Source organism: Miniopterus natalensis, chromosome 10, assembly GCF_054644295.1.
Source record: "Miniopterus natalensis isolate mMinNat1 chromosome 10, mMinNat1.hap1, whole genome shotgun sequence".
NCBI classification, from domain to species: Eukaryota; Metazoa; Chordata; class Mammalia; order Chiroptera; family Miniopteridae; genus Miniopterus; species Miniopterus natalensis.
The window spans coordinates 2,986,579-3,107,708 of record NC_142090.1 but is presented as its reverse complement, the minus strand read 5'-3'; the positions used below and the strand labels follow the sequence as shown (position 1 = coordinate 3,107,708).

Genomic DNA, 121,130 nt, shown 5'->3' with positions numbered 1-121,130 from the left:
TGTACAAACTTTACACAAAATAAATAAGGAGCTGTGATCAGCTTGGCTGGCCATCACCCTGGATTCCTCCCCATCCCCATCCCCATCAGAAGTGCTTCCAGGCACCTTTCAGGCCCTAGGCATTTTAGAACCCATCACCTCCCCAGGAGTTCATCTCAGTCCCAATAGCTCCTGGGCAATGAGAACCCCAGCCCCTTTAGCCCTAAAGCCCCAGTCCTGAGGGTCTCTGGAATAGGCTCAGGGCAAGTGCCCACATCTCAGGTTGCCAGGAGAGCACAGCTGGAGCTAATTGCCAGCTGAGCCCCCTGCCAGGGCAGAATCACAGTGGCAGCTCCTCTGGTCCACAGAACCCTAACCCAGTCTCAGAGCAGGCTCAGGAACGGGTCCTTTGCCTTCTGAAGTCCGCGAGAGCCCCTTCAGGGCCGGGCCCCCTGTTCCATTTGTTGGTGCTGGCTCCGCACAGCAAACCTGTTGACGTGCACAGGTATGGGCACAACAATCTTGGGGTTTCTTACGGGCTCTCCAGAACGGCTGCTGACATTGCCAGCTTTGATGCGCTTCCACTTGGCCCTCCGATTCTGAAACCAGATCTTGACCTGCACCTCACTGAGCTTGAGGGCATGGGCGATCTGGGAACGCTCTGTCAAGCTCAGGTATTTCTTGCAATGAAACTCCTTCTCCAATTCCAAAAGCTGCTCACTGGTAAATGCTGTGCGGCGCCTCCGGCTTTTGCCCCCAGGAGCTGTCACTCCTGCTGCCACTGGGGCTGCCTCCTCAGCTCCAGTCCCCAGGCTTCCCTTTAGCTTCGGTTTAGGTGCCAGGAGAACCCCTGGGCCCCCTGCAGAACTGTCCAGAAAACCGTCGTCCTCACTGTCACCGCCCGAGCCCTCTTCCTCCTGTTCGCTGCCTGCTGGGTCTCTTGCTGGTGCCTCCAGCTTCTCCTCATCTGAGCTGTACACCTTCCCCTCTGTGGGGAGCAAAAACCAATGGACAGGGAGAGAATGTAGGAAAAGAGACCGGATGGAGGAGGCATATGGAACCATGACCAGGCATGGCCAGAACGATAGCAGGAAGAGATACAGACGTGGAGGGGATGAGATGGGGAGGGAGGGTATGAGGAGGGGAGGAGTTTCAGGGAAGACAAAGAAATGGGAAGAAAGGTATTAACCAGCACAGATTTCACTACAGCAAAGTGGGGCAGGCAACAAGTGTCTATCAAAGGAACACCATTTCCAGGACTGTCCCCCTCAACATTCCCACATCCCACCTCGTTCTGCCTACCCACTACCTTCCCAGCTCTCTCTGAACCCAGACCGCAGCCTCAGGCGCCAGAGTGAAGCAGTGTGGGACCTGGCTTAAGATCGTTTCAGTTACTGTGGCAGGAGTGAGCAATCTAGGAAAATTTACTTTTGCAGGGTTCAAGGGGAGATGGGGGCTGTTGGCCTTTGTTATTCTAGGAATCCTAACCGGACCTAGTGGAAAGAGCTGTGTTGACTTCTCTTCTGTCTCCCCTCCTTACCTCCTTCCTTAGATCTAGAATCTAGAATCTTATTTCCAGATGGGAACTTCAGGGTCATCTGATTCCCCATCCTCACCCCTATCCCCCAAATCTGGGTCCAAGAAACGTCATACAAGGATCTGGGAGTCAGAAGTTTTCCTTACTGCACCCTCTTCCCAATTATCCTTAACCAGAGCGTCCAGCCTATAAATGGGGAACCTTCCCAGCCGCATGCTACCTTATCAATGACCAGATTTTTCTTCCAATTACTTAGTCCCCCTAGGCCCCTTTCAGTTCTCCTTATTTAAAAATGATGTCATCGCTTTCCCACCTTCCCTCTTTCCCAGTTAAGGTTACTGAGTGGCACAAACAGCTGCTTTCTGCTTAAGTTCAGAATCCTGAGGACCCTGAGCTTGATGTCAGCTGGGAACACAGAGGGAATATGGGAAGAAACAGAAATGCAGCAAGGGAAAATATAGATGGTGAAAAGGAAATTCTGACTCATTTAGTAGATTACTACTGATTATTTGTAATCATAGCCATATAAACATCTTAACCCATACATAATTCTAAAATTTAACCGAACCATTGTTTTTATTCTTTCTATCCACTGATATTTTTATTCTTCTTATACTGCAAATAATGCATTATAAATGTTTTCAGTGTTTGGGTTTTACAAAATCCCTTGTTTTCTGCCCAAAAGACCAATAAACAATGAAACAACAACATCAAAAGAAAACCAACCAATAGAAAGAGAAGAGAAAATGAATAATCTGTAAACTAATAGCTCCATACCAAGGGAGTTCAGTGTGTAAAGGTGGGGGGGCACTTCACAAATGTGGGAGCACATGTATCCACACCAGCCACCTGTTACATGTACACATAAGCACACTCTAAGGTTGAGAATACAACCCAAAGTAAATTAACTTCAGGGAACGGTGACATGCTTTATAAGAAAAAGGGGTGTGCACGTGTACACATGGCCAGAGCACCTCCCAGTACTTGGGGCTTACCTGTCGCTCTTCTCTACCCCCTCCCCCATCTGCCTTCATGCCAGCAAGAACGTCCCATGGCCTCCTGGAGCAGCCCAGTAACTTTCAATCCCTTTCCCCATCCCAGAGCTGTCCCTTTCCCCTCACTGATGCAATCTATGCCTGTTCCTTTTCCTTCAGAGCCATGTTGACATCCTTAGAGACAGAATTCCGGACCCATATCCAGACCACCCACTTCCACCTCAATCAGCTTCACACCTCAAGGGTATTTTTATTCCCCCAGGCCAGCACCTTTCCTCCCTGTAGTACTGCATTCTTTATCTAACCTCAAAACCTATGTGGCACACCCCAGGTTAAAATCACCCAGCCTTCCTATGCAACTCTATTCGTTGCTTTTCACCAGCAAGTGGCTCATGGCTCATGACAAGGCTTCATAAGCACCCAGCTTCGTGTACTACAAGGTGCTCCTCACGACACTCACCTCCCATCACCCCACTCTTTCTTCCTTATCTCATTCTTAGCCAAATCCATTTCATTTTTGGCAAGATTCACATCCTTGGTTTCCTCCTTCATTTCACTAAGGGCTTCCTCACACTATCTTCCACTTTCCACTTCCAGAACGCAAACTTAACATGTCCCAAACTGAACTTGTGGTCTTTCTCCCAAGCTAGCTCTTCCCCACCTGCACCCACGGCTTTGCCATCTCGGTTAATGGTAACTCCATCCTCCGTTGTTCAAACCAAACCTTAGCTCTCTCACAACCCCTGTCCAATCCACCAGGAAGTCCTGGTAGTGTTGCTGCCTTTAAAATACACCCAGAGCCTGACCTCTTCTCACTACCTCCTCTGTATCCAACTAGCACAGGTCACCATCATTTCTCTCCTGGATCATCGACATTTTCTCCAAACTGGTTTCTCTGCTTGGCCCTCTCCCTCTTGTCCAGGTTCTTCTCTCTGGAATACTATACATACTCATCACCTAGAGTTTTTCACTAGCTCATTTCCTTAGGTTTTTACTTTATCACCCTTTTAAAATTAAAACTCCCAATACTCCCTACCTCTGCTTTATTTGTTGCTATAGTACAAATCACCAAATTTATTCATTTATTTTATTGATTCTCTCTTCCTATTAGAATATAAACTCCATGAAAGTAGAGATTGTTAATACATTTTTTCACTGCTGTACCTTCAGCATCTAGAAAATTATCTGCACAGAGTAGGCACTCAATAAATATTTATTGACTAAATAAAAGAACTATTTCCAAACTCGCTTTTTCTCTCTCTGTCCTTCCTTTCCCAAGCCTTGCCTAAGATATTCCCCACAACCCCACCTCATCCCAACTCCAGTGCCCATAAGACATCCTCTCTATGAATATTATCCTACTCACTTCTCAGTATGCCCTCAGATCTCACAGTAGCTGAAGAGGAACCCATGTGGAGTAGGAACCTGTAGGATCTTATGCTAAAAGAAGTGAAGGACAATCTCCAATATCATTACTAAATCCTCTAACTTCTAATTTTTAAAACATGGTTTGTAGTAAATAATAACAAACAACAAAAGCTTGTAAAAACTCTGCCCAATATTACAATATTTTAAACAGCTGCTAAGAAACTGGATTTTAGGGCTTGAAAGATGAAATCATTTAGCACAGCACCGAGTACCCAAGGGGTGTCCAATAAATCTAAATTGATGATGATTGAGATGAGGCTCCCAGGTTCCTTGATCTGGCAGGGCCCTCCTGAGATCACATCATCCATCCCTCTGTCTTAGACAGATTCCATAAAATCAGGCCCCCATAAGCAGGCCACCCTCAGTGCTGCTTTTAAAGACAGACAAGAAGCACAGGTTCACAACCTCTCTTGGTTACTTGATCCCAGTGGGATGCTGAGCGGCAGGGGAAAGAGTTTCACTCTGAGCCTTTATAATCATGACATTGAGGGTTCTGATAAGCAACTCTTAGAAGAGATGGGGGTGGGGCAAAGAAGAAAGCAACTGAGAGGGGAAAATACAGCTAAATGAGAGTCTGGGACTGTAAGACTGAGGAAGAGTAGGAGAGAGAAGAAAAACAGGCAGAAAGAGGAGTGGGGCAAGAGAGAAGTAGGGTAGACATAATGGCAGAAGAGTTAAATGATAAGTCAGAGAAACTGAAAGGGCTAAAAAGTTTAAAGAAGGAAGAGAGAAAATAGCAAAGTCCTTTTTTAAAAAAACACACAAAACACTCCTACATTTTTACCCAAACATTGATGCATTTGGAGCAAAGCAAAACATTTTGGCCCTGCCATTTACTCTTTGCTCCACCAACATTAGAGCACATTAGAACGTAATACCCAAAATGATAGAGACATGTTCATAAGAACTGTAAGAGTACAGTAGCTCAATCCTGAAGCAGCTTATTATTTTCTCATGAGTTACCTAAGAAATAAATGCAAACTATTTCCTTTTAGCCAATTTATAATGAATATTAATGGTAAATATAATAAAACAAAATTGCACACAGAAAAATGTGTTAATTAAGAATTAACAGAAGCAAATCTTCTTGATAAAACTTCCATTTGAAAATTTTGATTTAGAATAATTGGACTTGTTAGAGATAATGTCCATAAAAGTAAAATTCTAACTGCAGATGCTATAACTGGTTGACCTGAACAAAAAAAAACTTGACCAACAAAACAAGACTTCACTGAAAATTTTACATGGGAAATAATGATTCTGATGAGAATAATTTCAGCAAAGGGAAAACTTTAAATTGGAAACAATTTGTGCTAGGTAGTAAGCCAAACAGAAAGGTTCTGTCCTTTGTGTATGAAAATTATTACTGGTAACAGGAGAGTATAGTGTGTTTTCAACTTGTTCCCTATGGGTAAGTCCAGAGTCTGTGAAAAAAGCTTGGTGTCTGTGCAGGCAGAATAATGTGGGGCAGATTGGTTATTAGGATACATCTAGAGTTCATGTGAATTCTCCTGGTGGATGGTACTATCCTAAGAAGCAGAAATCACAAGGATCGAACCATGATTAGTTGTAGAGTCCATGCCAGGGCATTAATCCCACTCCAGACAGCAGTGCTCAGGCTGCAGGGATTCACTTGCATGGGGACATCCTTCCAAGAGAAGGGAAGCAGCTCCAAAGACAGAGAAGCCCCATCTTGATAATGGGTCCAGTCAGGCTAGAGAAGAAATCAAGGGCCAAAGAACCCATAGTAAGTATTTTCCAGCAGGAAGAATCAAAAGCACCAGGCTCCCATCATCTAGAGGGAATCCCACAGCTGTGGTGAACCGAGGATGGTGGCCTGGGTTGTGGCTCAGAAACTGCTCAGAGTGGAGAACCATTTTAGATCCCACCTACAGGAACTCACGGGGCCCCTGTGCCGTCCCTCATCCACTCTGCTGTTCTAGCTTATTATCTACTGAAGAAGAGTCTCTTCCCCATTCATTCACTTCTGACTTCTCTTCCCTCTGCTTCAAGGACGATTACCCTCACACTCCCCAACCACTCTCAGTACACCGAGTCTCCTGATCCTACTGATCAGGTCAACTACTCAGCTTCCTGAATACAGAACCAATGTGCAGAGGTATTGTCAAAAGGTGAGAAGAAACCCAAATCATCCCTCAAAAAGGGGTGTTTGAGCCCGGCTGGCATGGCTCAGTGGTTGAGCGTTAACCTATGAACCAGGAGGTAAGGGTTCGATTCCTGGTTAGGGCACATGCCCAGGGTTTCGGGCTAAGTCCCTAGAAGGGGACGTGCAGGAGGCAGATGATCAATGACTCTCTTCATTGATGTTTCTCTCTCCCTCTCCTTTCCTCTGAATCAATAAAAACATATATTTTTTAAAAAGGGTATTTGCCACCACTCTTATTTCTAAATTCTCATTTCATCATCATGCCCAGTACAGAATTATTCCTCTGTTCTTTTCAAAGACAGTACTTTCTCCCATTGTTTAAAGCAACTAGCTCACTTTCAATTTGTATTTCACTCACCCATCTATTTCATGCCCCCATTATGCTATTACTCCTTCCTATAATTTAGGTACAATAAGGAAAATTCATATTCAATATCTCCCTCCTGCCCCGTCTTCCCATGATTCTTCAACATTCTTGACTCCAGATCAACATGAGAATTTTCTCTACATCTTGGCCGTCCACAGCCCCTCCCACCTTCATGACAAGTTCAGGGCAATTTCCCTACCACTCCAAGTTCAGAGCTCCTCTATGGCATACTAATGTTGTCACTGCCAAGAGCACCTTAGCTTTCCAAAACACTTTCACATGTATTATTTTATCTTCAAGCAACTCACTGAAGTGGAGTAGAATCTATTATTAGTAGTAATGAGAGGTTAGTAACCTTATTTTCAGGTGAAAACACCAAGTTTCAGAAAGATTAAATTATTTTCCTAAGTCACACCGTTAGGGACAGAGCCATGTCTAAATCTTGGTGTCCTAAATCTCTAGTCAATGCTCTTTTATCCTTTGCAGTAAAATATCTTCTCTCCCCTCCCACTTGAAGTAAAAGTCCTCTCCCCAGATGCCTCATTAGATAACCTTCCTATCAAATCCAATGTGAGGTTAGACCTCATCCCTTTCACTTATCATTGCAGATCTCTAGCCTAATTATTAATACCTTCCCTTAATATTCTCAGAGAAGATTCTTCGTTTCCACAGCAGAGGCCTCACTCACCAAATTTCACCTTTGCCCTTTAACAGGATATTTCTCTCATTTCCCAAAATTTCCATCAGATCTTTCTCATATTTTTCCTGTCATTATTGGTTTGATGATGTAATCTTACCAGTCAACATTCCTTTTATTTAAAAATGTATTTTCTCATTTAAAAAATAATATTGCTAAATTCTGGAAACAGCTGTTTTAATATCCATTTTCTCTAGCTTCTAGTTTGCAACAGTCTCTCTCATCCCTCAAGGACAGCTCTTTCTCTACAGGAATCAGCTTCATTGAGGACATTTTCTACTATCTTCATCTCTCTCTACCTTCCTCATCACTAAACTTTCTTCAGGCCTCACTCCGGGTATCTCTTCTGTCACTCCTAGGACTCCTTATCTAGCCAGGGAGAAGGCTGTCCTCCCTACTACTGAAAGGGAGTTAAAGGTAGGTTCTTTTCTTTCTTTCTGGTTTAGATATCTGTTTGAGTTTGTTTTTGTCAGCCTAGCATCCTTTCCCCCTTTTGTTCACTCACAGCATCCCCTTCCTTGGGGTGCTGCTTCTCATCTATTACCCAGTACAGTGGGACTGTCAATCACATTCCTCCACTTTAGTGACCAGGTAGGCGTGGGACCTGGATTTCACCAATCCTAACATCCCATCTCCCTGGGGACCTGACTGAAGCTAGTTAATCAGCTATCCTTGGATTTGGTATGTGCTAGAACACAGGGTGGTCCCAACCTAGGATTGTAAAATTTAGACCAGCTTATGCTTGTGCAACACTCCTCCTTCTGCCTCTCTCAAGGAGAGAATGAGGTGAAGACACAGAGAGGAGACAAGTTGAGAAAAAGAAAAGACCTAATAACACTGTTTGCATTCCTGTACTTCACAGTCACGTGAATCAAAAAGAGTCCATTTTAGCTTAAATTAGAGTTGAGCTGTTGTGACTAGCGACTCAAAGTGTTCTGACTACATACAATGCTGTAAGCAGTGACAATAATTGCATGACTCCAGGGAAAGTAAATGTCTCCACCTCACTTCCACCACTCTCCCATCCAAAAAAATTTTTCCACATTACGTGAAATTATTTGTAATACCACCACCTAAAATTCCACCAGTTTGAAATTCGTTTGGATTTTCTCCTTAATCCATCTGAATATGAATTAATTTAATTCAATGGCTTTGCTCCTAGCATCAAGTTGAGATCAGACATAAGAGGGAATACGAATTCCGATGAAGAAAAAGGAGAGGTTTTTTGTTGTTGTTGTTTTAATGGAGAGAAAGGAAGACAGGCTCCAGGGGGACATGGCAGAAGGGCTTTGGGAATCCTTGGGATCTAGAGAAGATGCCAAAATGTGGGACAGGGAAACCAAAAGAAGGGAGAAAAAGACCCAGGGATTCCATTTCTGGGAATATATCCAAAGAAACCCAAAACTAATTAAAAGACTATAGCCCTGGCCCGTTTGGCTCAGTGGTTATTGTGCCAGTCCATGAACTGGAGGGTCCTGGGCTCAATTCTGGGCTAAGGGCACATACCTTGGTTGCAGGCTTGATCTAAGGGTGCGTGCAGGAGGCAACCAATCGATGTCTCTCTCTCACATCAATGTTTCTCTCCCTCTCTCCCTCTCTTTCTCTCCCTTCTACTCTCTCTGATAAGCAATGGAAAAAATATCCTCGGGTGAGGATTAAAAAAAAAAAAAAAAAAAAAAAGAATATACACACCCCTATGTCCACTGCAGAGTTATTTACAATGGCCAAGTTCTATAAGCAGCCCATGTGCCCATCAGTAGATGAGTGGATAAAAAAGCTGTGGTACATTTACACAATGGAATACCACTCAGCCAGGAAATCTCACCCTTTGTGACAGTATGGATGGACCTGGAAGGCATTATGCTAAGTGAAATAAGCCAGTCAGAGAAAGACAAATCTCATATGATTTCACTTATATGTGAAATCTAATGAACAAAATAACAAACAAAATAGAAACAGACTCATAGATACAGAGAACAGACTGACAGCTATCAGAGGGGAGTGAGGTTGGGAGTCAGGGTGAAAAAGATGAAGGGATTAAGCAAACAACAACAAAAACACCTCAAAGGCACAGACATTATGGTGATTACCAGAGGGGAAGGGAGGTGAGGGGAGGTAGGAGAGGGTAAAGGGGGAATAAATGGTGATGGAAAGAGACGTGCCTTGGGGTGGTAACACACAGTGCAATATATAGATGATGCATTATAGAATTATATACCTGAAACGTATATAATTTTATTAACCAATGTCACCCCAATAAATTCAATAAAAATAATTTAGAAAAAAAAAAAGAAGGGAGCCCGGCAGGTGTGGCTGAGAGGCTGAGCATCGACCTATGGCCCAGGAGATCCCAGTTTGATTCCCAGTCAGGGCACATGCCCGGGTTGAGGGCTCAATCCCCAGTAGGGGGCGTGCAGGAGGTAGCCGATCAATGACTCTCAACGTTGACGTTTCTCTCTCTCTCCCCCTCTCCCTTCCTCTCTCTGAAATCAGTAAGAACATATTTAAAAAAAAAAAAAAAAGGGGAGAAAAAGCCAGAGATAAAATCTACTCCTATTAGATTCATACAATGTTCTTTCCTGGCATTCCCCATATGAAGAGTTCTCAGAATACAGTGCTATTTCTATCATAAATATTTGTCCTTATCAGTACAGAGAGTGTCACTTATCCTACACAATTCCTTGGGAAGATGTCTTTCCCAACTTAATTCCCAGGAAAGCTCCCGATCCATTTCCAGAACAAGGACAATACTGATAATTTCCTGCACACCTATTACATGAGGATACTGGACAAATATCTTCTCATTTAGTCCTTAATTCTGTGAGGTGAGTATTATCGCCCTAATTTTACTGGCGAGAAAACGGATACTTCAGAGGTTAAGTATTTTTTGCTTTAGGTCACAAAGAAAGGGTGGCACCAAGATTTGTATCCAAAGGCTGTGCTCCTTCCTCTGCTCCACACCACATCCCTTCAACACTCAGTGAAGAGACTGAATTCTAATGTCACCCTATTATAAATATTGTACCAGTTGGATACATAACTTAGAAGGCCAGGAAGTGATTCCAAAACGATTTTTTTTTCCTCCCGCTCTCTGATGGGCACTGCTTTTTTGCCCACCAGATAACGTCAGTCACAACTGATCCCCAATCTTTTTGGCCTGGGTAAGATAGACTCTCACCTTTATCACGTGTTTCTCTCTGTCATTTAATCTGAGGGCTGTACACAGCCACGGCTTAGGCAACACTTCCCCGATCCCAGAAGACAAAGCCTTTTCTATCCTAAAGCCCAGCCCTGATTTCACCTCAAGATGTACATATCCCAGCCTGCTCTTCCTCATCAGCTACCACAACTCAGCACCAAGAAGTATAGAATTTTCCCTAATTCCTTTGCTTAGGATAACTTTAATAAAAAATTTAAAAAGCCCGGCCAGACATGGCTCAGCAGTTGAGCATGACCTAGGATCCAGGAGATGGTGGTTCGATTTCTGGTCAGGGCACATGCCTGGGTTGCAGGCTCAAACCCCAGTCAGGGGTGTGCAGGAGACAGCTGATCAATGACTCTCTGATCATTGATGTTTCTCTCTCTCTCTCTCTCTCCCTCTTCTTCTCCCTCTCCCTTTCCCTTCCTCTCTCTGAAATCAGTAAGAACATTTAAAAAAATTAAAAAGGAAATAACTCATTAATAAAGGTATCCTTATAGATAAAAACAGAATTGTAGAGCTGGAAGTGACCTTACAGATCACCTAATTCAAATCCTAATTTTACTGATGAGGAAGCTAAGACACAGAGGTATGTTTGGCCAAGCTCTCTCACTTACATGCTTCTAATACCTACCCACAATTTACAGACCAGGTACCCTCCAGTCTGGCATGCAGCTTCTTACCTCACTCTCAGGGTACTTCATCCTCTCTTCCTCTGGTACACCTCTGGTACACACTACTTCTCTTCCCTTTGCTCCCAGCACAGTCCCATCTTCTCCATTCTATTATAATATCACTTCCCAGGACTCAGTCCGGAAGTCCATCTCCTATTATTGCAAGCTCAAAAGTGTTGTCCTGTTTCTCCCGTCCTCATTTTTCAAACAGTTCCCTCATAACCCTGGTCTCTGCCCTACAGATTTTTCATTTCATCACCTGGAGATTATTCCTTTCTCTTCCATGAGGAGAAGGGAGCTGCTTGCAGTACAGTGCTGTCTCTTCCTACTACAACTTATTTCAGCCTGTGCAGTCACACCAAATTCAAGCAACTCTTTTCCCTGTCACTCTTTCATCCAATTAGCACATCGATATCTCTCCCACATTACTCTAAACTGATAACTTTCTCCCAGGGTGACCATATTTCCAACAAAACACCCTGACCTCTTCTTTGTCACTCCTAATCCAGACCTCTTTTGTCCCCATCGTGACTGCTGCAGCTGTGGTACCTACCACCACCTGCCTACAGAGCTCTGTCCTTTCAACTGGTTTGGATGTGCCTGCCTTCTCTTGGGCCTCAGCACAAGGCATCTCCCATTCCCTCTGGATAAAAGTTCTCTCCCACCAAATGCTCCTTCTCATCATCCCTATTTAAGTGTGTCGTTTGTACATCTACTCCATTACTTCTCACCTTTCCAATCAGTTTCACCACAAAGATCCTTCTTTCCCCATTACTTCCAAGGCAAAATACTTCCCTATAGCTTCCCACTGTAACATTACTCTTTTTTTAAATAAATTTATCTTTATTGTTGTAAGTATTACAGATGTCCCCTTTATTCCCCCCACTGATCCCCCCCCCCCATAATCTCTCCCCATCCACTCTCCACCCCTGCCTTCCCTCTCTTAATGCAAAGCACTGCTCATACTATGCTCTTCCTTCTTTCCAATTAAATATTTGCCCTGTCCTGGTGGCTCAGTCGATTGGAGCGTTGTCCCATATACCAAAAGGTTGTGGGTTGGATTATCCGGTCAGGGCACATACCTAGGTTTTGGTTTCAATCCTCAGTCAGGCGGGTACACAAGGCATGTTTCTCTCTCCCCCTTCCTCTCTCTAAAAACATATTCCAATTATGGCCTCTTTCCCATTATTCCCAGTATAGACTCTTCTTGCCCATGACTCTAAGAATTATCCTCCTAATCATTTATTATATATATCGCCATATTTACATACGCCACTGCAGAGATCTCTCCTCTCATCCCTCCCTCCCAAGGGTTATTTTCACCATGGTACAAGGCATCCCAGTATCCCATTCCAATCCTAATAAAATTTCCCTCTTGTCATCTCTGAGATCTCTCTCTCTCAATCAGGGGTTCTTAACTGTTTTTGTGCCATGAATTCCTATGCAGTCTGATAAAGCCTATAAACTCCTTGGAATAATGCGTTTAGGTATTTAACTTAAAACACGTAGGATTACATTAGAAGTCAATTATATAAAAATAGTTATCAAATACTTAAAGTGAATTTGTGACATAATCATGTTTCTTTATTAATTAATTAAACAAAAAGATGCCTCCAAAGACTAAATTTCTATGAAAATACCTGTGATTTCTATTGGTAATAAAAATCTCAGGTATTGTTAAAACTACTATGGTTTCTGACCTACATTTATAATTAAAGGAAGTATCAAATCTTAGGTAGAAGTTAATAAAAATAAAGATGTAATTTTCCCCCCACCCAAAATTAACAGATTCCCTCACAAGAGGTCCATGAAGTCCATATTAAGACCCCTACTTTAAACATGGAAGCTTTAAAAATAAGGTTTTACTCTATGAAATTGAAAGGAATACTAAAAATCATCTGAACCAAAACTTTTATGCTACTGATGAGGAAACTGAATCCTAGAGGAGTTATAAGGCTTTGTTTGAATCTCTTATGTCTTGAACAGACTAAGCCCATAGTAGACACACAATAAATGTTCCCTGAATTGAACTAAGCAACTTGCCACAGTTGCACAGCTAACGAGTGACCTGAACCCTGAACCCTGTGTCACGATTCAAATCAATATTGCTTCAATCACATTAAGTTAATGCAATATTTGCCTTTCTATAAATGCCAGTGGAACAATTAGTCTCACTGCTCTTCCTCAAAGTTTTTAGGAAAATATACTCTGGCCCAGCCAGCGTGACTCAGTGGTTGAGCATCGACCTAGGATCTAAGAGATTGAGGTTCAATTCCAGTCAGGGCACATACCTGGGTTGCAGGCTGGATCCCCAGCAGGAGGCGTGCAGGAGACAGCCAATCAATGACTCTCTCATCATTGATGTTTCTATCTCTCTCCCTCTCCCTTCCTCTCTCTGAAATCAATAAAAACATATTTAAAAAAGAAAAAACAAAGAAAATATACTCTGGGTCTCCATTACTTCCAAGAAAAATCTCCCTCTTGTTTCTATCAGCAGAGGTCTCTGATTTCACATCCCATTATCATTTCCTGTTTTTCTCTCATGAGTAAATAGATCTTGGCAGTCATAATGGATACTGATTCAGAAATTAACTGATGGTCATGTAAAATAGTCTCTATCTACAATCAGGTGTTTTGCTTACAGCAATCAGCACTCAAATACAGTATCAACGTCCTAGAAGTTTCCTGGTCTTCTGGCACGATTTCCATTATTACTGCCAATCTCTATTCAGAAATTAGCAAATCTTTTTCTATTTAGTTTTTAAAAATAATGTTCACTACACTGCCTTCTCTCAGGTTTGTCCCATCACATTCTCTTCTCTATATCATCTCAACTACAAATGTTTTCTTTTCCTCACCATACTCAACTGACATTATCTTTCCTATCAATTTCTCACTATATCCAATTATATATGGATTACCTATCATCCCTCACTTAAGTATTTGTTTTCAGGCAATCCAACCTTTTTCTCCCTGAATGAACCATTGCTCTAGACACCCCCAATTTAAAGTGTTCTGCATTTCTCCAAACGAACAGTTCCTTTTCTTCATTCCCCCAGCACATAGCATCCTCCTCACCTGTCGTCTCTGGGATGTGCACCACATCTTCAAGTTAGCCTTGATTTCTCTCAGCCTGAGCTCACACACACCTTCACACACAAGATCATCTCTGCCCATCTCATGCAAAGCAGAATTCTTTTTTCCTGCCATTTAGAGCTAACTGCTCTCTTCGCTCCATTGTTCCTACATGGAAGACTTCACTATTCACTGCAATTCAAAGCTCCTTCCCCCTATCACTTTCACATGACTCTGTTCTTACAACTCTCTAGATCTGTTATGGTGAATATGGTCTCCACTGGCCACATGAGGCTACTGACCACCAGAAACGTGGCTAGTCTGAATTGAGATGTACTGGAAGTGTAAAATACACACTGGATTTTGAACACATAGTATGAAAAGAGAATATAAAACACCTCATTAAACATTTTTATATTGATTAATGCTGAAATAATATTTTGAACATATTGGGTTAAATAAAATATTAAAGTTAATTTCGCCTATTTCTTTTTACTTTCTAATGTGGCTAATAAAAAAATTTTAATTACATAAATGGCTTGCTAGACAGAACTACTCTGGACTTTTCTGTTGATTCATACTTTTAAATCTTCCCTACTAATTAAAAATTATCTCCTCTTATATCACACCTTCCCCAATTATACTCACTGCTCAACATATTCCAAACCTAGAATTATTTTCAATCTACCATTTGCAATTCCTTTTTTACTCCATTATTTCTGTACACAGTATTTCTTTGTGCCTACTAATAGAGCTTCTACCCATGCAATCAAAGCATAATAAAGTTTCTTCTTCATCAATTCTAGTAAGGTGGTATCTGTCTCAACTCTCAGCAATTTTTTTTTAAAGTCCTTATAATTCCCAAGACAAAAAACTTCGCTCATCATTCTCTAAATTGGCCTATCTTCACTATAATTCCATTTAAAGGGGCTAGTAATTGTAAAACACTAATGTAAATTAATAATTTCAGACCAACATCTCCCATTCATACTAAGGACAGCAACTCCTCCTCTGCCATTTTAAAGATAGCATTCTTTCTCCAAACTCTTCTAATGTTGAGGTTTCAATCCCATAGTTTAAGCAGAGAACTCTCTTATTTCATGCTAAATACTCAAATACAATTCTAAAAATGGTGCACTTGTTTTCCTACCACTTTCAGCATGGGCCATGTGTCATTCAGTCCCCAAACTGATTTGATGTCCAACATTTCTGGAATTGCCTTTTCTTTTCTCAACTACTTTAGGGGGTAAAATCAAGACTAGGAAGGTGGGCGTGAATGGCATGGTGAGGAGAGTGGGCAGAGTTTGTACTGAGAGTGGTGAGTAGCAAGTCACAGATCAGATCTCTTACTCATGATCTTCTTGTAATGTCTCTCCTGAAACCTCTCCTTACTGCTCTGCCCCAGAAGTCCCACTGTGGACCTTTCATGTGTATCTCTTCCTAATATGAATGATTACCTTCACTCCAGCACTTCTCAAAATTCTTCCTCTGTAAGGTCTCTTCCCATCATTCTTAGCAAAGAAATTCCTTGTTTTTACTCCAAGAACAAGTCTCTTTTTGCTTCCAATATTTTCCTCAGATGATGATCTTTCCTTCATCATTCTCTCTATATATAAATTCTAGTTTCCCATTTCTCAGTATTGAAAAGCCTTTAAAAAATTATTCCTAGTGTTGAAACTTTCCCATTTCCTACTTGTATATTTATTTAGCTCCCATCCAAGTCCTCTCAAGATAGAACTCTTTCTGATTCAAATATTGTTCCCTTTTCATTTAGCCCTGCTGCAAATCCCTTGTACATCTCTCTTCCAAGAGACAGTCCTCTCCTTTCTCATATTCTCTCTTTGGAAATCTGGGTATATAGCTCATTTGTTGGTCTTTTCCCTTATTCTCCCTTCCTCAGTATTTCTCTTCTGTTCTTTCCCTTTGCTTATTCCTTTCTCTCTCTCAATGTCTGGTTTTACAGCCAATATTACATATGCTTCAGAAAAGGGCCCCCATTTTACAAATGGGTCAAAATTAGAATTGAGGGAAATCTGAAAGAGTAGGAAAAGCTGCTTGTTCTCCCATGGTTTGGGCCTATTCCGCTTCAGTTCCCCCCCACTCCGGTGTCTCCCTTTCTCCTCCCCTCAGCTTATCTCTTCCCCAGGTGTGTCTGGTTCTTCCTCCGTTCCTATTGCCTCCAAAGCCCCCCCTCTGATAGCCTGCCTTACTCTCTTTTCTGCCTTGGGACTATCCTATTCCAAAAATCCCTCTGATCCTTTCTTCTTTCAACCATCCTGCCATCTGCTCTTCCCTTCCCCCGACTCTGGGCCCTTTTATCTCGTGGACTTTTCCTCCCACTTTCCAGTTGCTGCTCTATCATTTCCTTCTGATCCTCCTTAGGAGATGCTGCTCAGACTTCAGTGGCCAGATCCTCCTGGTCCAACCAGGTACAAAAAATCAAGAGCTGAATGCCCAAAGCTAAAATGCATGGGACTAAAGGGGAAAAGGAGAGGAAGACCGGCTCTATAGCAGCCCTTGGGGTCTGGAAGAGTGATTAGCCCTTTGGTCAATTTCAAGAAAGGGCCCAGAAATCTATCATCAGGAATACCTCTCTCCTGGCAAAGGACAAGAAAACTATTAAATCTCCTCCTGGTCTCCACTAGAGTCAGCCCCCATGCCTCCTGGGGTCACTTCCACCCCTAAGCTGGATGCGATGAACAGTTAAGCAGAGGCAGATCCATCCTGATGCTAAAGGAGTTTAAGATTCAGGAACCTCACACTTGCATGTGGCCCTTATTTTTCTTAAATGTGGCCCACCAAATTGCATAAGCTTTGGATGTCAGCACACCTGGATCTGCCCCTGGACTGGGAGAAGCTTTTCTGGCTTCTAGGAGTTAAGGATCAATAAACAGGGAAGCTAGGAGTGCTCTAAGCAGATTGATTCTAAACAGGATTGTTAAATACACCGTGCCTCTATTGAGAGGGGATCCTCCTCCCATGGAGGAGCCAGTGTTCCTGCATTAGCTCTCAGCTGAATCTCCTGGTTCCAGAATCTTAGCTGAATTCTTGACTCCAGGCCTTTGGGCCACACCCAACCCAGCCCAGCCTCTCTCTTAGCCTCCCAGTCAGCCCTGGTCCAGCAGGTGCGAGGTCTCCTGGTAGCTAAGGTTTCCTTAGGGCCACTACTCAGTTCTTTATGGCTTAGCTCTAAATCTGCCAATTCAGAAGTGACCTCTGCTACTAAGATGAAGACAGGTCACCAACAGGGTCACCACTGCTTTAAGCCCGTCCCTTTGCCCCTGCACCCACAGAGCCCATTTGGGGCCAATACAACCTTCTCCTCAGAAGCCAGAAACTGCCCTCCCCTTGCTGATCTGACAGCTACCCCAATGTCCCCTCACCCTGGGGTCTTGCTGCTGTCCTCAGGAATCCCACACTTGCTGCTTCTCTATTCTCAGCAGCTGAGAAAAATTAAGGGATTCTGAAAAGACGACACAGGAGAGCCAAGGCTTGAGGACTAGAATGCAGGGAGGAAAGATACTAATTCGGAAGTGTTCGGTGAGGCTTCAAGCACTCGAGACAGAGCAGGGCTGCCATTCTGGGATTTAGAGGTGCCGTGTTTGGAACTGGAGGTGGTTCCGCAGAACCCACCATCTGGGGGTCTGGGATTCCAGGGCTCCAGGCAAGTGCCGAGATTCAGAGCAGGCTGCTGTCTGGTATTTCCAGGTAACGAGCCTCCCGCCCGGCTTCCTGATTAGCCCCAGCACTTACCCGGCAGACTTGGGAAAGTCTCTGAGAAGTGCGGAGGCGCGGGTGGTGGGGGCTCTGCCACTTTCTCCCGGGCGGGAAGCAGCTCCTCGGCTTCCAGTCTACCCTCTGGGCGTCGACCGCCCGGCTCAGGGTTGTTTCGGGCAGCCGTGGTGGCGGCAGCGGCGGCGGCGGCGGCAGCAGCGGCTGCAAGCTCAGGGGGCCCGTAGAAGGCATCCGGAGGCTCCGCAAAGCTGGGCAGTGCGGTGGTCAGCGCCACCATCGAGGGCACAGCCTGCCCCAGCCCGGTGCAGAAGGTGTTGGTAAGACGGCCAGCAAAGGAAGCTAGCGGGGCAAGGGGTGGGAGGCCGGCTGGCAGCGGCGCAGGGGCTAGCGCCTGCGGCAGCACTAGGGGCCGGTAGGGCATGAACATGGGGTAGCCGGTGTAGAGCAAGTGGCCAGAGCGCGGCGGCGGTGGCCCGATCAGGGAGTCGATGGAGAAGGCAGTGCCTGGGCCCCCACCACTGCCCCCGCCGCTGCCCCCGGGGGCGCTCCCGCCTCCAGCTCTCTGCATCCTGCGGGGAGCTGTGGCCGCCCCGGGGCGCTCCCCTCCAGGCACCGCGGTGCGCCCGGCGGCTTGGGCGCCCCGCGCGGAAGCGCAGGGCTGGCTCCCTGGCTCCCGGGCCCAGGTGGCGGCGGGGCTCGGGCTCGGCGCAGTGTGGCTCCGGTGCCGCGCTCCCTCTCTCTCATAAGGAGGGAGGGGGCGGGCGAGCGGGCGGGCTGGGGGTGTCGCCCTCCGGACTCATCCATCTTCCTCAAATTACGCTTCACTTCCTCCCTCCGCCCGCTGTGGAGCCCGCTCGCTCCCTCTGCAGAGCCTGTTCCCAGCGGCCCCGTCAGTCGGCCTGGGACCCCCGCCCGCCCCCCGCGGCCCAACCAACTATTATTAATGGAGATTGATGAGTCCGGACATACCGCTTTGTGAAAGTTTGCGGCCGATGAGAAGGCGGCTGCAGCTGCTAGGCCAGTGCCCCTCCTTCCACCCAGCCCGCCCCCCACTTAGCCCACTTGGCTGGGGCGTGGACTGGGCGCAGGCGGCAGGCAAGGAGGGAGCACGGAAAGGGACAGGCGTAGACCAAAGCGCCCCCACCCCAACCCCTGTTGCCCTCTGTCCGACCCAAGCCAGTCCGATCCCCGGCCCCTGCGGCGAAAGATCTGGCAGCCCCAGAAGCAAGCCCAGAGGGGTGGGCTGGACAGGACCCTTGGGCGGTGAGGCGGGACGGCAGGGGGCGCACTACGCTGCCGGGCACCGAGGCTCTGGGCCACTCATATTCGGGTCCGTTTCCTTCTCGGTCGTTTCTTCCCAGCCCCATTCACACTCTCTCCCCTGGTCTCTCTTGGCGTAGACTCTTGCTTCCTTCGCATCTTTCCCTCCTCCGTCGTGGACTCCCGGTCCCTCACTCTGGCCTCCTGGGTAATTTCCTGGAGGGCCCACACCAGGCCAAGTACTTACCATTCCTCTTCCTCCACCTTTCTCCCGTCCTCTCCATTCTTTTCCTTCCTCCCAGCTTTCCCTCCCCTGCCCTTGTTTCTATCCCTGTTCCTATTTGATTACTCCTGTTTCTCACTCCCTGTCCCAGTGCATCTTATTCTATTTCCCCCCCTCATTTTTCACCTATGTCGGTATCTCTTGTCCGTCTTTCTGTTTCCCCCTTCTCTCCTCTCCCCCCTCCCTCCCTCTCTCTCTCCCGCTATTAATTTCCCTGATTGGCTCCCCAGCTCCCGCACTGCTGATGAGCCCTATTCATTCCTGGGCCTGACACTATCGACCTGCCCTGGCTGATTGCTGGGGGCTGGCCCCAGGAGCGCTGATGAGCCCCAAGGGTCAGCAGCGCTAATTATCCGCTAATTGCTGATGACTCTGCTCATCTTCCCCCGTTCTCAGACACTGAAATGGTGGTCCCTTTACTCTCTCCCTCCTTCTGATTCCCAGTAGTAGAGTTGTCGTCACTCTAGAGGCAAAAGTCATGGGCACTTTTGCTTGATAGGAGCCTCAGGTCAGTGGGCAAGAAAGACTTAAGACAGGCAAGTCAACAGAAGAAGAGTGACCTGAGCTTCAGTACACAGAGCAAGTCTGGCCTGCAAAATGGGGGTCATCTGGTCACTGGGAAACTGTTATTCAGGTGGGGCCAGGAAGAGCAGAGCTAGTTAAAATAGTAGCCAAGCCAGGCAAGTTTAGAAGGACGATTTGGCTCAGGTGAGGATGAAAACCTATGCCAAAGAGTCTTAGAGTTTGAGCCAAGACAGAGCAGGGCAGGAGGGAACTCTGGATCTCAGTGACATTTGTTCAATTCAGGCGTGTGGTGTTCGCCTAGTGAACACCACTAATGTCAGGCTAATGCGTTAAAAATCAGCACCCTGAAAGACACAGTTACCAGAGTGGGACAGAAAGGGGTGGGACCCAAGAAGGGAGCTTTCTTTGGTTATGCTTGGTTGACAATTCATCAGAGAGGCAAAGGGAGAAGAGTGTGGTTTCCATTCAGTCCCGATCTATTTTGGGCTCTACATTAAACTCAATGAAACTTCTCAGAGATGAGTCTGGTGGGAAGATTCTACCATGCAGAAAAAAAAGTTGGCTTTACTTAGGTCTGGGAAACCCAACTCACTACTAAAGTATGAGGATAATCCTTGTACATCCTAAAGATATCTGTCAGAACCCTTTATTAACCAAGTATTTCAAGGTACCAACATGCAAGACCAGACTTCGAAGTGTATTGTACTTAAAAAGTGAGACGGAGGTCAGTACGTGGTTTCATGGCTTTAGTGTTGGGTACACAAAAGAGGCTTATTGACCTGATAAATTATTGAGGGGACTTTTGGGCTACAATTACTGAACTTAAAGCTGTATGAGCAGTAACACCACCAAATAAACCATGAAGGAAGACCCATTTTTAAAAGTAACTGCATTCATTTTTTGGCATAGGTAATAGAATCAGATAGTACATAGTTCCAAAAGCTCAAAGGATATATATGTGAGTGTGTATACTATTTGATTACTTCTGTTTCTCACTCCCTGTCCCAGTGCATCTTATTCTTATACACACACACACACACACACACACACACACACAACTCCCACCAGTCCCCTCAGTAAAAGACCACTTTAATAAGCCTGTTACTCTCTGGTGGGACAGAATGGATAATGCATTGTCAAGGACTCAAGGTTAAAGATGCTCTGATCTTTTTATTTTATTTTATTAAATATATCTTTATTGATTTCAGAGAAAGGAAGGGAAAGGGAGAGAGAAACATCAATGATGAGAGTCATCATTGATCAGTTGCCTCCTGCACCCTGCCCACTGGGGATCAAACCCGCAACCTGGGCATGTGCCCTGACCAGGATTGGAACTGCAATCTCCTGGATCCTAGGTCGATGCTCAATCACTGAGCCACGCCTGACCAGGCAAGACCCTCTGATCTTGAAGATGTATATCACCTAGCTCAAGCCAAGAGCTTATTTTCCTGAACTATATTCAATAAAGTGGAGTCCTCTGCTCAAGCTGGCACAGAGTGCAGGCAGAAAGCTTGCCAACAAATCCCAATGGGCCACCAACTCTGAAGTGAGACCCCAGAGGTTTTGTATTGCCCTGGTGTGGTGCATTATTTGTTAGGTACTGTATTTTAGAATCCATGTATTTCCTCCATCTGTTCCCTTGCCACGCTGGGGTCATGAAGTGTGATTTCTGCATAGTCCTTGACATTTGGTAGCTAAAAGCTCTCACATACATAGTGGCAACTGAAGCAGCCCATTTCCTTTCCCTGCCCTTTCATGGACTGTGGAACTGAGGCCATGTGGTAAATGGAAAAGAAGTGTTGGCTGGAGCAAAAAGACCTGGAGTAAAGTTCCCGTTCTGACCCCTCACTGAGTTATGTGACCTTGGCCCCTCTTTGGCTTAACTTTTCCATCTGTGAGAGACAGCAATTACTATCTGCTCTGATTAGTAGTCAAAGAACTGGTGCAAGGATCAAGTGAATATGGGGAAATACCTTTCAAAATGAGTTCTTTCTGCACTAAATGGACCAAGAAGAGCGGAGTGGTCAAGAATGGAAGTCCCCCAAATCAGTGGCTCTCCCATCAGTACCAAGGACAGAAGCTGTCGCTGTCAAATCTGAACAGAGGTGGCTGTTTTCCTTACCAAGAGAAAACTGGTTCTTGCCCCAAATCCCAGAACGGGTTCCTTGTGGGCAAGCACCTCCCCTCATTGTCTAAAATGTTATTCTAAAAGTGCTTCTTTAATTGCCCACGTGCTCTGACTTGTCCCACTCTCACTCTTTCATCTGTTGGGGAAATGCTCCTGCAGAGGAATTTTATTTTGAGTCTACTCTCTCTACTTGTGCCTATAACGGAGCCCATCGTCTGGCCTCCCCTTCATGGATTAGAAACCAGCGCCTAGGATACTAAGAATGAACAAAGTATTCTAAAGTCAAAGCCAACAGACCTACCCTGCCGCCTCCCTCATTGGCGGGAGAGTCCACTGACGGTGGGCAGCATCGGGCCTGTCCGCGGGCACCCTCTGGTGGCAGCAGCATGCAACTGCGTCACCGCGAGAGAGGTGAGGAGTACTGCAGCGCCTCCTCGCGTTAGTCCAGAAGATGCGCCGAGGGCAAAGGAACAGGATCAGGTAAGTGGTCCAAGGACCAGCGCCCGGGGCACTGCTGGGTACTCAGCTGTGACTGCACTGATTGGGCGCGAGGATTGTGCACCGGAGTCTTAAACTCGAGTACGCACGTGTGTAGGTTCATGTATGTTTGTTGTGTCCAGGTACTTGAGCCCTGTGTACTTGCTGTGTTAAATGTGTGCTCTCTGTGTGAGAGCACGTGTTACACGTGGGTAGGCTGGTGGTGGGGAGGTCCGCGCCTCCAGTGCGGGGTGGAGTCCTCACAGAGGCGTGAAATTGGTTTGGAGCAAACACATTACGGAAAGCAATTACCGGGGAGAGGTTCTGGGCCCGCGGGACCGGCAGCCAGGAGGCTGGGGAGGAAGCTCCCTGGCTTGCAAAAATGTCTGGATGTCTGACCCCAGAAAGGGCCTTCCTAACACTGGCTGGCTAAGGGGAGAGCCTGTGAAGTTGGGCAGCAGTCTCTCCTACTGACTACTCCACACCGCCTTTCTTCCCTTACTCCCTCCCTATTTAAAATGCTCTCCAAATGTGGTCAGAAATCCTTACCCCTTATCACTGCGGGAGAGGTACCTGCTGTGAAGCCTTCCCAGGTGTCTGCCATTACCGCTCACCTTCCACTTCACGCCCTCAGCTCCTGCCCCCATATGTCTTTTGCATTCATTCCATTGCCCCTTGTATTCGAACTAATTATTTACACCCTTGTTTCTCAGATTAGATGGAAAATTCACTGAGGGCAGGAAGAGGTCTCATTCCCAGCTATACACCTAGTGCTCAGGAAGCAAAAAACGAATGAAGCGGATGGTATTCAACACAATTTCCAAGGTGTGTGTGGGGGGAGGCAGAGAGGGTACAGGAGGGATACATGGTAATGGAAGGAGACTTGACTTGGGGTGGTAAACACATAATACAACCTATAGGTGATGGACTGTAGAACTGTACACCTGAAACCTATATAATTTTATGAACCAATCTCACCCCAATAAATTCAATGAGAGAGAGAAAATTCCATCAAAATGTATAAACAGGGCTCTCTCAGGAAAGTCAGGAATCCTCGAGAGTCGGGATTCTTAGAGCTTCAAACATCTTCCACAAGCCGGCGATGCCACATTTATATCCCCAGACCGCCCCTTGTCCCTGAATTCTAGACCCGCAGATCCGAATGACCTTGTACCGCAGCCTCTTTGAGACAGACGCCCACTGGAGAGCTCCCAAATTGAACTTCCGGCACCCCCCACCCCCCCAACTGCCCCTTCTCACCTACCCCACCTTAGTAATCAGCAGCACCGTCCAGCCTGCCGTTCAGCCGGGACACTGGGGGGTCCTGGGCTGCAGTGTCCTTCGGCAAGTCACGCAGGGCCCGGGAAAAGGGTCTCTCGGCTGCTGCTTCCCCACCTCCGCCCGGACCCCGGCAGCAGCCGCCCCACGGCCTCTGGTTCTCCCTCCCCAGCCCCACTCCAGCCACTCCGCGCGAGAGCCATCTTTGAAAACCTAAAACAGTTCGTGTCGCTCCCCCGGCTCTCCCCCACGCACTACTTACACGCGGCTGGCTCCTCCCAGCCGTCAACATAAATGTCACCTCCTCCGCGAGGGGGCTTCCCTGCCGCCCAGTCTCCACACAGCGCCCACTCACTCGGTCGGTCGCGCCTCAGTTCCGCGCGTTTCAACCGACCCTTCCCCGCCGTCTGCCTTCGCCCCGCCACGGGACCGACCGACGGCCAGGCCTCCGCGCGCGTGGGCCGCAGGCGGCACCGGAAGCCAGGGTGAACCGACGCGCGGAAAGTGGGGGTTCCCCCCCCAGGCCCCCGAGCTCGCCTGGGAGGCCCCGACACACACTGTAACGCTGTACCTGCCGCGCGGACGCCGCTCCCCGACCCCGGCTCTTAAAACCCGCGCCGACTCCTCCCTGTGGTGCGGCCTGGACGCCCCGCAGCCCGCAGCCCGCAGGACCGCCGTGGGCCCGGGCCGCCGGCGCGGACCCTCCCCGTCAGGCCGCCCCGTCCTCGCGCCGCGTCTACAGGTCCAAACCCCGCCGGTCAGCCCAAGGCCGGAGAGGCCAGGTGGGAAGACGGACTCACTCACCTCAGCCCCGCTCCGCCTCAGCCGCTCGCCCCGTCGTCCCGTCGAACTTCGCGCCCTCCAAGCCCCGCCCCCGACGCTGACGCCCTCCAAGCCCCGCCCCCTCCGCCTCCGGCGCTTCTGGCCCCGCCCCCTCCGCCTCGCGCCCTCAGTACCAGCCCTGAGCCGCTACGCTCCCAGCTGTTGGCGGGAAAAAAAAAAAAAAAAAAAAAAAATCCGCGAACTCCCGCGCGTGCGCACTCCGGTGCCCAGGGAACTCTGCCTAGCAACCCTTGTCACTGCTCACAGCGCACCTGATTGGCTGCGCTGCTCGGGTCAGCTCCACCTACCCCCTGCAGGTGCAGGACGGCTCCCGGCGGCTGGAGACCTCTGCAGGTTCTTAAAATCCTGGGACCCTCTCCTGTCTTGTTTTACAGCCCAGAGAGGGGAAGAGACTTATGCTCTATAAGTTAAGGACAGAGCAGGACTAGAACCCAAGGGGGTAACTCTCAGCTCAGCTCCTGCCACCACAAAGATAAACTGAAGGAGCAGATAAAGAGAGGCAGGTACCAGGAGTGCAAGAGAGAGAACTTTTGGGGTTTTTAATTTTTCTCTAAACCTGGGTCCTCCACTCTCTCCTAAACCATGATCACCCCTCCATGCTTGCCCATCCATGCACCCACCTTCCTGTTGGCCTTTCTGTCCCCACCTCACTTTCCAGCTCCAAGGCTGCGTTACTGTCCTGCCCCACTGTCTGCACTGCCTCATCTGCTGAGGCTCTGCCCTGCCCAAGTTATTCACCGGCCGGCTGTCCTTTGGGCCTTTCTGACACTATCACTGGTGGCGATTCCCCCACATCATGAGCCAGAGGGGCAGGGATCTGCCTGGGATCCCTCAACAGCTGGTGGATGCCAAAGGGGGAAGGTGACGCAGCTGGCACCTTGGGGAAGATCCAGTCTGCCCATCCCGAGTCCCCTGTGAGTGGGCCAGCTCAGAGGCAGACCTGTGGGAGACAGTACCAAACAACACCGATCTGGAGACTTTAATGTGCATAAAGGTATGGACCGGCAGAGGGGACCTCAGGAGATCCCCAGGGGGAGAGTATCACTTGCCACGAGTCCTGGCTCTCTCTCCAGCAAACATGGTCCATCCGCCTCTCCATGGTTGGGAATGGCAGCATCCCACTGTGCCTGTGGAGATGACCTCCTGCTGAGAGGGCCACCTTGGCTTGAGTTGGTTCAGTTCAGTCCTGGGTTTGGAGCGCTGTGAGAAGCGGGCCAGCACCCCTGATGCCTGGGGCATTTGCTTTCAGGCTCTCTCAAAATGCAGTGTTCATCTGGAAGGAGAGGTGTGCATTCAGAGAGGTCCAGTGTCCTGGGAGGCTGGCTGGTTCTGGCCAGGACCCTGCCCCCAATTCTGCTCTTGTCTCCTACTCCCCACCCCAAATACTCCCACTAGGACTGTCCACAGAACCCAGGACTCACCTAATAGAGCACGTCCTCGAAGTCCAGCTGCAGGTAGCGGAGCAGGCGGGGCGGCAGGGGAAGGCGGGGCAGGGCGTGGGGCAGGCAGGCCTCCAGGTGAGCTCGGAGCGCACAGCGGCTTAGGTGCTGCAGGGATCTGGGCTGCCGCACCAAGGCGAAGAGGGAGGAGTAGAAACGGTGGTGCTTCTGGGGACAGAACGGGGGTGGGGGGGGACTCATCGAGGCAGCCTTGGACAAGTGGCACCCACTCCTCCCACAGAGGGAAGCTGGTGGCCGGTGGGTGTCTTCAGGAGCCTCTTGGGAGTAGGGAGGGTTTGAGGTGTTCACTGTAAGTTTTCTTCTTCTGGGGCAATGAGAGGGTCTCTGGATAATTTCTGTGGGGCAGAGTGGGGGGACTGATGGGGCTTCCCTTTAGGAGTCCCTTGGGCGGGCTGAGTGATTGTTTGGTCAGGGCCCTGGAGTCTAACCTGTAGGATTTCTGGAGGCACCAGGCCCATGGCCTCCTCAGGAAGCTTCACAATGCTGTAGGTGTTCATCAGGACCTCAAGGGTCCGAGGGGACGTGCACCAGCGTTCCAGCACCTGGGGCGACAGAGGTGGTCAGCATTCCCAGGGCTACCTCATACTGCAGGCCCCAGTCAGTCTATGCAGGATGGCCAGCCAGCCCTAGACCAGCTGTCCTGGGTTAGAATACCTCCCCCAAAAGATATGTGGACATCCTAATCCCCAGGACTTCTAAAGGTGATCTATTTAGAAATAGGATCTTTGCAGATGTAGTCAAGTTAAAATGAGCTCATTAGGATGACTCCTAATCCAATATGACTGTTGTCTTTATAAGAAGAGAAAACATGGTGCCGAAGGGTCATGGGTTCGATTCCCAGTTGAGGGCATGTACCTGGGTTGCAGGTTCAATCCCCGGCTCTGGTCGGGGCTCGTGCAGTAGGCAACCAATGTTTCTCTCTCACATCAATGCTTCTCTCTGCCTCTTTCTCTCTCCCCCTCCCTCCCTCCCACTCTCTCTAAAAAATCAATGAAGAAAATATCGTCTGGTAAGGATTAACAACAACAAAAAAGAAAAAAGAGAAACACAGACATCACGCAGAGAGAACACCATGTAACGGTGGAGGAAGAGATTGGAGTGATGAATCTACAAGCCAAGGAATGCCACGGATCGTGGGCACCACCAGAAGCTTGGGACAGATTCTCCCTCCGAGCCTCTGGAAGAAACCAGCACCTAGATTTCACATCTTCAGCCTCCAGAACTATGAGGGAGTGTATTTCTAAGACTTTAAGCCACCCAGTTTATGGTGCTTTGCTGTGGTTGTGACAGAAAACCAATACATGAGCTAACATTTCTATTGTGCATAATATATGCCAGATACTTTTCTTAGCACTTTACACATATTAAGTCTCTTAACCGTTGTCCCTACAAGGTCTGAACTCTTATTATCCCCATTTGACAGACAAGGGAAACTGAGGCACAGAGAAATTAAGTAACTTGCCCGAGTTACAGTTCCAGCAACCCAAGCCTGGCGGTGTGGCTCTTGGCATTTAACTACTATACTCTATCACCTTGCTCTGCCGTCTGCCTCTACAAGGCTCTCTGGTGGATGTTTCTGGATGGGAAAGGGGTCCCTGACTTGAGTTTGGAGCTCTTGAGAGGAAATATTAATGAATTTGCCCCATGCTAAGTGAGGGGTAGCGATCGCTACAAGGGGGGGGCAGGGGAGCAGGGTTGGGTGGTCAGGGAGGGATTTGCAGAGCAGGGGATTGGGGCTGTGAGGGTGAGGGGAACTCAGGAGCCCGGACGGTGCTCAGGGAGAAGCTATGAGGCCAGCAGAAGCCTGACGTAGGAGTGGGGGTGGGATCACGTTGGAGCCAGATGTATTCTCTCATTTCTTCATTCAGCAAATATATACTGAGGGCTACTGTGGGCCAAGCACTGGGGACGTAGCAGTGAGGAGAACAGACAGGTCCTTGTCATCGGGCAGTTTCTATTTCAAATGGAAAACACAGTTTACAGATACGCTGCTGCAAAGGAAAATCAGTAAGCTCGGAGACGGAGTGTGGTTGAGAGGGCACAGTCCTAGGCAGGTGGTCAAAGAAGGCTGTGAGGGGTGAGCCATGCCAGGGAGCTGCCCACGTGGTCACAAAGGCAACCACGCACAGGTCGGACACACACAGGTACCATCATACCCATAAACAGATTCATGCTTCCTCTTCTCCATCTCTTGCTATATGTCAAGCTGCAAGCTGTCGCCACAGATTCTTTATAAAATCAGAGTGCCATCTTCCAGGCAGCATCCCTGGGCCTACCCCTCCCTCCCCACACACATAACATTAGAGGCTTGCCACACCCTGCGCGAGGAGAGGAGACCCTTCCGCCTGCTGGCTGCGAGTGCTGCCCATTCTGGGCACTGCCGGGTAATGGGAGCAGATGGAAGGCCTTGTCTAGGAAACAGGACCCCTGGAGGAAGCATCCCACACACCCAGGGCCCTCTGCTTTTGGCCCTGCATCTGGGCAGCGCTCACAGGAGCTGCCCCAGCCCGTCCGCCCAGGGCAGGCCTCTTTGCCTCACTCCTTAGAGCTAGGGAAACGCAGGCTGGTTACATCCAATTTTCCTGCTCTACCTGGTCCTCCTGCCTGTGGCTGGGGCCAGTCTCTCTGTCCATCCTGGCCCTCGCTGATTTGTCTCTACACCCTGCCTGGAATGCCTATGCCTCCAGCTCTTCAAGCACAGCCTGTCCCAAGTCCTACCCCCTCCGGGAAGCCTCCTGTTTTTCCAACCTACATCTCTCTCCCTTGTCTAATGATACCCTACACTGGGATAACATCTAACAGCTTTCCAAGTGCGTTCGCATACACCCTTGGGCTGTGGAACAGGGCTAGCTAACAGGTGTCAAACAGTGTCTGGTGTGTGGGCAGGACTGTGCTGGCTCCTACTGTTACCCACTGTGCTCCAATAGCTTTTCAGCACTGTCAGGTCACAGGGAACTTGGGTTCAAAAACTGCCAGTGACTTGCCTATAGTCATACAAACAAGCATCAAAGGCTGGTCTCCTGAGTGCCCAGTCCACTGTGGTGGCCCCTAGAGAGCCGGCTGGGGCTGGCAGTGGTCCCAGATGGGCCGTGGAGGCCTCCTAGCAGGAAGGAGTTGCTCACCAGAGAACAGGCACCCCAGCCAAGCCTGGGACAGCTGCCCGATCTTGGAAAGTGGTTCCTGCGCTTTCTGATCGTGAAGGGATGAATGGGGCAATTTGCTGTGTGGCCTCCTTGGTCCAAGAGGCAGGGAGGAGCAGGGCGAGGGGTGGGCAGTGGGGTCCCGGGAAACCTGCCTGCTGTTCCGCCTTCTCCTCCCACCCTGTCCCCGACTCCGGGAAATCATTAGCTGTCAGAGCCACCATCAGATTACAGGGAATTGCTTGTCTCCTAATTATCTGGTGTTAATAGGAGATTAATTAGTGTTAATTGTTGATTTTCTTGTATTCTCCCAAAGGGGAGACCAATCTGCCGAACTCTCAGGCTGTTTAATTATTTGGTCTTGCTTAGGAATCTAGACAGATGCTTCTAGGTCTGTGAGTGGAGGGGAGAGGAGAGGATAGCAGGGAGCGTCCAGGATGGGGCTGGGCTGGGCAGGACAAGCAGGGAGATAGGGCAGAGGGACCTTCCCACAACTGTATTAGCCCTGACCCAACTCCTCGGAGAACAGGGTTCCCTGCCCAAGGCCCAGTGCCCTTCATGACATCATATAACCCCCTCCAGACACGACACAGCATGGCACAGGGCCCCCTGCCCAGGCATCAGTAACACAGGTCCTCCAGTTGAACCCACTTTGGGGAAATTAACATAAAATCAGAAACAGATTGGAAATTAACTGTGAAAGGTTTTTTTCTCAGGTGCCAGGACAGCTGCGGCTGGACTGGGTGATGCCTGCCCTGCCAAGCGCTCAGAAACCAGGACCAACTCATCCAAACCAGGAACCTCATCGCCCAGGCTCATCGAGTGTCTCACTGATGGGTCCCACAGCCAGGCAGAGGTTCCTAAGTGCTCCTTTTACCAGCTCGCTCCTTCTGCCCACAGTCCCAGGCCCTCCTTTAGGACTCTTCCAATCTTATAATCTGGCCCCACTGCCCTCGGTCCATCTTCACCACACATGCACACATGTGCATACACCCAGGATACACATATACATGTGTACACATATGTGCACACACACATGTATGGCACGTGCACACCAGCACATGCACACACACCCCTCTTCTGTGGCCTCACCTTTGCCCCTGTTGGGCTTTGCTGACTTGTGGCATGAAAGACAGACCGAACTGACCTATCAAATGCCCAAACGGCCCCGGCTGCCTCCAGAGCATGTGGCAGCACAGATCTGGGCCTCTTCTTCGTTGCCCTCCCTCTGCCACAGCCCCATACCTTGGGGAGAGCCCCAGGCCAGACTCGGACAGCACCGTGGTTGAGCAGGGCTCGCACTGCATGCTCGGGGCTCTGCGCCAAGGCTGAGGGTGGGCCCTGTAGAGCACAGTGCAGGGCCGTGTGTCCCCCATAGTCCATGGCGTTGACACTGACACCGCAGGACAGGAGTAGCTCCACGATGGCCGCATGGCCACGGCGACAGGCCAGATGCAGGGGCCGCCGCTTGTCCTGGTCGGCAGCATCTGCGTCGGCACCGGCTGAGAGCAGCAAGTGGCACAGCTGGAGGCAGCGGGCTGTGGTGGCTTCAGCATCCGTGGGGGATGTGCAGCGGGTGTCACAGGCAACCAGCAGCGGCGTCCAGCCTTCGGCATCACGGGCATCTGGGCATGCTCCCCGTCTTAGAAGTAGGTCTGCCAGCTCCACATGGCCAAGCCGGGCAGCCACATGCAAAGGGGTCTCTTCTTCTTCCTCGGACCGACCATCCACTTTCGCCCCAAACCTCAGGAGCAGCTCCGCACACCTAGTGAGGGCGGGGGGGAGGGGGAGAGAAAAATGGGGTATAGTCCTTCACCCCTGCATCCCCACCAGTCTGAGCAAAGCAAGCCCGGGGGAGCTTTTGTGGCTCCTGGTTCTGTATGCCTCACCTCCTATCTCATCCCTGGTCAACATTCTGAGGACATTATGCTAAGTGATATAAGCCAGTCACAAAAGGACAAACACTATGTGATTTCACTTATAAGAGGTAGTCAGAGAAGTCAAATTCATAGACAGAAGCCCAGCCGGCATGGCTCAGGGGTTGAGCATCGACCTAGGAGATTGTGGTTCGATTCCCGCTCAGGGCACATGCCCAGGTTTCGGGCTCGATCCCCAGTGGAGAGTGTGCAGGAGGCAGCCGATGTTGATGTTTCTCTCTCATCGATGTTTCTATCCCTCTCTCCCTCTTTCTTCTCGCTCTCTAAAATAAAATCAATAAAAACATATTTTAAAAATATATATATTGATTTCAGAGAGAGGAAGGGAGGGAGAGAGAGAGAAACATCAATGATGAGAGAGTCATTGATCGGCTGCCTCCTGCACACCCCCTGCCCGGGCATGTGCCCTGACTGGGAATCAAACTGCGATCTCCTGGATCCTAGGTCAATGTTCAACCGCTGAGCCAGGTTGGCCAGGCAATAACATATTTTAAAAAGTAATAAGATAAATTGAAAAAAAATTGTGAGGTTCCCATCCTCGAAGGTTCCCTAGACATAGGGCACAATTAGTTGGAATATTTCCTACAGTAAATGATAAGATGTCACGTTTGGGTATATCTACTAGTTTCTTGTGAGTTTGGTTAGCTGGACTCGGTCCCTGAGCGCATTAATCAGGGTGCCTGCCAACCTGAAAATGCCAGACCTGCCAAGTTAAGAACCAGACCCCGCCCGCAGGGACCAACGCAGGCTCTACCTGGAAGTCGCTGTCCTTACAGCCTATCTGGACCACTGGGTAGTTGGTCCCTGAGGGCAGGACTGTGCCTCAGTTGCTGCACTTACCACAGTCCTGGAACATAGCATAAACTTAGAACACATGAAAACTTTATAGCACAGTATGGATCCCAGGAATGAATCCAGACAAGTTCTCCAATGCAGGCCATGCAGCTGGCCCGTGCCACAGCCTTCCTCCCGCTCTGGGGAAGCAGAAACTGTCCCAAGTTCAGGCCATTCCAAAATTCCTGGGACCAGTGGTTGGATGGTTTGGGAAGCAATTGCATCCTGACTCCTTACCTGAGCCCTGACTTCTCCATCCAGCAGCCTGCCAGCCCCTGACATGCGTCCCCGTGCCCCCTGAGGTCATCGCTTTGTCTGCCCAGGAGTGGAATGGGGGTTGGGGTGAGGAGTCACTCACTCAAGGGTGCCAGCCCCCCGGCAGAGATGCAAAGGGCGTTTCCCATCCTGGTCAGGGATGTTGGGGTCGGCTCCTGCCACCAGCAGCGCATGGACACAGGGAGCGTGGCCCGCAGCGCAGGCCTCATGCAGGGCTGTACGGCCCCCGGGGGCACTGTCAGGCCTCGCCCGCCGCCTCAGCAGCAGTTGCACAACATCCGTGTGGCCCCGGCTGGCTGCCACGTGCAGTGGGGTGGTCAGCTCCTCTTGGTACGTCAGAGACCAGAGTCCTAGGGAGAGAGGAGACATGGGCCTCAGACACTGGAGGGAAGCAAAGAGCTGCCAGGCAGTGGGGGAGGTGGGCAGAGACCAGGAAGAGGGAGCCCGGAGCTCCATTCCCAGCCTCCCCTCTCCCCCCTACTCAGACCCCCCAGTACCCCGTACTCAGAGCGCGAATGTTGAAGCGGAAATCCCTCCATCGCTCTGGGTCGCTGGTATCAAAGATGGAATCTGGTTCCAGGCCGGTGCCGGAGTCGGCGAGGATGTGGGAGACAGAGCCCACGTCCCCGGCCAGCAACGCCTGCCAGAAGGCCAGGGCAGGTCCCGAGGCCGTGCGGGTGACGATGGGTCCCGGGCCAGACGTCGGGTGCTCTGCGGACCCGCCGCTGGGCTTCTCCACCAGCCTGGCACAGAGGGCCCGTCTGTCACCCAGGGGCTCCTCCTGCCCTCTGCACTCTTCCGGGGACCAGCTCATTAGGACAGTGTGTGAGCATATGGGAAGGGGATGGGGGAGGAGAGGTGAGGGCCAAAAGGTAAAGAGAGAAAAGGGAAACAGGCAGATGGAAGGAAAGGGTCTGTGTCCCTGAGCTGAGCCCGAGCCGAGCCTGACCCAGCCACGCGGTTCCACAAGAGCTATTCTGGGCTCCACATGACTTCACTCCTGGGCCAAGGTTTAAGCAAGCTTTGGGGTAAGGGAGACACCGCCAGGGGCTTTTTCTCTTCCTCAAGCACTTGGCACCTCTGTGCCTGATGCAGTCAGCCCAGCCCCCTGGTCTCGCCCGTCCCCGCTGCCCCTCACCCCTCTGGTGGCTGCTCCAGCGAGGCTCAGCAGCCCGGCTCTCCAGCAGCAGGTCGGCTGTGCTGTGCGGGGGAAACAGCTCCAGCAACCTCGCCAGGTCTCCGGTGTACAGGGCATTCTGCAGGGCCATGTCACGGCACAGCAGAGGCTTTGGCCGCGGGGGATCCCAGGCTGGGCGGGACCGGGGACCCCAGGCTTGGCAGGCAGGGGCCGAGGGGAAGCACCCAAGATGGTGTCCCCAGTGGGGAGGGGACCCCCTTCTCCCAGGCATGGCTAGTTTGTGGAAGAGAGAGCCAGAGAAGCAGGACTCAGGGGGACGCCGGCAGGCAGGCGCTGGGCCGGAGCCAGGCAAGGCCCGTTGTGGGAGGGGCAGGGGAGCCAAGCCATAAATAGCCTCAGCAGTCCCAGCTGTTGGTCCTGGGGAATGAGGCTTAGGCTGGCAGAGGGAACTGAGGAGGGGCCTGGAGATCCAGTGAGGATGGCACCCTCCAACCCTGAGCTTCACCCCGAGTTGTTTCGTAACAGGACTGAAGGGACTACCCAGATGGTGGCATCCATCACAGTTTCACAGGTAAAGGAAAACGGAGCCCAGAGGTGGGACGGGCTTGGCTCCTGGTGTGACGACTTGTTGCAGAGCAGGGACCAGAAGGGGTGGGGTGGGCTCTCCAGCTGCCACTTCTCACTCTTGCTATTACCGGCTCCACCAAGAGGCCACCAGCTGCTGGGGCTCTGATCCCAGAGGGAGAGCAGGTGGGTGCACATAACTTTTCTTGTCTTCCCAAATGTCATCAGTGAGCCCAACACCTTCACACTCCCAAACCTAAGGGAACGTTTCACAATAGTAATGACAAATGCAGAGAAGGCCCCCCATGAGTTTTCTCCTCCAGGGGTTCTTAGGAAGACAGACTCTCCCCAGGGGAATAGGACTCCCACAGGCAGCAATAGAACACCCCCATCCTGGGGACTAACACCCCACACTCATGCTAATGCTGACCCCCCACCCCATCCAAGTGCTGACCCCATCCAAGTGCTGACCCCCCATCCCCATCCTACTGCTGACCCCCCATCTCCGGGGACGAGCCCTGGATCTCCCACAGCTCCTCTGTCTGCCATGGTTAGAAGGGGGCTCAGCTGGAAACTGAGAGGGGGAAGCGGCTCTGCCCCTTCAGGCACATTAGGAGAACGGGACTGCTCTCCTTTGGGGAGAGAAAATGAAAAACTGGAGAAAGAAAACCCAAACCAGCCCCGGCTCCGCCAAGCCACTGCTGCCCACACGAGAGAGCTCCAGCCCCCGTGGCCTCGCCCCGCCCGGCTCTCACCGCCTTTGAGACCACTGGAAGCATCGCCTTTATTCGCACACTCTCTACACTGCTTCTTCAGGGAGAACCCTGGGGCTCCCAGAGTTGCCTGACTGCACCTTCCCCCAGCTCTTCTCTCCCCGCAAGGGGGACCCACAGATGGACTTCTGCCCACAAGCAGGAGCTGTGTCCCACTCAGCCCCCTGGGGCCTGGCTCAGGGTCAAAGATAAAGTCAGGTGCGAGGAGGACAGTGTCCAGAGGAAAGAAGTGAAGACCACTCGGAAGAGGCACTGGATCTACCAGCAGCCACAAACGCCTCCATCTCCCCACCCTTTCCCTCTCCACCCAGCCACCTCCCTGACTTCCCAGACACCTTGGTAGGAATAATCCAACCCTGGAGTAGAAGGGACCTTGGAGATCAGCTGGTCCAATCTCTCGTCACTTTACAGATGAGGACACTGAGGCCCAGAGACAGGAAAGGTCCGTGCAGCCCACACAGGGCCGCAGTGCTGAGCGGGGCTGGACCAGGGTCTGCTGGCCTCCAGACCCCTGCTTTCCCCTTTTTCTCTGCTTACCGAGATCTTCCTTCTCTCCCCTTCTCTTCCCATTTTCCTCCCATCCATACCTCGAGGAAGAAAGGGAGTGGGGGGCCAAGACAGGGAAATGACGGGGGCTTGGAGGACAGGGATCTGGGATCAGAGAACCTCATCGAACGTCATCGAACCTCGTAGGGGTGGGGTGTGAGGTGGGCGCCAGTGACACGGAACAAGGGGCGGAAGCACAGAGACAGGCGAAGAGCTGGTCCCTGAGCCATCTGGGCATTTATGTCTCTGCCCCCTGGCCCCTTTGCCCCCAGTCCCACGGCTCCTCTCAGACACCCAGCCTTGGCCGTCACTTCCGTTTTTTTTTCTCCTTTGCCAGCTTGGCCTCCTCGGCGGCGTCCTGGTCTTTGCTAAATTCCATCCACTTCTTACCCAGCGGGGTCTTGTAGTACCAGTCCTGGGTCAGAGGAGGGGCGGAGGGGGCTAGCGCATTGCATCTGGCCCTCGGCTCTGCCCCTGACCTCACCCTTTCCATTTTGACAGATCTGTGTCCACAGCAGCCTGTTTTCCGCTCCTCCCGGGCCCGGCATCCTGCTAGAGCCGTGGTTTCTATTGCCCCCACCACGTGCTCCAGGCCACAGTGTCAGCCACTGTTGGGACAGACCCTTCTCCCCCCCACCCCCACCCCTTCCCGCCCTGCAGCCCTCTCTCCTGTGCTCCCATGGCCATCCGCCACCCTGGGGTGGCCTCTGATTCAGAGGTGGGGAAGTGAGTGGCAGCTGGTGCCAGAAACAACCACGGGCCCCTAACACATAGGTGGCGCTTTCAGGCTCCCACTCTTGAGAACACCAGGTGAGCAGGTCCTGCCCACATGTTCTTCTCTGGGACTTCTTCATTTTTTAATTTTTTTTAAAAATATGTTTTTCTTGATTTTAGAGAGAGAGGAAAGGAAAGGGAGAGAGAGAAACATCAACATCGATAAGCTGCCTCCTGTATGCCCAGTATTGGGGACTGAGCCCACAACCCAGGCATGTGCCCTGACCGGGAATCGAACCAGTGACCTCTTGGTACATGGGTCGGCGCTCAGCCACTGAGCCACACCGGCCAGGCCCCCTGTGACTTCTTGTTCCCTCCCAGGCTGAACTCCATGGGGGAGCAGAGAGGGGGTCCCAAGGCCTACTGTCCGCCTGGGGCTTCAGAGGGCTGCCTCCCTCTGGTGCTGGCACACAACCCTCCCCCGGCTTCCCTCTCCCATCCCAAGCCTCACCTTTAGGGACTCCTCCTCCTCCCTGTGCACTGGCTCCATCTTCGCCAGATGACCCAGGAACTCTGAGGCCACCAGGGGCCGCTTGGGCAATTGCAGGATGCGCCGCTCTGTGAGCACCAATTGGATGGCTTGGAGAATGTCACCAGGTGTGTAACCATCGGACACCTTGGCCAGGGCACTGATGTCCAGGCTCTGGGTCACTTGGACTCTCTCGGCGAGCAGCATATGCTTCCAGAGCACTGTGGGCATGGGGAGGGCATGGGGAAGACATGGGGCAGGGAGAGGATGTGGGACCTCCGCCTGCGTCTGGAATGAGCTGTGTTTCTGGAGAGTGAGTCTCTCCTCCCAGGAAGGTAGGGATCACCCTCCCCGCTCAGCACAAGGAAATGTGATGCGAGGACTTAAGCGGCCAGCCGGCGTCTGCAGAACCAGGCCAGGACCCAGCCACTGGGTTGTTTGTGTAGCAGCCAGCCCTCCCAGAGCCCCTGGCTGTGGAGGTGCTGCTCAGAGCCTCAGAGCAAATGTGGGCAATGGGAAGAAGGGTGGGGAGCCCTGGCAGGGGTGGTCCCTGGACCCCTTCTCTGGCCTGGGCCTCACCATAGCGGGACGCGTAATCAGGCCGGGGCATGAAGAGGATCCGCTCGTAGGTCCGGCACAGCCCCCTCATCTCGGCGAGCTGCGGCTGGTTGGTGGTCCCGATCAGCATGACACGATCTCCGGGGTTCAGCAGTCGCAGGGCCTTAGTGAGGTCCTTCTTTATTCGCTTTGGGTCCATCTGCTCTGGGGAGACAGGGTTCGGGGGTCGGGACACATGACTTATCCTACCGGCTTCTAAGTTCTCAAGGTGCCTGTCCACGCTCACAGGAACCCCGAGAGGCAGGCGGGAGCGGCTATCAGTCCTGCTTAAGGATACGGAAATACAGCCAGAGGAGGACAGGGGACTTGTCCAAGGCCACACAGCAGGTGGCGCCTGGAGTGGCTTGCCAGGGGCTCCGGCCGCCTGACATGCACCCTCACCTGTTTCTCTTCCTTTGGGACCTTCTTATAGAAGTTCTTCTCGGCGTCCCCAATCCAGATCACCGAGGGCTGCAGGAGCCGAGCCACCTGGACGGGTCAGAGGACAAAAACCTGATGTTCGACATCCCTGGGCAAGACCCACCTTCCCATCCAGTCCAAGCCAGGGTCAGGGCCGGCCTCGGGCAATGACGGCCTCAGAGCCCCAGCCTCCGCTTCCTACATCCTGCCTGCCCCCCCTCCCCCCACCAGCCCTTTGCACACCCATCGCACCTCGATATGAGCCCAGTCCCTGCCCTCCCTGGGGAGCTGGGCTGGCTCCATCTTGAGCCTCATCTCTCCTCCCTTTTCCCCTCCACCTCCCTCATTACAGGGGCTTCAGGTGTCCACAAGCTCCTAGCAGGGCTTGGCAAGGGCCTCACCAGCTCCTGAAGTCACACCGACTAGGTGGGTGGGTGGGTGACCGACCTCCTGAACACGAAGCCCACCCTGCTCCGTTGTCACAGTCTGAGAACTAGAAATGTCCTACCTTGAAGATGATATGCACTATCATCTGCACCCCGGTCTTGCCAGGGTATTTGCCCAGCAGGTTGGCAGGTGACAGGTCGAACAGGTTGGCGCCGGTTTCCGTGCACACAGCATTGACCAGCATCTTCTTCCCCATGCCCGGGGGGCCCACCAAGAGGATGGAGCGGATGAGGGGAGCCAGTGAGTGTATATCTGGGGAGCCTGAGAGAGAAAACGGGCCAGAGGCAGGCGTGGGCCATCGGGGGCCAGGGGTGGGACAGGGTGTAAGGCGAGGTCAAGGCCCGGGGCTGGGCGAGATGAGGTTCACATCCTGGCCGCACTGCCTCCTCGCTTGGCCTGAGAGTCCCCCAGGCAAGCATGCTAAGAGCAGCAGCCTAGAAGACTTCAATGGCTTAGCAGTCACGATGACTACTGTGGGTGTCAGGAGGGGGCCCTCTGGCCCCTTCCAATGACCTTTCTCTTTCCTATGCCATCTGCTCCCACCCCTGCATTAGGAAGGGGTACAGTTAAAGGCATGGGACCAACCGCTTCAGAAAGACCCCAGTCTTCTGGGAATGGGACAGACTATGGGGTGTCACTTGGAACTGAGTAAAGGGCTGCAAGTGTGGGTTCCTCAGCAGGTCAAGAGCCCACCTGACTTCTGGGGTGGCCCAGGCTGGGTGTGACCTCCAGTAGGGGTAGGGGTGGGCAAGAGGAATCCAGCACAGGGCCCTGGCACTGGGCATTGGAGGTCTCTGCTACACATGCCCACTTCAGCCACCCCACTTCCCTACCCCAGGCGTACCTCCCCCAGGGCCTCTCACCGAGCCGAAGGACCCCATACAAGGCCACGTTCTGCCGAATGTCAAACAGGGAAGGCATGGGCAACTTGTTGGCCAGACTCAGAGTGGATCCAAGATAGAGGCAGTCACCTGGGGGACAGGTGGCCACCTGGTGAGTGGCACCCACTTGGGCAAGGCCAAGAGAGAGGACCACTCGAGAAGAAGGTGCATTTCGGAGGGTGGTAGGTGGACTGCAGGAAGGCCATGGCTGGGGGTCCTTGGGCACCGTTCCTCAGCCTGGGAGCAGGCGCTGGGAAGGGGCCTCACCAATGTAGTCCTTCAGTGCCACTGTCTTGCTCTTCTTTAGAAAGCCGAAGATGACAAGCTCTTCAAACAGAGAGGACATGGACCTGGCAGAGGATGGTGCAGGGCGCCCCTCCGAGGATGAAGGGACATGGAGAAAGAGATGAGTGGGGTGTTGTCGCAGGCATGAGGAGAGGGGCTAGGGGACCCTCCTGCCCCACATCCTGCGGTCAAAATCAATAGCGCCATCTGGCCAGGGTGGTTCAGTGGTTGAGCATCTACCCATGAACCTGGAGGTCGCCGTTCGATCCTCGATCAGGGCACATGCCCAGGTTTTGGGCTCAATCCCCAGTAAGGGGCCTGCAGGAGGCAGCTGATCAGTGACTCTCTCATCATTGATGTTTCTCTCTCTCTCTCTCCCCCTTCCTCTCTCTGAAATCAATAAAGTTTTTTTTTAAAAAAAAGGTGGAGGTGGGATGCATAATCCATGGACACAGACAATTGTATGGGGAAGGCCTGGGGTGGTGCGGATCAATGGGGGGGGGGGAGGGGGACATCTGAAATACTTTCAACAATAAAGATAAGTTTAGAATTATTAAAAAAAAAAAAATCAATAGTGCCACTGGTTTAGCCAGTGCCAGAAGGTGTGGCATCAACCCACAGGTCCACAAGGCAGTCTGCCCATACGCAGCCGGGGCTCTGTGGGTTGAGGGGGTGGGTGGAGGACCAGCGCCCTCCATCAGTCTGCTCGTGGCCCAAAGTTCCACCAGCAGAAACCCAGTCGACTGGGTGACTCATCGCCCTCTTTCTAGAAGCCACATTTAAGGTGTACATGCTCTGAGAGGGGTGGCCGTCAAAGGAGCTAGCATCCACGTGCTCACGACTCACTTCACTAGAGCAGTGACTAGAATGGGACCACTGACAAGTTCTTCAATGCCCCAGAGTGGGAAGTCCGGGGGGGGGGGGTAGCTTTGGAGGGGACAGAGCTGATGAAGGCCGAGGTTGGAGGGAGCATTTATAACAACACTCCACTCACATCTTACTCTGCATCGTCATTTCAAAGCACTTTCTTAAGCTCCTGTCTGATCCTCACAGCTGTCTTGTGAGTTTGGCAGGGGAGGTGCTTGGTTAATTAGGACAAGGGGTCAGAGAGGTTAAGTGCCTTTCCTGAGGTCACACAGCATCAGAACCAGGACCAGCAGTCGGATCTGTCCTGGGCCGGGGCTTGCTCCACTACCCACAATAAGGCGGGGGGTCTGCTACCTACCTGTCTGGGGTCAGGTCCTTTTCCTTTCTTTTCCAAGCTTTCTTCCCATTTTTTTTCTGGATAGAAACAAGTACATAGGAAATTGTCCTGTTCCTTGCCTCCCCCACTGTGTGCCCTCTCCTGTCCCAGCCAGGCCCCTCCTCTTGCCTTCGGAGCCTTGAAGGGTCTCTCCATCTCCCGGTCCACAGCCAGGCGCAGGCTCTTCAGCTCCTGACGCATCAGCTCGTCCACCTGCGGAAACAGTGGAGAGTGTGGAGGGGCGGCCAGGGGCTGGGGACGGAGGCAGGAGAGGAAGACAGCAGCCTCGGAGCAGCGCCAGGCGAGCCCGTGAAGGCAGCAGGCGGCCACCAACCTTCCTATGTCTTTTTTGGAACCCTTGGCCTTGGCATTTGTCCCTCCACCTGTCCACACTCAATCCTAATCCCTATTCTGCTCACTCATGAGCCCTGCTCTCAACTGGCATCAGTGTGGGGAGAAGCCCCAGGATGGAGTGGGTGGGCATTTCAGCTGCAGCCCCAGACCCACCCTTTAGCGTCTGTGTGACCCTGGGCTGTATGACCTCTCAGCCTGTTTTTTCACGAGTAGCGTCAGAGAAAATTGTGGTGCTTATCCCAGGGGGCGTTGGAAAGATCATGTGATCTAATGCTCCCAAGGGCACATCGTAGGAGCTCTTTAAGGGCTGGTGAGGGTAATGGTGGACACGACCCTGGCACAGAGCCCCCCCCCACTCCCTCACCTCGAGGCTGCAGGGGAGAAAGAGTGACCCGGGGAGACAGAGGGCCGTGGGGACCAAGGTGGAGCGAGATGGGCTATGCAGGGAGGGCCGTGCCTAGGGGGTGATATATATAAAGGATGAGCCAGCCGTGGGCCTGGGGGGAGAGGACAGGGGACAGAGCCCGGAGCGGCCGGAGGCCCTGGTGGGAGAGGGCGCCGTGGGGAGGCCTGCTCAGCGCGCCACCTGTATCCGGATCTCCTGCTCCATTTCCTTCCTCTTCTCCGCCCGCAGCGTCTCGGGGTCAAAACTCTGATTGGGGTATATGTGGTCTGGCCGGTTCTTCCATACATCTGGGTGCGGAGGGGTGGACAGAGTGGAGGGCAGAGTCCCGGGGGTGCTCGCATACACACTCACACACAGGCTCACCCGCACACATTCGCACACTCACACACACACACACACACACACACACGCTCACCCGCACACATTCGCACACACACACTCTCACCCGCACACATTCACACTCTCACACCCTCTCACATACACACATGCACATACTCACACACATTTGCACACATGCTCACCCTCACACATTCACACTCACACTCACATACGCACAGGTTAACCCCCACACATTCACTCTTACACACATACTCACACATGCACACACACACATGCTCACCTGCACACACAGACACACACACTCTCACGCTTACACACTCTCACATACACACAGGCTCACCCGCACACATTCACACACTCACACTCACTCTTACACACACACACACACACACACACACACATGCTCATGCAGGGCAGGAGCCTGACCCAGGCTGGTCCACCTCTCTCTCACTCCATTCCTCTGTCTCTCACACACGCACCCAGGCTGGCCCCTGCCCTCACCTGGCATTGCTTCTCCTCAGACCACAGACAGAGCCTGATCCCAAGGCCTGTGACTGCAGGATTGAGACCCAGACCCTTAACGACCCCACTTCCTCTCCCTTTGGTATTATTCCTTTGGCCCACACACCCACAGCGTCACCTCATGACCCACACGGCACACGTCCACGTTCCCTGGGAACCAAGGATCACTCCAGGGCCCCACGTGGCCCGGACAGCCGCCCAGCCTCCCCCCCCTTACTTTTATACTCCTCGTGTCCCGCGTTGATCAGGGGTATAAATTTGGACGGCAACACTTTCAGTGTTGTATCTGCTTCCTAGGATAGAAACACCCTTTGGCCTTGACCCCCCCACCTTCACACACTCTGACCCCAGCTCTCACCCAGACCAGCCTTCCCACCGGCATCGCCCTGGGCCTTTGCTCCCTCCCCCGTGGGCAGCGGGAGCGCCTTACCCCCTTCCTGGCCTTGTCTTCCTTCCCTTTCTTCGCCTTCTTCTCCTTCCCTTTTTCCTTCTTTTTGTCTTGGTCTTTTTTACTGTCCTCCTGGACTTGCAGCTCCAGCTCCATTCTCACCTGTGACCAAGGACAAAAGATGCTTCAGAGAAGACCAGGGGCATTATACAGGAGTAAGAACCAGGGCCTGTGGCTGGGTGGCCTCAGGATCCCCAAGGCCTTGGGGAACCTGTGGGGTCCAGATGGCTGAGAGTCCACAGACTTCTCTGGGGCCCAGGAAGAGGGGCATCAGGTGACAAAGTGTTCTCACTGGCGCAGCTGCTCTCTCTCCTGGCCCGTGGGGTGCTAGAGCTCCTATAGTCTCACCAGGTGTTTCCTCTCCCTGGCCAAGGACGCCTTCTCCAGATGCAGGCAGCCCCCTTCCCCAACCATGCAGTCTTCCTAACTACATATATTTCTTCTGGCCACTTCTGCCCCCACTGAGGCTGCCCTCGCCCAGCACCCCACCGCCACCCTCAGCTTGCACTCAGTACTCTCTGTAACCTCAGACTCCACCAACCGCAGCAAGTCTCCTGCCCCGCCTCCAGGTTACCTGTTCTGGAGTCTTGTCTGAGAAGATCTGGTAGGATCCACCTAAAGACTCATCTGGATAACTGGGGAATCGGCCAGTAAGGGCACTAAAGGAACATAAGATGGTCGGAGAGATGGACAGGTGGGTGGGCGGATGGGAGGGTGGAAGGGCGGGTAGAAGGGTGGCTGTATGGATGAGTAGAGGGATAGAGAGAGGGAGGGGGAGCGGTCAAGGACCAGGGAGACTGAGGGAGAGAGGGAAGGGACAGATCGTTACAGAACAGAAAGGACAGATCCCTGAGAGGACATTCCTGGGTGCTTTCCCTGTCTCATCCTGGCATTTTCTCTTCTACGTGGGGAAGTCGGAAGTCATATGTGGAGATGGTCCTGCAGTGGACATGGTCCCAATGTGTTAGCGGTGTGTTGGTTGGACGGGGGTCAGTGGAGAAAAGGGCCCAGACTAGACCAGAGGACGGGACAGGTGTGGGGACATAGGTGAGGAGGGAAAGGGGTTGAGGGTTGAGTCAGCTGAGGCTGGGGACACTGACTGGCACTCGATAAACCACTGTCGGATCTGGTCCTTAATTTTCTCCTTCATGTCGGGCTCCTCGGTCTCCCTGAGGGTGTCTTTGGTCTTCACTATGGCCAACTGGAACTCCTCCTCCCGCTCCTCCTGGCGGAACTTCCGGACATCCTTCCCGAGGTTGGCCAGGGACATGGTGCTCAAGTCCACCTGGTTGGGCAAGGGGGCCTGGGGACATGGGGAGGGGGCCGAGGCACTCAGGAGTGGGAGTGGGGAGGACCGGCCTGAGGCTCGCACACCTGCCCCCAGCAGCCCTGCACGTGCGCCTCGCGTGCACACCCGCACGGAACAGCGGGCTTGCCTGCATCGGGAGAAATTGTGTGGTGCCGGAGCTCGCCTGTGTAAATTACTCTGATAATGAGTTTGCGAGATGCATCCGGGTGGGCCCCCCTGCCCGCTCCCCCAGCACACCCTCCCCTGTGAGCCTGCGGCCCCAGCCCCCCCCGCACCCCCCGCCCAGCGTCCGCCTTGGCAGCCCCGCTCGCAGCCACTTTCCCGCCTCATTGGCTCCCAAATGTATTTTAAATATCACTGTGCGCAGAGACAATTACTGAAAACGCTGAGCTCACACTGCTGATGGGCCCGGGCGGCCAGGCTCATTCCTCACCCACCGCTGTGCCATGGCCCCCTGCCCCCTCCCCACCCAAGCCTGACCCCGGGCCTCCTGGGGGTTCAGCTCGTCATCTCCCCAACAAGTCTCTGACCTCAACTTCCATGCAACGGACCCTGGCCCTCCCTCCTTCTGAAGCCCCCAAGCCTCCTAGAGTAGCCTTCCGAAGCCCTGTCTCCAATCTCTGTGCCCCTCCCAGACCCCTTTATCAGCCAGGCCTCCATGGGCTCTGCGCACTGCAAAGCCCCTCCCAGGAATCATGTCCCTCACCCCTGTCACCCTAAGTCAGCGGAGACCAGCTGGATGAAGGAAGCATCAGAGAGCAAAGGACAGATTCAGGGAGCGGGACATGTTCACCACCTGTGCACACAGCCAGGTCTGCCCCTCTTACCACCCACACTCCCCCATGTGACACTTAGCCCTGCTCCCCCCATGCAGAGGAGAAGCCAGTCTCGGGCCCTCAGAGCAAGTGGGGAGCCCATGGTCCCCCCAAAATGATCCGGTGTGAAAGGATGTGCCCCATCCCAACTGTGGCCTCCTCCCTCTGCTTGGCCCCCCAGAGCAGCCCCTCCTCAGCCAGGGGCACAGAGGTGGGGCCCAGGATACTAGGTGCCTCTATCCCTCACCCTGCACCCACATTTGAGATCCTTCAAAGTGCTCTAGGAGAGGGAGAGTGGGAAGGGATGCGCTTGACCATGGCGATCTTGCCCTTCCTTCTTTCTCAACCAAACCCTGAAGGATCCCTCGGGTCCCCTGGCGCTGGCCCGCCCCTCCCCATCACGCCCACCACAGTCCTGAGTGGCGGGTGGTGCGGGCAGGGATGGCTGTACAGGGCTGAGCTCTGAGGCTTGGACACAGAAGGACAGAGGAGGGGAGGCTCCCATGCACTGGCCGGCCCCACGCCCCCACATGTGGCCAGGGAGGGACTCACCATGCCAATGAATGCCATCTCTGTTTGCCGGTCCTGCTGAGTGCGTTTCCTCTGCAGGTAACCTTTCCACACCTGGGGGAGGGGGGAGGACACATGGGCCCGGACACTCCTCACACTGCATTTCTTTTGGGATGTGGCTCTCCGCTTAGCCCCAGAGAGGAGCAACAGCCACTCCCTGGAAGGTCTGGCTAGGGGACACTTGGGTGGGAGGTAGGGAAGGAGTTGGGGAGGCATCTGGGGGCTGGGGGCAGCTCATGGGCAACTGCCATCTGAGCAGGAACAGCCCGGAACAGGGTGGGGCAGGGATGTACCCAAGCCATCCAGCTCCAAGGCTGTGTTCCTCAGGGCCCCCCAGGAATTCCCTCTTCATCTCCACCCTTGAATCTGCTGTATCTTTTGAGGCACAGATCAGAGTTCAAGTATCACCACCTCCAAGAAACGCTTATCACTCTCATGTCTCAGAACACCCATAGCATTTGGGATAAATGCTCGATTCCATCCAGGCACACAAACATCAGTGCTGTGGGGACTATGGAGCTCCCCTAATTAACTCCTGCAGTTTTAACACAAGGAAACCGAGGCTGGAGATGGGACAAAAATCTCTCCTCTCCCAGGCCCAGAGCCTGTCACTGCAGAGCTGAGATGGGGCCAGGTTTCCTGACTCTTCGCCCAAGCCGCCAGCCACTCTCAGACCTGTGGGCAACCCGGGGCCAGCTGGTAGAGGGAGAGGCACTGGGCAGAGGGAGGCAGGGCAGGCGCCTGTCCTGGCCCCTGGGACGACCAGAGGAAAAGCCCACGATAAAAGCTTTTGATCAGTGTCGTCACCAGAGAACTTGAAGACGGCGATGCAGGATTTCCACACCCTTCATGTCTGGCAACAGGGACAAAGTGACTTGCTTTGGCTCCTGGGGGGAAGTGGGGCTCTTCCTGGGGCTGACCATTCTCTCAAAAGGCTTGCTTTATCGAGCCCTGCAGGCGAGGACCTCCTCCATGGGGCAGCCGGACATTGGGCCGGTCACCCAAATGCAGGGGCTCTGATTGGGACACTCTGCCTACCTGTCAATAAGCAACATCTATCCCATTTGAAAAGGAGGGTATCTGTTCTCAGGGGTGATGTTTGTTGGTTGGTTTGCTTTAGGTTTTTCGTAGAAAGTGGTTCTAAGTTTCCTCTCTTTGGCCAGCAGACGGAAGTATTTAAAGCATTGGGACTTGAGGGAGGAGAGAAAAACCCAGCCCCGTGCCAGCCATTCTGGCCTGTTTTTGGAAAGAAAAGGTGGCAAGCGGCTTCCAGTGACAGAGCAGGGCCCCAGGAGTGGTGACAGCTACAGAAGCAAAGGGGCCCCTTTCTGCACTGAAATTTTCCCGGGGCCCCTCCTATGTCATCGAGCTGCTAGCCGCTACCACCCAGCCTCCTGGCCAATGACAGAGAGGCCAGGCCCACACGCTGCGGGGACAGCAGGGGCTAGGAGGTGTGGAATGGCCACCAGGACAGTAAGAAGGCACAGGGAAACCTAGGACGGGGCTGGTGTTCTGCAGGGAGCAGGATGGGGTGTGAGTGTGCTATTTCCATATTAAAGTAGAGGGTGACTCCCGACGGCACAGACCTCGAGGACACCTCGATCACATCAGTTCTCTTCATCATGTTTCCTTTTGCCTCAGCTGCCAGGAGGCTCAGGGTACATTTTAGTGACTTATTTTTAATGGTCTTAAGAGTTTCTCAAATGATCATCTACTCTGTTCTGCTACCTTATTATGGATCATTCTCCCCTAATTTTATTTTATTTTACTTATTTACTTTTTTTTAAATGTGTCTTTATTGATTTCAGAGAAAGGAAAGGAGAGGGAGAGAGAGAAATAGAAACATCAATGATGGGAGGGTCATTGATTGAGCCCACAACCCGGGCATGTGCCCTGACCGGAATCGAACCCTGATCGCCTGGATCCTAGGTCGACGCTCAACCGCTGAGCCATGCCCGGCTGGGCTCTCCCCTAATTTTAATGATCCGTCTGTTTCTAGGACTTTCAGGGTATTCTACTTTAAGGCCTTTTAGAGATGTAGAATAAATAATAAACAAATAAGATACATGATTATTGACTTATAAAGGTCCTCAGTTTAGAATCTAGTAGTGTGGTCACAGAATCCAAGCACCTGCACCTCTGTTATTAACTGCTAAGCTAGGCAGGCTTCCTGGAGGAGAGGACTGCCTTGCCCTTCTTCCTGGATGCTGAGGGGTTACCTTCTGAATGGTCATAGCTGCTTGGTGCTGATTGAACTTGTGATACCCGCTATCCCTCATCTTCTGATCCCTCTCCTCCTGCCTTCGAATCTCTCGAATGAAGGCGGCTCGGAGCCGGCCTTGCCTGGCCCGCTCAGCCATTTGCAGCAGGATTATGGCGTCGGTCCGGTTCATTGATGGAAATCTCTGGCCGGAGGAGAGGCAAAGGAACAGGAGATGAGAGAGGGCTTGCATCCAGGTGGGCAGCTGGGAAATCGGACACTGAAGGACATGCTGGGGGCATGATCCTCCCAGGGCATCTAGGTGCCCAAGCCCTGCCCTCTATATTGGTGTTGGAAGGTTACAAGGACACAAGAGCAGTCTTGAAGGAGGCCAGGGATTACCCAAAGAGTTCTCTCAAACGGGCTGAGCCGGCCAGGCGAGGCCGGCCCCAAGCTGCCTTCATTTGAGAGATTTGAAGACAAGAGGAGCCCGGGATGGGAAGATGAGGGCAGGGCCTCCCCGTGTCCTGGAGCGTGGCCTCTCCATTCCCCGAGCGGGGCTAGGAGAGGAGTGTGGGAGGGTGTCCCCTTGGCTTGCCTCCTGGAAGGACACTGGCTCCATTCTGGACAGGATTTCGGCCAGCATGTGCTCTCGCTCCTGCAGAATGTTGGACTGCTCCAGCAGGAAGTATTTGGGGATTGGAACCTCCAGGTCTGCCTTTGGGGCAATATGGGGGACAAAGGGTGAGGAATCAGAAGCCGGGCCATCAGGCCGATCCGTTCCTGTTTTCAGCTGCGTGCACAGACCCCGGCACTGTTTTCCTCCATGCCAGAGCCCTGGAGTGGGAATTTTACAGGTGACCGGCAGACCCACCAACAGTCACCCGCTTCTCCCCCGCCTTGACCATGTGGCCAGAGTTGAATTGTGGAGGGTCATGGTAGCTGACTGGCAATGGTCCCAAACCTGGTGGTATACCAGAATCAACTGGGAAGCTCTTAAAATGCAGACTCCCAGGCCCTCCCCAGACCACCGCATCAGGATTTCAGGGCCTGGAGAATCTGTTTGTTTCTTCAAGTCAACAGCTGAGTCTGATGCAGCTGGTGGGGGCAACTCTGAGACTGCCTTGGATGTGGAGCAGTGAACCGTGACCTTGGGGCCAGCTGGAGGCCGGTGCAGAGGCTCCGCGCTTTGGAACCTGCTGGTGCCGTCAGGTCACCTGAGGGTCTTGTTAAAATGCAGGTACAGATTAGTAGGTTTGGGGTGCGGCCAAAGAGTCTGCATTTCTAACGAGCCCCTAGGTGCCGATGCTGCTGGTCCATGGACCACACTTTGAGGAGCAAGCCTCTAGAGGACTCTTCACCAGTCCCTTGCCATTCGTGGGTCTTTCCAGCCACGTTGGACTTCCAGTCCGACTCTCTAGCCACCCCCCAACTACTTGCATGCACCCCCACCCCCACCCCAGTTCCTGAAACCCTTCTCCCGGGGACCAAACCCCATTCCCTGATGGATCTGCTTGCCCTCCACCCCTCCCCTGTAGACGTCCCAGGGGTGTCAGGAGGAGGTCAAGGCCAGCTCCAGCCCCACCCTCCATGGCGTGGGCGTGGCTCCACCTGGCCGCACCGAGGTGAGCTGGAGGTCCTGCAGCACGTGGTCCAGGCAGTGGCACTCGCTCAGGTCCAGGCGCACCATCTCCTCCTTGAGCTCGAGCACGCGGCCCGCCACGCTGTCCAGCAGGCGCCTCAGCAGCCGCCGCTTCTGCGGCTGCACCATCTGGTCGTAGAGGATGTCGAACCTGCGCAGCAGCCCCAGGTAGTACAGGTAGAGCAACGAGATCCTGTACTGGAAGGACTGCCGCTCCTGGCTGGGCTGGGGTTCGAGCAGGGGCTGCTCTTGGTCCAGCAGCTCTTGCAGGGTCACGTGGGAGGAGTCCCAGAGGCGCTGGTAAGCCCTGGAGAGGAGGCAGCGCACGCTGGGGTGTTCCGAGCACCAGGGGCGTGGGAACGGGGTGTGCGCGTGCCGGGGCGCTGCTGAGCCTTTTGAGGGTCGTGAACTCGGGTTCCAGGTGTAATGTTAAGGTTACTGATGGCGCCAACCTGGAGCTCAGTGACGTGAGGGGTCCTCAGGGGAAGGGAAAGACAGCTACAGAGCACACCGGGGTTTAGACGTATGAAATTGGGGTGACTAGAGGAATGAAGAATGGCCATGGCCCCTAGGGGCGCCCTGTAAGGAAGAGGCCCTTTGGAATCGGCAGACAGCGGGTCCCTCCAGGGTGAGGGTGCAGCCCAGGGATGCTGCAGTCGTCTAGGACGGTGGGTGGGAAGTAGGGTGAGGGATGAGTGTAGAGCAGAGGTGGGGAACCTTTTTTCTGCCACGGGCTATTTGGATATTTATAACACCATTCACGGGCCATACAAAATGATCAACTTAAAAATTAGCTCTGAAACGTAGCAAAAGGAAGACAATCCAATTAAAAAATGGGCAAAGGACCTAAACAGACACTTACCCAAAGAGAACATGCAGATAGCTAAGAGATATATGAAAAATGCTCAACGTCACTAATCATCAGAGAGATGCAAATTAAAACCACAATGAGGTATCACTCCACACCTGTCAGAATGGATCCATCAACAAATCAATGAAAAACAAGTGCTGGTGAGGGTGTGGAGGAAGGGGAACCCTAGTGCACTGCTGGTGGGAATGCAGACGGGGCCAGCCACTATGGAAAAGTGTGGAGTTTCCTCAAAAGACTAAAAATTGACCTGTCATTTGACCCAGTGATCCCACTCCTAGGAATATATCCTAAGGGACCCAAAACATCAATCACAAAGAACTTTTGCACTCCTGTGTTCGTAGCAGCACAATTTACAATAGCTGAGATCTGGAAACAGCCCAAGTGCCCATCAGGAGATGAGTGGATAAAAAAGCTGTGGCACATTCACACCATGGAATACTACGCAGCTGTGAAAAAGAAGGATCTTTTATCCTTTGGCACAGCATGGAGGGAACTAGAAAGTATTATGCTAAGTGAAATAAGCTAGTCAGAGAAAGACAGGTGTCATATGATCTCACTTATATGTGGAATATAATAAAACAAACTGATGAACAAAATGGATCCAGAGACATAGAAGCATGGACCAGACTGAGGGATCTCAGAGGGAAGGTGGGGAGGGGGGAGTGGGTGGGGAGAGATTGATCAAAGAACTTATATGTTTATAAGCATAACCCATGGACACAGACATTGGTATGGGGAAAGCCTGGGGGTGGAATGGATGCGGGGTGGAGGGGATCAATGGGGATAAAAAGGGGACATCTGTAATATTTTCAACAATAAAGATAAAGGAACTTAAATAAATAAATAAAAATTAGCTATGAAAAAAGCTCCTAGATTTATTAAATTTTGAGTCCCACCTGTGGTTGCCTTGGCAGGGCCAGACCAAATCATTTTGAGGGCTGTATAGGACCATGGGCTGGACATTCCCCACCCCTGGTGTAGAGCATGGTCGCTTCCCCCGAGCAGAGCCCTGGTTCTGGATGTAATAGCCCAGGGGAAGTCTGAAGGGCAAAAGCTGACCACAGGCTCGAGCAACAGGGGTTGCTGTGTGAAAGTCTGGGGTCCTGGCCCAGCATGGACCCCGCCTCCCCACCAGTCCTTCTCTCCACCCATCGGCCCCAGCCTGACCGGATCTTGAAGAGGAGGCAGCTTGCTCTTTGCTCTCCCAGCCCTGGGAGCACCACTCCAGCCCCAACTTACCCCTCAGACATGGTGCCCACTCCTCACGCTGCCCTTGGTGAGCTGGTCGAGGAATCCACAGAACCTCTGTGGTTCCACTCTGACTGCACCCCAAGAACAGCCCAGTTTTAAGGGTTCTGTCCCATTGTCTCAATGTTCTAAGGCTGTGAGGGGGAGGGGCTGGGGGGGCACGATTGGGGACACATCTCAGAGGACGTTCTGGAGGCAGCACCCTGAAGGGAAGGCAGGCTCCCTCGTAGCAAGCCCTGGAAAGTTAGGGCAGAGTGTGGGCTCAGCTGTGGCTCCTTTTCTTGTGAGGGTCAAATAAAATAATCATCCCTATTTGAAGTCACTTTGTCACTGCGAGGCTCTGCTGAATATTAGTCCTGAAAGTCTTACTCCAACTGCATGTCCCAGCTGGAGGAGCCCTACATTCCTTAATGCAGACCCAGCCTCATTTACTCTGCTGGGTGACTGTCCTGGAGGCTCAGGGGACCCATTCTTTGGAAAATACAAAAGTATTTTCTCCTGACTCTGGTCAGCTAGCTGGTGGTGACCTTTTTGGCTCAGTGTTAAGTAGGGACTTATAATGAAATACATGCCTAAGTCACAGGGCAAAGGAAGGGGGAGAAAGGAGGCTATAGCAAGGAGGAGCCTCAGATGAGTTCTCAGGCATTAGCGTGCGTGCGAGTTACCCGAGGACATTGTCAAAATGCAGGTTCCACCCTGGCTGGTGTGGCTCAGTGGTTAGAGGGTCGGCCCATGCACCAAAGAGTCGTGGATTCAATTCCCAGTCAAGAGCACGTACCTGGGTTGCAGGTTCGATCACCAGCCCCAGTTGGGGCGTGTGCAGTTGGAGGCAACCAGTCAATGTGTCTCTCTCACATGGATGGATGTTTCTCTCTCTCTCTCTGCCCCCCCCATCCCTTCCACTCTCTAAAAATCAATGGGGGAAAAATATCCTTGGGTAACAAAAAAGATGCAGGTTCGGATTCCACAGTCTGAGGGGGGCCTGAGATTCTGCATTCCTAACAAGCTCCCAGCCATGCAGACACTGCTGGACTCTGAAGGGCACCTTGAGTACCAAGGTGAGAGTCAGGAGGAGCTGAGGCTCAGGGCCCAGGGCTGGGCCTGCCCCCTGCTAGCTGCAGGACCCAGGTGTGGATGGTTCATCTCGGCACCTCCATGTGAGGCCCTGTGTACGAGCAAATTCGTGTGAAGGACGCATCCCAGTGGCAGCCACAATCACAGGGAGCCTTCTCAGCACATGCAGTTGAAGGCGACAGTCTATCTCTATGCTCACAAAGAGAACATAGGAGATTTTGACTTAGTCACTGACTCCCACCCCTCCACCCCATCCCTCGGCGCTTGGGAGAGTATTTATGGGCCACATGCCCACAAGCTGGAGCAGCGGCTGAATAGGAGAGAAAAAGCGCATGGAGTCAGCCCAGCCAGTGTGGCTCAGGGGTTGAGTGTCTACCCATGAGCCTGGAGGTCACGGTTCGATTCCCAGTCGGGGCACATGCTTGGGTTTCAGACTCCACCCCTAGTAGGGGGCGTGCAGGAGGCAGCCGATCAATGACTCTCTCTCATCGTGGATGTTTCTATCTCTCCCTGTCCCTTCCTCTCTCTGAAATCAATAAAAACATATTAAAAAAAAAAAAAAAAGCACATGGGTCAGAGGTTAAGTGGTGAACCTGGGTGAGGGACATACAAGTGGCCATTGTACTTTCTTGCAGTTTTTTCCTGTGGGTTTGAGATTTTTTGAAATACAACTGGGGAAGAAAAGTTAGGAGCCTCAACAGCCTTCCCACCCATTTGCTCTGAAATGAGGGGGAAGAAAGTATTAGGGGAAAACAAAAGCCTCTTACAGACCCCAGAAGGCTGTTTGGAAACTAGTGCGGGCCTTCCGTTTTATATTTTGAAGTGTGTAGACCCCTGTGCCTAGCGCAGGACAAAAGTGATAATTTGCCAGAAACGGCATCACAAAACATGGTCTGAAGGAGTAACAGGAGGAATTTCAGGCCCAGAGAGGGCGTGATGGAAACAGCTGGCAGCAGGCAGCGGATCCGAATCCAGCCCCAGGTCCTGTCAGCTCACTACCTATTAGAACATTTATCACATGTGCTCATGGGGCACACCCAGAAAGCAGTTTTCAAAAAAAGTATGAGTAAGGGTTATTATTCCATCTCGGTGGCCATAAAAAGTGACAATACCTGCCCTGGCTGGTGGCATCATCAGCTGAATGTCGTTCTGTGCACTGAGAGGTTGCCGGTTGATTTCCCGCTCAGGGCACATGCCCAGGTTTTGGGCAACCGATCAATATTTCTCTCTCTCTCCCTTTCTCTCTCTCTAAAATCAATCAAAACATATAAAAAAAAAAAAAAAAAGAGGGGTGAAAAAAATGATAATACCCTTGTCCCAAATCAGACCTCACCTTCACATGTCCATTTTTTAAATCACCACAGTACACAGAAGCAGTTCACCCTTTATCACCCTTTATGTAGCTTAGGTCCCGGGTCACTTGGAGCTGGTGTACTTGGTGACAGCCTTGGTGCCCTCGGACACAGCATGCTTGGCCAGCTCCCCAGGCAGCAGCAGGCGCACGGCCGTCTGGACTTCCCGGGACGTCAGTGTGGTTCGGCCTGAGTATTGGGCCAGCCGGGCGGCCTCGCCGGCCAGCCGCTCAAACACATCGTTCACAAATGAGTTCATGATGCTCATGGCCTTGGAAGAGATGCCGATGTCAGGGTGCACCTGCAGAGACGGTAGGACCGCTTTTAACGAGGAGTCTCTGCCTGACACCCCAGCCCCAGGTTGGGGACGCGGGACTGTAAGGCCACCTCACCAGCCTCTTCCCAGAGGCCAAGAGACATGGAAATAGAGGTTTGTTTTTATATCACTGTATCCAAGTTAAAAAGAAACCTTCTCCCAGCCGCAAGAGCTAACGCTATCCAGTTCTGTATGAGCACGTCAGCATCTATCTTTGACCAATTGGAATCGGTTACACAGCATTTTGTTTTTTCCATTGAATGTATTTACATAGTTCTGTTTTGTTTTTTGCATAGTGTTTCATAGTGTGGAGGAATCATAACTTATATCTCTATTCCTCTCTTAATGGGCACTTAAGGGGGGTTATTTTCTTGCTATTAGATTGTGTTATAGTAAATATGCATCTTTGGACGCTGTACAAGCCTGAGGAAGGTTATTCCTAGAGGTGGGACAGCCAGGTCAAAGGGTGTGTACGCTTAACTTGGTAGATTGTTCCCAAATTGCCTGCCAGAGAGCACACCTCTACGACCCGATCTCAGGACCAGATGAGAGGCGTTAGGAGGCCCGGGTTCTGCGGCTGGACTGGGGCCCACTCTACCACAGCACCTGGAATAATGCTCCTTCCTCAGCCTCAGTTTCCTCTCCTGTCACACAAGATTTTGCACTAGGTGATCCCTAGTAAGACAAACGGTGGGGACCTGATACGATCCTAAACTGTGAGCAGGCAGACACTGTTTCTCTGTAAAGTGGGGGGCGACTCCCCAATGACATACATCGAGCCGACGCTGGAAACAGAACCAGACGCCTCTGGTCACCACTGGCAACAGGAAACCCTCAACCCCCAGTGTCATCATCCCATCCCATTCCCCTCAGAAGGGCTTTGCAGAGTGTGGGTACCTGGCTCAGCAGCTCTCGGCAGGGCCATCCCTGGCCCAGTCCTTCCCTCACAGGTTTCAAGCCTGTTAGGCTAAGCTGGAGGGCTCGCTAATATCCGCCTCCCAGCCTCCCCCCGAAACCCACACTTTGTTCAGGACACTGGAGTCTGTCCTCTGGTGCTGCCCTTTGGGGGACCCAGCTTGTCAGGCCACTAAAACTGCTAACGGCATTCAGACTGGGGACAGGCTCCACCCCTGGGTAAGAACCTCAGGCCGACTGGAGAGGCCTGGGCAGGCCGCAGAGCCGTCCCACCTCCTCCCGGCCCTAGCTCTGCCCAGCAGGCAGCGGCTTAAAGGCCAGGCTGCCTGGGGTCCTCCGGACACACTGGTTGTTGGGTACCCATTGGTGCCCCCAGCGTGCCAGCCCCAGGAGTAGGTGCTTCGCAGAGGGGCTCTGGTGGGCTGTCTGAACAGAGAGGACGCCTGTGGGTCGGGGCGGGACCAGCAGGGAGCATTCAAGGGGCTTGGCTAGAGCTGCCGATGCCAGGTCCCGTGACTCAGTCAACCCACTGAGCCTGTAAGGACCTCAGGTCCCCCTCTGTCAGGCACACCAACCCCTTAGGCCCTCAAAGACTGAGTGCCACTCGTCTGGAAGGCCTTCCCAAGACTTGAGTCCACCTGAAGTGCTCCTTGCTTGAGCTGGCACTAACTGGAACTTCCTGTTGGCACCGTAACCGGTCTGGCGCCCGAGCCGTCACCTCCAGCCCAGACTTTCTCGTGGTCTGCCCTTTTAATTGTGGGCCACCTAACATTCCCCGTAATCGCCTTGTCTGTCCCAAAGCCCTGTAAGCTTCCGGCTGTGGTGGGGAGCGTGCCTTAAATGGCCCCTGCACCTTACGGGCGCACGAGATACTGAGAGGGGCTGGCACCTCCGAGACTAAGTTCAGCCGCCTCTAGAGGGGCCGGGTGTGCGTGAGGCCACTCACCGCAGGGCCGGACGCAACTGAGTCCCGAGTCTGCCCAGCGCCCTTCCAAGGCTCTTGGCCAGTACATTCTACACACGCGCACACACACAGAGCTAGCTCCCGGCTCTCACCTGCTTCAGCACCTTGTAGATGTACATCGAGTAGGTTTCTTTGCGCCGGTTGTGCTTTCTGGACTTCTTTTTCCCAGAACTGCGGCCCTTCCGGCCCCTGGACTGCCGCGGCGGCCCATGCTCCGTGCTCATTCTGGGTACAGCCGCCTCCCGCTCCTCGGGGCTACTTTTTATGAAGTTAGCAGCAGCCGGCCAGGTGGGGCTGGGGGCCAGCACCTGAGACGAAGGGGAGGGGCTGGGCCCAACCCCATCCAGAACACGCTCTAGGTTAATCTTTTTTTGTTGTTGTTAATCCCCACCTGAGGATATTTTTTCCATTGATTTTTTTAGAGTGGGGGGGGGGGACACAGAGAGAGACATCGATGTGAGAGAGACACATCGATTGGTTGCCTCCCGCAGATGCCCTGTTACCAGGGCCCGGGATCCAACCTGCAGCCCAGGCACAAGCCCTTGACCAGAACCTGAGACCTTCAGCCCGCAGGCCTGCGTTCTAACCACTGGGCCGAGTCGGCTAGGCTGGATTAATCTTGAGACAATTGCTCTCCTCTCCCCCAAGTGATTTCCTGTCCTGTCTCCAGCCGCTCATCCCCCAACGGCCCACTCCTCTTAGGGTTCACACACCACCAAACGGCCGGCACCCGCTGGGCTCGCCACGGGCTAGCGCTGGGGAGAGTCGGAAGGGACACAGGCCCGCTCCCCACAGAGCCCCATGATGCAGGGGAGGCCGCAGGACTGGTGCACAGGGACAAATCGAGCACGAGTCGGAGGGCTCGAGTGCGTGGCGGGCACAGAGTTCAGAAAACACAGTTCAGGCTGCAGTAGCCAGAGGAGGAACAAACGGGGACTTGCAGCTGGTCTTGTAGGGTGAGTACAATTCAGCTGGGGAGAAGGCAGGGGAACGTAATTGGGAAGAATGGGAGAAAGAAAGGGTGGAAAACATGTGAGAAGGGGAGTGGAATTAATGTGCGCGGGGCGCAGTGAGGCCAGACGGGGCGTCGGATGCAGCGGGAGCCACAGCTGGGAGGGGCCGCCCGGGGAGCAGGGAGAGCTGCTTCCCTAAGCACATGGCGCGGGGCTCGCGTGGAAGTCGGCTGCCCACGGAAGTGCGGGGGGGGGGGCTTTTAAATGGGGAGCTGCTTCTCACTTTCAATGCTGTGATTAAAGGAACCTGCGGCCGCAGGAGAAGCTCAGGCTGAGGAAAAGATTTTCCAAATCAGGAAGGGGTGGGAGGACAGCGAAGACAAGCATCACCTGTCTGTGGGTAAAACAAGCCTGAGCAAGTATCCCCGCACCAGGCTCACCTCTCGCTCAGGTCCAGCTCCCAGCTCCATCTTACATGCTGAGGTTTGAGAGGACCAGGTGGCTAATTTTTTTTTTAAGAGATATATACATATATATATATATTTTTTTAACTGTTTTTGATTAGGGAGAGGGAGATAGAAACATCAGTGATGAGAGTCATTGACTGGCTGCCTCCTGCACGCCCCCTGCTGGGGACGGAGCCAGAAACCCAGGCATGTGCCCTGACTGGGAATCGAACCCTGACCTCCTGGTTCATAGGTAGGTGCTCAGCCAGAGCCACAAGGCCAATTCTTTTTTTTAAATTGTATTTTTAAAAAATATATCTTTATTGATTTCAGGGAGAGGGAGAGGGAGAGAGAAACATCAATGATGAGAGAGTCATTGATTGGGGCCGCCTCCTGCACGTCCCCGACTGGGGATCGAGCCTGCAACCTGGACATGTGCCCTGACTGGACCTCGAAACCCCGATCACCTGGATCCTAGGTCGATGCTCAACCCCTGAGCCACGCCCGGCCGGGCTACATTCCATTCTTAATACGGCATATGGGTTTATGTCCTTTGTCCCCCCAAGGCCAATTCTTAACCCACAATAAGGCACTGCTCATCTTAGGCATGTGCAGAAATACCTATTTTATGGGCTTTTAAAGCATTCATAGTATTTTTGAGACGGGCTTTTCTTTTGGTCAAGGCGACTTTCTTCCAGTTCTGAAGGCCTCCTGTCCCCTTGCAGCTCAACTACACAGGGACCCGACGACTTTGAGGGGAGCTCAACATAGCCCAGCCATCCTCGCCTGAGGTAGCAGCAGCTCCCAGCCACACAGCTCATCCCCACAGCTCTCTCAATACCATTCTCCCTTGAACCAAGTCTCTGGAGACTCTGAACACAATGACAGGCCACTTGGCTCCAGGCCTCACTTAGGGCACAAAGCAGCAAAGTCAGTCCCCCTGGGGCTGGCATGCGGAGCACGAGTCCTAGCCCCTCCTCTGGCCTCGGCACCTTGGGTTCAGCTGCAGCTTCTTGCCTGATACTCACTGTCCCTCTGCCCAGGGCCACTCTAGGCCTTCACGGCCACCTGAGATGACCCTTCTCATCTTTCAAGTTAGAGCACCAAGCCCTGCCCACCTTCCTGGAAAATTCCCCTCCCTTCTAAACTGTGTGTGTCCTACTACCTAAGTCACAAGTTAGCATCTGACCTACGCCACCTTGCTCTCCTGTGTTGCAGGGTTTCTCATTAGATCATGAGCTCCTCGGCAGGGGGTTAGATGACATCCGGGACTTTTCTTTTAGACTTAGATGTACTATAATGAGCACTGAAAAATCGTGGCTGTGTGTTTTCCCACAGACATAGCTGCCAAGGTTTCAGAGGTGAAGTGAGGAATCCAGGTCATGAGGACGACCACTGGTGGCACTAAGGTGAGTGCTATTCAGGTTCAGACAGGCTACGCAGAGCCTTGGGTTGGCAGTAAGCTAGGTGATGCAAAAAAAAATTAAGGCTGTGGACAGGTAAAATAGAAAAACTTCCTGTATACGGCCAGAAACAGTGGTTTGAAAATTTTGGTGTGAAAAAGCAAGCTCCTGACCATTTCTGCACCTCTCCCATCCCACCAGGTCTGGAGCCTAGGAAGCTGCATTTTCAGCAAGCAACCCAAATGTGCGATACAGGCCCCACGTGGCAGGAGAGCCTCAGACCACTGAGAAACATGCTCCAGGAGGCTATTTCTCAGTGTGGTCCCCTGGCCAGCAGCAGCAGCAGCATCACCTGGGAACCTGTTAGAAATGCTGCTTCTTGGTCTTACCCCTGACCTACAGAACCAAAAGCTCTGAGCAACCTGTGAGCTAATGCATCCTCCAGGTAATTCTGACATGTTAAAGTTTGTGAACCACTCGCCTAAGTAAAGGCACATTTTCAAATCAGCAAAAGGGACTGAGAGTTCTTCTGGATCCTATGGAGTAGTCTTCAGACCACATCCATCCCACCCACATCCACCCCAGCTCTTGCTGAAGGGAAACAAATGTTGGCAGTGCAGGGAGGAGGGGAGCAAAGGGCCCAGAGACCTGAGAAGGAAAGCAGGGGCCATGGCTTCTTCTTTCTTTATTGGACGCTTTGTAGATGTCACGCAGGTCTAAAAGTTACACTGTTAAATAATTATTTAAAAACCGATCAGGACTAAAGCCCTGATCCAGAGCTCCAAACCAGAAGCAGAAAGGAATAGGGGCGGTGGGCTGGGGGGTATTCCTCCAACATCACCGAAACCCAGAAAACCAGGATCCTAAGCTCCTTCACAAGCCAACCAGGGTGTGGGCCCTTGGGCTAACCATCAGGTACCTCTGGCTGCATCACTCAGGGCTAGCAGGAACAGCCAGAGGAGTCCAGACATGGACAAAAATAATTGGAAGGACAGGATACGGACAGGTACTGTCCAGCTGTAGCTAGGATCACAGAGTGCAGCTAAGGCAGGTGGGGCAGGGGAGGAGCTGGGGAGCGGTACTGCAGCAATGCAGGGTGTGGCCCCAGGGGCTCACACATTATGGGTCCTCCTGGTCAGCTGGGGCTCCTCGCCCACCAGCTTGGACTTGAGGTGCTCCTTGTAAGCCAGGATGTCTCCAGGCCACTTGGTGATTGTCTGCTTCTCACAGACCCAGATTTCTTGCGCTACCTAGAAAGCAAATCCTAGACTTAATAATCCTGGCCAGCACTCTCCCCATCCCTGCCCAGGAGACTGTTCTTGGGGAATTCCAGAAAGAAGACTCCACAGCCTCCCCAAGACCCTTCACCAGCCTCATGTCCAGCACAGGGTAGGTTTCGCTGCCTTATGATGTTTGGAATGGCTTAACCCAAGGGTACTGTGACTAACAGGTTTGGAGCCTCCCCACCTGGGACCCGCTGTCCTCCCGATTTCCAGTTCCCTAGCAGGGCCTAGATCTGTTCGGAGGCTTCACTCTCAGCTCCACCCCACCTTCCCCCAGGCTTCAGAGAAATGACCAGCAGCTTTTCCACCAAAGACTGGTGGTAGCCCTCTGTCTAATCAAAATCCTCCTTAGTACACTACTTCTAGCCTGAAGAATCTTGGGACAGTGGAAAAGCACCCTGTTCTCTATTCACCTCCCTCCTGGATTCTGGCCAACAGTATCAAGTAGGCTAAGATCCCCAAATAACTACTGAATAAATGAAGTGTTTCCGTTAGGGCTTTGTAAGTTTCCCAAAGAGCCGTAAGATCTGGTCCAAACCACCCCGTCTATGCCCCAAGCCCTTTTCCCAAATCCAATAAAAAACTGCGTTAAGTGCCCCCTACATGTCATGACTGTCTTCCACCCAACCTTCCCCTATATGCCCCCTGCTAGGGCTCGCACCCGAGCCAGGAGCCTCACCTGCTGGATGAGTCTGAAATCGTGGCTGACCAGCATCATACCACCCTCGAACTCATTGATGGCATCAGCCAGGGCATCGATGGTCTCAATGTCCAGGTGATTGGTGGGCTCATCCAAGAAGAGCATGTGGGGGTTCTGCCAGGCCAGCCAGGCCAGACACACTCGGCACTTCTGCCCATCAGACAGGTTCCGGATCGGGCTCACCTGAGCAGAACCGTGACATTTATGTAAGTCGGTGTTACCCCCACCAAACAGCACAACTCCTCTTTTCCCTCTCCCCCTCCATTAATATTATTGCCATTTTATAAAAACAGGGGTCAGGAAGACCCAAGATCAGGCAGCGACACAGTCATCAGTCTCTCCGGTGTGAAAGGAAGGGATCTGGAAGCTGGAAGCTCCTGCCGTTACCAAGGCATGCCTCTCACATGCTCTCAGCACTTAAATCTTAATGATTCAGCCCTGGCTGGGTGGCTCCGTTGGTTGGAATGTCGTCCTGTACACCAAAAGGTGGCAGGTTCGATTCCCAGTCAGGAGGCAGCTGCGTGTGGGAGGCAGCTGATCGATGTTTCTCTCTCACATAATTGTTTCTCTCCTTTCCTCTCTATAAACAAGAGAATGAATGAATCTTAATGATTCTGAGCAATCCAGTGCACCCTCAGTCCAGACCTAAATCCAGGAACTTGTTTTCTAGGTTTAGTTTCCCTTGCCCTCAAGCACAAAGGCTCTCCTGCTAGTCAGGGAGCAAGGGCATGGCAGAGACTGGCATCTGTCCCTGCCCCTCCCTCATAGAGAGACCTAAATGCTCTACTACAGTGATGTTCAACAGGTGTGCCACAAAATTTTTCAAACATGCAATACCTGACAACATTTAGTCAAAGGCAAAGGCACTGACCTCTGTTCCCTTAGACTGCCAAGTAAAAATATGACAACAGCCAACACAACAACAACCATCCAGTGTGAATGAATCAAAATACCTTTTTTTTGTCAGTGTAGCAAAAAATATATTTTTTGGTTGCCGCAGAATTTTAGTAATTAGTTTGTGCACTGTGCAATGAAAAATGTGGGAAATCGCTGCTCTACTACATTAACAACCTGGGGCAAAGGAAAGGCAACGGGCTCCCACTCAGGGGCTGGAATCACAGGAGACTCTGGGGCAGCATCCAGACCTGGGTGGCCAGGACAGTGTCCCCTGCCCAGCCAGCAGTCTCCCAGTTCTCCAGGTTCTTCCCACGCGCCCTCCACTAACTAACCTGCTGTTTCCCGGTGAGGCCGTATCGCCCGATGATCTTCCTCATCTCTTCCTTCTCCTTGATCTCAGGATAGCACTTCATCATGTACTCCAGAGGCGAGAGGTCCAGGTCCAGCTGCTCTTGTAAATGCTGCCAGGAAAAAAGGGAGCCACCCGGGTATGAGGGGCATCCAAGAACCCTGCTGGGCTACTCGCCAGGTAACTCACTACCTCCACCCAGGCACCTGTTCAAGGAGAAGCAGGCAGGAGCCAACTTGGTCACATGCAGCCCAGTTCCCACACCCCAGGGAGTGCCCCCACCTCAACCCCTGGCCCGTACCTGATGGTAACGCCCTATCTTGACATGAGAGTGTTTCCGGATCATCCCATCTGTGGGTAGTAGCTAGAAAGAAAGAGTAGTAAATGGAAAGACAAGAACACAAAAAAGGAAAGCCGGTCAGAAGTAGACACAGGCAGTAGGTAAACAAACATGTTCATACTGAGCAAGACTCATACAACTTCCTACAGGGAACCTACAACACCACCTCAGACAGCTACTCAGAGCCCTGAAAAATACTTAGGAAGATACACTGAAGCAGATGTTCTCAGCACTCAGTGGTAACTAAATGTCCACTATTGTGAGCACCACACTGTGTAGCAAAGGACTCGGACACCCACCACACACATTTTCTAAAATAAAATCATATCTCTAAATGCACAGATGTTCCTGTATTCTAAACACTCTCAGTGAAAACACAAGAAATACTGAGACACATGCACGTGTCCTCTCTCTTAGACACTCTCACCCTCTCCAGAAGTTCCACCCCCACCTGGCGCCATACCTCTCCAGTTAGCAGCTTCAGAAGAGTCGACTTCCCTGCTCCATTGGGCCCTACCAGAGCCACTCGTGTGTCAAGGTCGATACCAAATTCTAGATTATTGTAGATGCAAGGCTGAGGTGGGTGTGAGAGAGAGAGGGATGTGAGGCCAGGGTACCGATCAATCTGGCTGACAGACCAACCCCAGAGGAGGTGGCAGTGTGGAAAGGGTGGCACTCTCGTGGCAGACTCTAGTCCATTGCCCCACCATAGACCCAGGTGAGTACTCTTCCTGCCAACTACTTAAGAGGGGCCACGGAGTCCCTGGATGAGGCACCCCAGCTGCCACACCTGAAAATCCCCCACAGCCCAGGACTTAGACATGCTCAGCACAGAATAGGAGACTCTACCAGCCAGTTGACGCTCACCTAGTAAAATGAACCCCAGCCTCCCAACCACACACGAGACTCACCCCATCTTTTGTGTACTTGAAGCTCACATTCTGCACCATAATGACAGGTGGGGGGATCTTGCCACATGGTGGGAAATAAAATGACAATGTCTAGGAAGAGGAGAGGGCATTCATCAGGTTAGGTTCTTCACTTCACTTCATGACACCTCACTCCACCTAATCGGACCCCACCTTATCGCTCACGACCCGCTCTGTCAGTCCCGATGCCATCATTTTCTGTAGCGTCTTCTCCTTGCTCTGAGCCTGCCGGGCCAGCTTGGCACTGCCATGACCAAACCTAGCGATGTAGTTCTGAAAGAGACCAGAAAGGAGCTTGGAGTATAGGCAGGTGGCAAACAATGCATCTTAAATGCAGGGTAAGAACATAGGTCACTTCCTCCTGACCTCCTCCAGCACCCCAAACTCCCCGAAACCCTCATCCCATCCCCTGGAGAATGTGAGCTCCGCTCTACAACCGCTCTACCTTCATGTGCGCGATCTGATCTTGCTCCCAGTGAAACCTCTTCATCTGGTTCTCCTCCAGCTCCAGCCGGGTCTTCACATACTGGTCATAATTACCCTGCAAGAAACACGCCAGTGAGGGGGCAGCGTGACCTCGGTCCTGGGCTCTCACCCAGGATTTAGGGGGTGCAGGACAGCATATGACTGGGCCCTGGCTAGAAGACTGTGAGTAGGGACAGGGGAAGTGCACTAAAAAAGCATATCCTGACCTGGAATCTGGGATCTTTCAAAATGTGTGCCTCTGCTAGCTCAGCCAGAGCAGGGCTCCAGATCAGACCCTCACATTAGCCATAAAGACACCACAGCATTGGAAACAGCCCTGAAAACCACTCATACAGATATCACAAGGCTTGCAGCTTCCGAGGAGCACCCCTAAACTCCCCACCCCTAGAGGCTGAAGCCCTTGCAGTTGACAAGAACTGTTCCCAGGAGGGAAGACATTAGACAATCAGATTTAGGACCCGGCAAGCCCTGCACAATTGGACGGCCATGGTTTCTATCTGCAAAATACTGGGCTCAACCTAAATATCCATCAAAAAGGGCCTGACAAATAAGGTACAGGACACCCACACAACAAAATACCATGCAGCCACCAAAATGAATGAGGCTGATTTACATATACCTATGTGAAAAGCACTCCAATATACAGTAAGTTTTAAAAGCAACCTATAGCCCGGCTGGTATGGCTCAGTGGTTGAGCATCGACCTATGATCCAGGAGATTGAGGTCTGATTCCTGGTCAGGGCACATGCCCAGGTTGCAGGCTCGATCCCCAGTGGGGGACGTGCAGGAGGCAGCCGATCAATAACTCCCATCACTGATGTTTCTATCTCTCTCTCCCTCTCCCTTCCTCTCTCTGAAATCAAATATATTTAAAAATAACAATAATAAAAAATAAAAGCAACCTACAGAAGAGAATGATTATTAGTATTATAACTATGATATGTACACAGGAAATTTTCCACAAATGCTTGCAAGTACACAGGGAATTTTGGAAGGCTACCTAAGAAACTATTAGTACTCCCACGGCAAGTATAATTATGAATGAAGAGGACTCCTATTCTTCACTTGATATGTTGTTTGAAACAGAGACTATGGAAAGACACAAAAGTAGACTGTTGAGGAAGGAGGACAAATGTGCCGACTGTCAGGAAGCGGTGAAGCAGCTATTCAGGAAGGTAGAAGGCAGCCTGGGTACCATGGAAAGTCAACCTCTTTGCCACGAGGCAAACACACACCCTGTGCACAGCCTGCCAATCCAGGATTATGGCCCAAAAGCCATTACTTTGGGACTAAAATAAAACAGGCTGCAGGATTCCTTGTCCACATCTTTTTATAGCAATAGGTAGAAAGAATCTGCTAAATTTGGTGTGTTTTTTTTTAAAGGAGAACTTCAGGGAATCGGTAAGCACAGAGGCTTCTGTGGAGAAGCTGGGGCCCACTCACCGTATAATACTTCAGTTTCCTGTTGTGCATGTGAATGATGTTGGTGCAGACACCATTCAGAAAGTCCTGGGAATGCGAGACGAGGACCAGGATGCGCTTAAAACTGCAAAGCCAAAGAGCCAGTCAGGGAGGGCTCACAACTGAGCCAGTCCACAACAGTAAGCTGAGAGGCAGCCCAGAAAAACCTTCACCTTCTCTCATCCTTACACCTGAGCAAGGACACTCTGATGCCTTCTGAAGTGGGGTGAGATGGTCTGAGTTTCCCCCATCTTCTAATTTTAAATTAGAACATCTCTATGTTCTAATTTTCAACAGAATGGAGCGGAGATGGGAGTACCAATGACGGTAGAAACGAAAAGTGTATGTGCACAAACCCACCCACGAACGCGTCTAAACTGTGGATGGGAGGAACTGGAACAGGCAGTCAAAACCACCAAGCTCTTCTTTTTGAGAGAAGGCACCGCATCACCGCAGAGGCCGCTGACACCTTCCTTTAGAGTTGCTACAATGGCCTGGGCTACTCGGCTCTTTAGCCTGAGAAGGACCACTGCCACATTGGCTATTTTCCCTTTGTCACTACATCATGACCTTAGATGAAAGTTTCCCTTTAAATTGTGTCTATAAATGCAGCTAAATAGCCTTTAACAACAACAAAAAAACACCCACACATTTCAGACTAAAGAAAAGCAATCAAACACAAAAGCTGGCCCTAAAGGTGCTCACCACTCTGTCACTCTGGCCTTCACTATGGCCTCACTTCAGCTCATTTGCTCACTGCTCTAATATCAGGGCAGTTTCTGGGCATCCATTTCCTCTGGACTCTGCTCAACTCCCTCCTCAGCACCTGCCACTCCCAACCCCCAGCCCTGCCCCCTTACGTCTTTAGTTCCTCTTCCAACCACACGCAAGCGTCGAGGTCCAGGTGGTTGGTGGGCTCGTCCAGGAGCAGCATGAAGGGCCGGATGAAGAGGGCTCTGAAGGACAGCAGAGGACAGAGCACCTCAGTCCAACGGGTGCTACACAGAAAGCGACTGCCATGCCTGCTACCTGCAATTCTGGCCAGGCCTGGCGTGAGTCCCAAAATCAACTCTAGGTTCTATACCTCAGAGAAAAGGGAGATCTGGGAGAGAAACGAGAGCTGAAGAGCAGAGATTAAAGGGCAGAAAACAGGCTTGAGAAGCAGAGGGATGATGGGCTTTAGAGATGAGGCTGCAAAGTCCTTATGAGTCTGCAAGTCTTTGCACTGAGGCTGGTGACCATCAGGAAGAAAGGATACAGAGTAAATTGCTACAGCAAAAGGTACTCAGGTCAGACCGACCTGGCAGGGTTGCTGGACTCCAGCAAGGAGTCGGGAGAATGTTCTTTTCCTAGATGGAATCTCAAGACAGGAGAAGCGAGGGGATCGCTCTGGTTCTCACATTTGTGGAGCTTTTCAGAAATAAGATTTCTGGACATCAAACTCCAGTGTTCTGAGTGCACAGATCCAAAGGAGAGGCTAGGGAATGTGTATTTTTGAAAGCTCTCTAGGCAAGCCTGAGTGGCTAATCCTTCCAGCATGTGGAGTCCCTGCGCTCATGTTCAAGGCACACACAGGCAGCCTTGCTGAGGCACTGTGTCAAGGCTCACCAGTGCACCTGGCTAAGGAACCACCTATTTAACCAGGGACTTTCTTGGGAGATTGCTGGAGGAATGATGGTTATGGACCTTGGGGAAGGGATTAAGCAAAGAAAACAACAACTCACAGACACAGACAACAGTACGGTGATTACCAAAGGGAAAGGGGAGTGGGGGAGGTAGGAGAGGGTAGAGGGGAGATAAATAAGTTAGGGGGAAAAAGGGAAACAAAAGGGAGAGAAGAACAGGTATCTTAACAGCTATGGAACATTCTCTCCTTATAGAGAAACAATAAGACTGAAGCACAAAAAGGGTGAGAAGAGAGTCAGGAGGAGAAAGACAGACCTGTTCCACCCTTTACCTAGGGCTGGTCCCAGGATTCCTACACACTGTGCCAGAAACCCAACGGCGACCCCTTCAGTTAGGAGCCCACTCCTTAGCCCACATACTGACCCTCCATGCCGGCGATGTCTGCGTCTTATTTGGCACTTACTGACCACTGGCCGCTGTTCGAAACACTTCTACTACAGTGAGCTTTCAACCGAGAGAGAGGGGGGAGCTACAGAGGGTGGAGGAGGGGGGACTCACCTGGCAAGGGCAACCCTCATCCTCCAGCCCCCACTGAAGTCTTTTAGTTTCTTGCGCTGCATGGCAGGTGTGAAACCCAGTCCGTGCAAGATCCGAGAGGCCCTCATCTCCGCCTTGTCGGCATCCAGCTCCTCCAGGCGCTCGTAGAGCTCCATGAGCTTCTCACACTCAGCTGTGGGTAGTGCACAGCCATGAGGTTCCCTGGGCCCTTCCTGGGGGGCAGCCCCCCACTCCCACTCCCACTCCCACGCTCAGGCCTGGAGCTCTACCATCCTCGTGAGCCAGCCGCTCAGCCTCCTTCTCCAGCATGGCCCGCTCTGTGTCCACTTCCATCACACACTGCAGGGGTGTCTTGTCACTAGGGGGCATCTCCCGAGTCAGATGGTAGATGTCGATGTGCTCAGGGATGGGCACTTCACGTTTCCCAATGGCAGAGAGCAACATGGACTTTCCTGAGGGGCAGGCAAAGAACAGGAAGGGGACACTCAGCACAGCATGGCCCATCACTCCCCACACCAGTTCCTCCACTCCAGCCAGGCCACAACCTCACCACTTTCTGAGTACCTTCCTTCCTTTCATTCATTCAAATCCTGCCATTACCCCCTCCCCATTCTTAGCACACCTTTCCTCCAATCTCCTCCAGTCTCCCCCCTCCACTGTGAAGTCTGTTCATCTACAATGGCCTCACACCACCGCCCCACTCCTCCCTCCCACCTCTCCAGCACCTACTGCCTGTAACTAGTCATGGAGTACTTACCACATACTGCTCTGTATTGCTACCTCCTTTTCCCTGGGCATATCTACTCTCCCACCCATCCTGTAAACGCCTTGCTTTGTACACAGCTGTTGCTGGTAAATACTTGCTGAGCGACAGATGAGCCAAGGAGAGATACCTCCCACCTCGCTTCCCAAGGGCCTCACCAATTCCATTTAAGCCAATGAGGCCGTAACGACGGCCTGAGTTTAATTCCAGTTTGGTGTCACTGAGCAGCTCCTGACCATGAAAGGTGAGGGAGAGGTTGATAATGTGAACGTCAGTACTGTTGGGGTGAGAGGCAAGGACGCCAGTGACAGCTCGAGCAGCAGCTTTCTTCATCTCAAAGTCCTCTAGCTCCTTGGACAGCAAATCCACTTCTGGGGACAGAAAAGAAGAGCCGTTTGGGAAGAGACTTGGCTCTCAAACAAAAAGGCATAGCCTAGAGTGCCCAGGTAGCTCCAATATAGATCAGACTTTTAACCTGAGGGCCCTGGTTTCCAGTCCCTGTTCAGACATTTCATCCAGAAAGTACCCACCTCACCCCTCCCGCCTGAGGATACTGCTTACCATGGTTCCTGGGGGCCTAGAGGGAACCCCAACTCTCTCCTTTAGAGGTCACAACTCAGCCTGTTTATTCACTCTTGCATTCCTAACTTATCCCTCCACTACCCTGACCAGGAATAAAACGTCCCCGTGGCCTGACTTTAATACACCAGCTTTCTCCCATAACTCGTATTTTGGAGGCAATTCCTACCACTCAACTCTCTCCTCTCAATCATTTTTAACTCCCCTTTTCCTGAATTCCTAGTTGTCTGTCATAATTTGCATTAGTAATTCTCTCCTCTTCAAATATGTACTTAGTATCTCTATCATACTATCTGCAAGGTTGGTCATACAAAATAGCATTATCCAAGACATGGTCCTGGCAAAGACCAAACAATTTAGACGGAAAAAAACCCAGAACAACAGAAGATAAAACACAAAAAGGTAACAGTATGAGATAGCACAGGGGTGTAGCAAATGGAAATATTGAGGTCAGGTTTGACTGGGAAAGGCTTTGAGAAAAATGTCAAATGTAACTAGCATAAAAATCGTGGTATTAGAACTTAGAGAGTAAAAGGAAAGAAACATGGTGACGATTCAAGGGATAATAATAGTATGGATGGAGTGGAAGGCCTGTTTAGGGAAGTCTTCAGGGGGCAGGGAAGGCTGGGAGCAGGCTGCCAAGGGCTGGACTATTCTTTATCATACACTGCCACGTTTCGCCACCTAGACTGGCAGTTACGAGCGGGTAGACTGTGTTTATTATAGTACCTCAGTACGCAGCAGTGTCCAGCACTGGAGAAGTGCTCACTAAATACTTTTAAAACTATAAATAACAGAAATGCATCTCTTTCCCAGGAAAAACCCATGAAACAATTGATAAGTTTCTTAATGGTACAGTCACTACCCCTTGGGAGAACAAGGCTAACATGTGGCAAAGGGCCTGGCACAAGGACCATCGGGGTAGGAATGGAAACTGAGAAAGGGGCAGGGAGCTGACCCCCTCCCTCCTCACAGTCTAGTGGACAGAGCAACCCGGCAGCGCAGCTGCTGGCCACCGGGTGTGTGAGACCCCTCTGTTGTTTTCTTGAACAGTTAACAGGATGCCACAGCCTCCAACTCCACTGTCTGGGTTCATGACAAGTTTGGTGGCACCAGATACAGTGTCCTGACTCCCCAAGGGGGGGGGGGGGTGTGGAGGGGCGTGTGTCCATTAAGGGGTAGCAGCCGCCCCAGGAACCTGCCTCTCCCTCAAGTCACCTGTGGTCTCTTGGCCATTGACCTCCTCGTTTTTCTCCTCTGCCACCTGTGGTTCTGTGGCAGCATCTCCGTTCTCTTCGTGTCCCTTTCGGGGCCTCTGTCGCGCTTTGGCCGCTTCCTTCTTTTTGGCTGCCTTCTTCTTGGCCAGGTCGGAGGGCATGGTGACGAACCACGGCACTGGGTGACTGTTCTTTCGGGGAGCCTGAAGGAAGGCAAACACACCGCCCCCCAAAGTCTTATAAACTTGGGGAGCGTGCCGGGGCCTCCTCCATCCCTCCGGGGAGCTTTCCTACCCGGCCTCCGAGCCCCAGCTCCGCCCCTGCCCGGTCGCTCCCGACTCTGTCAGCCTCTCAAGCCAATGCCGATCCGCCGCCGCTCTTCTAATCTCAACATCTCCTTCCCTCGGGCTTTGTCCACCAATCCCCACCGCCTGCCTCGCTCTGGAAACGCTCCTCCTTTCGGGGCCGCCAGATAGGGACCGGGCTCTGCCCCCCGGCGGAGGGCACAGGTCCCGTCTCCGGTTTCCCCACAACTTGGCGCCCCGCGCTCCGGCCGTCCGCCTCCCGTCCGCCCCGGGCCTCCTCGCCGTCGTCCCCTCCATACCTCCTGGCCGTGCGACCCAGCTTCTCCCCGGGACGCACTCGTCCCCCCCCCCCCCCCAACACACACACACCGGTGAGTCCCCTCGGGGTCTCCCCCCCACCCCCCCGCCGAACGGACCCCAACCTCCGCCCGTCAGTTTCTCCCCCTTGGCCTTTTCTTCTCCCTCGAAGACTCCAACATCCATCCCGACTCCGCCCGTCCTCCCTCTTCTCGTCCTCCTTCCCCATCGCTGGCCGGCACCCTCCCCCCCAGCGCCCCTTCCCCCAACTCACTGGGCCTCGCCGCTCGGCCTCTGTCGCAACAGAGCTGCTCCTGGGGCTCCTCCGCGTGCGGCCGGCTCGCCAGCCAATCACGGGCCCGCGCGGCTCTCGGCGCGCTTCCGCTCAGACTCCTGGGAAACGTAGTCCTCGAGGCGCAGTTGCCGAGGCGGAGAACGCTCCTCGAGAACTACCGCGTATCCCAGAGGCCTCGCGGGACCCTGACGTCATTACAACGCGCCAGGTCGCGGGCTTGAGAGTCCCCGAGCCCCTTGGTCGCAGAAGCGCGGCGGGCCGTGGGAACTGCAAGTCCCAGGTTGCCACTCGGGTTAGCGGGCTGGGTCCTGCAGGCTGTACCCCCGCCGCTCGAGAACCCGTGGAGCTAACCGGTGTGGACGGCGGGGCGAGCGACTACACTTCCCAGATCGCATCAGGCGGGGATGGGTCGAAAGAATGGGCCGGGAAGTGGAGGGAAGGGGAGGGAGGTGGAGGGAGAGCGAGGACCTGAAAGAAGTCTCGCCCGAAAGAAAGGCGTCCTCGCTTCTTGAAACCGAGATTTAGAAAGCTACTCCAGTTGTAACCAAACTTGAAGAAGGTGCTGATTGTTGTTCCTGATCCTTGGCCGCTTATCCGCTCCAGAATTGTTAGGTTTCCATCGAAACCATGTAAAGTTTGGTGGGAAGAGCCCTGAAGTAAAACAAGACCCCTTTTCTGAGTGTACCCTGATTATCAGTTAGCCATGTGCCCTTGCAAGTGACTTTTCCTTTGCGCCTCACGATTTAAAATCTCCTACAGGTTTCTCATCGCTTAGGCTGTAAATCCCAAATCTGTATCCTCAAGTGCAAGGCAGGATTTTTGAGACCCCGGTGAACTTGCTCCTGACCAGCAGCGCCTCCCACAGCTGGAGGGAAGCAAAAGGAAGCTGTTACTCCTCCTGAAGCTTAGAAAAAATGAACTCACTCCTCCACCCACATAGGATTCGTTTTCTTCCTGAAATTTGATGCTCGAGTAGAATCTAACTACTCGTATTTCAGATAATCCATCTATTTCACACCTTCATGCCTTTGGAAGTAACTTTTTATAGAGTACCCTCCACCAATGAAGCCCCCACTATACATTAGGCCCAGAGCGAGATGCTGGAGTTGCAGTGGTAACAAGTCATTCCCTAACCTCAGAGAGCTCACAATTAAGAAGGAGCGTTAGAAAAATAAACAGGCCATGCATGGCATTTAGGTGGTGCCTTAAAAGGAGTGACTTGTGTGTGCTGCTGGAGTTCCTGGGTGGGGAACTCACTCGACATAGCATAACCAGGAGCATGAATTCTGGGAGCAAATTGCCCGAATTCAAACCCCAGTGCTACCATTTACAGTGCTTGACCTTGGGCAAAATACATTCTCTCCTCTATAAAATGGGAATGATTATAGTACTTAACCTCCTATGGTTGTTAGAAGGATTAGAGTTTAATTCTTGTTAATTGGCTAATTATTACTTAGCCAGAGTTCTGCTAGACTACTTTTCTTGCCCTTTTTTGCTACTAGTAGAATCCTTGCCTAAGTCTGCACTAAGTATTTATTTAATTTATACATTTAACAAATAGTAAGCATCTACTCTGGGCATTGTTTTAGGTACAGAATATAGACAATAGTTGACTGCAAAGCCTTTCTTTATAAAGCAAAGAAGTTACATATGATACGGGTCACATAAAATCACTCTTCCAAGCACCTGTCTACAGTATGCCTCCCTCTCCCAGCCTCATTAAAATGAGTGGTTACAGGCAGGTTACAGAGAACTAACATTTATTATGCACTTCGATTTTTGCAGTTCCATTTAATCTCCCCAACAGATCCTGAGGTGGGTATTATTACCATTTTACAGATTGAAAATAAAGGCACGGAGCTGTTAATGCAACAACACTCTGGTAGGAGACAGTGGCAGGATTTGAGGCTGGAATTTTCTGCTTCTGGAACTCCATCTCCGTAAAATGGCTCAGGATACCAAGAGAAAGACTTATAATCAGTTAATTCTCTGAAACCACCTACATAGCAACCAAGCATGTCCAGGATTCCCCGTGAAGCAACAGTTGCTGCGCAGTCTTCCCTCAGCACAGCAAGAGTGGCTTAGAAAACTTGTATACTGCTTAGAAGTTATGCCATTCCTACCCAAGGGTTAGATATCTTGCAGGGAACAGATCTGAGGATGAGGGGAGAAAAAATGGGAAGTGGGAGGAGAGAGAAGACGTGGGTAGAGTAGCAAAGGACTGGGTAATATAAAAAATCACAGAAGGTAAGTGCTGGAAGCAAGAACATTTGGTCTGGACTCTTCATTTAAATATGAAGAAACTGAGACCCAAATTACCTAAACACTTAGTAAGTAAGAAGGGTCTGGAACTGTGCTGTTCAATGTGGTGGCCTCTAGCTGCATGTGGCCATGGAGCACTTGAAATGTGACTAGTCCAAACTGAGATAAGCTGTGTCAAATATGCATACAATTTCAAAGATTGCATGGGGGGGCTGTAAAGTACTTCAATTTTTCAATATTGATTGTACACTGATATAATAGTTTGGATATATTTAATACTATAATAAAATCTATACCAGAAAACTTAAAATTATATATACGGCTCACATTTGTGGCTCACATTATATTTCTATCAGACAATGCTGATCTAGAACCTATTATCTTCCCAGAGTGTCCCCATTCTGCTTCCCAGATTCTCTTCTAACAAGTCATTTACCACCTTTTATGTGCCAGTGGCTGAGGGGAGATCAAGTTGTGGTCTAACTGAGGATAAGACCAAAACATAGCAAAGGATAATGGTGCTGGTGAATTCTGTCTTATATACTCCCTAGAATGATGGTTCTTAACTCTACGAGCTCCGGTGTCCCCTTTTAATAGCAAACATTTTTTATGACATACATTTACTATTTTTGAGACAAAGTTCATAGATGATATAATCTAACTACACACATAAATTTCAAAAAATTAGTGTCTTAAATTAACCCTAACAGAAGAAGAGAAAATCCTTTCTAATAAAATTATATTATTTCAGTATGCTAGAAAACATAATTAGATGTTTATACCTATACGTAGGATCACCTTGAAAATAACAGTACAAACAGACAGAACACTGTCAGTGACATTGCTATCCCTGATGGTAACTCAATAAATTCCTGAACAAAATAATCTTTCTTCTATTTACATAATTAAATTCCTTGAAAACCCAGCACATATTACCACCCTGCAAAGTTACTTCATCTTTATATATAAAACATGGGCTCAAGGATCAATGATTATGACATTTTTTTTTAATTGGACAGGCCAGACAATTCTTTCTTGTGTGATACTATGTTACAATGTGCAGGACATCTAACATTCGTGGCTCCTCCCCTCAAACATTTGGCAACAAAATTGCCCCCATACACTTCCAAATTAAGGGCGAGGGATGTGTCATCCTGGTTGGGAACCCCCTGTGGTTGTCAGAAGCCCTGTGGCCCCCCAGCCTCCCCTGGGGGCTGTTTTTCCCTTGCTCACCAGGGCTTAGCTGCCCTGGCCTTCCCGGTTTCTTCTCTAAGCCAATCTCTTTCCTCTTCCTGGGCCTTCTGTGCTTTGCTTTTTATCTGGAAAACTCACATTTTGTTTGGGTCACTTGCTGAGACTTCCCCAAATCCCCAGTCTAATTCCTCCTGTCGTGTTTTTCCACTGGACTCTACGTCTCTGCAACAGCACTTACGATGGTTTGGGATTTCTATCTACGTTTATATTTTGCCAGTCAGTGTGAGTTTAATGCCTTTTTCCAACACCCAGCCCCCCGAGGGCGGGGACCACCCCCACCCCATCTAGCCCCGGTATACTTGGTACTATTGCGATGGCCTGGAACTTAGGAGGCAAACAGCAAACAGTTCTGAAATAGCTGAGTGGTTGATGGGCTTCTGAAGCCCATCGGGAGGAGTCTAGGAGGCCGAAGCGTGATCATTGCGGGGGAAGGTATTTTTTCCCCCAGGGCAGATGGGAGATGGGGTTGAAGATCTGTGGGTTAGCGTCTCCGGAATGCACGCTTGTTCTCGGGGGGCGGTGTGTGGCTGGCCGGGCGGACCCCGCGGGCACGCGGTGCAGGGAAGCGGCGGGGCGACCATAGAGTGGGCACGGCGGAGAGAGCGGCCGGATGCGGTCACCATAGAGACGGGGACTGACAGCGAGCGGAAGAGGAAGGAGTGGGCGGGGCTGTGAGGTGGCAGCGGCTGCAGCGGCGGAGCCGGCGCCTACGCCGGGACCTGGGGTCTGTTCCTCCTTCCCCGCCCTCCCCCCGCCCGGGGCGACCGGGACGCAGCTCCGGGCGACAGGAGCGGGTGCCGCCCCCACGCCCTCGCCCCCGCTCCCCGGGAAGGCGCGGCTCCCGTCGGTCACATCCTGTATCCTGCGCCCCTGGCCAGCCCCCCCCCACTGCGGGCCTCGGGGTGCCCCTCGTCGCCCCTCGCCCGCAGGCGCAGGCAGGCCTGTTGCCCCCGCGGAGGGACTTGAGCTCCGGGTCTTTGCGCTCCTCTCCCAGTCCCGCCGCCGCCGCCGCCGGTGCAGCCGGAGCCGAGCCCCCCGGCCCTCGACGGCTCCGTGACGCAGCCGGTTTTATTTCTGCTTTGAGACTAACGGCTCACAGTCGCTGTGCGCCTTCATTTCAGGACTAGAACCGGCCTGTGGTCGCTGAGGCCGAGCCGCAGGGGGGCGCCGGCCTGGCCCGGGCGCAGCCGCGGGCGCCGGGCCTCGGCCTCCGTCTCCAGGATCCCTGCGCCTCCTTCCCGGCGGCCTCCCGTCCGCGCCGTTTGGTTTGGGTACCCGGGGCCCTGGTAAAACCAGACGCCGAGTCGCTCCTCCGCACCGGAGTTGCTGTCATTTTCCTCCTGCCTCTGGGCGCCTGGGGTTGGAAGGATGTCCTGCAAAATGGCTCCATCGGCCGCCACCTTCCTCTGAGAGGCGCTCAGGGCCCGCGCGCCCTGTCCGCCCACCTCATTTGGTGGGTGACAGGCCAGGGGCTCCCTCACCGCTCCTGACTGGGAGGAGGGGTTGCTCCAGCCCTGCGTTTCCTTAACACTCGGGAGGAGAGTAGAAAGAGGCCCTGATCCCTTTGAATTGAGTAAGAATCGTGCCGGAGCCAGGCGCTCTTGGGAGAGCCCTCCCGAGGCCGCTCCTCCAGTAGGGGTCCCTGTTCTGATGAAGCATGTGCTGTTCCCCTAACCGCCGCTTTATCAGTTGCTGCTGGCTCTTGACTTAGTCTACAGATGTGTGTAGTCCCCCTTTTTTGGGGGGGCGGTTCAGTTTGGCAGGAGTGAGCTTTGTTTCCTCCCCTTTCTACTGAGAGACAGACCCCAAGCCATTAGTGGGTGAAATTGATTCTAATATTTATTACCATCTGGACTGAGGGTTAGATCTGACAACACTCTGACGGCTGAAGGAAGGCCAGGCAGGCAGGATTGTGAAGACGGGACAGCCCAGCTTACTGGGGATGCTGGGCCTGGAGGCAAACGCTGCCTTGCTCTGTTGCTGACCTCATCGACCCCAGGTCCCCTGGTTAAAACTGCATGCATACTACTGGCCTGGCACCCATCCACCCACGGAGCGATCCCTGAGGCTGTGCCCTCTGGGGCACGAGCACGGCAGGGCCAGCCACCATGAGACTGAGTTCCCTGTTGGCTCTGCTGCGACCGGCACTGCCACTCATCTTGGGGCTGTCTCTGGGATGCAGCCTGAGCCTCTTGCGGGTTTCCTGGATCCAGGGTGAGGGAGAAGACCCCTGTGTAGAGGCTGTGGGGGAACCAGGAGGGCCGCAGAATCCTGACTCAAGACCTGGGCTCGACCAAAGTGATGAGTTCAAACCCCGGATTGTCCCCTACTACAGGGATCCCAACAAGCCTTACAAGAAGGTGCTCAGGTGAGAGCTGCGCACGGGCATAGTCCCCCGACCCCAGGTTAGGGCTGCTCTAAGTCCTTGCCTCTGCCTTCACTGGTGATCCGTGTTGGGCTCCTTGGAGCAATTCTTACCAGCCTGGTTTGTTCTCTTCCTACTCAGTCTAAGAAAGTCTCATCCATTGGTGTTCCATGTTTTTTTATTTTATTTTATGTTTTTATTGATTTCAGAAAGAGAAAGGGAGAAAGAGCTAGAAACATGAGCTAGAAACATCAATGATGAGAGTCATTTATTGGCTGCCTCCTGCTGGGGATCGAGCCTACAACCTGGCATGTCCCCTGAGCAGGAATCGAACCTCGATCTCCTGGACCCTAGGTCGATGCTCAGCCACTGAGCCACGCCAGCTAGGCAGGTGTTCGATGTTCTTAAATAGGGTAGGAATCGCATCTACTTCATCTAATCCATCATTAGTAGACCCCTCTCCAAATCATTTCCAGTGTCAGCTGTTCAGAGGATGCTCACTCCAGGAGCTAGTTAATATTGATGAGGAGCCTCTTCTCTTTTCTCACCTCCAGCTCACTCATTCCTAGGGGGCTGTATATGCTGGACAAGCTGGGTTCCTAGAGATGAGGGGGTTGACCCTTGATGTGTTGGTCTCTCCACAGGACGCGGTACATCCAGACAGAGCTGGGCTCTCGGGAGCGGCTGCTGGTGGCTGTCCTGACTTCCCGGGCCACGCTGTCCACTCTGGCTGTGGCTGTGAACCGCACGGTGGCCCACCACTTCCCTCGATTACTCTACTTCACTGGGCAGCGAGGGGCCCGGGCTCCTGCAGGGATGCAGGTTGTATCTCATGGGGACGAGCGACCAGCCTGGCTCATGTCAGAGACTCTGCGCCACCTTCACACACACTTTGGGGCCGACTACGACTGGTTCTTCATCATGCAGGATGACACGTATGTGCAGGCACCCCGCCTGGCGGCCCTTGCTGGCCACCTCAGCATCAACCAGGACCTGTACTTGGGCCGGGCGGAGGAGTTCATTGGCGCGGGCGAGCAGGCCCGGTACTGCCATGGGGGCTTTGGCTACCTGCTGTCACGGAGTCTCCTGCTTCGACTGCGGCCCCATTTGGATGGCTGCCGAGGGGACATTCTCAGTGCCCGTCCTGACGAGTGGCTTGGCCGCTGCCTCATCGACACTCTGGGTATCGGCTGTGTCTCCCAGCACCAGGTGACAGCCCTTTCAAGTCAGTCCTGGTCCCTGACAACTGTAGTAGTGGCTGAGGAATTGGTCTCCAGGCTGGTTGCTGCGTGCTCCTTCCCAGCAGCACCTCAGGGTGGGGCCGCTGGTTTGCCCTTTACAGACGCAGAGTGTCCCCCTGGCTCCCCTGCTCACCTTGGGCAGTCTTAGGCCCTGGGGGCTGTCAGAAGTGGCATCTTGTCAGGGACCCTGTGAGCAAGTCATAAAGGTGCCCCCTATTCATCAGTCCTCTGCCCATCTGCTCCAACCTTCCATCCCCTCCCCCGACACACGCACAGTTGTGATCTGGGAATGTTCTAGAGATGGCCACTCTCCTGCAGAAGTGAGTTAATCCCTGTTCTAGCCCCGAAAGCTGCCCTCTCGGGGCCTGGAGAAGAGGGGATGAAGCCGGCATCTTAGGAGTACTTGCTGGCTCATTCCCTGGGGAAACTGGGGTTTTCTGGGGAAGAGAGCACCCTTAGTTGCCAACTGAACATTCTTCCAAAATCCTGTGGTGAGAGTGAGGCCAAGGTTAAGGGGACGCTGGACTGAGCTCCCGCTTCCTCCGTCCTTCCTCTGCAGCAGCAGTCCTAGGGGTGAATGCTGTGTTTAGTCAGGGCTGGTTGGGTCGTGTGGCATTGATTGGTCTGATTGGTTCCTCTAGGGTCAGCAGTATCGCTCATTTGAACTGGCCAAAAATAGAGACCCTGAGAAGGAGGGGAGCTCGGCCTTCCTGAGTGCCTTTGCAGTGCACCCCGTCTCTGACGGGACCCTCATGTACCGACTGCACAAGCGCTTCAGCACTCTGGAACTGGAGCGGGCGTACAGCGAAATAGAGCAACTGCAGGTGAGCTGAGCTGGCCGGAGCAAGCAGCTGAGAGGGACTGCTAGCGGGGTAGAGAGAGGCTGACCGAACCCACATGTAAAGCAGCTCCAGAGAGAAGGGGCTCTGGGTCCAGGTCAATCATCAGAGGAGCTCCTGGAGACACTTGGGTGCAGTCAGAAGGGTTTGCAGGTGAACTGCGGGCCAGGGCTCGGTATAGTGCATAGAATTGTTTTAGCTCCTCTCCAGTAGCTCCTCTGCACCAAGGAGGCAACAACCCCAAAGTCCCCTAATCTCTAGCACTGTCCTTAAAAAACCCAAGGGAAGAAGATTCTAGTTGATTGTGGGATTGTCAGAGGTGGAGTACAGGTGAACACAAAGGCCCCATTCTCAGGAGGATGGGAGTACTTTGGGTTTGGAAGGGGGAGGCTGCCGAGCTTCATATTTCGGGATGCTTTAATGTCTGCCAGATCACTCCCCCCCCCTCCCTCCCAGGCCTCCTCACTGCACTTGTGTAAGGAGGTGTCTACTGTGCCTTTATAGATGAAGGATGTAAGGTACAGGGAGTTGAGTGATTAGCCAAGGGGCACCCCACTAAGTGTCAGGGCCGAGCTCAGAGCCCAGGACTACCTAGCTGGGCACTAACTGTGTGTCCCTCCCACCCTAGGCTCAGATCCGGAACCTGACTGTGCTGACCCCCGAGGGGGAGGCAGGGCTGAGCTGGCCTGTGGGACTCCCTGCACCATTCACACCACGCTCCCGGTTTGAGGTGCTGGGCTGGGACTACTTCACAGAGCAGCACACCTTCTCCTGTGCAGATGGGGCGCCCAAGTGCCCGCTGCAAGGCGCCAGCCGGGCTGATGTGGGTGACGCTGTGGAGACGGCTCTGGAGCAGCTGAATCGGCGCTATCAGCCCCGGCTCCGCTTCCAGAAGCAGCGGCTGCTCAATGGCTACCGGCGCTTTGACCCTGCACGGGGCATGGAGTACACCCTGGACCTGCTGCTGGAAGCTGTCACGCAGCGTGGGCACCGGCGGGCCCTGGCCCGCAGGGTCAGCCTGCTGCGGCCACTGAGTCGAGTGGAAATCCTGCCTATGCCCTACGTGACCGAAGCCACCCGCGTGCAGCTGGTGCTGCCGCTCCCGGTGGCTGAAGCTGCTGCGGCCCCTGCTTTCCTCGAGGCCTTTGCTGCCAGCGTTCTGGAGCCACGCGAGCACGCGCTGCTCACCCTCTTACTGGTCTACGGGCCGCGGGAAGGTGGCCGGGGGGCCCTGGACCCGTTTCTCGGGGTGAAGGCTTCAGCAGCAGAGTTAGAGCGCAGATACCCTGGGACGAGGCTGGCCTGGCTCGCAGTGCGGGCCGAGGCCCCTTCCCAGGTGCGGCTCATGGACGTGGTGTCTAAGAAGCACCCAGTGGACACACTCTTCTTCCTCACCACCGTGTGGACCCGGCCTGGGCCGGAGGTGCTCAACCGCTGCCGCATGAATGCCATCTCTGGCTGGCAGGCCTTCTTCCCCGTACACTTCCAGGAGTTTCACCCCGCCCTGGCACCGCAGAGGTCTCCCCCAGGACCCCCGGGGGCTGGCCCTGACCCCCCGTCCCCTCCTGGTGCTGACCCTGCCCGGGGGGCTCCCGGAGGAGGCCGTTTTGACCGCCAGGCTTCCGCGGAGGGCTGCTTCTACAACGCCGACTACCTGGCGGCCCGCGCGCGGCTGGCTGCTGAACTGGCGGGCCAGGAAGAGGAGGAAGCCCTGGAGGGGCTGGAGGTGATGGATGTGTTCCTCCGGTTCTCAGGGCTCCACCTCTTCCGCGCCGTGGAGCCAGGGCTGGTGCAGAAGTTCTCCCTGCGGGACTGCAGCCCTCGGCTCAGCGAGGAACTCTACCACCGCTGCCGCCTGAGCAACCTGGAGGGGCTGGCGGGCCGCGCCCAGCTCGCCATGGCCCTGTTTGAGCAGGAGCAGGGCAACAGCACCTAGCGCCCGACCTGCCGCACGTGGCTCCCCTTTCTGCCTGGGCCCCGGGAGGGCCGGGCAAGACGGATGGACAGATGGAGAGCTTGTGGCTGTATTTTTTTAATAAGAAAATGTGATTAAAAGTGTCTTCTGCCAAAGTGTTTTTAGGTCTAGGGAAACGGAGTCAGGAGGAGAATCTGAGGGAGGGGCTGGGGAGTTTTCCCAGAGGGACCCACTGCCGCCCCCCTCCTCCTCTCTCCCAGTTGCCAAAGACCACACAGCTGCTATCAGATGAATGACCTTTAATCCAGTTCCCCGCCTCACCCGCGGGCAGGCAGGCAGGCGGGCGGCAGAGGGTGATGGCAGAGCCCTGGGGGACCGGGTGGCGGGCCGGTGCTCTTTCACAGGGCTCCTAGGTGTTACGCACCACCAGGGACTGCTCCAGCTCCTGCCTGCGCTGCTGGATCTTTAGAGAAAGCAGCAGGAGCAGGGTTACGGTGTTGCTGGTGAGTGACAGGACGACCCCAGCCACCCACCACCCTCCTGTGAAGACCACCTGGGAGCAGAGAGGGCTCCCATGAGGTGAGGGGCATGGCGGAGTGGCAAGGGCACTGACGAGGCTAAAGAGGGAGGTTTCTCTGAGTGAGGAGGGGGGCCTGAGGTGCCCGGGCCCCTTCACACCTTGCAGTAGAAGTAGCGGCTGACGGCTTCCTGGGACCAGGGCTGGTGGTAGAACTCAGCCCGGCGCTCCTCCTCAGGGTTGCCTGCCACGTCTGTCATCACCTGGGAGGGAGCAGTGGGGTCAGCCCTGAGCCTGGCCCCCTCTAGCCCCTGTGTACAACCTTTACTGTCTTCCTGCTATGCTTGTCTCCCATCCAGTGCTCCCCGAGTCCCCTTCACCTTGAGGTCCCGGCTCTGGGAGCAGAGCAGGTCTTGGATGTAGCCTTTGGGGTCTCTGGAGAAGCTTAGCATGAAGTCCCTCTGGATCTTGAGCTGGTTTATGGACTCAATCGTCTCATGGATCTACAGGTAGAAAGACAGACGCTTTCACCTGGCCCTGGTGATATGGGAGAGGAGGGGAAGGAGGGAGGCGAGTGGGGGAGGGACTGCTGCCGTCCCTTTGAAGAACAGTCCCTGGGGCCCCCATGCCTCTGCAGTCCCAGGGAAGGGGGGTGCTTATGTCCTTCATCTCTCCGTAGGCCCATGCTTGTGTCTGCTCTGTCTGTTCTCTGTCATTTCTGGGTTCACATCCCACTGCAGTTCTGGGCTCTGGCCCCACCTTACTGTCCAGAGCGCTGATCTCCTGCTGGTTGGCCGTGGACAGGAGGAAGCTGCTCATCTGCCCCTTCAGTGGCTCCTCCACCTCCACGTCAATGTCATAGCACGCCGTCTTCTTCTGGTCCGACGGGTCCACGCTGCCAGGAAGTCCAGCCCGTGGTGTTCACCTGCCCCCAGAGAGGCTAAGGGCCCCGGGGGCAGATGCAGTGGGGAGGGAGGGGGCATGGGGATGGGAGGGACAGGGAGGGCAGAACCCAAGGAATCCCAAGTTTGAAGAGCAAGCCGGGATCTCACCTGATGACGTGGTTGATGACAATTGGGTCAGGGGGCAACAGCAGAGCTGTGAGGCGCTGGGGAATCTCAGAAAACTTCAGCCGGGGACAATCAAAAATCTGAAGGGGCGGGGAGAGGGCAGGAAGGTCACTCTTTTGTTCACAGTTCTAGACCCTTCCATTCTGGAAAGTCCACAGGAAGCCGGGAGCAAGTCTGACTCCTCAGTGTTCAGGGGGCTGGGACTCAGGGTCCTGCAGGCTGGTGTGGTGCAGTGGGATGGTTGAGAATGGGCCCTGGGTCAGCCTGCCTAGGTACAAATCCTGCTCGCACCACTTACTATGCAGCCTGAGCAAGTTAGGTAACAACTCAGGCCTCCGTTTCTTCATCTCTATAATGGGGCTAATAGCAGTGCCTCTCTCTCAGGGCTGCGGTGAGCATTCAGTGAATCAGTGCACACACAGTGCTTGGAACATGCCTGCCTGGCACACAGTACGTGCTCAATAAACACCAACTGTTCTCCTAACTCCTCAGGTCTATCTGCTGTATTTATTTAAAATTTATTAATAATATTCTCTACTTTGGTAGAAATTTTGTCAAATCCCTTTCGTAGTGATTTGATTTTTCTAACTGCCCAGTGGGTTACATGGGACAGATAAGCAACAAGGCTCAGAATGGCCACATAACACCCGGAGTCGGGGCCCAGGGCTAGAACGCAGGGATCCAGCTCCAGGTGCCGAGAATATTACATTCCCGAGAGCTTTGCGGGGTCCCAGATCTCCCTGGCCTGGGGTGGTTCAAATGCAGCACCGAGCTATGCCACGGCAGAGCCCGGACTAGGGCCCAGGTCTCTGGCTCCGAGACAGTGACTGTAGGTTCTGGCACTTGGGGAGCCAGCAGATAGGGTGGTGGTACCTTAGTAGAGGCGCTTTCCCTACCAGTGACTCTGCCTGCTCCCCACGTGCCTGGGGTCAGGGTACCTGCTGGAAATACTTGTCCCCGTTGATATACTCCTTGTCATGTGAGTCCTGCAGCCGGTTGGTCTTCACATACTGCCACAGGGCCTGGACAATGGCCGAGCGGCTCTGTGTGTGCAAGCCCAGCAGCCGGGCCAGGCGGGGATCCAGTTTGAACTGGGGAGGCTGGGAAGAGGTGACCATGAAAATCAGGGAGTGGGAAGAGCTCAGGGCCGGACAGCTTGGGACTGGAGTGGAAGGCGGACGGGGGGGCACATGGTGACTGGGCTCCTTGGAAACGTGCTTCTGGAGAAGGGTGGTGGTGAGGATGGGTCTCTCGCCCACCCTGTCCAGGAGGAAGGGCGTGGGGGCCGGGGCCTCATGGGGTCTGCAGGTGGGGACTGGCACGGACCTGGTAGTCCAGCATGAGGAGCAGCGTGCAGCGCACACTCAGGTCCCCCGGCCTTTTCACCTGGAACCCATCCGTCTCCTGGGTGGTGGGTGTCCGGTGCCACTGTCCAGGGGAAAAGCACCAGGTCACACCACAGGCCCCTCTGGGCTGGTGGGGCCTCGGACTCTAGGGTGGTCCCTGGTGCAAATCTGTGCAGCTGAGGGGACTGGGGGCCTGGGGCCTGTGGAAGGGTGGACGTGCTCGGGCAAGTGGGGTCTGGGTCTTACCTCAACTAGGTGGTTGTCAGGCCCATAGAGGTCTTTGTCCAGCTCAATGACCAAACTCTTGAAGAAGGAAGAGAACTTTCGCTTCTGCTTGCTGGGCTGTGGGGGAAGAACGGACCGTGGGGGCAGAACCGGGGCTGTGGGGGCAGAGTGAGTTGGGAGGGGGTGGGGCTGGTTGGGTAGGGCCGCATGGTTAGAAGCAGGCCTCTGCACCCCGGATGTCTCTCTAGGTCACCCACCCCTGAGCAGGGCTGACTCCCTAATCCTCAGCGCAAACATCTAGTTCTGCCCGGTCGGCGTGGCTCAGCGGCGGAGCGTCGACCTAGGATCTGGGGGATTGTGGTTCGATTCCTGCTCAGGGCACAGGCCCGGATTGCAGGCTTGATCCCCAGAAGGGGGTGTGCAGGAGGCAGCTGATCAATGACTCTCTCATCATTGATGTTTCTATGTTTCTCTCTCCCTCTCCCTTCCTCTCTCTGAAATCAATAAAAAATATATTTTTAAAAACCAAAAACATCTAGCTCTGTCCTAAGCCCAGCCCCATACCCACCCCAGGACACCTGGAGAGACCTGGGCCAGGACGTACGTCATCCAGGAGCTTCCCCTCTACCCGCAGCTCCCAGGAGGCGATGCTGCCATCCGAATCCTCGGCGTCTGGCTTCGCAGGGTTAAAAGTGTTGGAGATATAAAGGCGCAGCTTCCGCTTTTGCTGCAGAAATAAAGAGTGTTCCACAAAGCAAACACCGTGTGCCCACCCCCAGGGCAACCCCGCCTCTCCATTCTGGGAACAGGACATCAAGCCCTCCTCCCACCCCCAAACCAAGGCACCTTCATGGGCCTCTTCAGAGCCTCCTGGATGTCCACCCGCTTCCGCATGATGGTCTGATCCAGTTTCCTCTCAAACGCCAGGAGGTCCATATAGGCCTGGGACTCGGGGACCAGCTCCCGGATCTGGAAGAAGAGGAGGGCTGGGAACCAGGGGCTCAGCCAGCCTTGGAGGTGGCATCTGTGTGGGTGATGTGATCCCGGGGTACACAGAGATGGAGGGGAGCGGGCCGGTTCCGGGACTTTGAGAACGAGCACGGGCCCTCTCCCCAGGACTCCGCATCCCCCAGTAGCGGCCTCGTGTGTAGGGGTAAAAACTGCTTCTCCCTCTAGGGAGACCCATGCACTTCATCGCCAGGGGAGGCCAGAGCCACCATGGAGCCCAACAAACTCTGGGGCTTCACCTCCTCCTGTCCTTTCCTTTGTCACACAGCCTCTGGGCTTTCCTTGGGTGTCTGGAAAGTGGCTAGGACCTCGGGGTCCCTGAGACGATTAGGGGATGCGGTTGCTTGCCTCTGCCCTGGTACCTCACCCAGTCACCCCGAGTGATGTCTACACCATGCTATCCCCCTGCCCCGCTCGGTATGTCTTCAGACCACTGGAATTCAGTCCACCGCACCCCAGGCCCAGGATGCCACCCCTTATGGTTCTGTGCCTTCTCCCCGCCCCACCCCCTCCCTCTGGCCTGGGGAGCCTCACTTCTTAATTAGCTTTTTTAAACAAAAAGTAAAAGTGACCGTGTCCTCTGAAGCTCTGCTCCTTAGGGGGGAGGGAAGACAAATGAAGTGGGGGGGGGAGAAGGAGGTGGGGCAGCAAGGGGTGGGGGGGCTGGGGGCTGCTGTGAACGGCACTTACCCTTTGAGGGAGGATTTTGTCAGCCATCTTCCTCCTCTTGGCACTGTACATTTTTTAAAGAAAAAAACAGGTTACCATGGCGACAGATCTGGGAGTAACGAGGCCACCTGCTAAATTATCCCGACATCTCCTCCCGCCTGGCTGGGGTTCCCACAGCCCACTCCTCTGCCCACCCAAGGGGCTATGACAGGGGTGTGTGACATCGGGGCTCTGTCTTCTCGCGGGGAGCAGAGGTGGCCCCATCCCTTCTCCGGCCTGGGAACCCCCTTCTGCCCCACCACATCCTTAGGGCCAGACAAATGTAGACTTAGGAGGGGTTGGGGTGGGGGAGCTGCAGAGGTAGGTGTTCGGGGGGGGGGAAGCTGGGAAGGAGAGAGGCCAGAGGAGAGGGAGGCCGGCTCCTGAGGACTTTCCCGTGATGCTAAGCTGGGGTGCACCGTCCAACGGAGGGGAGGCGACCCCCTGACACCAACCCTTGGAGCAGGAGGTGATGGTGTGAAGCTGGTGAGGATTGCACCCCTGCCACCCTGGGCTTGGAAGGAGACGCTGACAGACAGAGGGTGCTCGTGCCCTTGGACCACCTGCCAGCAGGGTGCAGGGACACACCCATAAGGACCCAGTGTGTGGGGGGGGACATTCTCCTGTGGGACGTAACTTCTGGGTGGAATTGGGCTCCTCCTGATCCACTAGCTGCTTCTGACTCCCAAAAGCACCCCAGAAAATCCTGGGCGAGTTGAGATTAGAGCCCAGCCTAACGGATGGCTCTATACTGCCCCCATGTGGTGTTCTCAACCACTGCCCCTCCCTGTCCAAAAATCTATTCTGAGGCCAGGCAAGCAGCTTGAGTGAAAGGTCTGACTTGTTTTGAACAAAGTATCTATGTGAAACTCTCCATTGATACAAAATAAATCAGGGATTTGTTAACTATATAACAAGGCGACTCACTCTGCAAAAGAATTCGTTGTAGGGTTCCTACAAACGAAATTTTCCTTGACGTGTAAAAAATATTTAATAATGAGGTAAAATCCCTATTACACATTTTACAGGACCCCATCTGGTGAGCAAAGGGAAGCATGTGTGTTTGGCTAGGTAGTGAAACCCAAAGGGGCATCTCTCTTGTCAGGCACCAGCAGGGGCTTTGGGGATGCCACCAGCTGGCCCCAACAGGGAAATGGGCGGGCGCCTGGTGGCTTGGGGGCAGACCCGGTCCAGGGGACCGATTAGGACGGCTCTCCAACCTCTGAGTGCGTCAGAATCACCTGAGAGCAGGACTGGGCCGAAGACACCCCACCCCACCCCCACCCCAACAGGGCAAATGCCCAAGCTACTCTCACCCTCACCCCACCCCACCCCACCCCCCAAACAGGGATTCAGATTTCCAAGATCTGGATTGGGGCTTTGAAACAGTCAAGCCAGGGAATTCTGGGGAAGGTGCACCGGACAACCACACTTTGAGAAACACAGTCCCAAAGCTCTGCTCTCAGTCCTTCTGCCAGCACCCCCCCACCCCCCACCCCCCCAATCCCCAAGACGGAGGCATCATCCAGAACCAGGGAACAAGGGCTGGAGCACTTGACAACGAGAAGGGCGCGACGGCTGCGGCTCGTCTACGGTGGGCACACAAAGGAACCAGAGCGGTGCCCCCTCGGCCACCTCTCCAGAGGGCATCCCTCCCAGGACGGCTCGCCGCCTGCCGAGCGCTCCTCCCCGCCCCGGCCCGCCCCGGCCCTGCGGCCCGCCCCCTCCGCGCTGGGCCCCACTCACCTGCGGCTCCGCGCGGGGGCGGTGGGCACCGGCTGGCCCTGGCTCTGGGCCTGGCTCTGGCCGGGCGGGGGCGCTGCTCGCTTGCGGGCGGGCTCCATGCCCGCGGGGGCCAGGCCGGGTCGCACGGCGGGGCTGCCCATGTACGGGGAGCCCGGGGGGCCCATGGGCGCCCCCTGGTGGGGCATCCGGGCTCCAGACGGCATCCCGGGGCGCTGGGGTGGGGGTGGGGGGGGGTGACGGGGGTGAAGCAGAAACAGGCGCCCGCCGGTCAGACCGGGGCCGGGCTCCAGGCGCGGTGAGCCGCGTCTCCCCCGCCCCAAACCCCCGCCGGTGACCCCGCTGCAGCCGGAGTGAACGAGGGTGGGAGGGGCAGGGGCGCCCGAGCCGCGCGGCGCTGGCAGAGGGGGCTTCGCGCGTCGCTGCAGGAAGCTAACTGAAGCCAGGCAACTGCGCGGGGGCATTGCCAGCTTCGGATTTGCGGAAGGTACCGCGAAAATGAATATTCATGGCGCCTTTCAACCTCTTCAAAGGATGTGCACGCGCCCAGGCTCCCCTGAAAGGCAGACCGCGAGGGCCCTTCCATCCCCGCTTGACAGATGAGGCAACCGCGGCTCAAGGAGAAAAGCGACCTAGCCAAGGTCACACAGCTCCTCCCGGCAAAGGCGGCGCCGAGCAGCGGGTTCCGGCTTCCCCGAGGTCGGGGGCTGAGCTCCCCGCTGGGCCTCCTGCAGGCCCCTCTTCCCATTCATTCCCCGGTTCCTGCGCAGTCCTGCCTGGCACTCGCCCCTCCCCCCCACCCCCTCTTCTCTCTGGGGCCCTGCTTTTGACCCCCTCAGCCCCAACGTCTACCCCCTTCCAAACTTCCATTCCTGGGGGCTACGCTGACTCCGCCCACCTCCCCAATTTGCTCCCAAGGTGAAGGCAACCTGGGAGGCTGAGGTCAAACCCCACCAGGATGCTCTGATGGGGGGGGGGAGCCTGCTGTAGGTGGGCAGCCCAGAGGGCTTGGGTAAGGTCAGAAACAGCACACATTTCCTCTTACATTCATCTTTCCTTCCGGTCGGCCTGAATCACCAGGGACGGTCTCATTGTACAGGCCTCCTGTACTTCCCACCCCACCCCAGCGAGGTCACAGTCGGGGTTCAAAGGGGGCGATGGAGAGATGAGGGAGGGGTATTCCCTTGACACTCTCCAGGTGCTCAGGCGGGATGCAGGTGAGATGCAAATGCACCGAGCGAAGTGTCCCACGGACTTTTTAAACCTCACTGGTCCAGATTCCAGAACAGATTGGGGAGGGCCGGAGGGGTTGTAACGCGGAGGCTGAGTGGGATGTGGACTGGGACTAGGAGAGCAGGAGGAACACTAGAGAGCCAGGGATGCAGCCCCAGGGCCCGGTTATCATTTAAATACTACCACTTTACCCCCAGGAGTGCAGCTGCCCCCGGGCACAAGGAGGAGCCCTGCCCCCCAGCTTGGTGGATCCCTCCTAACTGCCAACTCTCCCTCCAGCCCAGCACTGTGTCTAACCCTAACCCCCAGCCAGCCAGCTGTCTCCGTCCATGTCTTCCCACAGTGAAACCTGCCTGTCCATGTGTCTGCCTCCCCCACCCACCTGACCCTGTCACTCACTCCTCCAGGGTGACGGCCCAGAATGGAGCCCAGGCCGGCCATCCATTCCCCACCAGCACAGATGGGGCTCTGGGAGCGGGGCTCACAGCCACTCAAAAACTGAAGCTCTAAGTTCACCAAATTAAAAAAAAAAAAAAAAAAAGAAAGAAAAAGAAATCCACAAGTGTAGCCTTTCTCCCTCCTCGATGGGTTTTTTCAAGGGGACTCCCCCAAACAGCAAGGTTAGGGCTGGTAACTCCGCTGACCATCACAAGCACCCCTGGGAAGTTATCCCAGAGATTCGGGCTGGACGACAGTCTACCCCAAGGAAGCCCATTTTCCTTATGAGCTACTCGCCCATTTATCAAGGTCAGTAATACTTGCTGATCTGCTAAAGAGGCCCCAGAGAGCTGTGGTGGCCACCAGGGCCACACACACACACACACCCGCCCCCTGTGAAGGGCCAAGATTCTAGGGACTCTGGCCTCCCTCGCTGAGAACATGCCTTCCCTGGGGTCAGAACCAAATTTGGCCATGGTAAACCTGACTGCTTCTTCCGTCCCCGGCTCCAACCCCAGCACCCACCCCAAGTTCTGGAGCCCCCTGCCTCTCCCATCCATCCGCCCTCCACACCTGTCCCAACCTGGCCCCTGCTGCCTCAGGATGAGGCTCCCATGGCCCTCAGGTGGCCCTGGGCTCCCTGGGGCTCCCGGTGCGCCTCCCGAGCCTGCTCTTGGCAGGGCATCACCGCCCTGCCCCTTTGGCCTCTAGGCCTCACTCCCTGGCTCCAGCCCTCCCTTCACACCTTTGAGGCATTAAGGACATCAGCTATTTGGCGGCCGAGCCTGCCAAGGGGATCCTCAGACCCCTTAATTTGGGGTCTGCCTGACCCTGAAGGCAGAGGCCACCAGCAGAGCCCCGGAAAGCCCTCCTGATGGGATGCAGAGGCTGTTCGGCCAGAGAGCTTCCCGCTCCCGGCGCCTCCAGGGGTCACCTGCTCCCCGCTCCCACAGACACCATCAGAGAGACACTCTGGCAACCCGGGGACCAGGCAGCCCAGCCCATGCCGTGTCCCCCACCCCCACCCCACCCCCACCCCCCAGGGCAGGGGTAACCCCTGGGCCCACAGCGGGAAAGCACGGAAGAAAACGTGTCTGGCACACAGGGGGACCCCCCCCCGCTCGGGAGGGGGACAGTCCCCAAGTCCCACCCCCAGCCCCTGACATGAGCCCAGGCAAACGCCTCCCTGCTTCCCGCCCGGGCGCCCATCCCCGGCCGGCCGGCCGCCTGGCGACGTGTTCGGGCGCCCGCGCGCCCGCGCGCTCCCGGGGCCGGGCGGCGGGCCGTGGCGCCCCCTCTCGCCGGTGGGGGAGCGGGCGCCCCCCCGGCCCTCGCGGCCGGCCCTCCATTCAGCCCGAGCCAGCCAGCTCGCCCTCCCCCGCGAACTTTCCCCCACTCACCACCCCATGGACCAGAAACTCAAAAAGTTTGCTTTTCGTGGCTTTGCGCGCCCCTCCGGCAACTTCGTCCGCGGCCATCGGGGTGGGCTCGGCGGCTCCTCGCACTCTCTCTCTCTCTCTCTTCCTCTTTCTTTCCCTTTTCTGCCTTTTTTTTCCTCCAACTCTCCCCTCCGAGTCCTGCTGGGCGCTCTCACACTTCTACTCGAGCGGAGTGGGGAGGGGGCCCCTTCAGGGCTGCCCTGACGGCCCACGGCCCACGCCGCCGCCGCCCGCCCGCCGCCGCCGCCGCCGCCGCCGCCGCGGCTGCCGCATTCCTGCGCTGATAAGACAGAAATAGTCCGGCGGCCCGGGGTCTGCCTGCGGACTCGGCGGGGACAGACCAGCCTGCCTGTCCAACCCTCGCTGTCCAAACAGCGCAGATAAGCGGCCGGGCGCGCCGGCAGAGCGCGGCTCCCGGGCGCTGGGCGAGCGGGCACTGCCGCCTTGGCCGCCCGAGGGCCGCGGGAGGCGGCGCGGGGAGGGGGGGCGCGAGGGGAGGTGGCGGGGGGCTCGCCGGCCACCCGGCTCTCGCCACAAATAGTTTCTCGGTTAGGGAATCCGCCGGCAGGGCCAGGCAGGGAACAGTCAGTTCCAACTTTCCCCCAAGTGGCTCCTGCTGCATGTCTGAGGCCCTCTCCCCAGAGACCTGGCAGGCCAAGTAGGGAAACATTCGCGGGGAGGAATGGGGGGGCGGGGGGGAGGCCGAGCCGGGACGAGGCCTTCCTCCTGCGCCCGCGCCCGCGCCCGGCGGCCGCGGTGGGTGTGCCGGGGAGGCGGTGTCCCTCTGCGCCCGCGGATGTGTGCGCCCTTGTCTGCCCGCGAGGGTGTCTGCTGCGCCCTGGTGTGGGCACGGCGGGGGCGGGGGCGGGGGCGGGGGGCGGGGGTGTTTATGTGCGTGCACAGACACATGCCTTCTCTGTGTGCCTCCCTCCGCGGGCGCCGCGGGTGCGAGTGCGCGCGTGCGGGCGCGCGGGTGGCAGGACCTGGCCTGTGTCTCCCAGCTCCTGTGTGAGTCTATTTCTGGGTCTGTGAGTCTTTGTCTCTATGTGTGAAAGTGAGGGCAATAGGGGATGTATTTTGGAAAGAGGGAGGTGGATCGGGCTCCTGAGAACAGGAAAACTGTGGGGGAAGGCAAGGCGCTGGGGTGGGTGCTGGTGGATGGATGGATGGGTAGAGAGAATGGGGCAAGCAGGGCCTGCTGGCTTTGGAATGGGGTGCGGGAGGGGGACTCAGAGCAGCTGGGGCTGCTGGGTATGGGAGAGCCAACCTCAAGACCCCAGAGAGAGCAGGAGTAGCAGAGGAGTGTGGGGGAGCGCCAGAAGGCTGGCGTGGTGGCAGCTGGCGGCCCTGGCGTTGAGGAGGGACAGGAAATAGGAGGGGCCAGTCCTGAGATCTACAGGCCGGGAGCCCCGGCCCCGCCCATGTCCCCAAAGACCACACCCCTCTCTCCTCCTTCTGGAGGGAGAGCCCATGGGTTATGGGACCACAGTGGGTCAAGCTTATAGGCCTCCTGGGGCTGCCCGGTCAGAATCCAGGTGAGGGGGTGGGTGGGCAATTTGTTGGAAAACTTATGTGAAGTTGGGCCCTCCAGCTCCAGCATTGCACTGGCCCTCGACCCTTCATCACGCCTTCAGAGGTCAGGACAAAGAACCGTGGCAGTATTCTGCATGGGGAGCCTCTTCTGACCGCACCCCGGTTTCCCTTGGGCCCTTGGGTGCTCCTGGGCCATTTGGGGACCCACTGGCCAATCCCTGGAAAGGCCAGAGAGGACATATGGCCCATGATGCCCCTCCTCTACCCAGGGCTTAGCTAGGGATCTAGAGACCCCCTTCCTACCAAATCTCTACCCAGGTTTCACCCCAGACTCAGACCCACAGAAACTGGGCCCTGGGGGTGGGGAGGGGATGAGTGGGTGGTTCCAATAGGCCACGAAGGCAGCCACAGGCATCCTGGGGAGGCGATCTCTCCAGCCCGTTCACTAACGTCTAACACCCCTCGCTCATTCCCATTTCTACGCCTCTCCTCCTGATGTTCTTTGCCTGGAATGCCTTCCACCTCCTGTCTGCCTGTTCAGATCACAGTCATCCTCTAAAGCCCAGCTTGGGCCCCACCTCCCCCCAGAAGCCTTCCCTGGTCCCACTCATGTACACGGATCTCTCTCTGCTCCGAACGTCATTGCCACCTACCCTGTGCCATGAATTGGCACTGGGCTGACTAAGGTGTGAGGTGCCCTGTGCTTCATGGGCGTTAGGTTTGGCTTCTCAAACAGGCTGTAGTGCCCCCAAGGTCAGGGACTGGCTTTAAGTCCCATCTTCCCCCACTGCAGGGGCACAGAGACTCCACGTGACCAAACGCCTGCTAACACGGGCAACCAACCACCCAGAGCTCAGTGGCCAGTGGCCAGAACTCATAGTCGGCCACTTACCTGAAGGTGAGGGTCACCATGGGATGGGCACCCCCACTCTCTGTGGGTGCTTCTAGCATGGACATGTCAAACCACAGGCCTTGGAGGTTCTAGGGAACTGGGTAAGGGGTAGACCCCTCTAGGCTTGGTGGGAAGCACGCAGTTTGCCATTCTTGGAGAGGCCTTTTGCAAAAAGACAACAGCCGAGGGGTAGGCGGGTGGAAGCCCCAGCTTAAGCAGCTGGGCAGCTTGACGTGGGAAGGCTCAGCACTTGTGAGGATGCTTGGTCTTGGTCTTGGTGGCACAGGTTGCAGGAGGGGGTTAGACCAAGGGCTGTGGTGGAACCAAGGAGCTGGTATCACTCAAGTCCATCCATAACTCTCTCCTGGGCCCACCCAGGACCAGGGCCTCCCCCTGGGGGATGGATATCCTTAAGCTGCATAGAATACGTACATGCCCCGCCCCACACTCCAGACACACACACACACACACACACACGAAGGCAAACACCAGGCGACAGGAGCCACAGGGATCTGCACTTGCGAGCACACCTTAACCGACTCCACCTCCCACTCACAAGGCCAGATTCACAAGGCCCCCGCCCGCAGACACGTTTGCATGCGACCTCTGCAGGGGCGACCCTAGAAGCGCCCACACAAGCCGAGCCCTTCAGGCCAGAAAGCAGAGGCGCCAATGTGGGTGCCCGGCCAGCACGCCCACGTCACAAAGGCCAGCATCCCCGACCGCTCAGCTCCCCAAAGGGCTGCCCAGCAGCGCCCCGCCGCCGCCCCCCGCCGGGTGGGAAGGGGGCCAGGGAAAGCCCGCATTCCCGCGGGCAGGGGCGCCTTCCCCGGAGCCCCTCGGCCCGGGCCGACGGGGCGCGCGCGCGGCCGGGTGGAGCGCGGCCGCTCGGCCGCCCGCAGCCGGAGTCCCCCCTGCCGTCCCCCCATCTCTCCTTCCCTCGCCGCCGAAGCGCCACCAGCACCAAATGGCAAAGCGCCGCTCCCCGCGCGGGGAGGGATGCGCGGCGGCCCCGGGACCGGCTCGGCGGGGCCCCCACCGCGCCCGGCGCCCGGGGAACGTCCCGGCCCGCGGCCGCCCGCCCCGGCTCCCGCCCGCACGGGCCCGGGCGGCGGCGGAGGCTCGGCCGGAGCCGGGCCGGGCATGCGCACTGCGGCCTCCCTCCCGGTGAAGGTCAGCCCGGGGCCTAGCTGCAGGACTCGGGGCGGCGGGGGCGGGATGCGGGGCGGGGGCGGGGGGCTTAACCCCTTCCCGCCGGGGCTGCGGCCCGGGCCCCAGCCCACCCTCCCCAAGAGCGGGACCCTGCCCGGGGGGAGGGGGGGGAGGGGGGAGTCAGGGGGAGGGGAAGGGGGGAGGGGAGCTGGAGGGGGGAGGGAGGGAGGCCGGGGGAACAAAGGAAAGCGGGCTGAAGGGAGAGGTCTCTTTCTGCAGCATCTTTCCCCGCGACCCCCTGCAATAAAGCTTCCCTTAGCAGAATGGCATTGTCCTGGCGGGTGGGGGTGTGTGTGTGTGTGTGTGAGAGAGAGAGAGAGAGAGAGAGAGAATGAAGTGAGACCACCACGGGGAGCTCTCAGCCAGAGGACCCCCCATTTCAGTGTTCTGGGCCATGGGCCATTCCTAAACCCAGCCCCCACTTCCCCCCCCCTGCTCACTAAACCCCAGAGCAAGCCAGGGGCCCAGAGGCTGCTCTGCCCCAGCCTACCTGCCTGGCCTAAGTCCCAGGCCCCCAGGGAACCCTAGCTAGGCCGTGGGTCCAGGCCCAGCCCCCAGAGAGAAGTGGAAGACAGTCTGCCCCTTAACCCTCACCTCTGGAGAGGGGCTTCCTGTGGCAGCAGACAGGACATTGGCAGAGGAGACTGCGGGCATGGTGGCACAGTCCTGTACCTCCCCTCCCCCCCCCCCCCCCACTTCCCAGGCCAGAGCAAGGCAGCTCCGGGTACCTCTCTTCATGCTAGAATGTTTCTGGGCCCAAGACCCTCTGCTACTATTGGGGGGGGGGTCTGTCTCTCAGTGAGACTTCGCCTTTTTGTGTCAGGTTTGCTAACACACACAAGAGAGACAAATATGATAGAAGCAGGGGAAAGAAAAAGAAAAAGGGACACCAGAATATTTGTGTGACCTTGGGCAAGTCACTGTCCCTCAGCCTCCTCAGGAATAAGAGAAAGGCCCTCCTGCCCTGAAAGCCAATGATTCCATAAGACAGACAGAGGGACCAAGGCAGACAGACGGGAAGGAGAAGGAGACAGCCCAGAGAAGCCAGACCGTGCCAAGGCCGGGGGTGCTGCTAACCCAAAGTGAAGCCAGGTCCCTGACACACACACACACCTCAGTGGAGCCCTCACCGCTAAACTGGCCGCGTCCCTGGAGCAGGGCGAGGCCTTGCCTTGCGGTCCCCCACGGGGCCTGCACAGTAAGCTTGGGTGCAATAAAGGGTAATCGGATGAGTGAGTCCTTCCTCTTTGCCCCAGTGGGTTTCCTCAGTTTGTGGGGGCTCCGTGACCCCCACCCTGCCCCTCACACACGGTGAGTGCAAACATCTGGATGCTAAGACTGCCTGTCACGGGAGGAGAGAAGAGCTGAGGCTCTGGGCCCTGAGTATGTGCGGCCCAGAGGGAAGGCACTTTTTGGATTCAGTTAGTTTCCTCTCCCTTTGTGGCCACCATGCTTTAGGGGGTCTCTTGTAACAGTTCACGCCCAGCAGCTTGTGGCTCTGTGCCAAGAGGAGGTGCACTGGCCTGGCCCCCGTTACAGCAAGGATGGGGTTGGTCCTGAGGGATGCTCTAACAGCCCGGCCCCCTCCTGCAGTCAGTGAGGTGGAAACAGCGTGGCTCTGCCAGGTGGGGCAGCAGGGACGGTTCCGCAGGAACATTTTCGCTCCTGGACCAGCTAGATTCCAGGCAAATGCAAGGGGGAACCGCCTTCTCGGCAGTCAAAGGTTGTCAAGACGACAGAAAGCAGCTGCGCCTCCCCTCTGTCTCCTCCCTGAGGCCAGGAGCCTACATCATCCATCCACAGCTGGGGAAACCCACCCATCCTCACAAGACCCTCTGTCTCTAGCTGAAGCCATCCCTCCAGCCCTGCTTCTGCCATCTCCCAAATGATTGAGGCTCCTGGGAGTCCCTCACCCCTCTTTATGTCCCAAGCATCCTGCCCCACCTTCAGATCTATCACCAGATGCTGCTCCAGTCCTCACTTTGTTCACTGCCTGGGGAGCTGGGGACCAGATTCAGGTGGCAGCCTGGTGACTTCCTGTGGACACCCAGCTCTGCTCATGACTGGCGATGTGGTCCTGGGAAGGCTACCTCCTCCCCATGCACTGTGTCCTCATGCCCAGACCTCCGAGAAGGCCAGGAGGGCCTTGGCTGGCATGGCCCGGGAAGGACAGAGAGTTGCCGCCCATCACCAGGCCTCAAGCGTGGACCCTGGCTCCCTGCTCTCCCTGGGCTGGGAAGACCCTTGGTGGCACTTCCTAACCAGTGTCAGGACAATGTCCTGGTGACTGAACATCCTACCCCTCACCCTGGAAAACTGAGACCTCAGCTACTGCTCCAACCAGGTGGTCAGAGGGATTTCTGCCACCCACTACCTCCTGAGGGCTGGGATGTCACCTGAGTGAGAAAAACAGGATAGAGAAAAGATTCACCTGCATTTCCTTGAAGACAGTTTTGGGGAGATTAAGCCAAATGGCAGTAGGCAGTGGAATGTATAGATAAAACACCCATGGAAGCGGCCCAGGGACCTGGCCCCCAGTTGCCTTTAGCTCTACCTGGAGTCAAGAGTGAGCCCTGCTCCCAGGGTCTGAAATGCACTTTCTCCTCTGCATTGATGGGGCCCCCGGAGCCCTGCCCTCTCCCATCCTCACCCAACACTCTGCCTCTCCACCTGGTCCACCTCGGGGGCACCTGCCTTACTGTGCCATAGAAAACCCCCAAACCCCAGACTCCCCTCGACTCTTGCACGCTTGGCTCCATAAGGCTCAACGTGCCCCGTCTTCTGCTCCCCTCTCCCGCCAACCTGAGGCCTTCCACTCCGTGGTCTGTCATAAGTAAAATGTCCAATCCACTCGGCCACTGCTGTGAACATCCATTTAGCTTTCCTGCAACAGAAGCTGGGCTCCCGCCCCCAAGGATATTTTTCCCAGACCCCTCCCCCACTGAGCTCGAGGTGGTGGAGGACCCCTCCTTGCCCATGGCAGCTGCTTCCAGGCCCCTGGCTTTGCCTCTTACCCCACACTTCCTGGGGCTTCCAGCTCCCGGCTCACTGTCACTCCCACCATTGTGACTCCCTGTCCTCCTCTGGCTGCTTTTCAGATCCTCTGGTCTTGGTTCCTTGGCCACCTCACCTCCAGTGATCCCCGCTGTCCCTCAGCCACTCACATCAGGGTCACCTTTTGTACCTTTCAGTCCAGCCACTGCAGCCCCCACCCCAATATCTGTCTCAAGCGCCCACTCTCTGACCACTCTGTCCAGTACCCTGGCCCCCCAAGCCCAGGCCTCCATTGGACCCTCTGGTCCATTTCTCTGACCTGCATCCCTCATCTCAACGACACCTGTATATACTCTCTTCTTTCAAATTATAGTAACATAAAAGTTACCATTTTAAACTCCCTTGTGGCCCGGCTGGACGTGGCTCAGCAGTTGAACATCAACCTAGGACCCAGGCGATCGGGGTTCGATTCCCGGTCAGGGCACATGCCCAGGTTGTGGGCTTGATCAATGACTCTCTCATCATTCATGTTTCTATCTCTCTCTCTCTCTCCCTCTCCTTTCCTCTCTCTGAAATCAATAAAGATATATCTTTAAAAAAATAAATAAATAAACTCCCTTGTGTACATTCTTTTTTTAAAAGAAAATCCTCACCCGAGGATTTTTTCCCATTGCTTTTCAGAGAGAGATAGAGAGAGAGAAACATCGATGTGAGAGGGACACGTGGACTGGTTGCCTCCCACACTTGCCCCAACTGGGGCTGGGGATCGAGCCCACAACCAAGGTACATGCCCTTAGATCAGAATCGAACCCGGGACTCTTCATTTCGTGGGCCTACACTTTAACCACTGAGCCAAACTGGGTAGGGCTTTTTTTTTTTTTTTAATCTTTAAAAAAATTTTTTTTTAATTGATTTCAGAGAGAGGAAGGGAGAGGGAGAGATAGAAACATCAATAATGATGAGAGTCATTAATTGGCTGCCTCCAGCATGCCCCCTACTGGGAATCAAACCGTGACCTCCTGGTTCATGGGTCCATGCTCAACCACTGAGCCACACCCGCAGGGCCCTTGAGTATATTCTTGACTCAAGAGTTAAATCCAGCCCGGCCGGGCGTAGCTCAGCGGTTGAGCGCCGACCTAGGATCCAGGTGATCGGGGTTCGATTCCCGGTCAGGGCACATGCCCGGGTTGCGGGCTCGATCAGTGACTCTCTCATCATTGATGTTTCTATCTCTCTCTCCCTCTCCTTTCCTTTCTCTGAAATCAATAAAGATATATTTAAAAAAAAAAAAAAAGAGTTAAATCCAGCTTCACCAACTCCTGCCCTGCACCTGGCACCTGACTGGTCACCCCCCTGCCCTGGACCTGGTCTCACTGTTACCTCAGCAGCACAGACTTCAGCGGCCTCGTGCCCCGCGGCCATCCCTGGTCCAGTCACTTCCTTTCCTGGCCCCACTCCCACAGGAGCTTTCCTCTTTCTCCCCCCTCCTCCCTCCCAGCTGATACCTTGCTTCTTGCTCCACTGAGAAAAGGAAAGAAACTTCCAGAGACCCCCACCCACCTCCCACCTCCCGTCAGCTCTCCCCTGTTCTTACAGCAGTTATCTGTGCTCTGGCCCAGAGCTGCCCCCCCCCCCCCAGTATTCTGGCTCCTGTCCCCTCTCATGCCCGCAAGGATGTTGCTCCAGCAATTCCCCCCCACACCATCAGATGGTCAGCTCTCCCCTCATTCCCGGAGGCCTCCGGGCCATCTCCCCATCGGCCCATCCCATCGGTCACTGCCCAGTTGCAACAAAACTTCTCAGAAGACTTGTCCCCAGTCGCTGTTGTTGCCTCCCCCCAATCCCAATCCTTTCCGGCACACGTCCTACTCACTGCTCCACTGGAAAGGCTCCTGTTGGGGCCACCAATGAGCTCTGTGTGGCCAAATGCCACCCTCAGTCTCAGGCACCATCTCGCTGAAGCGGCTGCCTCATGCCACACAGCCGGCCACTGTCTCCCCTTGGAAGTACTCTCTGCCCTTGGCTCGAGGGCGCGCCCTCCCTGGGTTTCCCTCGGGCACCCCCTGCTCCCCCTCTCACCTCCTGGGCTGTCCAGCTCATCTTCCCGCTCAGTGTGGGGGCGCTTCGGGCCCAGGCCTTGGTCTTCTCCACTGTCACGTCCTTGGTGACCTCATCCAGTGTCATAGCCTTAAAGACCACCTATATGTTGACACCTACCAATGTTTTCCTCCCGCGAGTCCCTTCTCCCAACACTCAGACTCGGTCCTGCAATTGTCTGCTCACGACATCTCCACCTCCGCATCCCCACAACGAAACGCCCGCGCTCTGCCCACCAACCTTGGAGTGACCCTGGAATCCCGTCTTCCTCTCACGTCCCACATCCAACCGGAAGGCAAGTCCTGTTGGCTCTGGATCCAGAGTCCAACCCCTCCTCACCTCTCCCTGCTTCCACCGGGTCCAGTCCGTGAACAGTGACTAACTTGCTTCCAACTGGCCCCAACAGTCTATTCTTGGTGTGGCAACCAGAGTGGTCCCTTAAAAGGGGGAATCAGATGACTTCACTTCTCTGCTTGAAACTCTCCCAAGGGCCCCCATCTTATCCCAGTAAGGACCGAGGTCCTGCGGGTCCCAGCACCCAGTCCTCCCCTCCTGCCACTCTGGTCCGTGCCCCAGCCTCCGGCCACTCGTGGTTTCTCAGACACTCCAGGCCCTCGGCCGCCCTGGGGCTGTGTTCCCTCTGCCCAGAAGGCTCTTCTGCACGACTAACTCTCTCATCTCCCTGACGTCTTTGTCCAAACGTCTGCTTCTCAATGGGCACAGTCTGTCCACACTGTTAAAAACTGCAGCGTTCCCTCCCCTCCGCGCTCCTCTCTGATTCCGCTCGTCTCCCCGTGGGGCTGCGGCCTTCCACCGTCTGTATCACCGGCTGACTTACGATGTTAGTGTTTAACTCCTCTCTCCCCCGGGTTGAATGGAAGCTCCAAAAAGGCAGGGATCTTTCTGTCTTGTTCACGAATAGATAGGGAGTAGCTGGCACACGGCAGAGCCCGAGATCCCTCGGAGATAGGGAGAGCCCAGGCCAAGTCAGTGCAGGATTTCCGGCGTGCTTCCAGGTGACAGGAACACAATCTGTGCTCGTGTCATGGGAGGATTCACAGCAATAACAGCATCTTAGGTCTGAGCAGTACTTTCCTGCTGGCCAAGCGCTTTCATCCTGACAGAGACCCTATCGGGTGGTGGTGGCCTCGGCGGGGGGCGGGGGGCTGGGGGGTGGGGTCAGGGTCCTATTCTAAAGATAAGGGAAAAGGGCCCTAAGAAGCCACGCGACTTGCCAAAAGTCACTGTGCTGTTGCGGGGTGGGGCTGGGACTGCAAATCTGTCTTCCAACCTCAAGGTCCCTGGGTTTTCGCCTTCATCCCAAGCCACCTCCCTGACGTCTCCATGTGGAATGCCTGCCAGCTGGCAATAGCCACACACACACACACACAGAGGCCCCTCCGCTTCCCCAAACACCTGCCTTTTAAAGAAGAAAACCAAGATCCCCAGAGGCCTGTGCATTTCTTTCTCTTGAATCCTTACCCAAGGATATTTTTCCAGGTTTTTGCTTTTTTAGAAAGAGTGGAGGAGAGGGGGAAGGGGGACAGAGAGAGAGAGAAACATGGATGTGAGACAGATACATGGGTTGGTTGCCTCCCGCGCTTGCCCTGACCGGGGCTGGGGAGCGAGCCTGCAACCGAGGGACGTGCCCTTGACCAGGAATCGAACCTGCACCCCTCCTCAACCTGGCCAAAGGAAGGTAGGAGAAGTGATGTGAGCAGAGGCAAGAGGCTCTGTCTGTGCCCAGAGGACCAAAGATTTCTCGGGGAACCAGGCAAAGTCTGTGTTGCCCAGCTGGTTTGGCTCAGTGGTTGAGTGTCAACCCATGAACCAGTAGGTCATGGTTTGATTCCAGGTCAGGGCACATGCCTGGGGTGCAGGCTTCATCCCCAGTCGGGGGCGTGCAGGAGGCAGCCGATCAATGACTCTCTCTCCTCATTAATGTTTCTCTCTCTCTCCCTTCCCCTTCCTCTGAAATCAATAAGAGCATGTTAAAAAAAAAAAAAAAGTCTGGGACTGAGAGGAGACGGGCCTGCAGGGCCTGTCTGTGATCAAGGATTTCATGAAGCCGGGCCCAGCCTCTCCTGTGTCCCCACACAGCACACCTTATAAGTCAGCACACCGTGCTTTACTCTTGGGCCCTAACAGTGTGGCGACAGCCAAGAAACCCCATAAAGATTCACTGTGGAGCGGCCAGGAGAGGAGACTTGGGGCTTGGACTTGCTACGTGTGCCACCCCTGGTCTCCACAAACCTTTATAAAAAGGGCCCTTGGTGCCCTGCCCACCTGTATAAGGACATCCCACTCTGGGTGGTCTCTGGCCCTTCCCTGACCCCATGTCCTTGCTCCCAGATCTAGGCTCTTGCCTTGGATATTGCCCCAGCCTGTCTGGGCCCAGGGCTGTGACAATGGGCCCTTCCTGCCCTGCCCATTACTCCAGTCCTCCTGGGGTCCTGTCGTTCCCCAGGCCCTGAACCCCCTGCCCTGGATAGGGTCTCTGCAGGTCTGTGGTGTGACAGCTCCGAGCCTGGACTTGAGGACAAGGCTTCTACAGTCCTCTTGGCACTGTTGACATCTTGGGCTGGATGATTCTTTTTTTGTGGCGGTTGTGTCATGCATTCTATGATGTTAGGGGCATCCCTGGTCTCTAGCCAGTAACTTCCACCATCACCCCCCCACCCCTCTAGTGTGACAAACAAAAGTATCTCCAGACACTGTCCTTTGTCCCTGGAGGGTGACTGCTCAGGGCTGAGGACCACTGTCCCAGAGTCAGTCAGTGGTGGGTTCATGCCTGGCTCAGCCACTGAGGACCACGACCTTGTACCAGTTACCTGACCTGTCTAAGCCTCATGTTCCCCATTTGCAAGCCAGGCAGCCCCACACCTGCCTCACAGGTGGATGGGAGGGTCACGGTGAGGTCGTGTGTGCAGAATTCGGCACAGTGGCAGGGGCAGGGACAAAGTAAACAATTATGAGCGCTCCCTGCTCTTGCTGGGTCCCTAATCCCCACAGGCTCGGCTGTCACTACGGTGCTCACCTCTAGGTCCTGGTGGTCCTGCTGTGGACCAGCCCTCAGCTAGGGGGGCAGTGCAACCAGGGAGCCCCCATACCCCTGCAGCTGCAGGGGTCACAAAGGCCACAAAGGGTACCTGGGAGGGGTCGGCCAGGTGATTATTCAGTGGTGAATTATGGTGGCTCCGGGGGCCTGCTGGGGAGTCTGGGTTCTACCCAAACCACCAGAAGCTTCCGTGAGCAGAGAATGGCCATCAGTATGCAGACTGGACCTGGCATGGGAGACCTGCGTTTGCAGCCCAGAAACTCAGTAAGGACTGCAGGAGAGGCAGGAGAGGGAGAGGGTTCAGGAGCCACCACAGCAACTCAACTGGATTTAAATCTAAGAAGAATCTGTAAGGCCACTTGTTGGCCTCAGGGAGCCGAGGTTTGGGAGCTGCTGATGGAGGCAGGCACCTGGAGGAAAAGCAGGGCCTCCCCCTGCACCGTCCCTTCCCGCCTCTGCCTTCCCTTTCCCACGTTTAATGAGCACCTACTAAGTGACTGTACTGTGAGAAGTGCTGCTGATTCACATACTAGACACAACTTCAGCCCTGGGGACACACAGCTGGACCAGAGCGGGGCTGAGGCCTCCACATGCGGGCGATGCGGGGAGCTTATACCAGCTCCCATCCGCAGGCCGCAGCTCTAGCGTGAGGTAGAGAGGAGCAAAGGACCAGCGTGTCCCATCCCAGAGCCCTGGGCAAGTGCTAGTGAAGAAGGTCTCTCATGGTGAAGCCAGCAGCTGTAGCCTTGCTGAGACTTCTGGCGAGACTTCTGGTAGCCATGGGCTTGTTGCCACATGGCACCTGACTGAATGTCACAGTATCCGTGGCACAGAAAGGAAGGAGGCCCCCTCTGGCTCCATGCAGTCCCATGAGGGGAAAGCTAGAGCCAGGTGAGGAGCCTGTGTTCCAGATGCCAGGAGCCCCAGGGACTCCACAGTGGCAGGGAGTCCAGCTATCCCCTGGGGCCTTGGTTCTTCCTGTGGCAGGTGTAACCCAGGGTCACCCCTCCTGGAGGTTCCAGCCATCTAGAGCTCATCTCTCTCCTGCATAAGACAGGCCTTCCAGTGCTGAAGGCAGTGATCACTGTCCCCCTGCTATGGGCTCAACTGTGCCCTCCCCCCAAAGTAATTTGTTGGGGTCCTAACCCACAGGACCTCAGAACGTGACCTTATTTGGAGATGTGGTCTTTACAGAGGGCATCACAATTAAGATGAGGTCACTAGGGCGGCTCTAATCCAACATGACTGGTGTCATTATGAAATAGGGGACATTTGGACACAGAGATTGACACAAAGAGAGGAAAGATGATGTGAGGAGACATGGGAGAAGATGGCCATCTCCCCGCCAAGGAGACAGGCCCTCCCCACAGGTCCTTCCTCACCGCCCCTAGAAGGAACCGACCTCCTGACACCTCGATCTCAGGCTTCTGGCTTCCAGACCGTGAGGAAATGCATCCCTGTTGTTTCAGTCCCACCCCCCTTTGTCTGCGGTATTTTGTGGCAGCCCTAGGTGCTAATCCACCCCCAACACTGCTCTTCACTGTCTCTAGGCTGGTCTACATGTGACCTGCTGGCCAGTCCACGGCCGTCCATTCCGCCTCGTGCTCTCTAAGCACAAGACAGGGAAGAGCCGGCCCAGAAGACCCGAGTCTGAGTCTTTACGTCACCCCCATGGACAAGAGGACAGCAATGTGAAGTCAGGCCCACCTGTCTGAGCCTCAGTCTCTTCATCTTTAAAATGGGTATACCATCATCTCACCTCTCTCACTGGGTTACTGGCAACAGCAAAACAGTAATGAGAGGACATGTGAAAATTCTCTTTAGGCCACAGAGGACTGAATAAAGTCACCACTGCTATTTAATGGATCACTCTTTGGCAACCATCCTTCCCACTTGGACTTGTATGGAACTCACTGTCAGTTAAACCTCAATTCTCTTTCTACTCCGACTGCGCCAAAGCATGTCTCCCCATCCCATTCTTAGAGGTGCCTTTGTGGACTCAAGAACAGACACTTATATTTACTCCTGTTCATATCATCTTGTAAGCCTTAGCCCATTATTCTGGCTTGAGAGCTTTTGAATCTCAATTTCATTATCCAATATATTTACCGTCCTTCCCAGCTGTGCGTCATTCATAAGTCCAGTAAGCATGACCTTCTCTCTTCATCCAGGTCTTTGCTGAAGATATTGAAAGAGAACAGGCAATGGGACAAAGCCCCGGGTCCAGACAATCTACCCTCTTTGGGCTTAGTCTTCAACTGGCAGTAAATTTACTCCATCATAGGAATACCCAGTTCCATGCTGGAGTGTCATGTGGTAGTTTAAAATCAGGCATGGTGGAAGTATTTACACCACGGGAATTGGCAAACAATACGGATCAGAGCTTAATCCCCACCCCCCTTCCCAGCCTGTGAAGAGCCAGTTGTTGGGTATTTACCCACATACCACTGCAACCAGCCCACACGTATGTGCCAAACTCAAGATACTGGGGAAGACTGTCAAACACCAAATCAACATGTACATCTTTACAGAGCTTCACAGCCTACAAAACAGTTCAATATTCATTATATAATCTGGCTCTTTCAACATCCCAGGCAGTGAAAGGGCAGGATACTACTATCCCCATTTTAAAAATAAGGGACACAAGGTCAATGATTGACACTACAGAGCCAGACAATGAACTAGTATAGAAGGTAGGGCCACGGCCCTGGGTTTAAACACGGACAGGCTGAGAGGAGGGCTCCACAGCAGCCACCCTGCCCTTGCCACCAGCAAAATGGGGTCCCTGGCCGATACTTGGGAGGGGTCCTCATGTTTTGACAGGCTCTTCACATTTTGTTGGTAGTTCATTGATGACGAGAGACTACCCAAAGTGACAGCAGCTCTAGATGCAATGTTGCTCAAACTGAGGCCCACAGAGGCATGGGGGCCCTCAGGTTCTTGGGGGTGAGAAGCCGGGGCCTGCTGGATGGAAGAGATGACAGGGGATGGGTGATGGCGTGAGGGACGTTCAAGGTGGATGCTACAAACTGGGCAAGGCAGATGGCTCTCGCTTAGCCCACACAGTGTCTTAAACACCCTTAGACACTGTAAAAATGGGCAGGTTTCACATAACAAACCAGATTTCCAGAGTCTCTTATGAAACGGGAAATCTGGCTGCATAGGCCCACCGAGACCTTAGAAGAGTCAGATGGAGGTGCAGCGGGGCTGCCCCTTTTTGAAGGGCCGAGAGCTCTCTGATTCCCCCTCCTCCCCATTCCCTATTTCAGGGGTCATGAACTCTAATGCCCCAAGGGGCCCGGGAATTAATGTAAATCAGTGGCCTGGGCTTTGAGCACCTGAACAATTAGCCCTTGACCTTGGGTCTCAGTGCCGGAGGTACAGGGCCTGGCCGCTTCCACCTGGGTCTGGGTCGTGGCACAGCTCTCAGGGCCGGATGTGGTAGAGAGCCAGCTGGGACTCTTGCCCTGACCATTGGGAGGTCATTTAACTTCTCTGCCTCAGTTTCTCATCTTAAAAGTGATGACAAGAATAATGGCATTTACCTTATAGTGTTGCAGTGAGGATAAATCATTTAAACCATGAAAAGTTCTAGAAACAGTCCCTAAATTTGCCAGGAGCCCTCCCTCAGCACTGCTGCTGTTATTCTGACCCCGTGTCCTTCATTCGCTCTGTTCCCGCCTGCAGGCGGCTGCTCTGGCCTCAGGTGCTGCTGAGGCAGTCAGGTGTGGGCAGTGGGGAAGGGGCAGTTGTGCGGGGTGAGGGGGGTCTGGACAAGTGGAACTATTGTCCACTGAACAGGCAAACTTTTGAAAGGATTTCTAGGACAGGGTTTTTACCCGAAGGGAGAGGCCAGGGGGAGAGAGGGTAAGGGGCGGTAAAGTAGAGGCTCAGAGGGGAAACTGAGGCAAGAAAAAACAAAAGCAAGATGATGCTGGGGGGGTAGGGTTTGTGACAAAGCCAGATCTCAGCTTCTCCCCCGTCTACTCAGGCCGCCACCCGCAGGAACCTCCCCTCCTCCTGTAGCAGCTCCTCAGAGCCGCCCACCAGAGTCCCTGCTGATGATCCAGCGCTGAAACCAGTCAGATATGTTCACAGCCCAGAGAAAGGGGGACCATGGGGCTCTCTCCTGGCCCCTTGTGCCGGCTCACTTTATTTTCCCTTCCAAATAAAACTTTATTAGAGGCAAAAAGTGAGGCCTCTTAAATATTCAGATTCAGGCTGGATGGAGAGCTGCTGGCTGGGAAGATGGGCTAGAGTTTACAAGACGACTGCACCTGAGTTCACGGGTATGGGACAGGGACACTGCACCTGAGTTCATGGGCATGGGGCAGGGACACTGCACCTGAGTTCACGGGCATGGGGCAGGGACACTGCACCTGAGTTCACGGGCATGGGGCAGGGAGACCGCACCTAAGTTCATAGGCATGGGGCAGGGACACTGCACTTGAGTTCACGGGCATGGGGCAGGGACACTGCACCTGAGTTCACGGGTATGGGACAGGGACACTGCCCCTGAGTTCACAGGTATGGGACCAGGGAGGAGGCACATTTTGGCTGGTGGGAGGAAGCCCCAGGAGCCCCTCACTGACCCCAGGCCTTTATGAGCTAATGGTTGGGCCTGGAACCAAGGGAGACACTGGTCACTGATAGAGTCATGTCCGGGGTCTACAGATAACAACACCTGGGGCTGGAGCAGCACTGAGCACCGCATCTTAACGCGGCATTGAGGAGGGCATTCCCAACATCCCCACACACCCACCAGTACTCAGCACCCACTGGATCCTTATAGAAGGGGCGCTAAGTGCCACCTTGCAGAGGGGACCCTGGAGGCCTGAATAAGTCCAAAGGCTGACACCACTGGCAGCCCTGCCCCCTCCAGCCGGCTCTCCCCAGTGGGCACCAAGGTCATAAGCAGCCTGCACATGCCCCCAGGTAGGAACATCTGAAGCAGCCAGAGCTGGATGTTCCCGAGAGCAGATGCAGAGAGTGTGGGATGACTGTCTCCAAATGTCCAGAGGCGGACAAATGTCATGGGAGCAGAAATATTCTCTGAACGGCAAGACCAAGGTCCCTGGCAGGGAGCAGCTCCCTCAGCACAAGAACTGAGGATGGACTGAGCTTCAGAACAGGGTGAACCAGTCCTGTGGGGGAAGGGCCTCCGGGAGGGGACAAGAGCACCTGGATGGAGCCTCTCAGGTGTCAGCAGGTCAAGGTGGGCAGGCAAGAAAGGCCCCCGTTGGGTCATGGGGGTGTAGAGAGGGAATGGCCAACAGATAAAAGGATGGCAGGCTCATTTCAGGATCAGCTGTCAGGGCCACCTCTTTTCTCCCCCGACTGCCTCATTCATTCAAGAAATCATTTTCTGTACTGTGCTGAAGACGACGGATGTGGTCTGCGCCTTTAAGGAGCTCTACGATGCAATATTTAAATTTCTGGTACATAAGAAGGTGGGGCTGACTTTACACTAATCCAGGAGGGAAAGTGTCTCTGGAAGGAGTGGCATTTAAGTCAAGCCTTGAAAAATGAGCATCATTAGGCAGGTGAGGGGAGCTGGAAAAGTGTTGCTGGCAAAGGGAACAGCATGCCGAAGGCTCTGAGCGAGGGCAGGCGCTTGAAGGCCACGAGGACGTGGAGGACGGAATGGGCCTGGTCTGTGTTGCAGGAGGCGCATTCTGGATGTGCCTGGTGGGCTGGGGCAGGGCGGGGGGGGGGGGGGAGGACAGGCTGAGTGTGGGGCACCAGTTAGGGGGCTAACTCCGCGGTCCGGGTGGAAGACAACAGTGGATGGACAAGGGTGGTGATGCAGGAAATAAGCAGATGGAATTTAGGCGCGTCTAGGAAATAAAATCAAATAAACAAATGAGGTGATTGTTCCGAAGGAGAGAGAAGGAAGGGGTGGGGTCAGAGGTCACTCCCAGGTCTGGACTGTCAGCAATGTGGCCGACCCCACCCCCACTGCAGAGGGGACCCCCGGGCCCTTGCGTTCATGTGTTCACAGAAAGCGTCTACTCCATCCTTCTGAAGAGAAGACTCTGGAAAAATCCTCTGCCGCCTCTCCCTCCCTCCCCCCCTCTTCCCCTTGGGTGGGGCGCTGGCTGATGCGGTGGTGGGGGTCTGACACCTACTGGCCAAGTTCCTCTCCTGGGGCTGGGGAAGGAGCATTGAGGCCCTCCCTGCCTTTCCCTTAAGGGCAAGTCTGCCGGCTCCTCCTGTTCCCAGGCCCCACAGGAGCAAACCCAGGTCTGCATCTGGGCCTCAGGTTTCCTTCAGTCCAGCTTTCCCCACAGTAACGCTGATAAACCCTGCACCCGTGCCTGCTTCTCAGGGGGTTCAGGACCTGGGGGGTAAGGCAGGTGCGGGGGGCCCTCCCTCCACTCGAGCTCACCTGTTGGGCACGTGCGCGGGTGGAGGCCCCAACTGTCCTGCGAGGATATTACCCTTACCCCAGGAATGTGGCTACGTAATTCCCGGCTCGAAACAAGCCTTCCTGCCGCCTGATATTTATCGGAAACGCTGTTGTAAATATTAACAGGGAGGATTTCCTGAAGGCAGGCAATGCCTCCAGTTTTTCCAAATTTTATCGTTGGATTGAACACGATCAGCAGTATTTCTGTGGCTGCCCAGCTTGTGTGGGTCCTTACCTCAACCTAGGAAACTGTCCTGGTGTTGTTGACATCGCTTAACTTTGCCACCCAGTGTCCCCTTCATGTCATCACACAGGGGTCTCAGGGCCAGAAATCGCAGTGTTTCTGAACAAGCCGTTTGATGTCTGTCGTATGAGCAGCGTGAACCACGTGGCTGCTCTTGTTCCGCAGGTGGGAGGGGCCCCGGGGCCTCTCTGAGTGTCACACACCAAGCTCATTTGGCCATACGTTTCCCCCTCCCTGTATTCCCAGTGTCCCAGTTTCTTCCCTGTACATGTCTCTGCAAACCACCTCCAACAGGACCTGGAATAAGGTGGGGCATCCTCTCCCTCCCTCCCAAGCACTGGTCCCCACTCCCAGCCCAGAACGCTCTGCGGCTGGAGAGAAGCTGACATGGAGTGAGGCCAAGTTCGCAAATCCCAGTCAAGGCACCAGGGGGGACGTGTTCATAGACAGACTCAACTTTCCTGTGGGTTTGGGTCACAAAGAAATCGGTTTCACAGCTTGGGCAGCAAATCAAGAGGTGGGCTGGGCTGAGAGCAACTCTCCTCCAGTAGGGTCCCCGAGGGTTGGCACAGGCCTCACTCTGGGGGACACAGCCCCACAAAGTGTCCCTACCAGAAGCAGGCTGACCCCACTGGTGCAACAACTCAAGAGAGCAGAATCCAGCCGAACCTGAAGGCCCCCTCCTGTGACCCCCCCCTCCTGGCGACACCTCCAGCTCATTACCTGCGACACTCCACAGCTCCCTGACAATGAGCTTCACTGTAATCACACTAGGACGCACCGGGGAAGGAGGGGGAGGACAGCCCCAGCTGTGTGCCTGGTCTGGACAGACCGAGCTCGCTAGCTCCAGGCTCACCAGCATCCCGGTGAGAGCACGTGCCCAAGCCGCCAGGCGTCCAGGCCGACTCCACGCCCGCCACTGCTATGTTGACTGAAGGCCAATTTAGGTTAACGTGACTCTAAAAGAAACTGCCAGAAACTTCCCCTAGAACCTCACCCCTCACACCTTCACCACGTGGGCAGGTTGGGCTCCTGACTCCCTGGGAATCCCAGATAAACCTCAGGTCCCCCTCAGGACCGGGGCCACCTGGGGACCAGGTGTCAGCAGGCTGTCCACACCACCAGGCCCCCCAGCCTCCCAGACTTCTCAGGCCTCCCCAGTGTCCACCCTCAGGCCAGGCTGGAGACAGCGAGAGTCACCTGCCTGCTGCTGGGGAGCCCCTCAGGGCTTCGCCTAGGGCACCCCAAATCAGCGGCAACATAAGAGGCCTTAACGGATGGAGACCTGACTCTGGTGTGTCTCCTGGCACCTCAGCTGCCTCAGGCCGTGGGGCAGTGGACGGGCCTCTGTTTGGGGGTCTTGACTTTCCTGCCCCTCCCTGCCTTTGTTTCCGAGGTGACCAGCAGCAGGTGCCCGTGTTCACTGCCACCCAATGCTGCCCCACCCTCTGGCCAGCCAGCAGCCAAGTGGCCTACACGGCCCAGCCACAGGGGTGGGGGCGGAGAGGAGCAGGGCCGCCCACCCCCCGCCACCACCCTCAGAGCAGCCCCACCGGGAGGGCGAGTTCCCTGCAGCTTTGAGGAAGGAGCACCTGAGAAAGGCAGCCTCAGCCTGCCCTTGACCCCGGCGCCAGCCGACCAGCCCTCCTGTTCTCCGAAAGGCCACCTCGAATTGCCATCCAGGGCCTTCCCCACACGTGTCCCTCCTCAGAGCCCTGAGGGCTGAACCATCACCTGTGGGATGTCCTGAGTCACCTCCTCCTGCTGGGCCTGGGTCCCACAGCACCCAGCCTGGTGCCTCCAGTGAGGCAGCCAGAGTGCCAGGTGGGACTGGGCAGGAGGAGCACAGACCAGACTGCAGGCTTCAGCCCAGCTCCAGTCCCTCCCCACAGATAACTGGGGCCCTCATGCAGGTGGCCTTTCCACCCGGTGCCTCAGCGCATCCTTCTGGACCAGGGGGACCCACATGGGACTAGCCAGGCCATCCTGTCACTCTGCCACGGGGAGGCTTGGGAGGGAGGGTCCAGTTCATGTGCAGTGGGCACCTCTGGGCACCTCTGAGTCTCAGGCCTGCCTAGTGGCCGTGCAGGGCTGCTTCCCCACAAGGCCACACCACAGGCTTCCACCTCTGCCCCCCTCCTCCCTGCTAACAACAACCCCCTGCTGGGGTCCTGGAAGGCTTCAAGACATTTGCCATAGCACGTTTGGGGGTAGGTTTCTGGAGGCCGTTAAACCGGGGTCAGCAGGTTCCCCAGCAGACGGAGCACACGTGTGCACAAGGGTGTGTGTTTGGGTATATGGGGAAGCGTGTGTGTGCACAGTGTGTGTGTACATGGGAAGTGCATGTGCACATGGGGTATGTGTATACACACATGGGGAAGGATGCGTGTGCATGTGGGGGTGCGTGTGCACAGGGCTGTGCAGACATGCATGGGGCAGGGGAGAGGAGGCGTGTGTCTGGGCGTCTGTCCGTGGGGAGAAGTGGAAGGAGCCACAGCCGCAGAGCATTTTCACATGATCCAAAATCATGGCCTTGGGCCTGTTCATCCCTGGCTCCAGCTGGCCCTGAGAGGCAGGATCCAGGGATATAAGAGGTGAGGTGAGGGGGGGGGGGGTCCGTGGGGCATGGACAGAGGCTCCAGCGGTGGGAGGGCTGGGAAGAGCCAGTGCCATGGGTCTGGCTGGGCCAGAAGTGCCCAGAGGGGGCCATGAAGTGTGACCGGAGGCCGAAGGCAGGCAACTCTCAGTGGGGCCCCAGGGCTCCTGCTCCCAGGTGTGGGCAAGGCAGAGCCTACCTGTACCACGGCAGGTGGGTGCTGAAGGCCTGGAGTCATAGGTGGCAGGGTCCTGCAGCAGGGCAGTCATCCAGTGCCCCCTCGGTGCCCGGGCCCAGAGCCCACCACGCCTGCAGCTCCAAGCGCCATTCTGAGGGGGATCTGAAAGGAGAGGGCCGTGGGAGGGCGGCCAGACCCTGGGCCCCAAGGCTGGTTCAGTGGGCCGCAGGAGATTGGGAAGGCACCTGAGGGGGCCACTGGTGGGCCAGCTCCGGACAGGAGGTGACCAGGGCTGAGGCGGCAGGTGACAGCCAGCCTGGGCTGTGGCACACGGAAGACCATGGGTGGGAGCCCTGTGTGTGACACTGGATCCCACAGGACAGAGCCAGGACAGAGCCGAGGACCCAGCAGGGCCCAGGCTCCTGCAGGGACAAAAGTTCCAGGGACTTGGCAACAGGTGTGGGAGAGAGCCAGCCATGGAGGTGAAGGACATGACTGTCAGGCCAGGATGGGAACCTTCTGGTCGTCCCCAGGGGTGTCCCAAGGGAGCTGCAGGTGTGGCAGGCAGGCAGCCGCAGCCCACTCCCCTCCCCGTGGGCATGCCCCCCTGGGTGCACCCTGTGGGCCCCGGCTGGGCCGGGCTCAGCGCTGAAGCCCCCAGGCCGACGGTGGGCTGAGGAGGGGGCGGTGCTATAGGTAGGGGTCCAGGGTCACCTGTCGGGGCTGGTGGCCAGGGGCCAACTCTGGGAAGGGTGAGGAGGGCGGGGAGGCCGTGTGGAGGTAATGCCAACAGGGGAGGTTACCAGCCAGATTGGGGGAGGTGCCCTGTAGGAAGGTGGGGGACAGAGAGACACCTGGATGGGAGAGAGGTGTACAGGCAGGAGGACACCAGGTGGAGACAGGGGCGGTGCTGGGCAGGGGGGAGGGAAGGTCCAGGCAGGAGGGGAGGGGACGTGCCAGGCAGGGGGGGGAGGGGAGGTGCCAGGCAGGGGGGAGGAGGGGAGGTGCCAGGCAGGGGAGAGGAGGGAAGATGCCAGGCAGGGGGGAGGGAAGTTCCAGGCAGGGGGGAGGGAAGTTCCAGGCAGGGGGGGGAGGGAAGGTGCCAGGCAGGGGGGAGGAGGGGAGGTGCCAGGCAGGGGGGGAGGGGAGGTACCAGGCAGGGGTGTGTGGCAGAGAGCAAGGTTGCCAGGCAGGAGCTGAATGGGAAAGTGCCAGGCAGAGGGGAGGTGACGGGTGATGAGGGGGAGTAGGTGCAAGACGGTGGTGGAGGAGGGAGGGTGCCAGACTGGAGGGAGGAGAGGAAGGTACCAGGCAGCAGGGTGCCAGGCAAAGGGAAGGGGGGGATGGAAAGGTACCAGGCAGGGATGAGGAGGGGAAGTACCAGGGAGCAGGGCGGATGGAAGTCTGCCAGTCTTGGAAGAGGTGCAAGATGGGGGGGCAGGAGAAAGGGGTACCAGGCTGAGGCCAGGGGTGCCAGGCAGGGGAAAGGGGGAGGGAGAGAGAGAACCAGGAGTGGGGGAGATATCAGGAAAGGAGGGGGAAGATTCCAGGCAGAGAGAAGGGGGATGCCAGGTGAGGGGAAGGTGCCAGGCAAGGGATAGAGCGGAGATGCCAGCAAGGGGGAAGAGGGATGCCAGGCATGGAGAAGGGATGCCAGGCAGGCGGGGGGAGGGGGAGGGATGCCAGGCAGGAGGAGGGTGATGCCAGCGGAGGCAAGCCGGGTGCTGCCAGGCAGGGAGGGCGGGGCGGCTGCTCCGCCGAGGGCCGGGGGCGCGCGGCGCGGGTCGCTCACCTGCTCCCCCGGGACCCCGGCCCGAGCGCGGCCGCCCGCTCCCGGCTCTGCGCTCGGCTCGGCCCGGCGCCTGCGCCGCTGCGGCCGCGAGCGAGCGGGGGAGGCGCAGGGAGCGTCTGCAAAGAGCGAGGCGCCCGATAGTGAGTTAGGGATCGGAGAGGCCGCGGCGCCCCATCCCTCCGGCCGCGTGGGCGCCGCGCTGGGACCCCCGAGGCGCGCCCCGGCCGGGCCCCTGGGGACCTTCGGCCCCGCCACAGATGCGCCTTAGGTCTGTAGATGCAGCCGCGCGCCCGCGCGCTCGCGGACCCTCAGGATTCTGTGCCGCCCCCGACGTTACCGACCTCAGGACCACGCGCGCACACGCACACCTTGCGGGGCGTGGGGGTGGCTTAAACCCCGCTCCAGGTGCAGGGTGAGGCTCTGCCTGATGCCCGGGGCGGCCCCCGCCTTTATGGCTCGCACACTCCAGGCGTAGTCTAGGTCCCTGTCAGCTTTACTCGTCTCTCTGCAAGGACTCCAGCAGCCAGACCTGGGGGCTCTGATCACCCTGTGGCCCTCCTCTCTATGGATTTGGCTACTCTGATACTTTATATCAATGGAATGATACAGTATCTGTCCCTCTGTGTCTGGCTTATTTCACTTAGCGTCAGGCCCTCAAGGTTCATCCACATTGTAGCCTGCGTCACAATTTCCTTCCTTTTAAGGCTGCCCGTGTGTATACAATGTATACATGTCTACAGACCACATTTTGTTTCTCCCTTCACCTGTCCCTGGGCAGCTGGGTTGCTTCCACCTTCTGGCCACTATGAATCATGCTGCTTTTACAGCCCTTTTTAAATATGTTCACACTGCCGGGCCAGTGTGACTCAGTGGTTGAGCCTCGACCTATGAACCAGGAGGTTAAGGTTTGATTCCCGGTCGGTCGGGGCACATGCCTGGGTTGTGGGCTCGGCCTCCAGCAGGGGATGTGCAGGGGGCAGCTGATCGATGTTTCTCTCTCATCATTGATGTTTCTCTCTCTTGTTCTCCCTCTCCTTTCCTCTCCCTGAAATCAATAAAAACATATTTTAAAAACAAACAAATAAAAAATAAATATGGTCCACACTAAACCAGCCAGAAACTCACGAGGCTCAGTCCTCAGAAGACATGCCCAGGTCCTCCCCCAGCCCCTCTGACACCGGGCTTCATACCCCGGGCTGCTCGGGGACCCGCTGTGGGCTTTTTGCCCTATTGCTTACTTGATGCCCCTTCTCACGAGGGGACATGAGTGCGGCTGAGCCCATGCTGCCCTTCCTGGGAACTCTGGCCTGTGAACTGGGGACTCTGGGGGTGGCTTTGCTGAGTGGCCTGGGGGACAGATGGACAGCATCTGGACAGTGGCGTTTGAGGGGGCTTGAGTGGCTTCCCATGACATGGGCCCTGGTGCCCGAGGTCAGTGCTGGCCTTCGCTCCTCGGGGCCAAGAAGAGCCTATTTTGACAGTATCCACCCTCTCGCCCCCGGTCCCTCCCTTCCCACCATCACCAGCTGTTGACGTGGTGGAATCAGCTTCCAGGAATGAGCCCTTCCTACGGGACGGGACGGGTGGTTAGTTTTGAAAGTGAGCAGAGGTGGCCCTGACATAAGGGGGGGGCGGTCATTGGAGAGGCCCCCGGAGGCAGAGCAGGCAGCTGGGACACAAGCGGGGCAGCAGCAGGCGGCAGGCCAAGAGCTGGCGCAGGCCTGGCCCAGGCCCCCAGGCAGAGCAGCCCTGTGGGCAGTCCTGCCTCCCCCGACTCTGACCCCTACCCTGTGCCCCTCTCCCCTCCCCCACTCAGGCGGGGAGGAAAGCCCCAGGCGGCCTGGACGGGGTGAGATGGTCGGGGAGTAAGCCCGGAGCCCTCTGGGGGACTTCCCAGGCCGGCAGGCAGCATGCCTCTATCCCGGAGCTTAACACCTTTTTTAAAAAATACATCTTTATTGATTTCAGAGAGAGGAAGGGAGAGGGAGAGAGAGAAACGTCAGTGATGAGAGTCATTGACCGGCCGCCTCCTGCGTGCGCTCGGCTGGGAATGGAGCCCGCAACCCGGGCCTGTGCCCTGATGGGGAATCGAACCAGGATCTCCTGGATCCTAGGTCGCCACTCAGCCGCTGAGCCACGCCCAGCCGGGCCAGCACTTAACTCTTTGACTTTAAGTCACTGTTCCCTCGTCTGTCTTTCCCTCTGGACTGCGAGCTCTGGAGGGTGGGGCAGGGGCTTATCAGCCTGGACGCCCCAGGGGCCAGAACAAGCCTGGCACAGAGTAAGGCTCGGGAAGGGTTTGGAGAATGCAGGCAGGTGGCCGGGGCTGGGGAGGGCTGGGGGGGCTGGGGGGGGGGTTGGGGAGGGCTTGGAGGGGGCTGGGGAGGGCTGGGCCAGAGGCCGCGGTAGACCAGGCTAGAGGTGAGGGGCGGAAACTCAGTCACTGGTGAGGCCCGAGGTTGTTGTTCATGCATCACCGCTTCCACAGCAAGAATTTGGGACAGCCTAAATGTCATCAACAGGTGACAGATTAAATAAATGGTGTGACAAGTGTAACCAGGTGACAGGAGGCAGGATAAACAGATGACAAGATAAATACATCATTCGGTGAGTGTTACCAAAGGATGGCGGAGCTCTCGGTACTGACAGAGGCGGGTCTCAGAGATAAGGCGTGTGGGGAAAGCAAGGTGTGCAGAGAGTGTAAATCATGCTAACGTGTGCGTGCACACCCATTCACACTCACACATACCAATCACACACACTCACACACAAACTCACATTCATACACTCACATTCACACTCACACACACATGCACACACACTCACTTTCACTCACACACACCCACACCCACACATATTCACATTCACACTCCTTCACACCCACACTCACACACACAATCACATTCATGCACACTCACACACTCACATTCACACTCCCTCACACCCACATTCACTCACACCCACACTCACACACACTCACACACATTCACACACACTCACAGTCCCCTGGAAAGATATAAAAGAAATTGGTGATGGAGATTGCTTCTGGGGAGGGGCTGGAGGACGGGGTGAGGGGTTGGGAGGGGTAAAGGGTGCAGGGTGGAGGGGATCAATGGGGGAGAAGGGGGACATTTGTAATACTTTCAACAATAAAGATAATTTAAAATTAAAAAAAAATTTTTTTTAATGCCATCACAAATGTTCTTATAAGTGAGAGGCAGAAAAAGATTACACACGCGCACACACACGCACACAGGAGAAGGGGATGTGAAGATGGCAGAGAAAGACCCAGCAGGTGAGCCGTCAGAAGCTGGAAGAGGGAGGGACACTGAGTCCCTAGAGCCTGCAGGGGGAGCCCCTGGATTTAGCACTTCTGGCCTCTAGAACCGTGGGAGTACATTTCCATTCTTTTAAACCACCCAGTTGCAGGTAATTTGTTACAGTAGCCACAGGTAACTAATAAAACTGTATATTGCACTAGGGTTTTGCAAGATGTTACCATTGGGGGAAATGGATACATATATTTGTTGTGAAACCATCACCACAATCAAGATAATGAAATTACGTATCTATCACCCCCGGGATGGTTAATTTTATGTACCCACTTGAGTGGGTCATGGGGCACCCATATATTTGGTTAAACATTTTCTGGGTGGTTCTGGATGAGATTAACATTTGAATCAGTAGATTGAATAAAGCAGATTGCCCTCCCCAATGTGGATGGGCCTCATCCAACCCAACGGAGCTCTGAGTAAAACAAAAAGGCGGGTGACGGAGAATTCGCTCTCTGCCTGCCTGTTTGAGCTGGTACATGGGTCTTCTCCCACCCTTGGCCTGGGACTTACACCAAGGGCTCTCCTGGGCCTCTAGTTTGCCATTTGTAGATTGTGGGACTTCCCCATAATCATATGTATACCCAGCATCCCAAGGAAATCACCACCTTCCCTCCTGAGCCTGGCATCTCTGATTTTAGGGAACTTCTGGCGAATGTGTTGAAGTCCCCAGTTCCAACCTCAGAATCACCTGTGGAAGTGAGCTGGGTCTCACTGGAGTCTCTCTGGTCCAAGCTGTCAGGGGGAGGTGTGACACATCAGTCATCCTGGCATTGGGGTGCTCTTTGCTCTTCCAACTGTAAGAATCCTGCCAGAAAGGTGCCAAAGGAGGCTGGGAAGGAACAGGGTGGAGTGTGCTAGTAGACGGATAGAGACGAGGGACTTTCTCACCCCTGTGTCCCTTCAGTCTGGAGAAACCCTTTCAGTAAGTAGATGGGCACACCCGCTGGGCGGCAAGATTTGGGTTCACTGGCTGCTCAGCCTCAGCAAGCCTTGCTCAGGGGGGCACAGCACCCCCTAGTGGGCTCTGTGGGAAGATGACTCATCAGTGGGGAGCTGGCAGCCCCAGGCAAGTTCCAGGAAAGTAATTGAACAGGAAACATCTCTTTGGTGGTTGCCAGCCTCGTCGGGGCCCTATGTCTTTTGTCTTTTAAATTTTTTAAAATTTTTTCTTATGAAAAGAATTTAAACATATACACAAGCTGACTGGCTAGTCTAATGAACCCCCGTACACCCATCACCCAACTTCAACAACTCACACCAGTCTTGTCTCATCTACGTTTCTACCCACTCCTCCTTTCTTGTATTATCTTAAAGAAAATCCCTGGCACAATATTATTTCATTTATAAATATTTCAGTGTGTAAAATATTTTTAAATAATTTAAAATATGAAAGATAGAATATATAAACATATTTTAAGCTTTAAAATATTTTTATAAAATATATTTAAATGTACAATATATTTAACTACACATATAAAGATAAAACATTTAACTTTTTATTAAAAACATAATCATAACACCATCATCACATACAAAAAAATAAGAATACATTCTTAGTTCCATCAGATGTCTGGTTTTTAAATATTTAATTGTCTTACTGAGGTCATTTTAAACCTATCTTGCTTGTTTGAATGCAAATGAAGTTCACAGGTTGAGTCTCTTTTACCCTGTAGGTTTCTTGGCCCTGTGTGCACGCATGTGCGCATGCCTGAGCGTGTACATGAGTATGTGTGCACCTGCCTGCGCGTGTGCATGTGTATGTGCGCGGGTGCCTGTGAAGGCACCGTGGCGTTTGCCCCTTAGGGTGCCCCGCAGCCTGGATCTTGCAGGAGCCCCGCTGTGATGCATCCGGGCTCCTCCACTAGGAGGCGCACGCGATCTGACTTTTCTCCTGGTGATATTAACAGCACCGGCTGATCAAAGCTCGAGTCACTCAGCGTTTGATCCCACACTGGTTCCTCTCTCGGGTCTGGTTTTGGGGTTGCGGGAGAAGGGGAGACAGGTTCCTCGGTGTTCTCTCCCGAAACTCCACAGTGGTTTCCCCAGACCTGCCCCTTATGGGGTTCAGTCTGAATGGTCCCTGAGCCCAGCACTCCTGATAGGTGATGACAAACCTGTGGTGCGAAGGCAGGAGGAATGGAGGTGATGATGGTTTCCGTCGCTCCACAGGTTGTCCCCGCAGGTAACCCGGGCTCTCGGGAGGATTCCTGACCTGGGCTGGGACGGGCCCCCGGGGGAAACGCCTTCCAGCATCTCTCAGGTCCTGTGATCACTTGACCAGAGCCGAGAACTGAACACACTGTTCTGACGGTGGCCCCCAAATAGAGACTCCGGGGCACAGGGAATAAGAGCGTGGGTTTCTCGGCCTGATAGATTAGAGTTCAGACATCAATACCACTTAATCAGCTGAGTGACACCGAGCAAGGGACTTATCTCCTCGTGGGAGGCTGATAATGACCCCAGAGGTATCAGGCCCTGATCAGTGGAACCTGTGAATGTGACCTTCTTTGGAAAAGGGTCTTTGAAGAGGTGACCAAGTTAAAGACCTTGAGGCGGAGACACTATCCTGGATGACCTGGGTGGCCCTAAATGTAGTCACAGGTGTCTTCATAAGAGGGAGGCTGAGGGAGAGGACCCACACACCGAGGAGAAGGGGCTGTGGAGATGAGGCTGAGGGACGCTTGCAGGTGCTGGCCTTGAAGATCAGAGTGGCTTGGCCACAGGTCAATAACAGACCATCCCCTAGAGCCTCTGGAGGGAGCATGGCCCTGCCGATATCTTGATTTCAAACCTCTGGTCCCCAGAATGGGGAGAGAGCAAGTTTCTGTTGTTTTCATTTTGTTTTGTCAATCCTTACCCAAGGATATTTTTTCCATTGATTTTTTTAAAAAAATATGTTTTTATTGACTTCAGAGAGAGGAAGGGAGAGGGAGAGAGAGAGAGAGAAACATCAGTGATGAGAGCTGGAGAGTCATTGATCAGCTGCCTCCTGCATGGGGGTCAAGCCCTCAACCCGGGCCTGTGCCCTGACCAGGAATTGAACAGTCACCTCCTGGTTCATAGGTTGATGTTCAACCAATAAGCCACTGATTAGCGGCTTAGCACTCGGGCTCCACTGATTTTTTTAGAAAGGATGGAAGAGAGGGAGGAAGGGAGGGAAGGAGAGAGAAAGAGAGACCAAGGTTGATGTAAGAGAGACACATTAATCAGCTGCCTCCTGCACATGCCCTGGGATCAAACCTGCAACCCAGGTACGTGCCCTGGACCGGGAGTCGAACCTGCGACCCTGTGCTGCGCAGGCCAATGCTCCCACCACTGAGCCACACCGGCCAGGGCTTGTTTCTGTTTTTCTAAGCCACCAAGTTTGGAGGAATGAGTGACAGCTGCCCCAGGAAACTAACCCCCTCCCTAAGCTTCAGCTTCTCTATTTACAAAAAGTATAGGAGGCCCCTTTGGGTGGGGAAACAAAATGCCCTTTGGAGGCTAGGAGGTGTCAGCTGATGGGCGAGCCTCCCCACTTCTTCCGCCGTCCTTATAGTTGCCGGTTGGGCCCTGTGGCCTTTGGTATAATGTGACCCAACTGGCTATACCTGACTGGTCCGGGGCAGTGGCTTGGAGTTCTTCTGATGGACTCAGTGTCTCTCCAGGTGACTGATCTGCAAGAAGCCTCCTCAGGTTCCCAGGGCCCCTGTTTTCCACTGTGCGGGCCAGAGGCTTGGAAGGAACTGGGGAAGACAGAGCAGGGAGGCCCAGGGCAGAGAGGAGCCGGGAACAGGGGGAGGGGAAGGTGTGTAGGGCGCACATGCTGAGCAGGGCGTCAGGGAATGAGCTGGGAAAGGGGGGCCCTTTCCCCTGAGGTGTGGCTTGGGGGGGTCAGGGAAGGACACACAGGTTCCTCTGGCTGGCACTGAACGGGCCAGGTGAGCCCACCTTGGGGCCGCACGCCAGCTCGTGCACCTGGGAAAGCCCTGCTCGTCTGAAAGGCCGACACCAGGTTCCTGTGACACCCTGAGCTGTGCACTTGAAACCTGAATGGTCCTGTGGGATTGTGTCTTCTCCAGATACCCAGCTCGGGGAGGGCTCCCTGAGGCACCCCTAGCACAGAGCGCACAGTAGGCTCTCACTACATATTTGTCAAGAGGACGAATGAGTGAGCAAAGGGGCCGGGAATGAGAGTGGCCAGGCTGAGGAGGGCCTGGGAGAGGCTGATTTAGCACGAACATTACCGAGGACCACACATTAAATCCAGCATTTAGGAGCAATTAGGAAAACTGAACTAGCCTCTTCGTTATACCGTTCGGTCTGATTTTGTATGTATTTGAAAATTTCCATTGAAAACGATTTTCTGCTGGGGATGCAGAGGCGAGGGCGGACCGGAGATCCGCACCCGGAGGCTCCCGCAGTCCCTCCCGCAGGCTGCGGGCTGGCGCGGGCTCTGGCGCCCCCTGGCGGCCATCTCGGGGACGACACCCTGTGATGCGATGCTCTCTGGGCCCTGGGGAGCCCCCGCCCCGCAAACGGGAT

At 54.4% G+C, this 121,130-nt stretch overlaps 7 protein-coding genes across 8 annotated transcripts; 1 reads left to right on the top strand and 6 right to left on the bottom strand.

Moving 5' to 3' along the window:
- Positions 1–301: 301 nt before the first annotated feature.
- GBX1 (gastrulation brain homeobox 1) lies at positions 302–18,421 on the bottom strand. Of its 2 annotated transcripts, XM_016196997.2 has the most exons (3): positions 17,872–18,421; positions 16,619–16,621; positions 302–967 (listed from the first exon to the last, which is right to left on the bottom strand). In XM_016196997.2, the coding sequence occupies exons 1-3, from the start codon at positions 18,419–18,421 to the stop codon at positions 417–419; spliced, it is 1,104 nt and encodes a 367-aa protein (XP_016052483.2). In that variant the 3' UTR covers positions 302–416. The 2 variants fall into 2 exon arrangements, with proteins under 2 accessions (XP_016052483.2, XP_087677476.1); XM_087821350.1 differs by lacking the exon at positions 16,619–16,621.
- A 7,213-nt stretch (positions 18,422–25,634) lies between these two features.
- Positions 25,635–33,108, bottom strand: ASB10 (ankyrin repeat and SOCS box containing 10). The gene is made up of 6 exons (XM_087821349.1): positions 32,799–33,108; positions 32,377–32,644; positions 30,493–31,012; positions 26,536–26,649; positions 26,069–26,254; positions 25,635–25,920 (listed from the first exon to the last, which is right to left on the bottom strand). The coding sequence occupies exons 1-5, from the start codon at positions 33,106–33,108 to the stop codon at positions 26,069–26,071; spliced, it is 1,398 nt and encodes a 465-aa protein (XP_087677475.1). The 3' UTR covers positions 25,635–25,920.
- Positions 33,109–35,622: 2,514 nt separating this feature from the next.
- On the bottom strand, positions 35,623–51,157 carry DRC11L (dynein regulatory complex subunit 11 like). Its single transcript, XM_016197008.2, has 19 exons — positions 51,147–51,157; positions 49,016–49,343; positions 47,993–48,112; positions 47,414–47,599; positions 45,177–45,248; positions 43,601–43,803; positions 43,075–43,159; positions 42,483–42,602; positions 42,270–42,345; positions 41,372–41,478; positions 40,561–40,644; positions 40,414–40,469; positions 39,171–39,253; positions 38,886–38,993; positions 38,084–38,283; positions 37,558–37,644; positions 37,138–37,315; positions 36,541–36,779; positions 35,623–35,730 (listed from the first exon to the last, which is right to left on the bottom strand). The coding sequence occupies exons 1-19, from the start codon at positions 51,155–51,157 to the stop codon at positions 35,623–35,625; spliced, it is 2,451 nt and encodes an 816-aa protein (XP_016052494.2).
- Positions 51,158–53,645: 2,488 nt separating this feature from the next.
- On the bottom strand, positions 53,646–56,000 carry H2BK1 (H2B.K variant histone 1). The gene is made up of 2 exons (XM_087820922.1): positions 55,869–56,000; positions 53,646–53,882 (listed from the first exon to the last, which is right to left on the bottom strand). The coding sequence occupies exons 1-2, from the start codon at positions 55,998–56,000 to the stop codon at positions 53,646–53,648; spliced, it is 369 nt and encodes a 122-aa protein (XP_087677048.1).
- A 3,246-nt stretch (positions 56,001–59,246) lies between these two features.
- On the bottom strand, positions 59,247–69,942 carry ABCF2 (ATP binding cassette subfamily F member 2). Its single transcript, XM_016196965.2, has 14 exons — positions 69,768–69,942; positions 68,129–68,341; positions 67,477–67,659; positions 67,208–67,379; positions 65,884–65,979; positions 65,006–65,108; positions 63,522–63,617; positions 63,230–63,349; positions 63,059–63,148; positions 62,611–62,721; positions 62,109–62,171; positions 61,791–61,919; positions 60,541–60,744; positions 59,247–59,828 (listed from the first exon to the last, which is right to left on the bottom strand). Exons 1-14 carry the CDS (start codon positions 69,925–69,927, stop codon positions 59,691–59,693), a joined length of 1,878 nt encoding a protein of 625 aa, XP_016052451.1. The 5' UTR covers positions 69,928–69,942; the 3' UTR covers positions 59,247–59,690.
- Positions 69,943–76,268: 6,326 nt separating this feature from the next.
- On the top strand, positions 76,269–80,854 carry CHPF2 (chondroitin polymerizing factor 2). The gene is made up of 4 exons (XM_016196963.2): positions 76,269–76,547; positions 77,189–77,753; positions 78,427–78,609; positions 79,253–80,854. The coding sequence occupies exons 1-4, from the start codon at positions 76,288–76,290 to the stop codon at positions 80,558–80,560; spliced, it is 2,316 nt and encodes a 771-aa protein (XP_016052449.1). The 5' UTR covers positions 76,269–76,287; the 3' UTR covers positions 80,561–80,854.
- Positions 80,824–90,344, bottom strand: SMARCD3 (SWI/SNF related BAF chromatin remodeling complex subunit D3). Its single transcript, XM_087820920.1, has 13 exons — positions 90,228–90,344; positions 87,160–87,371; positions 85,396–85,438; positions 84,544–84,666; positions 84,302–84,424; positions 83,719–83,814; positions 83,453–83,554; positions 83,065–83,226; positions 82,109–82,206; positions 81,816–81,951; positions 81,437–81,559; positions 81,218–81,319; positions 80,824–81,002 (listed from the first exon to the last, which is right to left on the bottom strand). Exons 1-13 carry the CDS (start codon positions 90,303–90,305, stop codon positions 80,949–80,951), a joined length of 1,452 nt encoding a protein of 483 aa, XP_087677046.1. The 5' UTR covers positions 90,306–90,344; the 3' UTR covers positions 80,824–80,948.
- Positions 90,345–121,130: the final 30,786 nt, after the last annotated feature.

Bases quoted from the DNA above. Each gene is read 5' to 3' on its own strand.
- CHPF2 (XM_016196963.2), top strand. From the start codon at position 76,288: ATGAGACTGAGTTCCCTGTTGGCTCTGCTGCGACCGGCACTGCCACTC. The intron at 77,754-78,426 runs GTGACAGCCCTT...TGGTTCCTCTAG, and splicing joins GCTGTGTCTCCCAGCACCAG to GGTCAGCAGTATCGCTCATT. The intron at 78,610-79,252 runs GTGAGCTGAGCT...CTCCCACCCTAG, and splicing joins GCGAAATAGAGCAACTGCAG to GCTCAGATCCGGAACCTGAC.
- ASB10 (XM_087821349.1), bottom strand. From the start codon at position 33,108: ATGAGCTGGTCCCCGGAAGAGTGCAGAGGGCAGGAGGAGCCCCTGGGT. The intron at 32,645-32,798 runs GTACGGGGTACT...CTCTCTCCCTAG, and splicing joins CTTCAACATTCGCGCTCTGA to GACTCTGGTCTCTGACGTAC. The intron at 26,650-30,492 runs GTATGGGGCTGT...CTGTCGCCCCAG, and splicing joins GGCCTGGGGCTCTCCCCAAG to GTGCTGGAACGCTGGTGCAC.
- ABCF2 (XM_016196965.2), bottom strand. From the start codon at position 69,927: ATGCCCTCCGACCTGGCCAAGAAGAAGGCAGCCAAAAAGAAGGAAGCG. The intron at 62,722-63,058 runs GTGAGTCTCGTG...CACCCACCTCAG, and splicing joins TCAAGTACACAAAAGATGGG to CCTTGCATCTACAATAATCT. The intron at 60,745-61,790 runs GTTAGTTAGTGG...GGTTCTGCTCAG, and splicing joins GCCTCACCGGGAAACAGCAG to GTGAGCCCGATCCGGAACCT.
- SMARCD3 (XM_087820920.1), bottom strand. From the start codon at position 90,305: ATGGCCGCGGACGAAGTTGCCGGAGGGGCGCGCAAAGCCACGAAAAGC. The intron at 84,425-84,543 runs GTGCCTTGGTTT...TTATTTCTGCAG, and splicing joins CTCTGAAGAGGCCCATGAAG to CAAAAGCGGAAGCTGCGCCT. The intron at 81,320-81,436 runs GTGAAGGGGACT...GCTCCCTCCCAG, and splicing joins CCCAGAGCCGGGACCTCAAG to GTGATGACAGACGTGGCAGG.
- GBX1 (XM_016196997.2), bottom strand. From the start codon at position 18,421: ATGCAGAGAGCTGGAGGCGGGAGCGCCCCCGGGGGCAGCGGCGGGGGC.
- DRC11L (XM_016197008.2), bottom strand. The intron at 47,600-47,992 runs GCAAGCCAAGGG...TCCTCCGGCCAG, and splicing joins AGCCAGTGTCCTTCCAGGAG to AGATTTCCATCAATGAACCG. The intron at 37,645-38,083 runs GTAGGACATTTC...TGACCCGTCCAG, and splicing joins TAGTGCATATCATCTTCAAG to GTGGCTCGGCTCCTGCAGCC.
- H2BK1 (XM_087820922.1), bottom strand. From the start codon at position 56,000: ATGAGCACGGAGCATGGGCCGCCGCGGCAGTCCAGGGGCCGGAAGGGC. The intron at 53,883-55,868 runs GTGAGAGCCGGG...CCGTCTCTGCAG, and splicing joins TCTACAAGGTGCTGAAGCAG to GTGCACCCTGACATCGGCAT.